The sequence below is a fragment of the Oryzias latipes genome, chromosome 15, assembly GCF_002234675.1.
Source record: "Oryzias latipes chromosome 15, ASM223467v1".
Taxonomy (NCBI): Eukaryota; Metazoa; Chordata; class Actinopteri; order Beloniformes; family Adrianichthyidae; genus Oryzias; species Oryzias latipes.
Window position 1 is genome coordinate 12,251,682 of NC_019873.2, and position 121,896 is coordinate 12,373,577.

The 121,896-nt window shown below is 40.5% G+C and overlaps 5 protein-coding genes across 13 annotated transcripts; 2 read left to right on the forward strand and 3 right to left on the reverse strand.

Moving 5' to 3' along the window:
* Positions 1-20,889: 20,889 nt before the first annotated feature.
* On the reverse strand, positions 20,890-26,419 carry clhc1 (clathrin heavy chain linker domain containing 1). The gene is made up of 9 exons (XM_011484591.3): positions 26,087-26,419; positions 24,825-25,012; positions 24,646-24,731; positions 23,695-23,884; positions 23,201-23,322; positions 23,004-23,082; positions 22,833-22,939; positions 22,586-22,757; positions 20,890-21,382 (listed from the first exon to the last, which is right to left on the reverse strand). The coding sequence occupies exons 1-9, from the start codon at positions 26,240-26,242 to the stop codon at positions 21,142-21,144; spliced, it is 1,341 nt and encodes a 446-aa protein (XP_011482893.1). The 5' UTR covers positions 26,243-26,419; the 3' UTR covers positions 20,890-21,141.
* Positions 26,124-30,311, forward strand: rps27a (ribosomal protein S27a). Its single transcript, XM_011484198.1, has 7 exons — positions 26,124-26,152; positions 26,514-26,616; positions 26,725-26,789; positions 27,078-27,132; positions 28,753-28,838; positions 29,915-30,046; positions 30,119-30,311. Exons 3-7 carry the CDS (start codon positions 26,742-26,744, stop codon positions 30,266-30,268), a joined length of 471 nt encoding a protein of 156 aa, XP_011482500.1. The 5' UTR covers positions 26,124-26,152; positions 26,514-26,616; positions 26,725-26,741; the 3' UTR covers positions 30,269-30,311.
* A 1,437-nt stretch (positions 30,312-31,748) lies between these two features.
* Positions 31,749-36,410, forward strand: LOC101164918 (general transcription factor II-I repeat domain-containing protein 2). 2 transcript variants are annotated; one of them, XM_011484199.3, is made up of 2 exons: positions 31,749-31,987; positions 33,019-36,410. In XM_011484199.3, exon 2 carries the CDS (start codon positions 33,330-33,332, stop codon positions 35,169-35,171), a length of 1,842 nt encoding a protein of 613 aa, XP_011482501.1. In that variant the 5' UTR covers positions 31,749-31,987; positions 33,019-33,329; the 3' UTR covers positions 35,172-36,410. The 2 variants fall into 2 exon arrangements, with proteins under 2 accessions (XP_011482501.1, XP_004077286.1); XM_004077238.4 differs by having other exon boundaries at positions 33,044-36,410.
* A 676-nt stretch (positions 36,411-37,086) lies between these two features.
* Positions 37,087-79,782, reverse strand: LOC101169384 (bone morphogenetic protein receptor type-1A). Of its 4 annotated transcripts, none has more exons than XM_011484201.3 (13): positions 79,571-79,782; positions 61,024-61,118; positions 47,246-47,513; positions 42,217-42,376; positions 41,863-41,965; positions 41,657-41,756; positions 41,492-41,579; positions 40,127-40,256; positions 39,818-40,010; positions 39,047-39,344; positions 38,790-38,965; positions 38,311-38,441; positions 37,087-38,236 (listed from the first exon to the last, which is right to left on the reverse strand). In XM_011484201.3, exons 3-13 carry the CDS (start codon positions 47,307-47,309, stop codon positions 38,111-38,113), a joined length of 1,569 nt encoding a protein of 522 aa, XP_011482503.1. In that variant the 5' UTR covers positions 47,310-47,513; positions 61,024-61,118; positions 79,571-79,782; the 3' UTR covers positions 37,087-38,110. The 4 variants fall into 4 exon arrangements, with proteins under 4 accessions (XP_011482503.1, XP_004077048.1, XP_020565019.1 ...); XM_004077000.4 differs by having other exon boundaries at positions 42,217-42,379; positions 79,571-79,781; XM_020709360.1 differs by lacking the exon at positions 79,571-79,782 and adding an exon at positions 68,982-69,385 and having other exon boundaries at positions 42,217-42,379.
* A 931-nt stretch (positions 79,783-80,713) lies between these two features.
* LOC101165171 (LIM domain-binding protein 3) lies at positions 80,714-121,617 on the reverse strand. 5 transcript variants are annotated; one of them, XM_023962956.1, is made up of 14 exons: positions 121,535-121,617; positions 118,090-118,263; positions 109,088-109,239; positions 105,464-105,533; positions 101,545-101,567; positions 97,481-97,669; positions 95,670-95,833; positions 94,617-94,665; positions 87,573-87,832; positions 87,092-87,458; positions 86,476-86,656; positions 84,911-85,031; positions 84,139-84,254; positions 80,714-83,459 (listed from the first exon to the last, which is right to left on the reverse strand). In XM_023962956.1, exons 2-14 carry the CDS (start codon positions 118,183-118,185, stop codon positions 83,370-83,372), a joined length of 1,878 nt encoding a protein of 625 aa, XP_023818724.1. In that variant the 5' UTR covers positions 118,186-118,263; positions 121,535-121,617; the 3' UTR covers positions 80,714-83,369. The 5 variants fall into 5 exon arrangements, with proteins under 5 accessions (XP_023818724.1, XP_023818723.1, XP_023818727.1 ...); XM_023962955.1 differs by lacking the exon at positions 121,535-121,617 and adding an exon at positions 118,344-118,470; XM_023962959.1 differs by lacking the exons at positions 94,617-94,665; positions 95,670-95,833; positions 121,535-121,617 and adding an exon at positions 118,344-118,470.
* Positions 121,618-121,896: the final 279 nt, after the last annotated feature.

Sequence of the window (121,896 nt, forward strand, 5' to 3'; positions counted from 1 at the left end):
ATATGAAACAGGTTAAACAAGTATGACTATGAAACCCTTGAAGTGCTCACAGATAAAACAATTCAGCATTGAGGCAGACCTACAAATGGGGGGTGGGCCTGTTATAACATTTTCCTCAATTGGAATAAGCATTTCAACAGTGTAAAATTTAAACTGATTTTTCTTTAGTTTCTTTGGAAAAATTACCTAAATCTTTTAGTGTTGAGAACTTTTGGATGTAATACACACAAATTGAAAAATGTTATAAAATATGCAGACTTTCTCAGGGGGTCAGTCGTTTTTCACCTCCCTATAGTGACAGAAGATTTGTTTGATTTCTGTATTCCCAGACACTGAGCTGGAAGGCTTCTGGGTTTGTTAGGGGAATAACGATCGGGAAGTGCAGTTATTCCATGAACAAGCAGCAACACCTGTAACTCGTGGGAAACAAAAAACAAGCTGAACTCAAGAATTTCATGCAGCAAAGTATTTCTCTTGTTTGTGGCCACACCCTACTTCTGTTAAAACATGTCCATTTACTGGAAATGCAACATTTACACGAAGCATGTTGCCCAGCGCCAGTGGTGTCCTGCAAAAGCTTCTCCCAGAGAAGTAAGATAAGGAATGCAGCTGATCTTGCCTATCAGCAATTCCATTTCCTTAATGCTCTCTGGAAGCACAAAAAGTTGTTTTTTTAGTGAAAGGATTTGAATTTAAACTATCCTACAAATATGACATGATAAATTTCACTTTTCACAGCATTCAAACCATATAAAATAAAACCCATGACCAGAAAGGTGTTAATTTGACTGTTTTAAAACTTTTCAGGAAAACTTTCATTTTTGTGGTTATGTACTTCAGTGACTGACTCATGTGGTAATCTGGACCAGGTCACACCACGTCACTTAAAGGATTAGCTTATAAAATAATGAAATAAAATAAAAATAGATAAAACAACAATTATAATAAGAAAAATAACAGCAATTTAAATAGTGAAGAAGAGCAATTAGATGGTTAAAGTGACAGTTTAAAGTGACAATAGTGCTAAGAACGGTAAGTAGATGAGTCAGTGATGGCAGTCTTCAGTGAAGATGATGTTATGAAGCAGGAGTGAAAGTGTTTCAGTATATGTTTGTAGCAGGGAGTGGAGGGGGGAGAGGGGGTAGGGCAGGGAGCAATTTTTCCTCTAATTTTTCACGAGTCTGAGCAAGCACACAAACTCCGTGAGCTGGACCAGTGTGAGCAACATCAGACCTGCATACTAAGGTCATGCTGACATTGCATCCGTCCAAGTTAAAGTTTGTTAAAAGAATCAATGATCGCATTTACATTTCTGTAATAAGACTTATTTAAGTGCACAGATTGTCCCAGTTGAAAACCCCTGTCTCTTTTCAAAATGGGTATGACGGTCCTCCTTCTGGAGTCAGGGGGGGGGCTCCTGTTCTGGAAGAATAGAGATGTACACCTTTAGAGATAAAATTTTGTTCACATTTAAACTTTCACATTTTGTGCAGTGACATGTTCCATTAACTCTAATATATAATTACTAGTAGTGATAATCCAAAGTGACTCCCACAAATAATTATGCAGTTTTTATTAGCATATCTACTACTCATGGTTAAAACATTTCATTATTAAAATTCATAATAAATTCATATTAAATGACACTAGAATAAGCTAAAAAGAATAGAGAGAAAAACATTCACCCTAATCTTCCCGTCTGTTCTTCTCACGTCTCCAATGATTGTACACCTTGTCCAGGTCGATGGCCTCGTCTGCTTGCAGCTTTGACTTTATGCGCATCAGCTAGTCCAAATGATCCACTTCAAGCCGATTTCTGGATGCTGTTTTGATCAGATTCATTAAACTAAAATCCTCTTTCACAATCTACGCTGGATGCTTGAAATGTAGCACAAATATCCACAAGCTGTGAGATGTGTTTTAGCTCCTCACATTTTAGTGTTGCAGCCACCATGTCTGAAAATGTGCTGATTGAGCCTTGTTTCAGTTTTTGCCTCATGATGAACTTGAATTCAGCATATTCACTGTTAATAATCTCCACAGTAGAATGTCCAAATGCCAGCATCATGTGAGTGATGGAGAAGAAACAAGAGCAGGAAGTGGAAACAACAGAAATCACGTTTGTCAGTGTGCCTTCCTTTCACAACTCAGAAAACTCAGAGAAATTAGTCCGCTTTCTGGTCCTTAGAGGTGTAACAATTTCTTATAAACGACAGTTTGATTCATGTAGTTATTTGGAAGTAGCCGTCTCAGAACAGTGGTTTCTGCACAGTGTCCATTTGAAGCTTTTGTTATTTTGCTTGGACATGTGCAGAAACCGTCTCATGTTTTTGACTGTAGTAATACTGCGGAAATCAGTAAAGATTTTTTGGAGATGAGGATATTACAAGGGAAGGATGCACCAATAGAAATGTAAGAAATCTTCAGTTCTACATGCAGCAAAATTTTTTGGGTTTTCAACCATGGGTGATTTAAAATGAAAAAATACGTTCTCAATGGTAAAGTGAACAAAATTCCATTTAATATTTTATATCATGTTTTAAAATCATACGTGTACCAAGAAATTCTGAACTGATTTGGAAGGATTTATAGGCCTTATCACGAAAATGAAAGTAAATATCTGAATGAATATTTTTTTTATGTTATACTTTGAGTTACATGGCTTGTCCAAAGATGTATTTTATTTAAGTTTATATTATTACAGGGAAATTCCACATGCAAATGGTCCAATTTACCACCTTGTTCTAATGTAATCCAAAACAACAGAACACATGCAAAATATGGCTATATATTCTTTATTCTAAGAACAACTAACCTCTGGACAGTAACAGCCGTGGATGGAGGAAAAACTGCTTGAAAAAGATAGAAATCAGAGAAGTCTTATAATTCGGGATGCAGTAACTCAACAGTGGCACGGTGGCTCTGTTTGCTATAAAACTAAGTTGTAATGACTGAACAGATGACATCGCGTGAAGGTGTGTTTAAAGGACGCTTCTCCCGCGTTGTCACGCTCAGTCGCCCTCAAGTCTCACGCGAGGCGCATGTACTCTCTGCTACGGTGGCTCAGAGGTGCAAGACACGCTTACATTTAAGATACAGCAACATCAAATCCCAGTACAAATGAACAAATCACGAAACACGACAGCAAATCACGAAACACGACAGCGAATCACGAAACACGACAGCGAATCACGAAACACGACAGCGAATCACGAAACACGACAGCGAATCACGAAACACGACAGCGAATCACGAAACACGACAGCGAATCACGAAACACGACAGCGAATCACGAAACACGACAGCGAATCACGAAACACAACTGCGAATCACGAAACACAACTGCGAATCACGAAACACAACTGCGAATCACGAAACACAACAGCAAATCACGAAACACAACTGCGAATCACGAAACACAACTGCGAATCACGAAACACGACAGCAAATCACGAAACACAACAGCGAATCACGAAACACAACAGCAAATACTGAAACACAACAGCAAATACTGAAACACAACAGCAAATCACGCAACACAACAGCAAACCACGGAACACAACAGCAAATCACGCAACACAACAGCAAATACTAAAACACAACAGCAAATACTAAAACACAACAGCAAACCACGGAACAAATGACAGAGTCCTGAAACACAAAAGCAATTTTGGGTTAAAACTAACAAATACTGAATTACAAAAACAATCTCGATACAAATGAACAAATCCAGAAACACGACAAGGACAGCGGAGAAACGGCGTCTAACTGAAACGGAACGTCCTGAATCCCGGAAGTGACGTAATATAAAACTAATTGTGTATTATTTTTTACATTTCCTTATTACTGTCTTTTTTATGTGGACATTTTCAATACATGAGACAGTCCAAAAGCATTTCTTCAATTGTATTAGTACAATAGCACTTCTGCTATCCTAGGCACTTTAACATTGGGAGTGGGGTCATCTAGACCCACTAGACAGTGAGCTGAACCTTTTTTCTTCAATGATTTGTGATCTTCACTGGTGTCCATGGATTACATGAAATCTTTCCACCTTTATCCACCTTTGACATGGTAGGAATAACACATCAATGTAAGGGTGGGGTCATCTAAGATAGCACAAGGGATAAAAATTACAACAACTTTTAAAAAGGTAAAGTTTTTGCTTTTCCGGTATTGAGGGTATTCCCTCTCCGTTAAGACCACTCTAGCAAGAATGCTTCAGGACTGTTTCATGTATTTAAAATGTCCACATAACGAAAACAGTAATTAATAACATTTAAAAAATCATACACAATTGATTTGCTGTTGTGTTTCAGTATTTGCTGTTGTGTTGCGTGATTTGCTGTTTTGTTTCCGTATTTGCTGTTGTGTTTCCATATTTGCTGTTGTGTTTCGTGATTTGCCGTTGTGTTTCGTGATTTGCCGTTGTGTTTCGTGATTTGCCGTTGTGTTTCGTGATTTGCTGTTGTGTTTCAGTATTTGCTGTTGTGTTTCAGTATTTGCTGTTGTGTTTCAGTATTTGCTGTTGTGTTTCAGTATTTGCTGTTGTGTTTCAGTATTTGCTGTTGTGTTTCGTGATTTGTTCATTTGTACTGGGATTTGATGTTGCTGTATCTTAAATGTAAGCGTGTCTTGCACCTCTCAGCCACCGTAGTCTGCAGTCCACCATCAGTCTCTCCAGTATTCCGAGCCGATCAGAGGGAACATGATGCGGAAATATTTCTTCCCGCTTCTGTTCGGTAAGAAAACCTTTGGAGAAGTTCTTTTCTGTTGAAATGCTTGGTTCGCCGGCTCGTGCGAGCGCGTTATGGTTTGTTTTGGTAGTAGTCGTAAACAATTATGATCCGATCAAACATATTAATGTTTAGCAGCGTTCTGCGTGAGTCTGCCGCTGTTTGCTGATCTGAGAGGACCTCACTGTAATATTTCATCATCTGCGGAGGAGGAACAGGGGGAAGTCGCCTTATTATTATTAGACTGCAGGCATGTAGCCCGTTAGAAGAGGACGGTAAACCAAAGATTTGCTCATTGTGTGAGGCTAATGTAAACAAATCTGAGCTGGAAAGTAAAGTTGCATAGCCATAATAGTGATTTGTCACTCTTGTTTATATCTCTTAACATTTTTAAGTCTATTGGAAAAACTTATCGCAATGCAGAAACAAATTTACACGTCACTATTGTAAAAAAGCTTTAATTGGAGTTTGTGTCAATGTACATTTTAGCTACACTTTAGGGTTTGAGGTTTATAGAATTGCAAGCATATCTGCTATGTTTACAAGGACCTGAATGGTTGCAGAAATCGCTTTCTTGAAAAATCTTCCACCTGTTGGAGATCCTGATAAAACATGTAACAAAACAATTTGGAAACCGTGGTGACTAGTAATGCCAACAGCTGATCCCGTCTTCGTCATTTGCTCCCCGTTATGGGGCATGCCCTCTTCAGCTTATCTGATACAGACTTGAGGTGCTGTGCCTCCCCTCTGCAGGCTGCCTCAATGCTGAGATTTAGTTAGATCAGCTCTTGTGGGTTCTTCTTAAAATGTTTGGGTTTATTTCTGAATGAAGTGTCTCCAGCAGCATAGTGTAAGAAGTCGCATCATCCTCACTTTTTCCTCGGAGACAGGACCAACAAAGTTTGTGCTTTAAATCTGGCCTCACCCGTCACAGGGGCTTAGAGGGTAGAACATATGAAGCAACCTTTGGTGCAAATATCTCTGCTGAATCTTTGCAACTTTCTGTCTCTTATTTGAAAAAAAAAAGAAATAAAAAAGTTTTTTTTTTCTTCTTTTTTTTCCTTTTTAAATAAGAGTCTTCTGATCGTCAGTACGACGGAGTATTAGGGCCACCAAAAAAAAAACAAAGCCACCAAAATGAAAAAAAAAAAATTACGAGTTTTTATCATTTTACTTTTTTTTTGTGGCCCTAATACTCCGTCGTACATCAGGTCCAAAACTCAGTTATATATAAACTCGGCGTGACGGCCAGAGAAACAAATCCAGACTATTCCCACACTTAATGATGTGCCCACAAGCAGGTTAAGCCTAAACCAGTTCTTGTTGGTAGATCGCAGCTCAGTCGTTCAAAAAAAAAAAACCCTGAAGAGAAAACACACGGAACGCTTCTGTTGTCTGCACAAACCAAGACCCCAACCAGTTTGTACTCTAGTTTTGGTGCCTTGCCTGCATGTGGCTGCAAGCATACTATGTAATGATATGAAAAAAAAAAAGAAAAAAAGTGGTTGCCTTTTTTTTATTTTTTATTTTTTAAGTTTTCTGTCGTGTTTCCTACAGGTTGGTTTCTAGTACGTTGCAAGTCAGGAATCCCCTGCAACGTCACTCAGACCCCAAAGGGGACAGTTTACCTCCTCTCGAATATCTCAACATCTGACTGCAGTTACAGCTGGAGCAACAAATCCACAGTACATTTTCCCGTTTCCTTCATGTTACAGTTTAATGCGGGTGGTAGTTTGAAAGCATGCTCACCAAAGTGCTGTTCTGCAATGCAAATTTCTGTATTTTAACTATGACTAGAACTTTGATTACCTTTGCATTTTAGGTCCTCAGCACAAACAAGAGAAATATGGATGGGGTGGTTTTAAACTCCAGCATCAATAGTCTCCTCACAATTCCCTGCTATGAGGAAGTGAAGTATCTCCGCCTCTGCAAATCTGAGGTTTGTCTGATCTGTTAATACAGGCCCACTGAGGACTTTTACATAGATGTACATCATGAACACAAAACATCATTTGGATTTAAGTGCTTTGCTTCTTCTGTCTCTCTGTCCAGAAGGACATGTTTGTTTGCTTTGGCACGGCTAAAAATTCTCTAAAGAAATGCAGCGTGCAGACATTAAGTACCCGTAGGTAAACTTTATATTATGATCTGACTTTGTCACAAATGAGGCTTGAGGATCCAAATGCAGCAAGGAAATCAAACCTGAAGACTGAACACGACAAAAAAATAACCCGAAAAATTAAAATAACTTAACTAAAAAGACACAGATCCACTGATTTGTCTGATCAGTTTAGATAACATGTAATTAGCTGAACACAGCTCAACTTTGTAAGACATACTTTACCTGGTTGCCCTCATACAAACAGGGGACTTCAATCAATCTAAATACTTTCTTTTTGTCTTGTGTTGCTCATTCCTGACAGTTTTATCACAGTTTGGCTGTTTTGTTCATGTCTGCTGAAACAGAAATCTCATTAAATATTTTCCTACACACAGAGAAACCGGTTGTGCCATGGGCTTCAAGTGATTCTCCAATCATTGCCAACTTATACATGGAGGCAATGGGGAAGCTAGTTCTGTGCTCCTACCAGTGCTTGGTACCGTCATACTGGTTCAGACTTAACATATTAAAAAGATATTTTCATTGCACGAAAATATGTGTGGGAGTTGAACACATCACCACTCAGGTTAATGAAGCCTCTCGGATGAAAGGTAAAGCACTACAACGAAGATTTTAAGTGCATATGCCATTACCCAACTTCAAGACATCAACAGGAACGAAAAAAAAGATTTAAATCTTTCTTCTTCACAAAAAACATCTTTAACATCAATTATAAACTGAAAAGGATTTTTTGTGTCAATTGAATTAACACCCCTCACTGGCCCAGCTCAAATGAAACGTCCAAAAAGCTTGAATAATTTGCCAGAACACTCTGGATAAGACCACACAGGGGAGAGACAATACTTAAATGCAGGAGGAAATGCACTTAAATGTTTGCCATTGCTATGGATGATCGTGTCTGTCATACCTTATGGCTATAATTCACTGTCATCTGCACAAGCTGCACCTGACATTCTCTTTAAGCCATTGGAGAATGGAATTTTACAATAAAACAACTCAGGACTGTGACTTCTATTCAATTATTAATTTATTTTAATGTGCACAATGTGAAATAAAGTACAGTGTAATTCAAAGCTGTGAGAATTTACTTGAATCACAGCTACACAGAGTGCTTTTGCTTTTTTGACAAGGAGATCACAAAATAAGGCATGTTTGGCTTATATCCAAAACTCTATTCCCAAAGAAATAAACTCACCAATGGCAAAGTACGGAGTAAGTATTACAGTTTGTGGCTGCTTTACAGCCCACCATCAAAGAATCCATCCTAAACTCCTGTTTCAGATATTGCTTGAAGAACTCATGAAAACATCAGACCATGAAAGACCCAAAACACAAAAGTATTTCAAAATATAGATACATGTGACCCGAAGAGTCAGAGATTGTCAAGATGTGACTTCCATCGAGGGAAAGTAGAGAGATATGAAACAGGTTAAACAAGTATGACTATGAGCCCTTAAAAGTGCAACTAGATAAAACAATTCAGCATTGGGACAGACCTACAAATGGGGGGTGGGCCTGTCATTACATTTTCCTTGGTTGGAATAAGCATAAACTGATTTTTCTTCAGTTTCTTTGGAAAAATTACCTAAATCTTTTAGTATTGCGAACATTTTGATGTAATGCACACAATTTGAAAAATATAAAATATGCAGACTCTCAGGGCGTCATTAGTTTTTCACCTCCCTATAGTGACAGAAGATTTGTTTGATTTCTGTATTCCCAGACACTGAGCTGGAAGGCTTCTGGGTTTGTTAGGGGAATAACGATCGGGAAGTGCAGTTATTCCATGAACAAGCAGCAACACCTGTAACTCGTGGGAAACAAAAAACAAGCTGAACTCAAAGAATTTCATGCAGCAAAGTATTTCTCTTGTTTGTGGCCACACCCTACTTCTTTTAAAACATGTCCATTTACTGGAAATGCAACATTTACATGAAGCATGTTGCAGAGTGCCAGTGTTGTCATGCAAAAGCTTCTCCCAGAGAAGTAAGAGAGGAACTGTAGCTCATCTTACCTATTAATTTCATTTCCTTAATGCTCTCTGGAAGCACAAAAAGTTTGTTCTTTTTAGTATAGGGATTTCCATTTAAACTATCCTACAAATATGAGATGATAAATTTCAGTTTTCACAGCATTCAAACCATATAAAAAAAAAGACATGACCAGAAAAGTGTTAATTTGACTGTTTTAAAGCTTTTCAGGAAAACGTTAATTTTTGTGGTTAGGTACTTCAGTGACTGACTCATGTGGTAATCTGGACCAGGTCACATCACGTCACTTAAAGGATTATCTGTAGCTTTTTTTCCCCACCCCATCAACTTTAGACTGATATTCAGTTTATTATCATCATCCATTTAAATAGAAACCCATTTAAAAGGAAATGATTAAAAAAAAAGAAGGAAACCTTTGCTAAAAAACACTTAGTTTGTACCTTAACCATACTTTGACTTTTTTTTCCCTCCAACTTTAAAGTTTTACTTCATTGCAAGGAGTCAGAGAAATGTTACAACACACACACGCCTTTGAAAGAAGCTATGCCACTTCTGCTTATCTGTGCCATCTTTGAATTTCATCTTTCTCAGTTCTTCCTGCAAGGGGTGTGACAGCTGCTTCACAGCTGAGTGTGACAAATATCAAACATCAGAAACCAAATTAACATTTCTATAAAACATGTTTTGTTATGATAGTATAATATGTACTAAGCTGGCAAAAATAATATAATTATATATTTTCTTTAAAAAAATGTGTACATATACAAGCAAGACAACAAGTATGCAAAAATAACCCTCATGTTGTTGAATTCTGAAATTTGTTTCATATTTTCATATTCTTTTAAATTAGAGCAATTCAGAAGAAAAATATCAAATGCACTGTAGGGTTATTGGCAGGACAAGTATGTGGCATTGCTCAAAAACAATAAAATATATATTTATATATATTTTTACATTTATTTTATATATATTTTTCTCATGCTATTTTAAGCAATCAGATAAAAGTTCCCCGTTTTCCTTCTGTTTCAGAGACTATTCCCATCACACTTGGCCTTAGAAAATCTGTTCAAAGGACTTAAGGTCATGAACAAAAAGCTGAAATGTTGGTTTAACCCTTGTGCAATCCTAGGCACTTTAACATTGGAAGTTGGGTCATCTAGACCCACTAGACAGTGCGCTGAACCTTTTTTCTTCAATGATTTGGGATCTTCACTGGTGTCCATGGATTACATGAAATCTTTCCACCTTTATCCACCTTTGTCATGGTAGGGAGAACACGTCAATGGTCATCTTGACCCAATAGGATAGCACAAGGGTTAAAGATACATAATTGATATCCCACACTTTAATAACACATGGACTCCCAACTATCAGAACTGTCAAGTCACAGATTACAAGAGGCCTCTGCAATGTTTCCATGACAACTTGAAATGTCAAAATTCAGTTCAATTCAGTTTCATTTATTTAGCCCAATATTACAGCACAGTTGTCTCAACACGCTTCACGAAGTTGTAAAACACAATAGCTGATTGCTAAACTAAACAGGCGTTCTGACTTTAAACAACATCTGTGGCTTGAATACTTTGAAGAACCCTACCTAAACACAGAAAGTGAATTATATTTAATGTAGAAATTATTTTTGACAAGTTTAATCTTGGTTGTCAGCTCTGATGTCCAGTTCTGAGCCGTACATGTTCATACCACAGTTCTTTCATGGCTTTCATAAAAATGCCATGAGGCTTTAACGGTTTGGTGAGAACTGGTTCCTCCATAAAAACCTGTTCTGATATGTCTCAGGCTCGTGCTCTGAAATTCCTGATAGATGCATTTTTTACATTTCATGCAAATAAGTGCCTTTGAGTGTTTTTAAGAAGTAGGCTACCGATTGAGGCTTTTAGGTTTTACTAAAGTGAGTTTACCCGAACAAGGTCAATCAGCTAGTGACAAACAAAGCCTCCACCACAACTTCCTTTGGAGGTCAAATTTCCCCCTCAATTTCCTGTAAACTAAAGGACCTTTTTTATTTTATTATTTTTACATCTCGCTGTTTATATTTCAACTGTTGTCTCTCTGCGAGAGTTATGCCATCTCAGGGGATTTCCAAGAATGACTAAGCATTGCTGAGCTCCGCTCACAAATGCAGCCCATGTACCTGATAAAAGAAGTTATTCATCAGACAATGAAAGGCAACAATAGCTACAAGTATGAACATTTATGCAATAAGCCTGCTTCAGGAATAAAGTTTGAAGGTTCTCTGACTATCTAACATCTGAACTGCATGGGAAATATCTTATCCCAGCATTCCTGCAGATTTCTACAATAGTTTTCTTGTTTTTTCAAACAGTGTGGCCCGGGGTGCAACTTATACTCTACAGAACCTGTGATCTGACATGGGTAAAACAAATTACTAACTCATTTTCTCAAAGTAATAGTGACCTCTTACACACCATTTGCAACCAGAAATGAACTTAAATGCTTCTGGTTATATACAGCAGGGAAAATAAGTATTGAACACGTCAACATTTCTCTCAAAAAACATATTTCTAATCGAGCTATTGACATGAAATTTTCACCAGATGTCGGCATCAACCCAAGAAATGCACACATAGAAAGAAATCCAAACATTTATGTCCATAAATGAAGTTATGTGTAACGCTTACTGAAATTTATTTAATACTTAGTGCAAAAACTTTGTTGGTGATTACAGCCTCAAGACGCCTCCTGTATGGAGAAACCAGTCGAATACATTGCTCAGGTGTGATTTTGGCCCATTCATCCACACAAACTGCCTTCAAATCTTCAAGGTTTCGGGATCTCTTCTGTGAACCCGGATCTTCAGTTCTTTCCAAAGATTTTCAATTGGATTCAAGTCTGGTGATTGACTGGGCCATTCTAGCAGCTTTATTTTCTTTTTCTTCAACCAGTTGAGTGTTACCTTGGCTGTTTGCTTGGGATCGTTGTCTTGCTGAAAGATCCACCCTCTTTTCATCTTCAGCAGCCTGGCAGACGACAGCAGATTCTGATGTCTCGATACTTTTCTCCAGTCATTATTCCTTCAATGATATGAAGTCTACCAGTAGCACATGCTGAAAAACAGCCCCACGCCATGATGCTCCCACCTCCAAACTTGACTGTTGGTATGGTGTTTTGGGGGTGATGTGCGGTGCCATTTTTCCTCCAAACATGTTGTGTCTTATGACATCCGAAGAGTTCAATTTTGGTCTCATCTGACCAGAGTATCTTCTCCCAGAATGTCATGGGTTTATTCAAATGTTGTGTCGCAAACTCCAAACGAGCTTCAACATGCTTCTTCTTCAAAAATGGAGTCTTGCGTGGTGTGCGTGCATGGAGGCCATAGCGGTTGAGTGCATTACTTATAGTTTTCTTTGAAACAAAGGTACCTGCTGATTCCAGGTCTTTCTGAAGCTCTCCACGAGTGGTCCTGGGCTGTTGGAGAACCCTTCTGATTGTTCTGACTCCTCTGTCTGAAATCTTGCGAGGAGCACCTGGCTTTGGCAGGTTTATGGTAATGCCGTGTTCTTTCCACTTCCGGATGATGCCCCCAATGGTACTCACTGGAACTTTCAGAAGTTTAGAAATGCGCCTGTAACCAATGCCTTCAGTGTGTTTTGCAACAGTAAGGTTGCGTAGGTCTTTGGACAGCTCTTTGCTTTTACCCATCATGCAATGCTTCTTGTCTAACACCTTGCTGGTGAGAAACCTTTTTAAAAGGCATCAATCAGGACTATACCAGCTGATATTACTTTGCACTAATAGGGGGCAGGTTAACCTTCTGAATACTGACAAACTCCAGCTGCTTTCTTGGCTTGCCAGACCTTTTTACCCCTCCTTTTCTTCATGTGTTCAATACTTATTCCCTGTGCCATTTCACTTTATTACACATAACTTCATTTATGGACATAAATGTTTGGATTTCTTTCTGTGTGCATTACTTGGGTTGATGCCGACATTTGGTGAAAATTTCATGTCAATAGCTCAATTAGAAATGTGTTTTTTGAGAGAAGTGTTGACGTGTTCAATACTTATTTTCCCCGCTGTATGTACTGCAAATAAGATAACTGGTTTAAAGCAATAATATGAATAAAATACATTCAGCAGCGTATCAAAATTGACATATTTCTCAAACCTACAACAGAAACGCTTTTCAAATTAAATGAGTCACGTGACTAACAACTCTGCACAGGTAGATGGTTGCAATAATTTTCTTAACCCGCTTTGGACGTGGGCGGCGTTGTCGGAGAGTGTCCCGGCTTCTATTGGGCAAAGGACTAATACTGCCTGGAAAGATTACCAGCCCAAGGGGGCCCACGGGGCTGGAGCGATTGCACCGGGTATGCCGGGCGGCCCCTGTTTGGCTGGCTGGACGGCAGACAGAGAACCGCTTTCTGAACGATTTAACTACTTTTTACCCATGTCAGGTTACGGGCTTTGCAAGAAGCAGATGCGACTTCTATATGTGATAAAAGACAAATATGCACGTATTTGTTATTTTCACTCTAAGAACCACTAAAGGGCATTGTGGGTGAGTGTGTTTCAGTATTTGCTACTGATAGCAACCCTGACAAAGAAGCGCTTTCTCAGTCTTACGCCGGACTTGGCAGAATTGTTCCAAAGCGACATAGAAGAATTCAAAGAATTTAGTGATATGCTATGGAAATGTTCATTCTTGTTAAATATCTTGTTAAATAAAATTTCACCAAAAGTCTGACTTGTATCATTTTTCTTCTTTATTATGCCTTTTTTTGGCGTTTATGACTCATACCCCAGACCAACTTTTAGTCTGAAAGACACGGTAAATGGTTAGTTCATTAATCAACAAGAGACTCGTTTTAAAAAGGATCTCAAATATAAGCAGCATTAAGGTTAATGACGACTTGACCTTAACACCAAATTTTCAGAGCACCAATCAAAGCCAGCATACCACTCTGCCCCTCCCCTTTTTAACTACCACCCATTGAAAGGACCTAAGGGTTCTCAGAGAGAGACCTGCAGGTTCAGCTACAGATTGCTTATTGTTTAAACAGCAATCAGGTAACAAAAGCAAACATCTGATTATTCATAAATTATTCCTCAGTTTGTCTCCTTCTCATCCTCACAGTGCCGTTGTAAAATCCATGATTTCTTGGTATGAGTATCCTTAGTGAGGATCCTCTTTTGTTCAAACCACTGTGGAAGAAAGCTAAGCTTCAACAAACGTAGAATTATCACATACATATTAACTTCAGTGATGTTCCAGCAGGATAAGGAGTTATGGATTTTTGACAAATGCTGGAAAAACATTTGAGAAAATCTTTTGAAATGTGCACATTTGCAGTTTTAAGAACAGCTGTAAATGGAACAAAAAAAGTCCAAACCTCCATCTTTTTGAAAAATGCTTGGTCTCTTAATCGTAAGAGCCCATCCCAAAAACCCTGTCAACTGCTGCAGTGTTTGTGTAAACTGTCAGTGTGAGTTTCCTATTTCAGCAGATGAATGTGGGGTTTTTTTTTTACTCTCCAGAATGTGTTTAGTTTGTCAGTCTAGCTCCGTGATTCAGCTTCCAGTCAGATTTTGTTCTCGATGAACAAACTGACCTAACATAATCCATCTGGCCTCTGTTAGGTTGAGTGGAAGGATCCCAAAGCAGAGTCTGATGCCGAGGGCAGGTTAACAGTTTATTCCTCGAGAACAAAAACTAAATCTGCTGAATAGTACCACTACTGCTGTCCTTTTTTTCCTGCTAAAACAGTATTTTAGCAGGAAACTGCCAAAATGGGAGCATCGCCTATGGCTTTTTTTGTTTAGCAGCTATTAGGCTGAACGATAAGATGGAAGTGCATAATATTGGTGGGGAAGCACTTTAGATTTTCATCACATTGACTGTCCAAAAACAATTATTCTTAAAATAAAAAACAGTCAAAAGTTTGACAGGAGGATTTGGTGTTTGACAGGCACCAGTCTCATTTTTCATGAAAGAGCAGGCAAAGTGGCTGAACTGTGACAAAGATCAGGAAATGAATTGAAATGAAATGAATTATGTGAATTTAGAGAAATAGAAGATGTCATGATAAGAAAATAGTTGGACAGTTTATTGGACAGCAGACTTGGATATAAATTGCTGACCACTGAAGATGTTTATTTAATAAACAAAAAATTATGTCTACTGAGCATAAGAAGTGATGTAAGCAGTTAAATCCTCTCAAGGAGTGCAAATACTGCGCACGTGCATGCCATGGGCAAAAGTGCTCACAAAGCAAATGCAGAGCAGACCGCAGGCTAAGCAGTTTGTCCCCAAGGGAAAGCAGTAGGAAGCAGTTGAGGAAATTCACATTAGAAGCTAATAAAGAAGCCTGTGTGCCTCTACAGTCTCTTGCAAAATGGCTGCCATACTGTAAACAATTTTTGAAAATGGAAAAATGCATGGAGTCTGAAAAATTGTTGTTTTCTTCTCTTTGCACCAATGTGGGACAGTTCGGAATTTCGTTGTACTGTTGTATCAAGTGTGACTGTAAAACGACAATAAATAAAATAATAATTAATGGAGGTCCTTCGTCCCAACAGCAGTCAGACTATACAACAACACCGTCTAGGACTGCTGAAACCGCTGCTGTGATTTATTGCCTTATTTAACTCGTTATTTAGGACTGGTACTTTTACTTCCACTTTGTATTATTAATATTTTATTCTTGCACATTGCTACTTTGTTTTGTCTTTTTCTAACCGCTATATTTCTTGTTTTGGCTGCAGTGACAACTGAATTTCCCTCAGGGGAATCAATAAATTCCTCTCTTGTCTCATCTTTTCTTAAAGCTTTACCTTATCTTAAATCTCTGTTGACATACACCAGAGGCAAATATGTGATTCTAGAATATTTTGTCCCAGATGGCTCTGGATCACATCAGGAAAATGGTAAATGCTGTATACTCATATAGCACCTTTCTACTTTCTTGGAAGGCCCAAAGCAATTCATAGTCACTGTCCCATTCACACACACACAGCTCTGTTGCCCAACACTGGCACCAACCCATAATCAACAGGAACAATGTGAGGTTTAGTGTCTTGCCCAAGGACACTTCGACACATGGTGGGGAACCAAACCTCCAATCTTTCGATCATCATGCTCCAAAGGAGAGCCAACTGGAACAATATGCTGCTGTTTTTGAGGAACTAGGTGTGCACCATGTTCACATAGACGACAATGTCACGCCTGTAGTTCATAGCTGCTGTAAAAACACTACTGACTCTGAACAGGTTTAAAAATAAAAAACACTTTATGCCAAAGCGGAAAGAGGTATGACAGGCAAAGTAACCCACTTATGGGTCATGATAGAGAGAAGAAGAATAGTTCTCTGGGGAAGTGGTAGGACCTGAAGGACCTCCCACCTCCCCATAAGGCTAAGCAGAACCACCACCTTTCAATTACAGAAATATCTTTGTAGAAACTGAAGAAAATAACTGTTCTATGTCATGTGGTGGATGGAGCTGTGCAACTGAGTGCAAAATATAATGCTGACAAGATTTGGTACATATTCACTACTGGTGAAGTAAGAGCAGATAGCTCAAAAGTGGCTGCTACCAAAAAATGCTTCCACCAGAAAACAACAAGGTCCACAAAAACTGCTGGCTGTGACACGGTTTCCAGCCCACTTTATTCCAGATAAGGCCACACTCACAGCACCTTCGTGAAAACTCCTCAAAATGCATCCCTAGTGTCACTCAGCTCTGGACAAGTCAAAGCTTGAAGCAAACACACCACAGTTGATGTTAAAGCTGACTCATCAAATCATGCTTTTAGACCTGTTCACATGCAAAGCAGACTACGCAGACTTTCCATCAAGAGCTCTGTAAGGAGCAACTGGGAACTATGTCTCAATGAAGGTCCAGTAAGATCACAAGCCCCCGGAGCCCATGCTAACTAAGCCTGTAATTAAAGTGCAGTGAATGCTGTTACAGAAAAACGACATCAACAACAAATACACTCAAAGGCAAAGATTAGCAAATTACTGGCTGTTTAGAGCTGCGGCCCCCACAGTAACAACTGAAAGTGACATGGGGCATGTCAAGTTATCTACATGGTTTACTCCATTAAAGCCACTAGGCAGAAAGTGCTATGATGCAACAACTGAGAGAAGAGATTGAGTGCTATGAAGAAATGCATCTGCTGATCAAACTGCACAGTGGTGGAGGGCTAAATAAGGGAAAAGGGGTCCAGTTGAAAGCTCAGCCATACTAGCTGAATCTTTTTGCTCACTTGCCGTCGTTCAGTTTTCTCTGTGGGTGCATGATTGATCTTTCTGTGGGTTTTTTGGTGTCTTTATGTTGCAGAAACATTCAGGCTGAGTGGTTTTGGTAGGAAATCTCACCTATCAGAGAGTCAGTGATTTCTAAAAGTAACCTGTCACAGTTAAGCCATTTAATGGGTTTTGTTTTTTTATTGCCGTAATAGAACCCCCCCCCCCTCAAAAATTTCCAGACACATTCTGCAGTCTGCATACAAACGGCTCACACAGATGCACAAACTCAAATCCCTGCACTTTAATCATTGGAAATGAAATTTTCATCAGACTTGAAATCTTAGCTTTGTTTGCTGCACATGTTAAAAGTGACACGCCCGCTTTCGTTTATGGTTCTGTGTGATCAGATTCTTGCTGAAGACAAAAACATAATTTCTGGGAAGTCAGAAGCTTTCTTGAAAAATCACCTCTTAAGTTTTGTTGCCTCAAAATCAGCAGATTTCTAATGTTGTCTGAAGACATCTTTCACTTTTTAAACTCCTTGCAGACATTTTAGTTTCTGAATGCAGAAGCTCATAAACTCCTGAGAACAAGAGACTCTCAGAATGATGGGCAATCACTTACATTGGCTGGTGTGAGGAGAGCAGCTTGTGCAGCATGTTCAGACACAGATGCAACAGTTTCACAATAAAGAAAAAATGTTTACACAGTGGCGGTTGTTGCGTTTTTTGCTTTGCACCTCTCTGTTTCTCCTCTGAATCTCAAACAAACAAAGAGCGAAGGGGAAATCTGAGTCAGCAGCATAGTCAGAGCTGAGGAGAAACCGCACAGTGATTAACCTAAATGTTGTTGTCTAAACTGGTTCAGAGAAAGACTGATGGTTCTGATGTCATGAACAGACCCAGCAATGTGTTGATCACAAGGATTGGACCCACAAACTCTCTGACCTTTGTCTTAGAGGATGTTGGCACTTACTTGCACATGGGGTTACTATTAAGAATGTGTGTGCATTAGAAATAATAATATTTTAAAAAAATAAATAAATAACTTAATGGTCATTTAAAAAAAAGCCTTAATGGAATTTTTTTAGTTTAATCAGATTTAACAAAACAGTGGATTTAAACCTAACATGAGTCTAGCATAAGGTTTAAACAACAGTGGCAGAGTAGTAAGACAAACAGAGTTGTTGTTTCAGAATCTGCAGTTTTCTGATACTGTCTGAAGACAATATTTGGCTTTATATTACTTACTACCAATAAAAATAAGCTCAATGCAGAGATAAGAATGCCCTGCTATACCTTAGAGTTGGAAAACACTCCTAAAATATTCTAATTCTTGTGCCAACTACACTGGAACATGTCACCAATTAACTAATAACTGATACACTGCTGTATTGGAGGCTCCTCACAGTCTCCGGAGCTTCCATCGGCTCCCTGTCTCTTTGCAACTGAATCAAATGCAGGTAAAAGATGGGATCCGGTTACTTTAGCAACATTAAAACCAGAGAAATCTCTGTAACATCAGAGCTTCGTGTGCTTTTTGTCTAAATAGATCATTCACTTTCATTCTAAACATCACACAGTGTGACATTTAACAAACACTCAACACAGAAACACTAATCATCCTGCTCACTTTATGGATGAGTATTTGGAAGCAGTTACAGTTGCAGTGATCTAGCAGGATTTAACTACAGTAGAAAGTTCAAAGTACTACTTGATGCATAAATTAAACATGTTAGACCAGTCTGAATTACAGACAGATGATGTCATGATTACCTTGTGGAACCTGAGGGACTTCCTGCCACAATAAACTGTCCCCAAAGTGGCCAAATTTGTCACTTATCTGTAATGCTAAACATACAATAAAGATAAAACTCCAGTTCATTCAAGAATAAAAAGATGATTATTTTCAACCATTAGAAACTAAAGGTAAGGAACAAAAGTGTAAACAGACGCAAAGTTTCATAAAGGAAAAATGAAAACATTTGTTTTATAATTAAATTACAAATAACTATATATAATTTAATTTCAAATGACTATCAAATTTCACACAACAGTAATGCATGATGAATTAGTCATCAACAAATTAATCAGAAATGTAAAATACATTTAAAACAATTCATGTCCAAAAGCGCCCTTGATAATACAATAAACAGCTGATCAACCCCGTTTACTTCCGCATCTTACCGGCTGTCTCACCACTTTTCTAGATGCTTCCAAAGGGACTTTTTCATCTGACCAACCGTCAGCAACCAAGCAAGCTGTTACTTTCAGCTCGCGTGTCAGATCAGATTTCACCTTTTGCGCGACACCCAAATCACCATGCGCGCGCATGCGCTCTGACACGGGTTTAATTGCTTTCACCTGTTGCAATTGACCAACTTTCGCAATTGTGTTTTTCTTTTTAAATCCCCGTTTCTCAAATTTACAACTCACTTTCCAACTATTCACTTTCCATTCCGCTTTTTTCTACAGTCATTTTGATTTATATATATACATAGACACATACACTTTTTTCATTTTCTTTTTGTGCAAGTTTTGACCTAAGAAGGATAAAACATTGTTTTTGTTTCTCCTTTGCCTGTGATTAAACAACTCAACTCCTGTGTGGTGGTTCTTTTCTTCACATGTTTTTCCATTAGCATGAAGCAAAGCTCAGTGAACCACATCCCTTTGTTGTTCAGTCCACTTGTTGAAATCGTTTGTTTTGGTTGAGTTCTCCCATGCTTTTCCTTTATATGGACTTGTTCATTTCTGATCCGTCTGATCCAGTTCTGATCTTTCCTGTTTCTTTTCCATGTTGTTCTTCTTGCTGCATCCCCATTTTTCTGCTATCATTTGAAGACTCCTGTGTCCTTTGTTAAAAAACTGAACAGGCCTTTTCCAGAGCCTCCTGTTCCTTCTCCTACTTTGGCCGCTACATCTTCTTCTGCTAAACCCAAAGGTGTTCGACATGCTTCCAAAGAATTCACTTTTGTCTGTAGTTTAGAACAGTGGTGGGCAAACTACAGCCAGATGCAGCCCGTTAAACTCTTGAATCCAGTGTTTCCTAACCCTGGTCGTCGGGCGGGGGGCACACTGTCCTGCCTGTTTTCCATGTTGCCCTGCTTATGCACATCTGATCTGCTTTGAGTCAGTGTCCAGGTTCAGAGCTAAAGGTTACAGGTTCAGAATTGAACAGATACCCGAGAGTTTCTGGAGATCAGTTTGCTCCATCACACCCTGTGTGTTTTTGTTGTTTTGCTTTGTAATTTATGAAAATGAAGATTCTCATGGTGAAACATGAAATGTTTAAAAAATAGTAGACCAACCGTGAACAGCTGTTGTTCTTCTGTTAGTGTCAGGTTTTCTTCTCACATAAAGATGTGCCGTGTAAGCTGGACTCCCTTCAGGTCTGGAGTCAGAATGGTCCCATTCATTTGTTGTCCACTTGATGGCATAATGGAGAAAATGAAGCACCTGAGAACATCGGCTCAAGAAGCGAGGAATCGAATGCAACGCTTGAGTGCTTCATGAGGCTTCATCCCCCCATCATTGCCATCATTATCGTTGTCTTAATTTTGTTGTAATAAGTATCAAACTAATGAAAACGGTGTTTCCCCTCATTCATAACTAGTAATATCAAAGGGAACTTTTGCATATAGTATATCAAAATTCAGACCAGTTGGGAAAAGTACTCATGTAAATACCTATCCATCATATCATTTGAGCATGAATCATTGAAACATTGAAAAACTGAAATTATTGAAGAAACAGGTAAATCAGAATATTTGCACTTTTAAGATATGATAGTATAAGATAAGACTTTATTTATCCTACGATGGGAAAATTCTTTAGCAGCAGCAAAATGACATTCAACAGTGCAACAGTCAAAAAGAACAGAAGAACATCTTCAAATCTTTAAGTAAGTGTTTGTTGAATTTATTCTTCAATTTTGTTTTTCACATTATCTTCAATAGTTAAGGTTTTGTATATGACTTTGGAGATGATCTCAGAACTATCTTAAACTTGATCATCTCTGATCCTGTGGCATCTTTCTTCAGGGTGATCATGCAGCAACTAAATTCCTTTTGATGTGTTTTTAAGCAAACTCGTGGCTGCTGTCTGGTCTGGGCTCTGCTGCATGAGCTCAGCGGCGTTGTGGACCAGGCCTCTCCTGCGCATGCTCGCCGCGGTTTTCCTGGTGAGCCCACAGACCTCATAAATGAGGGTAGCTAATGCCAGACACAGGTCCACCTTGCCCTGGTCCTTCTGAGCATGCCCAGACAGAAGATCACCCAGTCCCTCTGTGAATGACACTCTGACAAGAAAAAAAAAAAAACAACACTGTTTTATTTGACTTAAATTATTTTTAAAAAATTGTACAAAAATTTTTCCTTCAACAAAAACCAATCAAATGTCTTAATAACCTAATATTAAACGAGTATTTAGGATCCCGTTCTTCAGGTCAGCTGGACTTGCTCAGCTGAGGTTGATTTTGAAGATGTTTCTCAAATCATCTTCTTGACTTAAAGCTACTTACAGAGAATTTAAGTGTTTGATGTGCTAACTGATTCAACTGTGTGGAAAAAAGCTCAATATAGTATAAATGTCATCAATCCAGTCAGTCGGTCAGCTAATAAGAAATTCCCCTCTGAGTTGTGGGCGGTACCATTGGATTGGAGCAACCCCGCCCCCACTTTCCCTCCCTGTTGCTGAGAGCTTTTTGTTTACACTCTCTCCTGCTAGCTTACAGCCCCTCAACACCCCAACCTATCATTAGCAGTGGAACAAAGATGGTGAGCAATATCGGAGCTATCCAGACGTACAGTTTTGATCAAGATTCCAGCTCAGACAAGAAAAAACAAAGACGTACATGGCTCTATTTGTCTGCAAGTGGATGCATCAGAATGGAGCGGAGCAGGAACCTTGTGGGCAGCCCAGCACCTTATCTACATCAAATAAGCTATTTAACAGCGTTTTTCCGTCTGCTCCTGATTCCCAACGATTTGAGTAGAGAAATACTCAGAAATACAATTTTTAACTAAATATTCTTTATATATGCCCTCTATCTCTATAACCTGTCATCCATTTGCAATAGATAAACTTATTTGAGGTCTGTCTGTTTTTCTTCAGAGCTGTAATGCTAACCAATTGTTTTTCTCTGATGGTTCTCATTCGGATTGATTGTTCGGTTTTCTATTGTCACTCATTGTTTGCGTGTTTGTATCTTTGAGCCTAATGCGGACGCTGCAACAACCCAATCAATAAAGTATCTTTGTCTTTTATCTTATCTTTATCATCAAAAATGCTACAAAAACAGGTTAAAAACACCAAAAGCACAATTTTCATTGGAATGGTTCTTTAAACACATTTCTGGTGTTCTCTGTTTTGGACTTTGGTGAGTTTACTCAGACTTTCTGTTTTCTTTTGAAAAATGCCTACCTTGAGTTTTCTCCTGCCTGCATCACCTTTATCTAAAAGCCCCCCACCCTTTCTGTGTGTGCTTGTAGGCAGTTGTTACTTGTTTTGGGTGACAGCGTGCACGACCAGCTGCAGCCTGCCATGCTGTAGGGCACAACGGACGCCCTGCAGGGACAGAGGAGACGACATCCTGTGGCCTGCTGCCGCAGTAACCAGCAGGGCCTGAAAGAACAGGAGTGGAGGGGGGGCCGCGTCTGTGGGGGCCCTCAAACCTGCAGACAGACATGACTGAGGATGAGCCTTTAGACAAACTAAAATTGGCCCATTTTTTTTAAAAAGCTGAGCACCTGCAAACATCTCCATGACATCCAGGTTCCTCAGGATTCCTCCTGGAGATCTTGCAGCATGAAGAGCTGCATCTTTGTACTGACCCGAATCAAAGAGCTGAAGGAACCTGTGGAGCAGAAAAACATTTAGACACACAGCTCACACCCTGAAACCACACACATCTGAAGCACCTGAGCAGGTAATCGTCCACTCTCTGCTCTTTGTCCTCCTGCAGCTCAGTGGCGATGCTGCAGGCGTCATCTTCTGCTTCTGACAGAAAAAGATAGAAACTCAATCTGAACATAACATAAAGCAGAGCCATCAAGAAACATGATTTTCAGTAACAGAGGATCTGGACTTTTGTCTTCAAGTCACACAAATGTTTTACCATGGAGAAGGTCTGAGCTGATGCTCTTCATTGTGGAAACTAGAAGTTCCTCCAGAGGAACCACTTGACCCTCATCCGTCCAGCATTTTAAGCGATCGCTCGCAAATTTCAACCGTTTATGTCTGCAGAAGAAAAGAGAAGGAAATCTAGAACCATAGAGGAACAAATGAAGGTACGAGCAAATAATCAGAATTTAGGATTATATGTTGAACGGATTAGAAAGATTAAGATTAAGATTTACTTCAAATCAAGGAAACCTTCTTTGATTTGAAGTAAATTTCTTTTTTTAACTACTGAAGTCATCATGATTTAAATTTGTTTTTATTTCTGTTTTTGTCAGAAAAACCTGAAAGGAAAGTTCGACTTCCTGGTTTTGACATTTCAGACGCAGACATGAGGAACAGCATGCTCTCATTTCTGGATCTGAACATTCCAGGTCATGTTGAAGGCCATCTGAGCTCCAGGCAGCTCGTGGTTCTTCGTTTTGCTCTCACAGCAGCCTCAGCTGGACGTTGTCGGCTCTCAGGCGGTCTCGGCGGCGCTGGGCTTCCTGCAGCTCCGCCTCCAGCCTGGTTTGGACCTCAAGAGGAACGCTCAGACTCTTCGTGTCCAGAAGAGCAGCTTTGCGGGTCTGCAGGTCCTGCAGGTGCCAGTCCAGATCCTCAGGCTGAGCTTCTGTCAAACCTGCAGACGGTGAACAACTTTTTGTTGGGTTTCAAGATCAGGAGGAGTTTAAGTTTTTAGGACTTTTTAAGGAGAGTTTTCATTTGTGTGTTGACTAGATTGTTGTCATTTTGTTTGTTTTCAGTTCCTGTGAGCAAATGTATGAGTCTTCTTTGTTTCTATTTGTTATTTTGAGGGTTTTGGTCATTTCTGTCTTTTAATGCTCTTTAATGCTCTCTGCACGGTGATGCAGTGGTTAACACTCTTGCCTCATAGCAAGAAGGCCCTCGGTTCAAGTCCCATGGGGGACCTGAACCAGAACACCAATGGAGGGACCTTTCTGTGTGGAGTTTGCATGTTCTCCCCGTGCATGCGTGGATGTTTCTCTGGGGTCTCTGGCTTCCTCCCACCATCCAAAAACATGCTTCATAGGTCAATTGGCAACTCTAAATTGTCTATAAGTGTGAGATGAATGGATGTGTGATATGTGGCCCTGGGACAGACTGGCGACCTGTCCAGGTTGTCCCCTGCCTTTGCCCACAAGTGGCCAGGATAGGCTCCAGCAGCCCCGTGACCCCAAAAGGGACAAAACGGAAGGAGAATATGATGAATGGAATGCTCTTTTATTTTGTTTTTGTTCTCATCAGTGAAATTAGATTTTTTTCATTTCAAACAACAAAGTTTACAGGGGGTCTGACTGCGGGTTTGCCTGGGGATAGATGCTCTCATTTGCAGCAGGAAGCGCTGAAGCATCTGTATACTGAGGAATGAGAAGGCTTTACCTGACATCCATGACCTCAAATCCTCATAGGACTTCCTTCTGCTGCTCTCCTGAAGTTCTGCTGTTTGTGTCTGAAGGATGGAGATCCTGACACGCAAAAAATGAGGAACGTCAACTGAACTGAAAACCCTCACTCAAAGTCCAACCCACAGCAGAAGTGTGGACTGAGGTTTGACCCACCTGTCTCTGAGCTGAGCGGCTCGAGTCTCACAGACGGTCAGAGAGTGAGCGTGGGTCGCTGCTGCCGCCACTCTTCGGCGTGCTGCCCTGGCTTCACCTTCCCTCCTCTTCAGCTCCTGGATGGTGTTGTCGTACTCCGCCTTTATGATCAGCAGGACTCTTCTGCAGGCTAAGGCTCGATCAATCACCTGCCAGAAAGAAGTGAGACGAGAAGCTAAGGAAAAGGGGAAAAGACCAACAAGGTGGAACTAAACAGCTGAAAATCTGTGAAAGTCCATCTCCAACTACATTTTGATCTATTTTTAAAGGGTTTCCAGTGGTCATTTAGTTATGATAATGCTGTTTTTAGCCTAAATTAAAAAGCCTGTGTCATTTTTTAAATACAGTTTCTGCAGAGAGTGAGGAATTCAATAGAAATTATCTGAGTTTTGTGACCGGGACTGTTGGCACCATCATCCCATTGTTTACACTCTCTCCTGCTAGCTTACAGCCCCTCATAACCCCAACCTAACATTAGTGGTGAAACAAAAATGGAGAACAATATCGAAGCTATCCAGCCGTACAGATTTTAGCCAGATTCCAGCTCAGACGAAGAAAAGGAAGAATTTGTCTGCAAGTGGATGCATCAGAATGGAGTGGAGCAGAGAGACTTTGGCCCCCCCATTTTGGTTGCTGCGTCACAACTGGAAGCTTTTTCAAACCGCAGGTTTTGATCTTCTCCTGATTCATCACAAATTGAATAAAGAAATAATCAAATGTAATCTTAAATTCTTTTAAAGATTTTCTCTATCCTGAGAAAAATGCTGCAACAACAAGTTAAAAACACCCAAACCATAATTTTCATTGGGGTAGGTCTTTTAACAACATGAAACCAAAAAGAAGACAATCGTTGGGTCATTTTTGTTATTTTATTTTGAGTTTATTCCATCTAAAACTTCTTAAATAAATACATTTTACCCTTGATTTTCCGTTTTTTTATGTCAAACATTTAGACTTTTGAGATTTTAGAAAGATTTTTAGGAAAAAATTAACTATTTATCTATTGTATGTGTATGTCAAATGAGGTATGTGAACAAAAGGTTGTCAAAATTTCCAAACTAAAAGAAAAACAATGTTTTGTTGTACTTATTTAGATCTATATTAAGATTTCCTCTTTCAACAAATATAACTGTATTGATCATTTAATACTGGTTTGTTGCTGTTTAATTGTTCATGGGGAGAATATGAATCAAATGCAATAATACAAAGGTTTGTTGAAATACCTTGCAGAAAACGGTGCGGTAGACCAAGTAACGTAGCTCGTCGGGGCCCTCTGCTGGACACCCCAGGTACTGTTTCTCACGGTCAATAAAGTCATACAGAGATGCTAAAAGCAGCTTGTCGTCCTCGCACGGAACACTAATAACTGTAGATTTCATTTTTCCTTTTTTCTTGATAAACTTTGTAATTGTCTGGACATGTTAAGATTCTATAACTTTTACACGAGCTGACAGCCTTTCTTCTGAAAGCCAAAAGACAAATACTTGCATCACCATGGTTACGCTTTATGTTGATTTGTTAACTCATTCACTCCTTCTCTGTTAACGCTCCGAAATTTTAGTTACTATTGCAGTTCAATAGATAAAAAACATAGGGAATAGTAATTTTGCAGGACTTCACATTTTATGTTTGAAATATATTTCTGATCAGGCTTCATGACAGACACCTAATCCGTGCAAACGCCTCCCGAAAACCCCGTAGCTCGCTGGCGGAGGTCCTCTTCTCGTGATCCGCCATCAGGAACGCGCCTGTGGTAAGGCTAGCTCCGACTTTTGTCGGTTTTCCCTCACTAAAGCTAACTTTTTATGTCATAAATTCATGTCGATTCGAGACTAAAAATGTCATTCTATTTTATGGTCAGGTGGATTGAACGCCAGGATGCAGATTTTCGTCAAAACCCTTACGGGGAAGACCATTACCCTCGAGGTGCGTTCAATGACTGCGGGTATTTTCCTGTGTGATATTAGGTCTGGAGCTTTGTGAGTTAAAATAAAAGTGCCTTCTGAGCTACGGTTACAGATTCATTGGGTTATTCATATGTTGCTCCACTCATAATAAAATGTTTAATCGTTTGAGTTCTCAAACTAAGTAAAACTGAACCGGCGCTGGTTGAACACGTGTGTTGGACAGCGGCGCTTCCAACTGGACTCACCTAAGCCGGCCTTACGTTCCGAGTGTCTCCCAACCTCACGTTTATGTTTCTATTGTTTGTAGGTTGAGCCTTCTGACACCATCGAAAATGTCAAGGCTAAGATTCAGGACAAAGAAGGTGAGTCCCCTAAGCCTCAGGTGAGGGAAAATAAGTTACTGCCTTCCTGAATCGCCTCGACAGGTGACAGTGATTCTGGCTACGTTCACACTGCAGGCTGAAACGACCCAATTCCGAATTTTTTGCCCCTAAGCGGCCCAATTCCGATCTTTTCATGACAGTCTGAATGACACAGATCCGATCTTTTCAAATGCGACCCAGGCCCCGTGGGTTTGCCGGCCTGATTCCGAATTGTAGCCGATCTTTTCAATTGCGACCGCCGTCTGACCGGCCAGGCGACTTGATTCCGAACTGTACGTCATCGACACGCAACAAACGTCATCATTTTGCGTTGAAGTAGGCGGGAACGAGAACGTAAACATCAACCATGGTGGACGATGCTGCTGAGATCAGTCAGTAGAAGGGAAGAGAGGTCACCGATTGGATTAATATTTGGGCTGATCGCTCTTTTCAGGCCAAACTCCAGGGCTCTGATCGCAACTGGGCGGTTTTTGAAAAAAATTCCAGATAAATGGCAGAGCGTGGTGTTGAACCTTTACCGCGATAACTTTTTTTTCTTTCTCCCCTTTGACCGTGCTCAGAAGCGCGGGGGACCCAGGCAATCCCCCTCCTCCTCCTCCCTGTTCTGATCCTTAGATTCTCCAGAACGGGTTAATAAAGAGTCCATAGCATTTATTTTGGGGGAAACCTTCTTTTATTACCGTCCTCCGTAACACACAACATGAATGCGCGCCCACACTGCCCCCCCCTATTCTCTATCGCGGCACGCGCTTGCACACACGCGGGCGCACGGCCCCAGCACATACACATTCCTCTTCCACTACAGTGGGTACAGACGATCCCGACTCCAATGCCTTCTTAAAATGAGAAGATTGTAATTGTGCTGCTCCTTTGTGAAAATAAATTTAATATTACAAAAAGAGCTCCGCTTTTGACAACACTGTTGTTGACATCCATTGTTAACGTTGGCTCCGCAAACGAGTGACGTCGTTCACCGTTGAGTATTCTTCTGGCTTCTGCGCATGCGGGTCTCGTTTGGGTCGTGTCACGGTCACACTGGAGATCACAAAAGTTCGGATTTACTTGGAAATGTGAACGGTCTAGCAAACAATTCGGATTTTTTCAAAAAATCCGAATTGAGCATTAAGCCCTGCAGTGTGAACGTAGCCTCTGTCTACTTTGAAGTGGAAAATGTGCTTTTCAACATTTATACCGGCCCATCATTTGAGATATTTATAGTTTTCCTTAGTTGGTCTAATGTTCCCAGCTTCATGTCTGCACCATTTCACTGAGTTTAGAAATAATCTGTAGTTATTAAAATATTTAAAACAAATTAGCTGTTTTTTTTATTGATCCTAATAAGCTTTTATATAAGTTTAGTAATGATCATGACTGTTTGTATAGTTGTAGAAATTCATCCACATAACTAAAAACTTCTGAATCTAACACCTTCTGAGAGGTCTTACTACTGAAAGCTTTCCCATAGTTGGAGAAAATACTTGTTGATGTTTGAGGTCAGACACTGGTTAAACCTTTTCCTAAAAATGAAAGAACTCCTTAGATTTGTGGGGTTTGTTGTGGACTTGCGGGTTAGTTTTGACGGGCTGCTCTTGTGTGCAGGAATTCCTCCTGACCAGCAGAGGTTGATCTTTGCTGGAAAGCAGCTGGAGGACGGCCGCACGCTGTCTGACTACAACATCCAGAAGGTGAGCTGCAATTTGAAGGAAAGGAGGGATGCGGAAGATGATGGGTTTTGTTTTTGTTTGCCGTTTGTACCAAAGCTTCAATATCTTTACTCACTCGGAACTCGCGGATTTGTGCACAAGCCCACCCCCCGCTCTTTTTGAGTTCTTCATTTTAAACACCTGTGCAATCAGACATCACACGATTTGTACGTCATATTCATGTACACGGCTGTTTCAACATGTGTTAAAGACACTGCTAGGCGCTTGTGGGAGAACCAATAATTTTTCTCTACTTCATCATGGAGGGGATTGAGGGATCAGGTTTAATTTGTTTTGAAGCAGAGCAGTCGACGTCTCCACGTGGGTTCATGAGATTAGAGACTGGTGGCAGCTTTGACCGGTTCTGTCGTCTCTGTGACCCGGTTTGACGACTTGCTGTCCCGGGATTGCAGCAGTAGAAAGCCGCTGTTCCCTCTAACCCCAGTGAGAGGGGGCTGTACAGCAGCAGGGGACACAGTGAAAGAATTTGAATTTGTAAATTCTGAAATCTCCTGCTTCTCTTCCTGTTATTTTTAAACGTTTAGATTTTTTTTTCAAAATGTAAGTACTAAAAATATATTTTGAAGCTTTTAAAAACATGTTGTACATATTTATCTTTGTCCTATTTTTTCCTTTTTACTTGAAAAAACGGTGACATGATCTGAACTGTGAGTTTTTGTTCCGTTTCACTCTTAGTTAGGGTAATGTGCTGTCTAAAAATGTGCCTTTATGAAAATGACAGGCTTGTTCTGATGGTTCTGTTCAACAACTTAATTATTAATTGAATCTTCATCTTTTTTATTTGGCCATTTACTGAGGAAAAATCAAAATATAGGGAGTTTCCTAAAAGTTCAGCAGTTTTGGCTAAAATCCCTTTAAGCGGTTATTGAGAAGTTTGGATCCATTTTTGATCTGAGCTTTTGTTAAACGAAGGGGCTTGTTAGAAAAACTGGAAAAGTTGATGGGATACATTTCTGTGCTTGTATTAATGTCTGTCCCACCATTAGGGAGTGTCATTTTTGTACATGTACACTCATCACCCCATCTTTGTCCTGCAGGAGTCAACTCTGCACTTGGTGCTGAGACTGCGAGGCGGTGCCAAGAAAAGGAAGAAGAAGTCCTACACCACTCCCAAAAAGAACAAGCACAAGAGGAAGAAGGTCAAGCTCGCAGTGCTCAAATACTACAAGGTATGGCTGGAACCAGCGGCAGCAGAACCGGGTTCTGTTTCTGCCTCAGGCCTGACTTCAGTTGTTCTGCAGGTGGATGAGAACGGGAAAATCCACCGGCTGAGACGCGAGTGTCCCGCTGATGAGTGCGGCGCCGGCGTGTTCATGGCGAGCCACTTCGACCGGCATTACTGTGGGAAATGCACCCTGACGTACTGCTTCAACAAACCCGAGGACAAGTAGACAGGGAGGGGGCGGAGCCAATAAAGATGAAAACTTTGACTTAGATCTGTCTGTCTGTTTAATGAAGCTACAAACATCTTTATACTTTTGTTGTTTTGTTAAAGTATTTACACAGGACTCCTCAGAAGTAAATCTCAACAACCTCAATAGAAGTGTTGAGAGAACAGTAACGGGTGATTTCTAAATTACGCCAACAGCAGCACTCCAGGTAGAAATGACAAATGCCCCATGACCTGCAAAGGTTACAGCTGGGCATAAATGACTGGAATACTTTGAAAGGGAGTGATCCAAATGATCCAACCAAAGTGATGTTTAGGAAGAATCGGAACAGGAGCGTGACAAGTTTTGGGTGGGAAGGTGAAACAAAAGAACAGATGTTTTTGGTCAAACTGTGCCATTGGCACCAATTCATATTCCATGGTTATCTCAAGACAATAGGGTGGATTTTTCTATATTAAAAATTTGTCAAATTGTATAATGCTCGTTTGATTCAAGCATACATATCTGAACATTATGTATCTTGGGTTAAAGGGAGAGACGGGCAGCCTCTGTTGTCCCTGAATTCAAAGTAGATATACAATAAATAATTAATATAACAATATACATTGCAGAAATAATTGGCTATATTTCTGAATTGGATTGAGAATGTTAGACCACTGAAGTCTTCAACCCTTGTGCTAAATTAGATGACCCCACCCTTACATTGACGTGTTCTCCCTACCATGACAAAGGTGGAAAGATTTCATGTAATCCATGGAAACAGTGAAGATCACAAATCATTGAAGAAAAAAGGTTCAGAGCACTGTCTAGTGGGTCTAGATGACCCAAATCCCAATGTTAAAGTGCCTAGGATGGCACAAGGGTCAATATGCTCCGATTCAAGTTAAGAACGATCACTGTGGCGGTTTTATTAATGTAAAAAATGTTATTTGAACTACTCAGGTGCATGAAACACGTTTGTGGGCACCTGCTCATGTGGAACTAACAGGAAATTAATCTGCAGACAAAAACGCTAAAATAGCTTCAGAGGAAAATATTGATGTATGCGTAACGCTAAGTAAAGTGGATTTTAAAAGGTCTTATCAAAGAAATTAAATCAATAACAGCAAAAACAGTGGGAGGACAGGAAGGTAGTTATTTGGAATCTAGAATTCAGTGGGGAATATATGTGTATGGGGAGGAACAGTTTGGAAGACAAAATATCTAGAATCAGATTTGGCCATACATGTCTCAAGAAGCAGTTTGTCCTGATCAGTAAACACACAAGTGGGACTTTAGTGGTGTTGATAAATCTTTAGAACCTGCAGTGTGATAAGTGGCCATTTTTAGAGAAAATTTACAAACAATCCAGATAAAATATGAATAAATACGTTTTATAGAGCTCAGGATGGTGTCTAGTATGCAATCTGTAGCATAGGATGTAGTGTAGTAGCCTGTTCTACACTCCAGGCCAGGTGGTGGCGGTATATGCAGCAACCGCCAAAACCGCTACAAAGAAAAAGAAGAGAAGCCCCGCCCCCTCTCATCTGGCTTTGCTGTCACAGAAAGCGTAGAACTGGAATCAATAAGCGACTTTCGAGGGTGAATTCCCCTTATTTTTTAAATTAGAACTCCAGCAAACCCAGGTTCAAAGGTCTGAGGGACAGAGCCAGCACGGAGGTTGAGGGGGATTAGAACCTGCTGCCACCATCTTGGCGAGCGTCTTCTTCACTGAAGAAGGTATGGCGGGAAGTGGAATTAGTGAGCTATGTAGGCTAGAATCGCTACGCTAGCTTGTTGCGTACACAAACATAGACGCCATGTTGGATAGGGCCAGAGCCCTGTTCACACACTGGATTTTTGCAGAGACTTCTGGAAAATTGTTGGGGACTAGATTTTGGAACTGTTGTCGTACAGCACTACACCGAATGAGACATGGCTTAGCAGAAACAGTAAAATTACCATAAAATGCTTAATATTAGTCCGATTTTAAAAAGAAAAAAAATATGGTCACAGAATAAGACATAGGTCGTGGTATCATTGTTTTTGTTCAAATGATGAACAACACTTCTGTAATAAATAAACACCTTATTATAGGAAACACAGATAAATGGTTGTGATTTTACACAAAGTCAGGCTAAGATTTACCCAAACATCCTTGTCCGTGTTTCAAGACATGGGCGGACATCGCCGCAGACCCCTTGTGACCTCTGTGCATGGTCCGGTCCCCGCCCAGGGCAGTACAGCCCCCCACTCAGTCTCGTCCTCACACAGTTCACGCTCATGACAGAGAAGGTCTTCTCGCACAAGTAAGTCGAGCCAAACGAGGTCAGCAATTCTATGGCAAATCTTTCTTTAGCCCTTGTGCTATCTTAGGTGACCCCACCCTTACTTTGACGTGTTCTCCCTACCATGATAAAGGTGGAAAGATTTCATGTAATCCATGGACACCAGTGAAGATCACAAATCATTGAAGAAAAAGGGTTCAGAGCACTGTCTAGTGGGTCTAGATGACCCAATTCCCAACGTTAAAGTGCCTAGGATAGCACAAGGGTTACACCTGCTTTTATCCAGCTGGCGGTAAAAGCTGACAAAAAGTTGTGCAATTGTAACACAGAAGTAAACAGACATCTGGCCCCATCCAATATGGCCTCCAGCAACAGGCTTGTGTAGCGGCTCTATCCTCTAAAGCTCACTGGGTGGGATTGTGGGCCAGACATTCTGACATGAGCTTCAGCATGGCCTGGTATTTACTATAAAGCTTTTCACAGGTCTGTTATTTCTTAAAAATTGAAGGAGTCCAGCTTCACCTCCTCACTGTTCCAGCCCTGGGCCTCAACCCACCACCTCCAGCACGTCCTCATAGGAGGGGTCAGAGGGATCCGTGTCGTAGTACGGCAGCTGGTTCACCATTCCTGCAGACACGCGCCTGCTCAGCACACCATGCACCAGAGAGCCGCCAGCTAAGTACGCTGGTCATCTTTCATGTAACCACAGCTGAAGTAGCCCTGACTGTTATTGTTAGTAACGTTAAACCCGTAGCAACACTTTTGCCCGGCACCTTTTCTACCCCGTTTCTAAAATGTGGACTACAATCAAAAAAAGAAAAGTTGACTATGAGGGCCGTCGCTTCCAGGACAGGTGGAAACTGGCATATTTCTTTACGGACATACAAAACAACTGTGTGTGTCTGATATGCCAGGACACCGTGGCTGTTTTTAAGGAGTTTAACATCAGGAGGCATTACCAGACGAAACATGCTAGCTATGACAACCTCACTGGGGTGCAGCGGCGTGAAAAATTGGAGCAGCTGGAAAGTGCTTTGACGACTCAGCAGAGTATTTGTGCCATTAAAAGTGAGCCAGATGACAACACCACACAAGCCAGCTACGAGGTAGCAACGCTGATCGCAAAGCACTGCAAACCTTTTACAGATGGGGAATTTATTAAAGACTGTTTGATGAAAATAGTGGAGACCATTTGTCCTGAGAAGAAGCACGAGTTTGCTAATGTTTGCCTGGATCACAACACCGTGGTCCAGAGAATTGAAGACATTTCGATTGCTATTAAAAGACAGCTGGAGGTAAAGGGAGCCAAGTTTGAATTTTTTTCTTTAGCCTGCGATGAAAGTACAGACGCCTCCAACACCGCTCAGCTGCTGATCTTTTTGAGAGGAGTGGACCGTGACATGAACGTGAGCGAAGAGCTGCTGGAGCTTCAGGGCCTGACGGGCCAAACCACGGGAACGGATTTGTTTGTTTCTCTCTGTTCCGCCGTTGATGACATGAACCTGCCGTGGAATAAAGTCAGTGGGATCATCACGGATGGCACACCCGCCATGGCAGACGAGCAGAGTGGACTCGCAACCTTAGTCTGTAACAAAGTGGCAGAAGACGGCGGCAAAGCGATAAAACTGCACTGCATTATTCACCAAGAAGTTCTGTGCGCCAAACACCTGAAATATGAGCATGTGATGAAACCAGTGATAACCGCCATCAATTCTATTCGCTCCAAAGCTCGGTGCCATCACCAGTTTCAGCAATATCTGCTCGACATCCAGGCCGAATATGGAGATGTTGTGTACCACAGCGACGTACGCTGGCTCAGTCGGGGATCGGCCCTGCACCACTTCTACTTTCTTAAGGAGGAAATCGGACAATTCCTGGCATCAAAGGGGCAGCCCATGCCAGAACTATCTGACCCCGTTTGGCTGGCTGACTTGGCCTTTTTGGTTGATATAACCCGGCATCTGAACGCACTGAACACGAGTCTCCAGGGGGAAAACGCCGCGGTAAGCCAACTGTATTCGCACATCAAAGCTTTTGGGACCAAGCTGCAACTTTTTCAAAAACACCTGTTACAAAGGCCGCCCAACCCGGCCCATTTCCCACTGCTGCAGGAAATAATGACCAGTTTATCGCAGAACAATGTCAGTGCCCAAATGAGGAAGTACGCAGCAGACATGGCATCCCTGGCTGAGGAGTTTCAGCAGCGCTTTCAGGACTTTGCAGCTATAGAAAAGGAGATCACGCTTTTCTCCTCTCCTTTCTCCGTGCGGCCCGACGAGGCTCCAGACCACCTACAGATGGAGCTCATTGAGCTGCAGTGCGACATCGAGTGTTGCAGTCGACACCAACAGCTCCCTCTTGTCAGCTTTTACCGCCAGCTGGATAAAAGCAGGTTTAGACGGATTCGAACATTTGCCATGAAAATGCTGAGCTTGTTTGGCTCCACCTACTTGTGCGAGAAGACCTTCTCTGTCATGAACTTCAACAAAAACTGCGTGAGGACGAGACTGAACGACTCTCACTTGCGGGACATCCTGCGCATCAAAACCACAGTCTGTGAGCCGGACCTGGCCTTTGTAATGCAGTCCAGATCTTACTATTACCATCAGCTTAGTGCAGAGAAGTTATCCGGTTAGTCTTCTGTGGTGAATCTATTCAAAATTGCAGATTTTTTTTGTACATTTGATTAAAACTAAGGGGTTTGTACTGAAAAAGATTAAGTTTTCTTGTTCTCACTGTTAAAATTTTATAGTGAGTATTTCATAGTGAACAAATGCAACATTTCTAATGAAACCAGATTCAATGTTGATCACATTTTTTTCCCCAGACAGACTTTTTTTTTCTCCAACTGTGGAATTCATTAATTTTGGTTGAAATGTTTTTAGATGTTTGTGTGAAGCAATGAAAATACTCCTGCGATAAAATGTTCACTAAACAGTTCATGTATTCTCATTAAAATAGTTGGTCAGGCCGAATGGTTGGCCCTCACACACCTCATCAAATCTGGCAATCTGAAATGTTTGGACACCCCTGGTGTGAGAGAACTAGAGCGAGTGAGAGTGACGTCATCCAAAGAAAAGGACTTTCAGTTTTTCTAGTGTCTGCTAGAGCTTTTCCACCACCTACAATATGCAGAGGCTTGATGCAAATAGTAAATAAATGTATGTCTTGGTGATTCTGGCACAAACAGCAATTATTACTGTCTACATGATTGTGTTTACAACAGTTTATAATTCCGTGTTTTGGAAAGGACACCTTCCACACGCCACTACCAAATCCAAGTCCCCGATTGGTCAAAGTTCAGCCGTTTGATGTTCAAGAAGTTGAAAATTCCACTGCTTGAACATCACAGATCTGCAGGTGTGGTACCATGTAAAAACAGTCCAAGAAGTTAAGTAAAGTTCACAAAAAGTTTGACCCCTTTAGATTTAGTGAGTTCCCTTGTTTATCGTAGGATTTACGTTCTATAAATAATCTGTGATAAGTGAAATCTGTAAAGTAGAATTACAGAAGTTAAAGGTTGTAAAATCTATCACTTCACAAGTCACACCCTTCTCCCAGTGTGTGTGTGTGTGTGTTAACCTGAGGCGGTGCAGAAAGCACAGACTTTTCCTGGAAGGGGCTGTTCTCACTTTTCTATGTCCCAGTGTGAGGATCCACTCGTTTTCATGGATCGGGAGGGGCCGAGGAATACTCAGATATGCGTGAATGCTCAAAATACCACTTTGGGGTTTGTTTTTGTAAGGAATTACCATTATACAGTTAAGAGCTTAAATGTTGAATTTAGATGTTATAGACTCTTTAAACTCAAAGTTCAAACTTACATAGAAAAATAAGTCAAGTATTATGAAATTAAAACAAATGTTTGCGACTGATCCATTTTCATTAGTTCAATATAAATAAAATTGAATTGAAGATTTAAGTAACTCTGGCAAACTGAACAACTGAACAATTATTTACAGGAAACTTGGCACAGAGATTGAAGAGGCCATCAGCTAATCAGGACACAGACGCTGCGCTGTAGAAAAAGAGGGGGGGGGGGGGGGTTGCACTGAAAAAATACACAAAATGGCAAAGGAACACTAGTGTGGGTGAAATGAGACAGAAAATGGGGCTGGTTTAATAATGGCTTATAAAAAAGCCCAATTTGCACTTGGGGTCAGATGATTATTTAGACAAAAATGTGGAGGTTTCAAATAATTTACTCACCTGTAGTACCTCAATGTGTCCATCAGGGGGAGTTAGCGTCCAAGTGATAGTTTTCTATTCTGAGATGAATGTCATGAGGCCTGTTAAAAAGTCAAATGCTCATCTGTTAAAGTAAAAACTTACCAGGAAACCTTTGTAAATTTGAGATTAAAAGCTCAAAGCCTGTGTTTAGGACTGAAAGGTTGGCCTTCAGTTCCTCCCTCTGGTTGTTGGGCAGCGGTCTTCTCTTCCAGGACACAAATGAAAAGATCCACCCTGGGCTCTAAAAGGTAAACTAACGTTTGTTTTGTGAAACAGGAATCATTGGATCAAGCAGTCAAGTTGATGAACCACAGGCATCTGTTTGTGTACTAAAATAAGGTTATTTACTTAGAAATGGGTACATTGGACAGACTGGATACAGAGTTTCATATTCCCTGTAAACTCATAAGGCACCAAACAGAGGCTGTACAAAACAACATGGAAGCTTTACATATTGGATTATATGACACACAAACACTACAGTTACTGCTCTTATAACGACTCATCTTCACATGAACGTGCACGAACGCCTGCAGCAGGGAAGAAACCGGTTTAAGGAAGACATCTCCCAGACCACATGAATGCACCTCCCATTTTCCTATTTTATTTCCTAAAATAAAACCTTTCCTTTAATAAGTTGTCAATTTCGTAACTAAATATTTTAGTTGTTTAGAGATTTGGATAGAAATTCCTGTTTGATGCGGTGGGTATTGTGAGTTTGTCCTTCCCACTTATGTGAATACTGACCGTGAAGCTTTGTGATGAGTCGTACTTTAAAATAAATGAATTAAATCTGTACCTTTATTTAGACAAAGAAACATCTGATTGGAGGAAGAGAGTGGGTGGAGCCAGACATCAGCTATAATCCATAAAGTTTAAATGTAGCAAAGTAATTTGGCTTCAGCCACAGACTCAACCAATCAAATGATCCTCCTGAGAAGCAGCAGCAGCTCTTTAGGAGGGCGGAGCATTCTCCCATCGGACCGACAGGAAGTGGACAGACAGTCAAACAGGACGGCAGACATTTCCACTGCGACTCCTCAATGTCCAGTGGGAGGAGCCAGCTGTATTTCAGCACAGCTGCAGCAAACCCCCTGATGGGTCACAAACATATTTTTGTTTGTTTAGTGTCCTCTGGCGAGGGGACAGAACTCTAAGCCATGAAGATGGCAGATGCAGGAGCTCCGCCCCCTCTTCCATCTTGCTTGGCTTTCACAGAAAGCGTCGAGGTTGGATGAAAAGTTTGTGGGTGAAGTCCTCTCTATTTTACACCAGAACTCCCTCCCTCCACCAAACCCACGTTCAAAAGTTTGAGGGGCGGAGCCAACCCGGAGGTTGAGGGTGATTAAATCTTGATGTCCTGCGATTCGACCATCTTGGCGAGCGTCTTCTTCACTCTGAGGATGGTGAGGCGGGAAGTGGGATTGTGGGCCCAGCACTCTGACATGAGCTTCAGCATGGCCCGAAGGCACTAAGGACACAGGAGACAGTATTTAAAATACAGCTTATTACAGGGCTTTTATTCTAAAAAGATCAAAGCCTCACCTCGTCACTGTTCCAGCGGTTTGATGCTGTGGGCCTCAGCCCTTTGACACACACCACCTCCAGCATGTCCTCATAGGAGGGGTCTGAGGGAACCGTGTCATAGTACGGCAGCTGGTAGTCCTCCACGATTCCTGTAAACACGCGTCCGTTCAGCACGCCATGCACCAGAGAGCAGCCAGCTAAGTACGTTAATCGTCTTTCATATAACCACAGCTGAAGCAGCCCTGACTAGTTACTATTCTATTGTTGTTTACTCGTTGCTAGAGGTGTGGCGGTCTGGGATCCAAAGGCACCGCGAAGGACTTGGTGAGTTTCATTCAGACGATTCAAAAGTCTAATTTAAATTTTCTGTCTGCATCTTTTCTCATTAAAGTGTTTATTTTGTACATTCAAGCAGATCAAGATTTAAAAAGAAAGTATTTTAAACCAGATAAAAACTAAAGGACTAAATTTGTGCACGTGCAGGCGTGTGCATGTACCTCCAGTCACGCAGCGTCTCGCCATCTCCCACACCACCAGGCCGTAGCTGTAAATGTCGGCCATGACGTAAGCCTGAAAGTGGTTCTTGTTCATGCTTTCGTCCAGGACCTCGGGGGCCATGTAGCGGCGTGTCCCAACCCGCGTGCTTAGAGGGACGTCCACCTCGTTTGTGTCACTACGGCAAAACATTCATAGCAGCACATGCTGGTTTGATTCCAGACACAAGCAAAAGAAGCTTTGAGAAGGACAGAAGTACCTGTTGAACTTGACGGCCAGGCCGAGGTCGGCGATGCAGCATGTGCCATTTTTCTTCACCAGGATGTTCTTGCTTTTCAGGTCTCGGTGGGCGATGGCAGGTTTGCCCTGCGTGCCGTAGATCTCTGTGTGTAGGTGGCAGAGGCCGCAGGCCGCCGAGTATGCTAGCCGCAGCAGCGTCTGCGTGTCCAGCGTGGTGGACTTCAGGTAGTCAAACAGCGAGCCGCTCTCATGGTAGTCGGTGATGAGGAAGAGCTGCGTGAAGGCGCCCGAGCCTTTGATGTCCGCCGCGATGAAGCCTGAGGAGATAAAGAAGAGTCCTGAAAAGCTGCTCTTCAACTTCAAACCTTGAAAAGATCAGCTGCAGAACAGATCTGGGGCTGCAGCCAGTCAGCCACAAACAAGACAGTCGACTCCAAACCAGGAGATCAGTAGACAGAAAGACAGTGAAAAGATGGCTGAAAAGCAGAAACCTAATGACAGGAATCCAAAAGCTTGAAAGCAACAAAACAGAGATTCAGAAACATTCTTCAGAAGTTTGTGTTCAGAAACTAGGTGAAGGTTAAGGTGATGCTCGTCATTAAAGCTCGATTCCAAATCAATGAAGGCATTAACCACACTTGCAGAGCCAGCAGACAGAAACCTTTATACATGAGTCAGTCATTCTGAGTCATGTTGGATTAAACAGGTCTGAGCGCGCTCCATTGAGCACAGATGTTTCGGCAGGAGTTGCTTTGTTCTGACCCCACAGACAGATATGAAAGAACTGTACCGAGGATGTTCTCATGTCTCATCAAGACGGTCTGGTAGATCTCTGTTTCTCTGAACCAGCTGGCCTCCTCACGGGTGAAGAAGACTTTGACAGCCACCTTCTCCCCCCTCCAGCGGCCCAGCCACACCTCGCCGTAGCGACCCTTTCCGATCTGTCGAACCATCTGGATCTGCTTGGCAATGGTCCGCTGCACCTGAGGAGGCAGAGAGGGCGTTCACTTCCCATCATCCTTGTCTCTTGGAGCAGGTTTTGAAGGTGGCTGAAGCTTATTTGAGCATTTTGTACAGTGGTGGTGTTTGGGGCTCCTACCAGCAGGGGGAGCCCTGATCCGCTGCCAGAGCTCTGATGAATGAGGTCTTTAAGCGACTCTCCATCACGGATGAAGACTTCCTGCTCCACATCTTTAGGGTAACGCTGGCGCTCGCCCTGCCACTTGAACCTGTGGATCACATGATCACTTTGTTAATAAGGAACACAACTGATAAAGCTGCTCGTCTTCATCACTTTAACAACCTATAAATGCAAAGATCCAAACATTTTACTCCAAAGCTGCTGATGTTTTTATCAAAGCATCTATTTACTTAACTTTATTAACATCCTTGTGAGATCTGAATCAAAATCACGACATCATCATCACAAATTTCAATATGTCTGAACGCTCAAGCACTGAAAGAAATTTGGAATTTGAAATAATAAAACATGAAAAGTTACTTTGTTTTAAACTAAAGAAAAGTAACAAAGCCATGAAAAAGGATTTTCAACAATAACTTATGCAGAGGCTAAACGAGCTAGAAAAGTATGCCGGGTGGGAAAAAACTGCAAAGAAATGGCAGAGAGCTCATGCTACAATATCTGCTCAAACTTTGATAATTATTAAACAGGATTAACCATTTTAAATAAAAAAAAAAGATTACCTTAACACAATTGATGAAAGACAGGCTGATTGCATTGTTTTATCATTTCTAAAAATAAGTCATAAAAAATAATAAATGTTCTGGAGACCCACTCCGAGGAAAATCTTCTTGTGTATATTTAACATGCTCTTGTGGCATTTTTCTTATGATGGAGGACATTTATAAAGAACATTTAACTTAAAATATTTCTTTATTCAAATCGTTGTGACTCAGGATCAGTAGAAAAAAATCTCAGCAACAGGGAAGAAAAGAGGGGTCGGGGTTGCTTTTCGTCAGTGGTCACACCCCCAACTTAGAAGCGAATTTGTAATGAACTCCTGTCGCTCTGAAGAAACTATGTCCTAGAAAACGGCACGTTTTTGATTTTGGCTAAAAACAGAATTATCTTAATTAAAAGACTACTGGAAATGCTTCTAAAATAGATCAAAAGATGATCAGAGTGAGTCTTCATTAAGGATTTTACAGTTCAATTTGCAGTTCACATTTCTTTTTCCAACGTTGCTTTGTTTCTTTCCTATATATTAAAGTTTTTAAAATGATTTTAGGCTTTACCTTCATTTTGAACAAGCATTAAATGGCTTAAAAATAAACAGGAAAAAAAACCACAAAAGAACAATCAGGATGAATGTTTTCATACTAGAACGAATGAAATGGCTTAAAGCCTAAAGGAAATTAAACCAGCTAAAGAAATATGCAGACAGCCAGTCCAAATCTTTCTCAGATTTCACACAAAGATCATTAGCTGCAGGTAAGCTCCTACCTGTAGTAGCAGATGATAATGACACAGATGAGTGTGCAGCAGCACACCGTCATGAAGATGAAGAAGGCCAGCCAATGGGGGCTGTGTTCTGCAGGAACAAGCAGACGTGTGGTCAACATTGTCGCTCCACCTTCACCTGAGCGGCTCGTCTCAGGTCCACCTTACCTATAGGGGGCAGTGGGGGGAGGGTGGGCTGCAGATCTCTGTTGCAGAAGTCTGTGTTGCAGCACTCGATCGTCCTCCGGGTTTTTGCATTTGGAGAGTCCTGTCAATCAAAGCAAACCTGCATCAGAGTTCCTCTCAGTCGGCCCTGGCTTCAGTACATGCGTGGTTAGGTGTATCTGTGCACGTGGGTCCGTGTGCACGAATACCTTGCACTGGAAGTGGGAACCTTCGTACTTCATGCAGCCGGAGGTGAGATGGACTTCTCCCTGCTCGTCTTCCTCGATGATGGCAAAGCACTGACCGTTGGTCCTGACCAAAGACACACAATGTTCAGACAGACCCACAAGCACAACTGGAGCCAACAAAAGCAGCCACCACACAGATGTAAACATGATGCAATCACCTACAGATTCGGATCTCATAAAAGTGAAAATGTTCCCTCTCTTGCAGGATTATTAGTGTTCTGAGTTCTTCGTTTTTCATCGTTCAGAACAGCTAAAAGCGGGTCAGAATGACCAAGCAGACAACTGTCAGTGTGTGGCTCTGCTACAGACACTCACATGCAGGTGTTGTTGATGGCGTCGTCGGGACAGTGGCCAAAGCAGTAGCAGCTGAGAAACCGAGGTAGGTCCTCGGGAGAGATGGTGGAGTCGTCGCCAGGCCGCCGGGCCCCGTGGCTTCCATCCGTGTCCACGAGGACGTGGTCTGGGTTCTGACCCGCTGCTGGGGGGAAATAAGGTGTTGGACCATCAGTTCTGCTGACATTCACATGAGTAATAGACCCAAATCCTGCACATTCAGGTTCAGAGCATCCTGACTTCATTCTTTTTATGACAGGATCTTAAATTAAAAAAAAGATCACACCAGCAATGAAATATTAACAAGTTCCCCCACCCCTGACACACAAGACCCCCTTAATTAACAAGACCTTACCCAACCATTCTGATAGTCACTGGATTGATAACATGTGTACCACATTGAGCTTTTATCCACACTTGAAGCCGTCAGAACATCAATAACCCGAAATCTCCATCAGCAGTTAGAACTGATGAAGATGCTCTGATGATCAGCAACCTTCAATGTTCAGCTGTCCTGAAGAACACAATCCAGGGCAAACATTACCTGAATGTAGGAGGATCTTAATAACAATAAAATATTCTAAAAAGGCAAAGCTGTACATCCATCAGCAGCCAGAAGGAGGCAGAACCCTCATCCCTGACAAACGATGTCTTTGATTTAGGTGATCCTATAGATGAAGCTGAACTTTCTAGACTGCTTTTGTCAGAGTTTAAAACAATAAGAAAGGTTAAATAATCCCAGACCCTGACGTTCTGTAGATCTGTAGCTAACGGAACAAACAGTAGAAGCTGATGTTTGAGGCCTTTCACTGCAGACTGAATCCAGACATGTAAGCAGCACTACAATGATCCACCAGCAGAGATCAGACAAGTCTGTGCTGGCCTCTGAGATAAGACTGTAGTGAAGCTATGAAGAATGTTTCCTGAGCATTGAAGAAGTAGTAGTATGGATTGACAGACATTCTGGATTTGATTATGTCCAGAATTTAGCAAACACAGGACTGGACTGGATTCTGTGGGAAGTAGTCTGCCTGAATAACATTTAAGAGAAAAGGTCACGGAAGAAGAGAAGGAGCTGAGCTCTTCTTATCAGCCCACCTTGACTGCTGTTTATCTGCATTCCTGCTCCATTCCCTGATCCCTCACATTTAAAACCTCTGTCTGTCTTCTGTGGTCTTCATAACACCCCACCCCCCAAGAAATATAACAAGCTATTCTTTATCTCAGGATGAATGTTTGCTCCATGGTCTGAAGTTGTACAACAAACTAAAGGAAGCCTGGAGACTCTCAGTGGAAGTGGGAGTGGCCACATCTGTTTAAACTGGATCTTTGAAGACTAGTTTCAACATTTTCAAGTTCATGTTGAGGGAGTAAGGTGGGGGCTTCTCTATGAGGATATTAATGTCTCTTAGGCCTGCACAATATACCGCAAATTTATCGTTATCGCAATATCCAGCTCTGCAATATGCATATCGCAAAAGACGGCGAATATCGCAATAAATCGCAAACCCAAAATGTGTTAAAACAATCTTCTAGCAGCTTGAAGCATTTAACGAATCAAATAAATCCCTTTATGCTTTGACCAATCAGATGGACGCCTTCCCATTGTTGACCAATCAGATGGAGGCCTATTATGTTAACCCTGGTCCTGAAGAGTCTCAACCCTGCCTGTTTTCCAGTTCTCCTTAACCAGCTTGCTGTTGATTGGCTGACTCAAGTGATTTCACATCCTGATTGACTGAACACACCTGATTTTGGTTATCATTATCGAGCAGTCTAGGGAGAATTGGAAAACAGACAGGGTTGAGGCTCTTGAGGACCAGGGTTAGCCACCCTGACGTTTGTCCCCCATGTCGATGAGGGTCATTTGGAGTATAATTTTTAAACTGTTGCAATGAAATGGGAATGATGTTTTTGTTTATTTTTCTATTTGTTTATTTACCGCAAATTTATCGTTATCGCAATATTGATCACTAATATCGCATATCGCAAGTTTTCCTCATATCGTGCAGCCCTAATGTCTCTAAAAACTTTTATTTTTTTAAGAAGCTATGTAAGTCTGTCTCAGACCGTTCATGAGAACTATGAGGAGAAACAACCACAGAATGAATCAGACTGCATTAAATTCACTCCTCCCACTGAACCTCCTGTTTGTTGTCAGCTTTTATGTCCCAAAGCTTTTCCAATAAAGGCCCCCATCCTCCTCTAACGTCTTGTTAGGATGTTTACTATGTGTTACCATGAAAACAGCAGTCTGCTGCCTGCCTTTCAGGGCTAATTAAAGCCTTACTGAAGCGATGGAGCTGCAGGGAGGGGTGCTGCCACATTTGTCTTTAACATCTCACTTCCTTCTCAAGAATGACGCCAACATTTGAGGACACACCAGTTCTCAACCAATCAGGATCTCTGTGGAGAAACTTCTACCACGAGAAACCGCACAGTGGAGGACAAGGGGGTGTACATTATGTCTGGTAGAGAAGCATAAATGGCATGGATACCTGGATTCATTTAGAGAAGACTTGTTTCCCTTCAGAAAAGGTTTCAGAATAACCTAGGGGGGGGTCACAAAAATACCAAAACTTTTTTTTTTTTAAATCTCGCTTTAAGAAAGCTTAGTTCCTGTGGCTGCAGAGTGACTCACAGCTTCAAAGCTCTAATAACTCTCCAGAGGGTAGGAAAGATATTTCCGGAGAACAATGGCTGTTTGGAGCGTTTAGCACCGCTGATCGCTCGTCCTGTGCCATTCAGGAAACAGTTTATGTGCAGGGAGGAAGTGAGAGTGGCAGCAATCAGTTCAACAGCTTCCTGTGGGGAAGAGCGGCAGGCGGAGGAGAGGGAGAGTTTCAGAGTGCTGCTGTGTGGCAGGGATCTAAAGAGAAACTCATCGCTTTTTAAAAACTGCATAGTTTTCACCAGCACACATCAAAATGTGAAACACGTGGGCTTAGTCTCCACCAGCACTGTGGATGTTGAAGGTTAGGGGGCTCCCTCGCCTCATCCATGTCCAAACTTAGCAGAAGCTGCACCACACAGGCTGCATTTCAAACACAAAATCAGATCCTATAAAACCCAGAGAGGATTTTATTTAGCTATATTCCAGTGGCTTCTGTCACTTTTTGTGGTTAAAAGCCTTTATAAATGAGGCCCTGGTGTGCAAGGGTTTGCAGCTCAGTGATAGTAGGGCTTTAAGGTGACCTTTCTTCAGCTTCAGTCAGTTCATGAGGCGAGCAAAGCGCCAGGAAGCCTGCCTGCCAGCCACAGTCACGATTTCCACTTCGAGAGAAAAGCCTGATTTGACCCCCATGTACCCCACAACAGGAAACCTAAGTGGCAGAAATCAACAACTTATAAAAACCTCTTTAGAATTATCCCTCATCACTATAAAATTCCTTATATTACTATTTACCTATCATATCTTTTCCAAAACCACCAGACATTATAATTTTGAAAGTTTTAGCCTTTAAATGCCAATTCACTTTTTGCAAGGCCGTTCACATTTCCAATTAAATGTGAACTTTTGTGATCTCCTTTGGGAACGTGAAATGACCCAGAATTGACCCGCATGCGCAGAAGAGTACTCAACAGTGAACGACGTCACTCGTTGTTTGCGGAAGTAGCTAACGTTAACATGGATGTCAACAACAGTGTTGTCAACAGCAGAACTCTTTTTCCATTATTACATTCATTTTCACAAAGGAGCCAGCACAATTACAATCTTCTCATTTTAAGAAGGCATTGGAACCGTCTGGGATTGTCTGTACCCACTGTTGTGGATTGGGGATGTGTATGTGTTGGAGCCGCGCACGTGTGTGTAAGAAAGACGAGAGAGCGCATGCAGCGCAGGAGGGTAGTGATAGGGGCAGCGGAAGTGTGTTGGGGGCGCGCATTCATGTAGTGTGTTAGGGAGGAAGGAGAACGTGGGCCCATTTCACGACATCAACCTAGAGTCGCCTCGGCAGCATGTCTGTTGTCACACAGTTAAAAGATACAACAAAAGTATTTAAATAAAATCAAGAATAAACTACAGATGTCATGTTTGTCAGAGTCAGATGAGTTTTAAGGCATTAACAAGACTTTTTCTGCTTCAAAAAGGAAATATTGCTAACTTGGACATTGGATGACTTATAATAACAATAGCTTAGTGCTCTAAATTAGAAGACTGGAATAATATAGGGTAAAATTATTATTATAATTATTATACTATTAAATACTCTATTATACATTGAAAAGAAAGAACAAACCATTTTACAGGCTCAAGCATTTGTTTCACAAATAAAAGTACTTTAGAAACGTTTTTTTCGACAAATAACTTCTGTACTGTACTGTCTAATAATAATATGAATCATCAAAGTGAACAGAAGGCTTCAAATTGCGGAGATAAGCCCCGCCCACCGCGACCTGAGTAATTGGATTAAACGGGAGAAAATGTAAAATGATTATGAAAAAAATACAAAGTACAGTCGGATAAATAGTGACTCAGGTGTATTTCACTGCTCTTCAGACTGAACCGCTGCATCCTGACTCTGCTCTGCAGTGTTTTCTTCTTTTGAAGCCCGCGGTGCAGCTTTGTTTGTTCAGGAGAAGAACATAGTGATTGGCAGTTGTTGTCGCCCTTTTTTCTATGGGTTTTAGAGAAACTCGAAATTGCAAGATGATTTGCACGTACGTGTTGTAAATTTGTCAAGCTGTTTTACGTACGTGTACATATTAAACTGCAACGTTATTGACGCACAGGGTAGAGAAGAAGCGGAGTGACTTTTTAGCCAATCAGAATGCAGAACACAATGCAGGATGCAAATCCGTGAAGTAGCGAAACCTCGAAAAGTAAACCGCGTTATAGCAAGGGATCACTGTATAGCCATTTACTGGTTACTTTGGATCAGAAATTATATTTAATCTAATAAAATATCTATACAGTTAATGAATGTTATACTTTTAACACAGGAAAAATCCTGCTTTGGCGGGTTCATGAGTCTGAGGTGACATAGCCAAATAGTGTTTCAGGACTTACCATCAGTTTTAAGGAACAGCAGAAGAGCAGCAGCAATCACCAGCAAACAAGACACGCCCCCCATCTTGCTACCGGTCCTGACAGGAGCCCAAAACTGAGCCTCTCCCCACAGCAGAATCTGGAGTGGAGGCCTGAACCAGGAGGAGGAGGTTGTACAGGTGGAAGTCAGGTGGAGGCAATGTGAAGAAACTGAAGACTGTTTTAATGGGTTGGGGGGGTCACTGCATCAGTTCCTGATGTGTGTCACTGGTCCTTTGTGTCCTAACCCCTGCAGGAAGACAAGACACAGTTGAAGACTGCACCATTTCTAACACTCCAGCAGATATGAGAAAAGCAAACATTCTCCTCCTTTGCAGGTAACTTCAGACAGAACTTCTTTAGTCTTCATTTAACTGTAGTGATCAACACAGATTTCTACACATCATCTTGGGTTTGAAAACAGCATCTAACTGCTTCAGGTTTACTATGTAAGCCAGGGGTGGGCAATTATTTTGTTATTTTGACTCACGGGCCGCATAGGGTTCTAAAATTGGATAGAAGGGCCGGACCAGAAGCAGATGCTTGGAGTGAGAAAGAAATAATATGGAATCTGGATGAAAACATTTGAATTGAAAATTATATTTTAAAACAGAGCATTTGAGAGTTTTTAAGTTAAAACTTCTGTTCTCGTTTTAGAGCCAATTGCACCAAAGGCTTGATGTGCGTCGTGTAAATTTAGAGAAACGCTACGTTCATGAGGTGTTTGAATAACAACAAATCTTCCAGCACCACATGGATGCTAGAGCATGCAGCTTCTCAAACGTCTCACAGTTTGCGCTAAACCTGAGCAGCTATGTCCTGCACTTCTGTTTCTCATCCAGTAATGAAAAAAGCAAATTTCTACGTCTTCTGCTGCAGCTACACATTTATCTGCGTTACCTTTTCACCAGTACAGAGCCCCCTCATTTATTGCAGGAGTTACGTTCTAAAAATAACCAGTGATTGGTGAAATCCACGGAGTCTGATTACAGACGTTTATGGCAGTAGAACTCCTCACTGCACACTTTCTACACTTTCATCAGACAGACATGAACATTTTCACCCTTTTCTCTTGTTTAAATTCTCAAACCTTCATAGAAATTAGGTCCAGGATCTTACAATGAAAACAAAGATCTGATCGCGATCACAGATTTCTGTAGATCTGAAGAGCTCCGTGTTTCTGTACAGGAGAAACAGCACAGAGGAGATTGATTGACGAGGTCTTCAGCCAATCAGGACACAGAACAGGGTGCGCTGTTAAAAAACAAACAAACGGCATAATCGCTCTAAAAGAACGAGCTAAACCGGAAAGATGAACTGCGACGTAGAAAGGTAAGACTGTCTTCTGTTCTATTTGACAGAGATTTTGAGAGGGTTTCAGGTTGGAGCACAGACTGCAGAAGGGTGGAATAAAATGTCACGTTCTATGCAGGTCTTGATCGTGTGGCCAGATAAAAATAAAAATGATGGGTCTCTGATATTGTTCAAACATGGAAACGGGCCGGATCCAGCCAGGAAGCGCTATGGTGGGATAAAGAAATCTGAATGCATCTGAGGGACCCAGTATGTAGGATGCCAAGTCACAATGGAGTTTTTGAAAATATTTTTTTCAAACAGTGTTTCAAACACTAATATATTTAACAATGGCTGAGTCTCACCAGGAAATCCCTGCATAGATTCAGTTGAAATTCAACGGTTAGAAACGTTCTTATGGAACCAGTTTTATTTGGTTATAATAAAAAAAACTGTTGTTTTAATTTAACAAAGTTAAAACTCACAATAAAAACTGATATAGCTTTTTTTTGTTGGATGAAAGAAAAGATCTTGCATTGCAAAGGTTCGATTGTTTCAAAACAGTTTTCTGAAATTTAAACCTCAGTCTTTTGTTGAAAATCTAACAGAGAATGTGTATTTCCAAGTCAGCTACGAATTTAAAGCAATAAATCAGATTGCATCACTGCTGCTTCACAAACGAGCAGCTGCTTTGACGTCTGACCCAGGGGCTCTAAACTACTTCCACAATGCCTGCCATGTTTTCGGTCATAATCATCATTCTCACTGACGCAGACCTTTAAGAGCAAAGCTTTTTCAGAAAGGATGTGATCTTTTCATTTTCATGCTACTGCTTGTTTTTATGATACTGAGATTGCATCACCATGTGGGTTGAAAGTTAAAAAGAAAACCCATCCACCTACAACATTGGAGCGACTGAATGTGGTAATGATGATATAAAGAAATCAAGAGGACTGGGGTTTTGGGGGTGGAGTCTCTTTCCTCCCACTGTCCCCCTCATCTTCAGCATGCTGTGACCCGGTGACCCCTGTCAGCGAGGCGCTGGCCCCCAACTGTCCAACTAACTCCCATTTATCCAGAGATGTCCTGCAATTACAGGCGCTGGCCCTGCTCAGCACTAATAACCCCATGCAGCAATTAGTGGGCACCAAGAGAGATGGAGGGCTGGGGGGGGGGGTCTCTGTGTATGCCAGTGAATTAGCGGTGATGCGAGGCCGGTGTCTGTCACTTTTCATTTGCCTAGGGGGGACAAAGGGGTCCGACCTGTGACCCACTTTTCACACATCTCTGGCTGAGGAGGCAGAGAACAAAGACTCTACGGAGGATGGCCTGGCCTTCCAACACCACTTTTAGGGGTGATGTTGTCCGGTCCAGATTATAGATCACCACCAGGCCTGGCCAGACAACAGAACCAAGCATCAACAAAAACCACTTCCTGTTGTCCAAAAATCTAGAACCTCCATCTTCAGACCAAACAAACACAATGCAAAGAAAAATTGTGCAACACTTTGAAAACCCAACAACTTTACTGTTTATGATATTGTTGTGACGTCAACCATAAGAACATGAGGCCAGTGGAGCTGCAGAAATGTTGAAAGTAGGTACCACGTTGGTTTGTGAAAGAGTCGTTTTGAAAAAGCCATAATTTTTACAAACACGCAGGTTATGTGACAAACACATACTGTATTTGTGTTGTGTTTGTTTTTTGATTATTTACTTAATGAATACTTAAAGCACATGTGTCAAACCCAAGGCCCGGGGGCAAAATGTGGCCCGCCATGTCATTTTATGTGGCCCGCGAGAGCATAAAAGTTTTTAATTTCTTAGAATAAAAAATAGAAATTGGTGTGTTTCTATTCATATCTAGGGGGAATCAGACTTGAAATACCGGATTGGGCAACTATACATTAGGACTTAAACACTGTCAATATAACCTAACCTGACAGAATCAAATGTAAACGGATTTATGCTAAAGTAACAAGCAAACATATGAGTTATTTAACATTAAGGAGTAGTTACATTTATTTTTCATTACATTTAGTTACATGTATAAGTTATATCTGGCCCTTTGAGGAAAACCACTATGCTGATGTGGCCCTCGGTGAAAATGAGTTTGACACCCCTGCTTTAAAGGGTCAAACAGGAAGTTCACACAGAAGTTGCTTTGGCTCCAAATTGCTTTAAATGTCCTCAAAATGATTTAAATGAGCCTCGTGCTCATGCACAGGCATGCCCCAACAGAAGTGGAGGAGACTTCACCTCGTCGCCACAACAAACCCAGAAGTTTGTTTGCAGCATTGCGCTCCATTTGGAGACTGACAGCAACAGCAGCGCAGTGAGATAATGCACACAAAGACACATTCAAAACCGGGGAGGCCGGACAAGACGAGGCAGGCTCAGGAAGGACTCAAAGCTGCGAGCCCTGGAGACAGGAAGCATGCCTCCCCCATCCTCCCCTTCAAACACATTCGGTCTAAATCACCCAACACATCCACTTCCCTTTGAAAACACGGGTAAAGTTGTGAGTGACATGGAGCCTCTGCGTTATCGCCACAGGCTGCAGAAAAAGCAGAAAAAGTCCAACTGGAGGTAGAGATAGAGTAAGTATCCACTGTGGAGTCTGCAAAAAAAAAAAAAAAAAAACTCCTTCCCAAGGTTCAGTGTCAACAGAGACAGACGTGGATGTGGGGGAACTTTCACTCCTTCTCGTCAGTGGAGTCGTGCTGGAACTTGTCTGGTCTGCTACTGAGGCTAAACAACAACCCACTATAGTCTTGCTCAAAGCGCCTCTAGAATACAGAATACAAATCCAGCATGTCAGGCGTAACGGAAGCATGTAGAAATGAGCAGAAACGTTCATGTAAATGAGACATGAAAGCCAGAACAACCTTTAAGCATCCAGCATTACCTTAACATTGATGCTTCATCATTCCAGACGCAGCTTTTTCATCTTTTCCAGATTTTTCTCATTTGTTTCTCACAAATACTTCTTGATTTTTCCTCTACATGTAAAGTTTACTCCCATCTATCTGTCTCTATTATGTCATGGGCTATTTTTGTCAGACTACCTCTAACTTCCATATAAAAACTGTAACTGTAATCACCTTTGAAATACAACAGCTTTCCGTCCATTCTTTCACAGCTGCTAAGATTATTTTGGTCGAATTTATTTACACTCTATGGTACTTTTTTCTGTACAAGCACACAACGATGACCACAGCAGGAACAGTGTGGGCTTGTGGGACTGAAAGAAACTTCAACATGTGGTGAGGCTACAGATCAAACTGAGCCACAGCTGCCCCAGGTGCTAACACCTTATTACCAGCAAAAGGTGGCAGGAAGCAGCTCCCTAGTAGAAGTAAACAAAAGCTCTTCTCTGTCTGAAGAAAACTTAAGTCACTATGCTTGGGTGCTTGCTGACTATGTCCAAACAGCAAATGAAATAGTCAAAGCAATAAAAACAACAAGAGTAATATAATACAATTGATTAAGGCAGTACTTGCATTTAGGTTGATTTTTTATTAATTTTTGTGAACGTGTAGATGTATATCTGGACCAAATGTCTGTAGACAATGTGGAAATCTTGAAGGAAGCTGGGTAGGGCTGAAGGTCTGAGGATGAAGATCTGGCTACCACCGGTTAGGGAGAGCAGCCAGCTCTGTGGCGTGAACCTGACAGAGTCCTAGTGGAGCAGCGTTAACTACCACCAGAATGAAAAGGCATATTGTTCATACCACCTGTACATAATATACTGGCTTTATGGGAAATCACTGAGCCATAACTTTCCCTCCAGGGGAAGGAATTTGAGGTCATTGTGCCCTGGCATGCTGGGAAATGTTGTGTGACAGAAATCAAAGCAATAGGTTCAGATTTGAGTTCTTTTATGTCTATTTTCAGCCAACTGAAGCTGTAAGAAGTAAATATCTTTACGATAATCAAGATGGGTCTTACTATAAAACACGTAAGCATGACTGCAGAGTCTGATGACACACTCATGCAGCAACTGCAGTTTTAAAAGATGGAAAATGGATTTATCCGACAATAGGACTTGTTGATGGAGACATTAGTTCCAGTCCAAAACACATTTTAAGGTTAATCCCGACATAGAAACGTGCAAACATGTTACGTTTAGTGTTATAAAGTGACCTGGTCTCAAGGGAGGTACTCCAAATGAGGTTCTCAGTACCATATAAATGACAAACCAGAAGCTCATGTGACCACAGGGTTATCCCACTGAAAGTTTACTTTAGAAACCAGGTTATGAAGAACATATGAACAAACTTTAACTCACTTCCTTTTGTAGACTCCTTTATTAACTAAGCAGTTCAAAAAACGTTGGAACTAAAAATTAGATAAACCATAAAGTTTATAAACAAGACTTAAGACTTGAGTTTAGGAAAAGGTTTGTTGGATTATCTGTTCTTTGAAATCTTTGATGTCAATTTGCTTTAAAAGAAAGTGGAAAAGTCAAATGTTTGTTTAAAATCTGTCAAAGCAAAACCCCAAATTACCCAAAATGGGGGGCGGGCATCAATAATCTAACCCTAATCCACCCCTGCCCGACCTTCTCTCCCTAGGGACGGACTGGAGGGTAAAGAAGCAGAATCCGATAATCAAGCCTTAATGCGGCTCCACTTCCTGCTCTGGAAGAACAGCTGCAGACTAAATAAATGTCTCTGAGGCCTGATGGAGACCCACAGCTCCCGAGCTCCAACAATAAATGCAGCAATGAAGGAAATATGCATCAGAGTTGCAGCAACACCAGCAGTTTGATTTAACTGTTCACAGCAAAGGATGAAAATGAGGATGAAGATGAATGATGATCTCAACACAAAACAAATAGTTTAAAATTGTAGTAATAGTATCAGCTGATAGATATATGTATATCTGCAAAAAAGTTGCTGCATCAGTGTGTCATCAGACAACACAAATGTGATGGCAGCAAAAAATGATCAAGCCATCATTACAGTTCAATATGTGGAAACACTTTGAATTTACTAAAGACATGCAACTACAAAGTGTAATATAATGAATGATATAATGTTCTAAAAATGTTCTGTTCGAATTATTTTTATGTGGAAAAACAACAGTGGGCAGAACTTTATGAAACTATGGATGTATTCAGACTGGACACATTTGGTCCGCTTTAAGTGAACCAGAGTTTGTTTTACCCGATAATCCAGAACAAATATTCAGTCTGAATACACCTAGCAGATCCTGGTCCAGGACCAGGAACCGCTCTCAGACCCATCTTTGGAGGTTGTCTCGGTTCATTTCCAATCAGACTGAGCTTCGGTTCTCTCTAAGATCCACAGTCTGAATAGGGTCTGTGCGGAGCAGAACAACTGAACCAAAACGGCCACCGTAGCCGACATAAACAGAGTAGGAATGAGCTGCAGACAAATATAAAGCAGCAATTGTCGTGTTATCAAACAGTAAAAAAGAGTCCAACTCCCTATTTGTCAGAACGTTTATTTTAACACAGCTGAAAACGCTTCTTACATACTTTTCTGTGCCTCGTTACGCGGCACACACGTGACGCTGCTGTGACGTCACCCTAAAAGCCTCCTTGTAGTTCCTTGACAGAATTCTCTTAAAAACAATGCCATAACACCACAACGATGAGACACAGGAACTCGTTAAAATGTGGTCTGATGAATGCGGGCTCGTTAGAACTACTTTTGACAAGACACACATTGCTTCTGACACTGTTTCACACAATGATATGAATCAAATCGTTGTTAAAATGAATCACTACAACCTTACTAAATTCCATTCTTTTTTAAGTTTTAAACTAATCTTTTCTTTTTTACAACCAACTGGTTGAGAGAAAAGATGTTACAGAAACAAGAGGAACAACTAAAAGAGAAAAACTAAAACCTCTGGGCATCCTCATCCCCTTCACTCTAGAGTATTCTTTACCTGCTTTCGTTTTCTACCTATTTCACAATAGTTACTTAGAACCAAAATCTAGAATTGATTTTGTCCTCTGGTGGAGCGTTTTGTTGGACAGTTGAAAGCAGAGAAACCAAAAAAATGTATTTTTGCTTGATTTTCCTCAATGTTTTCCATTTTTATATACTGACCTGAACCCTACATAAGATCAATCCATCCTTTTGTTTGGTGCTGATGTGTTTTTGGTAAATCCCGTGGTGGAATTTTGACTTGACGTTTTACCTTCTATGTATAAAAACAAAAGTTTAATCATCACAAATCTGTAAACCCGTCTGAGCCAACTTATTTGAAAACATCAGTATGTTGGACATTTTTTAAAGTTCCAGCGTCAAACAAAACAAAAAACAGTATCCAGTATCCTACTTGGTACCAAGTCAAAACTGTAAACCTTTTGTTTTTCTGTAATCAGTCGTGTTAGGTTTAATCATGATTGTCCTAATATGGTCCTTTTTACTCCATCTTTTAGAAGAAAGACTGATAAATGTGACTTGAAGTTTCTCCATGAGGGCAACAGTCTCATGTAATTAATTTCCTTTCTCCATTTTTTACTGAAAAGCTTCCATGCATTCTTTTTTTGTTCACTGTCTTCAAACTTTTCTCCATGTCTTCCACTTCACTTTTCATGCCTTCCCCAACTTCTTATTTTGATCCCTTCTTTCCCTTCTCCGTCTCTCCTCCTTGGCTCTATTCCCCATCCCCTCCTGGGGCCCCTCCTTGCAGGCGGGCCTCTGGGTGCTGCAGCAGCCTCCCGTTGGTGTCGGCGCCCTGCCCAAAATGCCTTTCAGGGCCTGGGAGACTGCAGGCCAGACTTTCTGGCTCCACACTCATTGTTTGCTTGGCTGCTCTGTGCCTCTTCTCCTACTATGGATTAGCATAAGAATACCCAGAGCACCCTGATCCACCTCTTCTTGCCTGCATCTTCTGCTTCCCTCTTTCCTTCCAATCGCTCCCATCAACAAGCACTTCTTTTTCTCTTTCGGTTTATACCAACTCATCTCAAGCTCGGCTGATGGTACAGTCTGAATTTTAAAGTCAAGAATTTTTAAACCGTGTCAGCAGGGTTGCAGACTTTATCTGATACACTACTGGTGGTTTCAGAGCTTATTATTAGAGGTAACTTCACAACAGACGTACTCTGTCGAGACAAACACAGAAGCTTGCTTTGTAATGCTAAATGACACAGAGGTTGATGGCTTACTGCAGGAAATCCCTGCAAAATAAGTAAGTAATACTTAAATGCCATGATCCACAATGAAAATGACTAAAAGGTATTAGCTGAAGGTCTGGACCAGAGAAGACAGAGAATGAGCAGGAAGATTCAGGGAGACGAATTCTGAAAAATGTGAAGGAGAAAAGTGGGAAAGCGGAAGAGAGAGCAGAAAAACAAAACTCGTGATAAAGAGGAGTGAGAAAACTGAAATAGACCAAAACGTTTGCTTGAAGCTCTACATTGTCAGTGTCATTTAAAGTTTTGTGTTTAACCACACACATCTAGGCAAACACAAACCACACATGTTAACATAACAAACTTTAATATACACATATTTATGCAGATCTATACAGAAAACTATATACACTATGCATACAAACCAGTTCATACGCACATACCACCACACAAACAGATACATACTTTATATATCAGGTATGTATGCATACAAATGAAGTGTGTGTTTACTAAATGTAACTGAACGTAGAAGAGAAAGCCGTGGATGGGCATTGCAACAGAGGCATTGTAGGGTAAACCAACCTCCATGGCCTGGTAGCCCTGATCCTTGTGCTAAGAGAGGAGATAGTGCTCACTCCAGAAATAGACTGGAGCACCAAGCCCTGAGCACCAAACCCTCTGTAGGAACTTGCTTAGCACACTAGATGGGTCAGGCCAGAGCCCATTTATTATTACATTTTAAAGTGACAATTACAGTTGCATAGAGAACATATGTTTGCTTGTTATTCTAGCATAAATCCTTTTAAATTTGATTTTGACAGATTTTAAGTCCTAATGTATAGTTGCCCAATCCGATATTTCAAGTCCAATTCCCCCTAAATATGAATAAATACACACCAATTTTTATTTTTTATTCTAAGAAATTAAAAACTTTTATGCTCTCGCGGGCCACATAAAATAACATGGCGGGCCACATTTGGCCCGCAGGCTTTGAGTTTGACACATGTGGTGTAAGCCGTGGTGGATTTTGTTGCCAACAATAAAAGTAAACCCTGCCCCCAACCGTATCTGTCTGTGTGTTAGCCATGCCCGTGAAATGACGGGAAGAAGAGATTTAAGAGTGGAGCCAGGGATGGCAAGAACTCGAACCATTGTCGGACATTCAGGACAACACAGTCCAATTGGTCTGCCATGAGCAGACCAATTGGACTGTGTTGTGTCTGCTGTGTCATGACTTAGTTGCGGGATGTAGTGTATTCTACTGTAAACTGGACTCATTCAAGTCAGTAAAGGTAGTCAGGCAGGGGACACATCGCTCCTGGAAACGGTCTTAGCACTGCTTTGATGATGTGACGTATGGGACTGAAAGGAATCAGGGACAGAAAGGAGCTGCAGATGGGCCTGAGGCAGCAGAGCAGCAGCCCAGCCTGATTTTATTAAAGGCCAGCAGAGGAAGCAAAGAGCAGCTGCATTCACAGTCCTCGGTAATCATGTTACCCCTGCACACATTACCCACAATCCAAAGCAGCACCACAGACATTCATCAATGCTGAAGGCACAAAATATCTCAGAAACAGTGCAACATGATTCAGCCTTCGTGATTCAACCCTTTTTAAGATCTCCATGGAAACCAGACTATCCTTCACTGCAGCTCAAAAACAAACCATAATACACCAGTGCAACTATAAATCTCAGTGATGAGGAGAGCTCTGATGAGGGTTCGTTTGTCTGCAGACTGCAAGTTAACAAGTTAAGTTAATCACACAATAGTACGTTTATTTACCCATAGAGAACGTGCAGGACTCTCACACTATCAGTTTCAGTCTCCTTGATTTCCAAAAAAGAAGCAGAGCATTTTCTCAATATAGCCTGAATATATAGCCAAAACAATTGAAATAGTTAAAAGAATCAAAGAGATTAAGGGAGTTTAAAGGAGCTGGTGAACTGGATAATCATTTGTTGTGTTTATTTACTTGGCTGAGTTAAAGATGTAACATATAAAAATGAATTAAAATATACAAAAAAGTGGCATCAACATTTTGAAGTGCTTGTTTAGTTTGACTTGATCTTATCTGAGCATTCTTACTCCTGTTCCCCATCAGTGCTGTAACTGCTGATCTCAGCCACCTCTTTATCCTCCTTCCTGACTTATTTTCTTCACCAGTCCTCCTCAAACCACAGCTGGGGAATGGGTGGTAGAAAATGGAGAAAACACAAGCTGTCACACATTTTACAGCACTGCAACCCAAAACTCTCCAACAAAGCATATCAGGTTTATCCTTAATATCACTAGGATTCTGCACTCCAACACAGACACATTTCTGGGTCTTCTTTCTTCTTAAAACTAGAGGTTTAGCCGATAATAACAACTAATGGACTACGCACAAATTAAACCCTTTTTTTCCTGTATATTGACAGTTGTGGTGGCTTGTCCTGAAATAGAGGCAGCCAGTGATCAACTTTGCCCCTCACTTTTCCAACTTTTACTTTTATACAAGATGTAACAAAAAGTAAAAGCATGTGCCTCATCCCAAAAGCATCATCCCAGTATGACAGCATGGAAACTGGCATCTACACAGCTTTGCTCAGAGAGATAACAGTTCAGGAGTACATCAGAAATTTTTTAAAGCAGAATGTTTGATATGTATTTATCTATGCAGACAAATGGATCAAAATCTTTTTTATTTTAAAGTAAACTTTTTTTTAGAGAAATGGTTAAGAGTACAGATACACAATATAGGATTTTTGCCACTATTTTCAGAACAATGTTGCTGATACAGATATCAAAAATGTAAAAGTTTATTTTCATTTATTTAAAATAAACTACTGAAATTTACCTTCTAAAACTACTGAAATTTATCCCCAGTTTTATATAAAATAAATTTATCCCAATTAAGGATAAATTTTCACTTCATTTGCAAACATATAGAAATGGTTATAGCTTTTAAGAGGTGCAGAAACATGTCAAACCCCTTTTCCATCTTTGTAGAAGAAAGGAAGTAGAAACATCTAGGGATTTATCTGGATGACAGACTGGAGTGGGCAAGGCAGACATTTATTCTAGAAGAGGTTTAAGTTCTTTAATGTTAGTAGGAAAACGTTCCATATCTTTTAGGAGTCTGCTCTGGAGAGTGTGATCACGTCTTAAGTCACTTATTGGGGCAGTAACATTAAACCGTGAAAGAGGCTGAACAGACTGATGCTGAATACTGGCTACTTTCTACTCTGGAACCTTAAGATATGATGGCTCAAAGAAGGATTTGTAAATGGAAAACCACCACAGAAAACCTTCATCCTCCTCTTCATAACAGTCTCAGTAAGTGTCTACAGTTGGAAGCTGCTTCAGATCTGCTATAACTCTGACCACTGCAGGAGATCCGTTCCATAGCTGTAACCTCCTGCAACTCTGAAAGAACTAAGAAGACAACTACACTCACTACAACTACTAATGTCTACTTGGAGACCATTTTTTTGGAAAAGTGGAATGTCACCATAAGTCATAAAAAATGTCAAAAGCTGTTGATGTCAATTAACTACAAATACATTTTTGTGCCACAGCTTTTTCAGTCCAACAACTCAGTCTATCAAACGGCTGATTTAGGCTTGGATTTTGTTACTGGGTAGCTGCTATAAAAAGCCGGTATTGTCTTCCATGTAAGGCCATCTCTGGTGTTTAAACTTTAAACTCATGTTTTCCTGTATAACCAGGGTTTCGTTTTAGTCGATCCCACTGAGGACAGGCAATTTTGGAAGAAGGGCAAAACTTGATATAACACCAGGAACTGTAATCACATGTCGGCACAATAAATAGTCTTGCTGGGGGTTTTTTTTGGTGGGGGGATCTTAGCTTTTTCCTGTTCTTGCATCCAGCACTTTGAATGGCAGAAACCAGTCCGGCTTTTTGCAAATTGTCACTGTTGTGAAAATTCAGATGTTTTCATGCACGAAGAAGATTTTTTTTTAATGCAGTGGAAAGTTAACAACCTTCTTACATTTTTACAGCTACGCCACAAAGCCCTGCCTTACTCCTATTTATGAACTGAGCAGCTGTTAACTCCATCCCTTAGCCATGGGAGGTATTTTCTTAAAAAGTTGTTTGCCTGGAGCTTCCAGTGAATATGCCCTGCAGAAGGTGTGTAAAAACAGTAAAAGAGAAAGACAGAACAACAGGTTCATCACAGGTGGTATGTTAAAGACTGCTGAAATGGAACCGACGCGCTGGGAGTTTTCACATCTACCAATACTGATAATGCACTGATATATAATGACATGTATCCCTAGCTCAGAGAAAGCTTTGTATATTGCACATAGCAAATCTAGAGGAGTCAAAGGTATAAAGCCTCTGTGTAAATGCAGAAGAACAGACATTCATAATAATAAACGTGACAGCTCCCGGCCCAATAACGAGTCTGAACCTGGAGTCCTGCACACTTAAAATGCTCCGCAGAGACAAGTGCTCTGATCTGAGCTGCAGCGAGTGAGCAATGCTGCTGGCGGCAGGGTGGGGGCAAATTGCTGAGGGACATATGGGAGTGATTTTGCGTGGCAGACTGGCCGGCTCTGTTTGAAGATCTGTCGGTGAGCTCTGAGACTCAGACGGCTCAAGTGGGCCGGTGCTGAAACACAGGCAGCAGTCTACCTCTTAACACGATGGTGTCCAGCTGCTCGGGAAAAACCCGGCTCCATTGCAGCTGATGAACAAGCCTGAAATCGGCTTCTGAATGACTGAAATTGCAAAAATTAAACTGATGGTGACTCAAACACAGTCTAAAGGAAGAAACAAGCAGCTGCTTGATTTATCCTGTAGAGCTCTGATCACTTAAATATCAAGGTTCTGCGGTGAGAATATAAATGTTTGCTCCACACTGAGGAAAATGCTGATCTTCTGATGTTGTGAACCACAAATAGTCTGAAAGCTCCACTTCAAAGTGAGCATGATGAGAGAAGAGCCACACTCAGCTCAGAAGCAACACAAACACACAATCTGGCCTCACAGAGAGCTGTGTTCACCTTTAACCCACATTCCTGACCCTCCATCAGTCCGTGGGCTACTTCACCTGCAGTGCATATGCTGTAATCAGGGCTCTTCATGCTTTGCTGGTAAATCAAAACACATGACAGCTTGGATGACCTAATCAAAACCTGCAAAGAAAAGCCTGAAGGCTTCCGATTGGCTGGCTTAGCCACAGCTCAGATGTCAGAGGTTAATGTCCTCACCCCGCCCCCACCTGTCAAAAAGCGGGAGTTGGGTTGTATTTTGTCATGAATTTGCCAAAAAGAAAAAATAAAGCCAATTCTCTTCATAAAAGAAATGCTTTTGCCGCTAGCAGACAGAGCTTTTGCATACCTGACTGGTAGCTCCTGAACTTAGCAGTGAGCAGGTGTGTCCACTGATCCATGGGTAATGTAGTCTGGAGACGATTAGGTAAAAACAGCGTCAGCCTGAAAGAAACAGAAACAGGCATGGTGGGTTCAGTGTTTTGTCAAAGGACACTTGCCCGAATTTTCCTATGTTGCAAGTGTCCAGGGCAAGGCGGGAATTTAACCTGCAATATTTCAATTAAGGGTCAACCACTCTAATGTTACAGGGCCACCTTTCGCACACAAGAACACCAAGAACCAAGAACAGCATCTGCTCCTAAATCCTATTACCAAAACAAAAGTGGCAGGTGGTAGTCAAGTTTCACTTCTCCCAAAATTGGTTTCAAACCTGATTTTTAGGTCTAAGCTGTGTTTTGGTTCAATATATGATTTGTGTATTACGAAAACGCAGGGCTCGACATAGCCATTTGTCCGCTGGCCCGGTCCTGTTTTTCGAGCAGTGCGGACCACAAGACTTTACTTTTCACTTGTCCGCTCGGGCCACTAAAATATTTAACGGTTTATATATTCTTCACCTTTTTCAATAAAGTAAATTTTGCGAAAACGTGTAGATTTACCTCGTCTTCATAATTTAGTTTTTCTGCTAGTCCTGTGTTCAGACTTCAAGGGTTTCTATGGGAAACCTTTGATCACTTCTCCTTCTCTCCCGCCTGCGCGCGCTCGGCTTTCACTGCCGAGCACCACGCGGCACGCGCTCACTACTTTTTTTTTCAAACTTTATTGAATGTAACAATTCAATACAAAACAATGTTAAACAGCAACAACGAAGGCACAAGCCAGTGGGTTATTATTACATTTGATTATAAATCCGACACCGTCACTGAAGAGAGACTGAAGCATGTCAGAGATGTGGAAGACATGGCAGGAATAGATAGGAATATGTTGGATGGAGTAGTGGGTATAATTAGTAGTATGGACAGCAAGATATTTAATGAATGCATTGAAGATGAAACTGTATCCACTAAGCTTTAAGCTGAATGTCAAAGAATCAAAGGCAACTCCAAATACCTGAATCTCAGACTCAAATGCAGTAGAATGTTAAACTACTTAATTTTGTTTTTCTTTACAACACTGTAAGCAGTAAGTATTTCTAGTTAGCTGAATGATCTCAGTTAGACCTGCACAATATGAGGAAAACTCGCGATATGCGATATCAGAGATTAAAATTGCGATAACGATATAATTTGCGGTATATAAACAAACAGCAAAATAACCAAATAACCATTCCCAGTTTAAAAATTATACTCCAAATGACCCACGTTGACATAGGTTACAAACATCTAACATAACAGGGCTCCATCTGATTGGTCAACAATGTGAAGGCGTCCATCCGATTGGTCAAATGCATTAAGGGATTTATTTGATTCGTTAAATGGTTCAAGCTGCCATTAGATTGTTTTAACACATTTAAGGTTTATGATTTATTGCGATATTTGCCGTTAGAAGCACCATGAAAACTTCTGAACTAGTGTTACCTACTACACTGCAGTGCTCTCTTCAAAACATCTGAAACAGACTAGAGCAGATTTAAGTTTGATATGGTCTATTTTCAGTCATTGAAAAGTGTAGAAATAAGTGATGTCACCAGAATGCACCAAATTGTACCATATTAAAAGTTTCCGGGGGGGCATGCCCCCAGACCCCCCTAAAGTTGCAAGCACCTGCGGAGCGGCGGGTCCCGCTATGCGCGGTGTCGGGCCAGTAACTTTCAGGCAGGGCCAGTAAGTTTCAAAAACTACTGGCCCTATGGGCCAGTGCAAATTTCTGGGCTATGTCAACCTCTGAAACGGCAACAATTTTTTTTTTGAAAAATCTATTTTTTTTTAAATTTGCTATAAGCCGGTGACAATGAAGAAACATCTTTCCGTTGGCCTATACTGAGCCTGGTGTAATGCAATAAAACACAAATAAAGCACAAGAATTGTTTGACACTTTTAATGTAAGCATACTGGTATGTTGGGATGCAACCACTCACTTTCCCCGAAGTTAAGTTTGATGGTACGGTTCGGTTCGTATTTTTTCTATGGGTAGGTAGGTAGGTAGGTGTGTAATGTTAAAGTTGAACTTCATCTGCAACAGTGTCTAGTAATGTTGCAGCCTGTGAAACCCCACTCTGATGTAAGGCTACCAAACTTTGGGAAAGCATTATCACTTCCGTTTTTTCCCTAGATGTATAGCTGTTCACCTTTCGCAGTCTCCCTCTTTGGTTGATTTTTTCAGCGTGACTTTGCTGTTTAGCTTGTCAATCAATCCCTTCCATGCCATGTTTTACGGAGACACGGCACGTGCAGCTAGCCAACGTTACATGAATCTTCATCGTAATTACATTCTTGTTGTCTAGGGCTGCACGATATGAGGAAAACTCGCGATGTGCGATATTGGTGATTAATATTGCGATAACGATATAATTCGCGGTATACAAACAAATAGCAAAACAACCAAAAACATCATTTCCATTTCACTGCAACAGTTTAAAAGTTATACTCCAACTGACCCTTGTCGACGTAGGAGGCAAACATCAAACATAAAAGGGCTCATCTGATTGATCAACAAGGTAAACGGGTCCTTCCGATTGGTCAAATGCATAAAGGGATTTATTTCATTTATTCAATATTTCAGGCTGCCATGAGATTGTTTTAGCACATTTAAGGTAACCATTTATTGCGATTTTCGCCGTCTTTTGCGGTATGCATATTGCACAGCTTAATGTCGCGATAACGATAAATTTGCGGTATATTGTGCAGGCCTATTGTTGTCAATCTATTACTGGACTTATTTTCTATAAAAGGTTGGAACTTTGAGAGTTTAAACAAGAAAGAAAAGTATGAAAATGTCTGCCTGGGAAAAGTGAATAAAATGTGTAGTGAGGAGTCCCCTCTGTCAACAGACGGGAAATTATGTCCTGGTACACAATGAGCTCAAAACCCCGCCGCCCCCATGTAAGGATAGGATCAGCTCATCAGCAAAACGTAATAACTGAATTGAAACTGAAAGCAAAGAGGGAGAAACAAGAAAAATAGAGTTAAAAATACAAATGTACAGGAATCCCCCGCCCATTCGCGGTTTAATATTTGCGTCCCGCCCATTCGCGGGTGGCCGCAGATGACGTGACATCACAAGCGTGAGACACATAACAGCGCTCATTCCGCGAATTTTGAAAAAAGATTTGCTCTGTACTTTACTGTAAAGTATTGTTTACGCGTTTAAGATGCCATGCAAACGCCCTGCATCATCTCCAGCTTCTGGAAATGAACCCAAACGGCAGAAAAAGGTTCTGACTCTGCAGAGGCTCTGGCTCTGGGAGTTTTAAAAACAGCGTCAATTATTCGCGGATTTTCGTTATTCGCTGGGGGGTGAGGAACGTAACCCCCGCGAATACGGGGGGATTACTGTATTTTTTTTTAATTTGGTAACAATTTTAGGTTTAACTTTTTTTTATTCAAGTTTGAATTTTTCTTCACTTTTTTATATTTCTATGAAGTTTACAATATTATTTTTTCACATTTGCTATTTTTTTTAAATGTTTAATAATTCCTCCAAGTCTGTTTTTTTTATTTACAGTGTCTTTTTTTCAAATTTAAAATTTTGCTTTTCAAATTTAATTTAATTTCAAATTTACAACTTGGGTTTTCGTTTATTTTAAGCTGACCCTTAGGGAAATAATTTAAAGTAGTAAATTCTGACATCCCCTGCTTTTCTTACTTTAAAAAATATATACATAATTTTTTTTTTTTTAAGATGCACTGTGTCATAATGCACCTTTGCTTTTAGTAGTTTTTATAAATAGGATATCTTGAGTTTAAAGATGTCATAAATGTTTTGTTTTTATAAATAAACATCAATGATCTAATATTTTGATGTGATATATATTTGTCTCAAAGTATGTTATATATATATATAAAAAATCAGCTTTTAAAAAAATGTTTGAAGGATTTATTTTGTTTTTCCCCCCTGTTTTTTGCTTTTCTCTTTACTGATCCAAAAAATGATCCGAACAGTGACTCTAAAACCTTGACATGATCCAAAACTGTGAGTTTTGTGATTTGCTGCACCCTTAATAAATGATGCTAATAATAACCAGCTCATACAATGATGTGTTAAAAGTGCTATTGTGCTATTGTGGAAATTTTATTGCAAATCCCTGGATATATTTCCAACTAAAATATTCAACCAGAGCAGAGTCCATCTGAGGCTGTCAGCTACAGAGAAAACCAACGTCACTGCTATTCATGATAAACTAAGTTTCAGTCATTTTTCTGATGGCTTTAAAAGTCAAACATATTACAGACTGCATATGAACTCCATCCAGAGGAGCAAAAATCTCCCAAAGCTGAGACTTGGATCAGCTTCTTAGTGAGCTTTGTTGTGAGGTCAGTGTGTTTGTGGCTGCTGGCTGTTTGCGTGGAGATAAGTGGAGCAGCGTGGCCGGCAGCTGGACGAGTCTCCTCCCTCACAGAGGCCTCTTTATTTCAGGGCAAACAGCTAGTCAAAGGAGCCTTTATTTAGTCAAGGAGGCTGCTGTGAGGAGAGCTGAGTTAATGTTAGCACTCAGAGAGGAGGGTACATCTCAAGCTGAGGAAAGACACTGAAGACAGCAGAGAAAGCTGATCACACAGCAAAAACACAACAAAATAAGAGCACAGTTTAAGCCTTGGAAGAAAAATGAACCAAGACAGTTGTTTACAGCTGCAGAGGGTGCCATAAATATGAAACAGAAGCTCAGGCGTCACACCTGCAGGTGACTCCAGGTGAAACCTGCTGCTCAGACAACAACAGCTCCCTTCTGACAAAAAAGCTATAAAAAAACAAAAACAACAGATTTTACTGGAGATTGTGCAACTTCAGGCAAGTAAAGGAAAATAAGAACAAGAGGAAGAAAAAAAGTCAAAACATCTGAAAGAACTGAACTGAATTGAATCAATGTAAAAACAAAAAAAGGAAGAAAAAAAAACAGTCCTTGAAATCTTTACTACACCAATTCCATCATTCTTCCTGTACCTCTCTAGAGGAGGGCTTGAGACGGAAACAGCAAAGTGCAAGTTGGGATTCAAAATGTGACATTGGATATTTATAAAACTTATATTTCAATGTATTTTCTTGTTACTGTACGCAAAAACCTTCAGAAACAGTCAACAGATTCAATTCTCTCCAAACTTTCAATATTCACTGCTTTTGAATCCTGTAGAAAAACATTCAGATTCCTACTCTGCTTTACAATTCATTAAGGTTGTTCCATCTTCAAATGTCAAAGGCAGACGAGGACAGCCGCAGCATGAAGAGGATGCATTTCAAATTGACAAACAAAATGACTTCTGTCAAAATGAGGTGACCAGCAGCATCGTGGTGCGTTTGTGTGTGCAGAGCTCCACCAGCCCAACATAGGGAGCACAAAGAGGTGGAATTATTATAGAAGACACGGGGAGAAAATAGATGTCCGAACACTGGGGCCGTGAGTGGTCACGAGGCTGGAAAAGTCAGCAGCTGCTGCTGGTCAAACGAAAAACACACACACAAAGTATGAACTCAAAGAAACAGCCTAGCTTTCCATCCAACTGTTTTTTGTGAGCTATGAAAATAATGTAGAGGGAGCAGAAAGATCAGTGGTGAACACACAATTCCAATTCCTGAAAATAGGATCTGCGCAGACCTCCAGAAAAATCCACCACGAGTTGATTTCAACAAAAACTGCATTCAACACACTATAATAGGATTCTTGTGTCATCCTTGCAGCCTGATGCCCAGGGCAACCATCGTTCTCATTTGTTCCTCCTGAACATCATCTTGACTAATTTTCTCAAAACCTCTTAGCAGAAATCTGGATTTATTGGCTCCTGATTTGAGTAACTAAAGACTAACTAAACGTCACTTTGATTACTGAGAACTTATCTATGTTCTTATTTTAGTTTCTTCTCAATTGATTTTTGGGTCACTCTGAAGAGAAATTGTGATATTCTTAACCATTTAAGACCAGAGATGTCAGTGGCAAAACAGACGCTCATGACATAACTCTTTGACCATTTATGCAATCAAGGTGAATCGGTTGATTCTGACAGGGAGAAAAGCGGCTTTTCATGTAGGCTTTGCAACACATTACTAACGTTTAGTGTTGTAAGGCTGCTTTTCTCCACTTCAGAATCTACCGGAATTACATTAATTGGATAAATAGCTGAAGAGTTACAGTAGTTGAGAGAATGTAGACACTGGTGCTGAGGCTCCTGTTCAAAAGGCTTAATAAATTCAAACAAACAAATACAATTTAGATGTTGGATATTACTATTGGCCAACATGTGTTTGAAAATATCTGCATGTCATCATGCATCCCAACTATAAAAAATTATGTTTGCAATTCTAATTAAATGTAAACTGTGTGATGTTGACAATACCTCTGTTCAGTGTAGCAAATTTATTACTTCCAAACCAAAAAATTAAATCTCCTGGGACGAAGAGATTATGAAAATTACCACCTTCCACTCATAACTAAAACAAACAAGCAGGCATTTAAGAAATCCTGAAGTGTGTGTGCTTAAGGTATGTGAAGCACGCAGGAAGTTTTGCCAAGGGCACAAAGCAGTTAAATAACTTATGTATTCCATCCATAATGATGCATTTATGCATCTTCAGCCTGGAAATGACTTTGACCTGAAGAGGACTCATCATGGAAGCTGGTGTCTGCATAATTAGAGCTCCAAATAACCTCTATATAGCCTCCTAAAGCCTCCTAAATCCATTTTTACAGAATATCAATCGTTTCTTCTTTTTTTTGGTTTTACTCTTTAAAAGCTGCTGAGACGAACGATCATACAGAAAAGTGATCTTCATTAATTACTCAAGCTCCAGCCACAGACTCAAACCTGAATTTTTTCTGCACACAGAAATGTCTGACAGTTAAACTAAATGCTGTTAAATCATTAAGATTTGTGTTCCTTAAATCAGGGCTCCTAAGAGCAGACAGACACTTTAGTCAGCATATTTTGAGGCAGTGTGTTTAAACCATCACACTGGAAACACCAGCGTTTCTTTTTTCTGAAAGTAAAGAAGAGACCAGCAAAGCTTTGGAGCCATTTTTATGTGAGCAACAGCAACAGTGCTAGAACAAAGCAGGACAAGAAGGTAGACAGGTCCTTTGACAACTTTACATCTTCATGGTGAAGAAATTTTGAAATGATGCTTTACTTTTTCTCTCAAATCAAATCAAATCTAATTATCTAAAATGTAAACATAAAACATCTAAGCTACAGCAGCTCCGTGACAGTCCTAAAGTTCTGCAAGTTTCTAAAAGTTCGGGGGCCTTTCTTAAAGTTCAGCAACTTTTCAGAAGCCTCAAAGTCTTCTTAAAATTCCACAGCCATCCAAAAATGTAATACAGTAGTTTTACCAAGTTCAAGTAAATCTGCCTTCAAGCAAAAAAGGCAGACAGCTGATGTTTACATTCTTTGGCGAAGTATTGGTAAGTTTGAAGACTTGAGTGTGAGAAAAAAGCTGTGAAACCAGTATTAGTGCAACAAAAGATTGCAGTTTGCTGCCACAGAATCTTTGAGCAAAGCGAGACTGAGTGACATCCTGCAGCTCAGGCCAGGTCCAGTCTCATGGCACACCATGAAGTCAGTTCTGTTGAAACAATAAAGATCCCATCCAGAACCACAAACACACCAGTCTACCTTTTAATGAGGATAAAACCATGTTGGCATATCTGAGTTTGTAACAAGCAGCCAGAGATGCCAACAGAAATACTAACCTGAGCAGCTCCTCTCAGCTGTCGTCTTTTCTCTGAATAAACACTTTTTCTGCCAGGGCATCCACGCACACACCTACACTCCCAGCTGTGAATAGTACAGACCACCTACAGCTTCTCAGAAGCAGCCAGCACGAGGAGCTCGGGATCCTGGCAGGAAGAAGAAATCAAGCGCTCAGATTTCCACTCACCGCAGTTAAAGCTGACAACTATCCCAAAACCAACAGAGGATGGAGACGAGCTAGGATGCAGAGGCCATCGAAGCATAACAGCAGCCAGCAAAGTGAACAGAAAGAGCAGAAACGTGGGAGGAAGCCGCTGCCTTCACAGAAGCCAGACACAGTGGGAAATTTCAGCAGCCGGGTTTGTGTGCAGGGATGTTTTGTCACAGCCGCAGCCTGCAGGACAGCCAAGAACACAAAACCACCCACTGCTCCTGCATTTGGAGCAGACGCCCGTCCCGTGCTGCCTCCTGTCAGACAGACGCCTGGCTGTTCCACCGACAGAAACACTGTTCTACTATGCAGAGGCAGAAGCATGACGACAAAAACTTTCCACACACTCCATAATGTTTTTTGTTTATAAAAAGCCACCTCCAAACGTCCTCTGTGATTGGTCAGCTGTCGGTTTACTGTAGAGGCATCTTAAAACCAGACAGAGCACCATTTTCTTCTTTCAACCCGCCAAACACAGATAACAGATCACAGCTCTTAATCTATGTTGATCCAAACAAAGTGACTCCACCAACACACCTCGAGAACCAAACAGATCCTCTCACCTGGATATACACCAGTATGGATTTTTTTCTTCAAAAATAAGGACAATAAACCAGTGCTCCTCTCTTTTAAAGCAAAACAAAAATAATAGAAGATAAGACAAAGCTGACCTGACAACACTCTGAAGGGAGAAAAAAAAACTTCAGAAAAATATGGATACACTGATTTACTTGTTAAAACCCAGCTCTACACTGACACAGAAAGACCTCTTTCCACAGCTTTTAATATGCAAGTCTTATTTGTTTCCAAATGTAATAAAAATGTTCCTCCTAAAACAACTAACCTTATGGATGTACTACAATGAAAATCGTATTTCTAATGAACTCCTGCCGCTCTGCAGAAACTATGTCTTGATTTTGGCTATAATGTCTTAAATTATAATTTTAAACTCCACATTTTGATGATGTGCACAACATTAAACTAGAACAGAACCATTTTTACTTTTGAGTGCCAATAAAAATCTTGCATATTATTAAACAAAACATCACTTAAACAAAAAAAATGTTATTTGTAAATTATGGTGGAAAATAAGTATTTTACAATAATAATACTAATGGATTGGATTTATCTGTGCTTTTCCAGACGCTCAAAGCACTTACAATTCATCTCCATGATTTGGTCAATAACAAAAGTTCAACTCAATACTTTGTTATGTACCAGGGGCCTCAAACTCAATTTACCTTGGGGCCACTGAAGGCAGGGTCTAGCTGAGGCTGGGCTGGAACTTCAGCGCGCACACACACGCGAACAACTTATGAGTGTCTAAGAGCCAATGCCAGTTTGAATCAGAAATGAAAAAAAAAAATGAAAAAAAAATCAAATCTTCTCAGACTTTTTACTATATTTTATAACATAGGATAAGATGAACAAGGACCCTGGTGTAAACAAGTTGTGTATAACTTCCTCAGGTGCATCCCTTCATTGGTAGTAGATTTGTAAGGAACATGTACTATACTATTAACTATACTCTATTATCAACTGTTTTTTGTACAAAATGTGCTTCTAAAACTCTATCAAATAAAACAACGGTATTTAATACATACTGTTGTTTGGCAATGACAGCAGTTAAACATTTTCTGTAAGTCTTCACAAGGTCTTCAAAAACTTTTCATGGGATTTTGGTCCATTCCTCCATGCAGATCTCCTCTATAGCAATGATGTCTTGGGGCTGTCGCTGGGCAAAACTGACTTTTAACTCCCTCCAAATACTTTTTATGGGCTTGAGATGTGGAGACTGGCTAGGCCACTCCAGGACTTTGAAATGCTTCTCACGAAGCCACTCCTTTGTTACCCGGACAATGTGTTTGGATTGTTGTCATGCTCAAAGACCTAACCACGTTTCATCTTCAATGCCCTTGCTGATGGACGGTTTTCACTCAAAATCTGATAATATATGGCACGATTCATTCTTTCCTTTACACAGATCAGTCGTCCTGGTCCCTTTGCTAAAAAACAGCCTGAAAGCATGTTTCCAACCCCATGCTTTACATTATGGTTTGGTGTTCTTTGGATGCAACTCAGTGTGTTACTGATGGTAGCCTTTGTTACTTCGGTCCCAGCTCTCTGCAGGTCTCTACACTAGGTCTACCTACGTGGTTTCTTGGATTTTTGCTTACCGTTCTTGTGATCATTTTGACCCCACGGAGTAATATCTGGGGGGAAGCCCCAGATGGAGGGAGATTATCAGGGGTCTTGTACGTCTTCCATTTCCTAATAATTGCTACCACAGAGGATTTTTTCTTTTATCAAATATTTTTCTTCAGAACATCAAAAAGAAAAGATGCTACACATGTTTTGTTTTAAAATGTATTACACAAAAAAGAACATGAGTAAATCTCTAGAGCCAAGGGTCAAAGGCTGAACATAAACATCAAGTTACTGGTAGAGGCAAGCGGTCCTATATTATAAACAAATCTGTATTAATATCACTGCATTAACTCAAACACTTCCAGGAGTCAATTGCACCTTCCATTCATCAAGACCTTTATCAGAGTTCGCAGTCAAAACTGAAAGATGCCTTTTCCAATCCATGTAACCAAAGGCTCCTGTGAGGCCTATCAGACTGGCTTATCCAGGAGAAGATGACAAGACCTCAGTAGGTCGGGATGAGGGAGTCAGGGGTCAGCATTAAGGTCGAGGGTCAAAGTCACTTCAGAAGGATTTCTGCTCTTATCAGCCTGAATTACTGATAAAGGACAAGTAAATCCCACCAAGGAATGAAAGACATCTGTATAACTGCCACGTTGACATAGGTTACAAACATCTAACATAACAGGGCTCCATCTGATTGGTCAACAATGTGAAGGCGTCCATCCGATTGGTCAAATGCATTAAGGGATTTATTTGATTCGTTAAATGGTTCAAGCTGCCATTAGATTGTTTTAACACATTTAAGGTTTATGATTTATTGCGATATTTGCCGTTAGAAGCACCATGAAAACTTCTGAACTAGTGTTACCTACTACACTGCAGTGCTCTCTTCAAAACATCTGAAACAGACTAGAGCAGATTTAAGTTTGATATGGTCTATTTTCAGTCATTGAAAAGTGTAGAAATAAGTGATGTCACCAGAATGCACCAAATTGCACCATATTAAAAGTTTCCGGGGGGGCATGCCCCCGGACCCTCCTAAAGTTGCAAGCACCTGCGGAGCGGCGGGTCCCGCTATGCGCGGTGTCGGGCCAGTAAGTTTCAGGCAGGGCCAGTAAGTTTCAAAAACTACTGGCCCTGTGGGCCAGTGCAAATTTCTGGGCTATGTCAACCCCTGAGGTGTGACTGTTTTTTTAAACTTTTCAATGGTTGTGATTAAAAATTTGATGAAAATGAAAACTGTTGTGTGCCTTTGCTGTGAATTTTCTTGATCTGGTTCTCATTCATTCATTAATCTTCTTAACTGTTTATTCAACTTTCGGGGTCACGGGGTTGCTGGAGCCTATCCCGGCCACTTGGGCGTAGGCAAGGGATGCCCTGGACTGGTCGCCAGTCTGTCGCAGGGTAGAATATCCTCAATCACACATCCATTCACTTTCACACTCACACCTATGGTCAATTTAGAGTTGCCAATCAAACTATGTAGCATGTTTTTGGACGGTGGGAAGAAGCTGGAGATCCTGGAGAAAACCCACGCATGCACGGGGAGAACATGCAAACTCCACACAGAAAGGTCCCCCGTTGTGTTTTTCATGTCCCCCAGCCGGGACTTGAACCGGGGCCTTCTTGCTGTGAGGCACCGCCACCGTGCAGCTCTGGTTCTCTCCTCTGGTTAATCTGCAATATTATTTAATTTTTATTTATTTTAAACTGTTTTCATCATATCATCCCACTCTGTTAAGTTCCATCTATTTTATCTGTTTTTGCTTTTTTGTTCTTATTTTCCTGTTCTTACTTTCCAGTGGACTACAGGTGGAAATTAGCAATTTTGCTATAACCTGGCACATCACATCTTTTCACATTTCATGTGATCAATGTTCTTTTGTGCTTTGTCTCTCTTTTTAAAGAAATAAACTCTTAAAACAAGACGGATGCTGACCGAGAAGAGGCTCCCTTAAAGCTGGAATTCCTTTTCCAATTCCTCAACAATCCCCAAGAGTGAGCGGGAGGCCGGAAACATAATCTACTTCAGTTTGAACTGAGCTTTGGCATAAAAACTGCTGCGTTGAGGCGATCTGAATTATTTACTAGGGTGGGCTGGGAAGCTTCAGAGCGGAGATCAATACAAGTGAAGGACAACTAGAGTCTCCAGAGATGGAGATCATGGAGGCTGGGTCGACCTTCAGGTGGCACATAACAAAAGGAGAAGCAGTAGAGAGAAGCTTCTGCATTGTTAAAACTTGAAGCACTAAACACATGAAGTAGGCAAGAAGAGAATAATGGCAGAAGTTTTTAGTTTGAAAACAATAATCTTCCATTTGAAAAAAACAAGAAATTCCTGCAGAAAATGTCAGATCACTTACGAATATTAAACCATAACTGGATTTAAAAAGAAAAAGAAAAAAAATCAAAGCTACTCCAAACTTTGTTGGACAAACTTTTCAGTTCGTTATGAAGAATATTTGATTGTATCCGAGTTGGTAGACAAGCAAACTTTCAATAATTATAATAATAATACTTTTTTAAATGACAAAAACCAACAGATCAAATCTGTAAGATGAGAAAGCATCCGCTGGTCTAAGTCCTGTCTTCAGAACACAAAATACCTCTGCAGGAATGAGTGAGCAGCCAAGGGGGAGGAGGTAAAGAATCAGTCCTCTGTGCGTTTCATTTACTGCCTTTATTTATCTGCTGTAGTGCAGCAGGAGCTGGGGAGGAGAGGGGTGGATTGCATGTTTTCCTCTCCAGCTCAGCCACTCTGTCTCCAGGTCGCTGGGGTAAGGAGAAGAGGAGGAAGGGAGGGAGGTGAGGCGGAAAGACAAGAGTGCTGGAGATGTGAAACCTGATCCCACTCCCTCCTTCCTCTACTCCTCCTCCTCCTCCGCTGCCACCTCACCAGAGAGCCTCAGCGACTCTTGGAGTAATCTGATCCCGTTTCTCCAGACTGGAAATGCTCTCTAACGGAGGGAGAGGTGGAGGAGGGAAGGAAAATGAAGAAAAGGAGGGAAAAGAAAGATAGAAATAGAGCAGTGGAAGAGGAGAGATCCCCAGGCTCAAACTGGCAACAATCCCAGCAGAGAAAAACTTGTGACAAAGCAGATGGAGTGAAGGAGAAGAAAACACTATAAAGCCTCAATAATCACTTTACGGCAGAAAAACAGAGACAAGAGAAAACGTTGAATGAGAGAATGAAAGAAAACATGACAAACACAGGAGTCTGATCAGCAATATGGATCAAATTAAGAAACAACCAAACTAATTCACAAATAGAACAAGACACTGAAATCTTATTAAGAGATGGGCTTCATTTTCCTTTTTATTTTCCATTGAGAAGGTAAATCAGTAAAACAGTGAGTATGTCTGTGATTTACGATTCAGTACAATTGCTTAAAAGAAGATACATTGTTCCCCCATGTATTCACGTTTCACTGCTCGCAGATTTTTTTTTTCCATTCGTGTGACTTCTCCGGTTCTTCACAATACAAAAACTCAGCTCACGGCGCTCGTATGAGACGTTTGCGTCCGAAGGAGGTGCTGCGGGGGAGGAGGGGGGCAGAGGAAGTGCATGCCGGCCCGACGGCGTCTTTGCCGGCTGCTAAGCAATATTTAACAGCTGTTGCCATCGGTTCCTGAATAGCTACCAACTGAAGTTTGTGCCCCTGCATGGAGAAATGGCATCAGCTGACTCAGAACCAGACGAAAAACAATCCTGAAACGCTGAGGAAGATAATCGCATCATCTGGAGCAGGTCTTTGATACGAATGAAACCAGACTCTTCTGGAAGAAGACAACCCTTTTGCACCTAAATGATGAAGGAGGAAGCATGGGCTCTTGGTTTTAAGGCACAGAGAGAGAGAGTGACACTCCTAATGTGCGTTATACTGTAAAGTTTGTTATGGTACAATCAAATATCATCAGAAAAGTATTTTTTTGCCAGAACAAACACAACAAAATCCCCTTAAGGAAAATTGTATACGTACATTTCATGCTCCAACCTGTTATCCAGGAGCCTCAGCAACTCCTATGCTACTACATTCACACCAGCCTCCGCAATGTGCTTTCAAGCAGCAAATTTCAACAAAAAGTCTAAATATGCGTTTTGGGCTTCCACATTAAAAACTACGCACATTTTAAATACTGTTTTCGGACTTGGATGCGTTGAATGTTAAACAAGTTAAACTTTGACCAACCAGGGACTCGGATTTGGTAGTGACATACGGTCAGCGTCCTTTTGCATTCATGGAACTGCCAACCATTTGAAAAGTGATCATGAAGGAGAAATTACTATTAATTACTGCTTGTACCCAGACAGAATTATATAACACCAAGTCAGTCATATATCAGAATAGAGATGTGAAAGAAAGAGCCTGGAGCAAGATTTGCACCGCATCGACATTTCGCACCAAGGCTTTTCCAATTGTGTGTAAACGCGCTATAGCGACAATTCAATGTAAACACTGAATGCTGTACATAGCATTACTCAGATCCTGCTGGACAGTCGATAAATTTAAGAAGTTGGCACAAATCATTTGCATGTAGATTCTGATGAGGTGTTCAGCTAAGCACAGCACTGCCATCCCTCTCTAGAGTTTTCTGCAAACTGTAAAGCAGGTAAAACTGCATTTCCGCTGATCCTGGAGCCTGAGCTCAGCACTGAGGTGCCTCCTCCGGTACAGAGGTCAGGGTGTCGTTTTATTAGAGCAGATCTGCACACACAGAGCAGACTGAGCGACACCAAGAACTAATCACCGAAGGAGACTATCAGCAGCTCGGCTCCGATGGTCCCTGCAGATGCTGTCCTGGCCAAGCACCTGCAGATATCCACAGAGATAATTGGACCTCCACCGAGCTTCACCCTTCTATGAGTTACTGATAGAAAATAAGGAAGCATCATCCAGTATGACGTAGCAGTCATGTTTGAAGTTGATCTGCTCAAACTTACATTTTTGTTGTTATTCTATTTTTTTCCGATTGGAATCTGCAGTTTTGTGCATTGAGCTTCTTCTGTTGGTTTCCACCACAGAGGCTCTCCTCGTTACTTATGTAACTGTAATCAGCAGGCGAGCTGTGGAATGTACAGCTGCTTGGATTACACTACATTTCAACCCCCCCCCCCCCCCCCCCCCCAGTCCTCCACATGCCTCCTCTGCCCCTGTTTATCAGGGTGTGGTGAACCTGGGTTAACCATCTGTGAAGACAGGTTAAAAAGTAAATTCTATAGATACAAGATCATTTTTAAGAAAAGAAAAAATCAATGGACTAATATTTTAAATTTCAAAGATGAACTGAACTGTAACATTTTCTGTTTCGTCAGAGTTTAAGCAAATACACTCCGCCTCCCACACACGCACGCACGCACACTCTTCTGCAGAAAATCCGATACATAAAAATGTCCAAGGTTTTGCAATACTCATGACAGTCAAAATCATAGATTAAAAAAGGAAAGAAATATAAAAACTCAACTGAGGAAAGCAGCAGACGCTGTGCTGTTCATCACCACATCTGTTATAATCCGGGTTTTAACAGAAACCTAAATTTTCAAAGTTATAAACTCTCTACAAACATTTGCAAAGACTCTTAGTTTGTCTAACAGACAATAAAGTTATGTTGCTTTTTAGAAACACAACAAAGATAAAAGAAAATGTGAAAACAACAATTTATTGTTTTGATTAAGTTATAATCCTGTATAAAGTCCTAAAATTTGAGGCTTTACATTTAACATCAACTTTCAGCCCTTAAAGTGAAACAACAAAAATCATATTTTATGACAATATGAAATCCAAACAAATATTTATATTTCAACTCAGAATCTCAGATTGATGTGTTAACGTAACTAGGGTATGTCAACACATACACTCAGCGATTTATCTGCAAAAAAAAAGTTGGCTCTTGTTTTAAAAAAACAAAAATGTTTGAATCAGCACCATTCATTCAACAAACAGTTAAGACCTGCAGTTTCAGTGAAACGGCTATAATCCAACATCACACATGAAGGACTCAATGGCAAAAATAAAAAAAGACTTGTACTTAACAACAATTCCAAGATTCTGACAGAAACACACTAATCTTAGCAAAAAACATAGATACAGGCATGACATCTGCCTATGATGCTGAACAAACGTAGACCCAAAAACTACAAAAAAGCTGGACCAAGCTCAACCCCCTGTAAGACACCACAACAAAATAATCATATTCTATCTGACTACGGAAAAAGTGGCCAACGACAATAGAGAGTAAAAACAAAACAAAAAAAACCTGCCAGATTTATAAAACACCCACTGCTCTTTTGGGAAGTAGTGTGTCTCTGTCATGATGTCACTAATCTATCTTTTACAATCACATTTAAAGGATTCTGTCTCTTAAAAGCTTTAAAATGTGATTAAAACAGCCATTTTCAATTTGTTTTACACAACCATATTAAAGTGTCTTCTTCAAGTAATAATTAGTCAAGTAAGAATTGTTATTTATTTGTATTATCACTTTATAGATTATAATCATAGAATGTTCTGAAGACCCACTCTGATAAAAATAATGTTTTTGGTGTTTTTAACATGTTCTTGTGGCATTTTTCTCATGACGGAGGACATAAATAGATCCAAGTACTTAATTTCCCTGGTCTGAGCTCGTATGTGGCTCAAAACTGAACATCTGGATGATTCCAATATTGCTCCTCATTTTTGTTGCACAAGTTTAAGGGAGATTGTGTAAACAGATGAATGACGGGAAGCACAGACAAGCTTACTAGTCTGCACCAAAAGCCGATGAAGTACTGCCGCTCAGCAGAAACTATGTCCTAAAAAACAACAAAGGTTGTTTTTTGATTGGCTTAAAACGGCATATTTATAATTAAAAGACCACTAGGAACACTTTTACAATAGAGTCAATGATGATTGGACTTTTAAAAAAAACTGAACTGAAGGAGCATACGTCAAGCTTTTAGGACAGAAACTGCTCTGATCTAAGAACCAACTAGTTTCAGTTAAAAAAGAAAGCTAATCGTGGTTCAGTTGGGTTAGGATTTTACTCCAACACAAAACTAATTGCTCAAAACTGCACATTATTTCACTGATTAGGCAATCAGTTTGATAGGATGAAATAATCAAACATATTAAAGACCATCACATAAAATAAAGATGACTTTAAATGGAAAATAAACAGGTCTGAACCAAGAACAGCCCCTGAGGACAAGAGGGAGCCGTTCTGTCTGAAACCCTAAACCACAGAAATCAATCAACTTAAAATCAATTTTAAAAGGTATAGGCCAGATTTGTCTGGAGATTAAAAAAACCTGAACAATCCAGGTATTAAGAAGGCAACAAACATAACGACCAAAACATGTTGACAATAAGAAAAAAAAAAAAAGTTTTACTTCAACAATACTGGTCCCAAGTATGGCAAAAAAGAAAGCCCCGAGTGGAATACATTCGAGGTTTTTCCAAAAATGTCAACAAACTCAACGAAGGCTTAACCAGGAAAGTTTGCGAATTTTCGCTAAACTGAATGTGGGGTTTTGGAGTTTGGAGAAACATTGCACTAACACCAAAACATAATTAAAAAAAAAAAAAACAATCAGAGTTTGTGTTCCGGGGCTGATGCTGGAGGCTAAATATGTTTGGCAGTCTCCGACACAAACACACAACAAGCTACAAAACGAGCGCGCCACAGGTGGCTCCGGGTAGCGCGTGCACGAGAAGCAATAATTTCAGGTAAACAGAGAAAACCAGCAGAAACTAGACCTTCTCTCTGCGTGTTATAGCCCCACATGCTAACGAGAAACTTAGCTCAACTTTCTCTAACTTTCACACATAGTTGACTACAGACAAACGAACTCACGGACAAACGGGCAAAATTGATCAAAATTATCGGTAACACGTTTTTTCTAACCGTAAAAACTGTTTTATTACAAATAAGTGATATTTGCGGAGTTAGCTAACCGAGGAATGCGGCTAACAAGCGACATCTCGGTGAACAAACTGCGGCAAAGATGATCCAGATAAACTCTCCCGCAGATTTTATTCACTTATCTGGGATCAACAATGCCTGCTTACATACTGATGGGCTTCATCATAGCCTCTTTTCTGCAAAACATTTAATAATCTCGCCGAAGCTCAACAACTGGGAACTTTTTCGACAGCGTTGCCAACAGGATACGACTATTTCCTGGCGCCAAACCACTCACGAAATCTGTTCATTTTATTTGAATTTTTTTTTTCAGTATCACAAACAACTGACAATATATCCCAATGCCGAACTTATAATCTAATAACTACTTCATAAAATAATGTATAAATACCAAGTTTACATTTATTTTCTTCCAGGCTCTATTCGCTATGTGATTCAGCACATAGACGGAGCTGAAAAGTCCAACTACAGGGAGTGAAGTTCGGGGTTTTGTTGGATCTTATCCGCCTTACCTTATCCTCCTGGGTGCCTTATTTACTCCTTGGGACGCATCTCGTTTTCCAGCACAAATCTGTTGTTTAAATCCTAACTCTGAATAGTATTCCGGGATACAGATACGTATTTTCCAGCGGTTTTGCCGTTCTCTCCATGCGCCTCAGTACTCGCTCCTTCTGCGGTTTTCTCTGTTTGACGGCGAGGACAGTGAATCCCAAACCTGTTCGAAGATCGTCTGTGAGCAACGAGACTACTCACTCTAACGTCAAATGAGACAGTCAAACTTCCGGATGAGCCTTTCCAGTTACCTGACTTTTTAATTAGTAAATAATTTAATACAGATTTACATCTGAATAAATCTCTATTATTGATGTTTTTTATCATAAATCTATACTGCCAACATACAGTAAGCGTTTCTTTTTGTGCGCCACATTTATATTCAATTCTATAGTTTACGTTGTTTCATTGCGTTTCCCATGGATGCAGTTCATGTGACTTTTTTGTCTATTAGAAATTTGAGGATAATAACTATTTATAACATCCTGTATTTAAATTACCACACGCTAAAATCATGTTTGAATGTATCTATTCTTTGTGCCTTCTTCTTTTAAAAACTGAAAAAGGTAATAAAGTCTCCGTCTAACCTCCCGGTTGAGTTGATATTACTGTCAGAGTGAGAACTCTTGCCTAATTTCTTTCATCTGTTTTTGCAATCACTACTCTGTCCTGGCTTTTACTTTGAAATTCTGACTTAAGCTTAGTCTGCCTCCATCTAGTGGCTAGTAGCGAAACAACAGGTCTGCAAAAAAAAGAAAAAAATTAAAGGGAAGAGTAAATACTTTTTGAAAAGAGTTTGGTCACAGATAAGAACATAGACGCTGGATTGGTATTATATATATATATATATATATATATATATATATATATATATATATATATATATATATATATATATATATATATATATATATATATATATATATATATTTTTTTTTAAACATTTTAAATGTTCAAAATATTGATGCTCGAAAAAGCAACATTATTTTATGGAATTTAGTAAATGTAAAATTTGAAGTGAATTAGTTTATAAAGCTGCTAAAAACCCAAGTGTTTTTCTTGATTTCAAGCTGTGAAATAATGAAGAACAGGACAAATGCAGATGTTTTTTATGATGTAAGTGCTCGCTTTATTCAGACTGCAATGCTGTAATTCTCCTTGTAAACCTGTCAAACAGTAAAGCAGCATTTCAGAGTGATAGCAGGTTCATCCCAGCCTTCCTGCTGCTCATCACAGTTTCTAACCATTCTTTACAGTAATATTCTGCGTATGTGTCTGGAGGGCGGGGTCAGAGCTTTTTTTTTTTACATCCCAACATGCTGCAACAAACTGCTCTGCATGCACATTCACACTGTCTGACATAAACTGTATAAAAGGAGACAGGGTAAAAACTGGTCTGAACAGAGCAGAAATCGTGACACGCAGAGTTTAGACTGACATCCGGCATTATAAAAACTCCCACAGATGAAACCCTTTCAGTTGATCTGAAGGTAGGTCACACTAAAGCTCAGGATGCTCCAAAGGCGATGCTCTAAACAGCATTTTGTTGCAATTCCCCTTATAGTCACTAGATGCTGCTAAATCTCTTATTTGACCACAGTTCTTGAAACCAGCAGCTTGGAGACTGAATTGAAAATGTCAACATTTCCTGGGCTTTGACGATTTGTCAGTTTGTCTGTCTTTCCAGACTGTAAAGAATTTCCCTTTTAGTCTGATGAAACACGTTTTTCAGATATATCGAGTTTTAGCTGCGTGTTTGCAGAGTGGCACGGTTCAGTTCAGGTCAGAATGATCATGTTTGGGTTTGCTGCTTTGTCTGTTAGCCAGAGTCAGAGTTCATCCAGTATGTCAGACTTTAATCAGAAAGTATCTGAAAATACCTCAAACTTCAAATCCAGATTATTATTTTTTGACGGCACAACTTTGGGTTAGAAAGAAGCTCCTCCTCCAGAAGGAGGAGCTAAAGTACCTGCTCTGCTGTCAGTGATGAAAGATGGAGTTTGAGATCCACAGAAGGATCGGTGCAGCTGCTGAAATGTGGAACTTGTTCTGATGCACTGCAGAAAGATCCGAGTCTGAAGACAAAGATCTCAGTTTACCGCTACATCCATGCCCCCACCTCTGATCATGAGCCTTGGGTGCAGATGAGCTGTTAAGATTACGGATAAAAGCGCCAAAAATAAGCTTCTTTCAGGAGGGGCTCGGGTCTCCTATGAGGAAGGAGGTGAGGTTTAGACATCCAGGAGGAATTCATAATAGATCAGCTGAAGAAGTTTGGACTTCTGGAAATGACACCCAGACACCTTCACAGTGAGGCTTTAAGGATGTGTTCAACCAGGAGGGAGCCCCGCAGGAGACCTACAGCACTGGAGAAATGAGATCTCTGCAGGTCTGGAGAACAATCTGGTATCCTCCTGTAGGAGGTGGCAGACAGAGGTCTGCTGAGACTGCCGTCCCAGTGACTTGAACTCTGGCAAATGGAACAGACTGGAAGGATGGATGTAGAATTACGACGTTATTCAAGAAAACACCAAAGTCTGCACAAGGCAGAGAAACGTAGAGCTCATTGTTCTGCTACGACTCATCTCAAAGCTATAAAATGCTGCTTAAAAAACAGGAAGCAAATGTGTTTAAACACATCCAAAACGATCTTCTCCAAGAATACAAAACAAAGTTAAAGTTACTGTTTTTTCTCATCAAAATAACTCAGTCGCGTTAAAGGCTAATATTGCAGGAACATTTGAGTTTGAACATTTCTGCAGTTACGTAAGGAGACGGGGGGATCACACTGTAAATGCCTGACCCAGGATGTTTCAGGACTTTACAGTGTGCTTACAAAACGAAGAAAAAGATCAACACCCAAACACACACTGTGATGCTAAACAAACACACCTGAAGGAAGGCAGCGGTGAACAAGCATCCATCTTCAAATCCTGTCAGAAGAGCAACAGAAATCTAACTAAAGGATATCTGGACCAGAGTCAAACCTGGACCGGGACCACACTTGGACAAGGGTGCAGACCTGGAGAGGAGTCAGACCTGGACTAGGCTGCTGGACTGCAGCTCAAAGAAGGCGATACCAGAGCTAAGGCTTGACAGATGAATGTACATATCTTTAATTCCTGCAGTTTACGTGACAGTTTTGAAGCCAACCTTGACAGCAATACAACATCATTCTGAGATGAAAAAAAATCACTCAAAGGATCGAGACTAGTCAAAGAGGCACACGATCAGCTTGATTGTACGGAGTCTCCAGAGCGCTTCTGGAATCTTCAGGGTTCAATTAGGATCTGTTTCATATTGTTGCAGAAGACTTGATTAAATAAAAATTACAATAAAAATATCAATTAAAATGTAAATATTTTACAAACCAATATTTTCCAAAAACTTAAATTATAATTCTAAGTATAAATGAGCTGTGAATGGAGTTTTCCTGAGTCGGAGTGGATCTTCTATCATAACAAATCATAATTAAACACCTAAAAAGTCTACAAGAAAGTATTTCTGCACTCTGCAGACTCCATACAGAGATGTGGGCTAACAGCACATCTTCACTCAGAGTTTCTTGTAGAAAACATAAAAAAGAGGAACTACAGTACAGCCGGTTTGGCGGGGGTCAGATGTTCCCATTCAGGAGCATATTCATCAGGCAGCATAGTTTCTTTTCAGTGTAATTGCAAATAACTAGTGTGCTTGCAAACACGGGGTGTTATAGCGTCGCCTTGCCGCTGCGACCACATCAGAGGCAGGTGCGTATGCCTACACATTGATGGCGTGGGCATGCTTCTTGCACAGAGGTTTGTCTTTCTTTGAGTAGAAGGGATGACCCTCGAGGTTGACGTGACAGACCTGCAGGCAGAGTGACATGTCAGACTCTCACAGTTAAGCTACATTCACACCGCCCTCTGCAATGTGCGTCCAATGAAAAGTCTATGTAAATCCGTGTCAATGTCCATTTCAGGCTTCCGTGTTCAAAACTCTCATGTACACGCGTAGCTATGCAAGTTTTTACGACCCTTTTTGGGGTTTACGTACAAAACCCATAGCCATTGAACTGCCAGTTAAACCAGGTTGAACTTTGACTCGTCAGGGACTCGGATTTGGTAATGATGTATGGAGGTGACTAAACTCACCAAACTCTGAGAGTAGCTGGTTTATCTGGTGAACACGGTGACCCTGACAATGTCTGCGTTTGTTTTTCAAATAAAGATAAACCAATGCCACTCTCCTGACATGATGGTAATCCAAATCCTCCATTGCAAGGACGAGCAATGAACCGAAGCATTTTGGATTTGTGTCCAATTCGTGAGATCTGCACTGGTTCAACATTTCATACTAAGCCTCTTTTAAATGTAGATGGCGGACATGCGCTAGTAAATAGTAGTAAAGAAAAAGAAAAAAAGAAGCCCCTCTGTGCTTGTCCAGTGTGAACACCACAAGCTAAATGCACATTCATGAACGCGCACCATATGCCCGGTGTGAATGTAGCAACAAAGTGTCTCTGAAAGAAGATGTTTATGTGTCTTACCGCACAGACGAAGCAGGTGTCGTGCCAGGTGTGGCCCAGAGCTTCGATGAACTTATCGCCAGCTTCCACTGGGAAGTCGCAGCCATGACACTTTGTGCTAAAGAGTGCGATGTAATCTGAGCAAAAAGCATAAAGACACTTGAGCAAAGCTGCAACTAAACCAGATCACACCGGTCCCTTACTATCACAAAGTTTAGCACCTACCACTTCAACTGGTGAAGTGTTGAAAGGGTGGTCAGAATGATGAGACTGAATTGATCTGAATTCAGAAGGCATCAACTTAACTCAAACTAATCAACCGAAGTGACAGAGAAGAAGTTTCTTGAGATATTAACAAAATACAAGAGAATTGTGTCGACTTGACTCTACAGGGCCGTTGCGTTGCTTTCATGATTTGGAGGAAAAGCAGATGATGTGATTTTTTGGGAGCTCCAAAGTCTAAACTCTGTCAATTATTAGAACCATACGATCCATCAAAAGCATCCTAGCTCATCCATTCTACATGAATGTTGCTGACGGTAGGTTCATAGGCACAAAAGATATAATTGAGGTTTATTGAGAAACACAATAGCATGATCAAGAAGGGGCAACATTTACAGACCTTCTCCCTATGGCTAAATGGATGACTGCACATTGTGGTTTGGAGATCCTTGCTCAGACTTTTACCCTGTTCTTCTGGATAAATTAGACACCAGTCCAAGAACTACAGATGTGAGTTTATCCTTTAGTGATCAAATTGGTTGTGTTAAGTTTAAGGTGAAACTTTCCAAACCTTTCTCGCAGTACGGCTCTCCGTCCTCCATGTGGAAAAGACTGTTTCCAAAGGGTTTGCCACAAGCTGCGCACACGAAGCATGTAGTGTGCCACGTCTGCCGCAGGGCATGCATCACCTCCTGCAACCCAAAGCAGAGTAATTATTTCAATAAAAACGGTATGCAGCAGATTAAAAAAATGTTTGAATGTGGGTATGTAAAGACAGGAACTCCCCATTAAACTCTTATTGAAACGAGAAACACTTTCCAGGCGTTTTTGCCATTACAAAAGAGTTATTGTTTGTCAGCTAATGAAAGAGCTACTGTTTGTCATGACCTCCCTGGCAGATCCTGCAGACATGACCATCTGTATTTGAAGCAGAGGAGATGGCTCAGAAGTGAGTCTATGCTTTTGCAGATGATGCAGTGTTGTTGGCTTCATTAAGCTGGGATTCCTATCAGGTAGAAGATTAAGGATGGGAAAGCTAATTCAAAAGTTAGCACATTTGGGATTAGAGCAATAGTCCTCTTTTAGTCAGGACTATTATGAAAATTTCACTGCCCTATATACCCCATGGTCAAAGCATTGTAGGAATCCAACAACAATGGAGTCAATAATAGTAGTATTGTCAGATGTGAGTTTTTTCTAGCTTTTTAGTTTGTCATTGACCAATCACCCAACAGCTGTCTCCCGACGGGCAGAGCAAAAGTTTGGTGAAGGTAGTGTGGCACCAGAATTATGAATTTGTTTAAAGAAGTTGCAAAAACTCCAAGATTTGGGCTGCAGAAAAACAAATCCCACCAGATGATGTCTTACCTGTCCATGCAAGACAAACCTCTTAATTCTTCTCATGCATGGATCAGTCTTGGAGGGCTTATAATGTAGGAGTTTAATTAAATGACTGTAAAATTATGAACATGAAGGGCAAAAGAAAAACTGTTGTTTTTCGGAATGGTCTATGTTCCAACTCTGCCCTCTCATTAGTGAAAACCAGAAACAATCCATCCTGGAGCCAACCCAGCTACTAGTGAGCGAAGGCCGGATAGACCCTGAACAGTCTGTTGCAGTGACCAAAACATAAATAGTCTGTTGCAGTGACCGAAATCTAAATCATAATTTGAATATAGTAACACTAAATTGATTTGTGGAAAATATAGTCAGTTGACTAAATTACAAATGAACAGCTTAAGAGATGACTACTGTTGCCTAAAAGATGAATGGATGGAAATATGGATGGATGTGGAGATTGGTCCTTGTCTTGTAACATGATACAGAATTTTTACAATTAGTTTGTTTGTATGATATAAACACCACATGAACCAAAGACATGCTTTTAGATATTAAACATACTATTCAGCCTGAAAAATACTTTTTAAACCAGCTATTTAAATTTTCTTAGAAGACATGGCATCAACCCATGGAAATTTTGGAATGTAAGATTAAAAAGTACAAATAAAAACAAGAATTTTTGGGCAGGTTAGGCCGTAGATGAGTTTTTAAAGCGCGTGTAAACACCCCTCGAGACACTAATTCATTGATGTCAGTGCTGGGAGGTGACTGACAAAAGGGGCTGGGGCTCCTTACCCCCATGATTTTGGTGTTGCAGCGGGCACAAGTTGGTGCGAAGAACTCCTCGTAACAGTTCTCACAGTAAACATTGTTCTGCTCCTCCACAAAGCTCACGTCTGCCAGAGACACATGGCAATAGTGGCAGTTAAACTCCTCAGGATGCCAGGACCGGCCGAGGGCCACAAGGAAGGGGCCCCTGTGAAAGACAATCATTTGGTCAGACTTTTTAACACATTCTTGTCTTAACTCTTTAACTACCCAACCAAGATAAAATCAATTTAAAAAAATGTTCTTTCTGCTGCTTATTGCCTTTAGGGAGTTACACACACACAATACGTTTTAAAATATATTTTCTAAATGTACTTTACTGTTTGGTTGAGCAGGTAGTTAAAGAATTTAAAGATAACTGCATTTTTACACTGACCACCATCCCAGCTGAGATTTGTAATTGTGGTATAGCCATTTGCAATATCATTGTACATCATTATTTTTGTAATTTAAGGTAAAACCTGAAAACTTTTCACATGTATTGGCTGCTCTATATTTGGTCAGTTATTTTAGGACATCTATTTAAATCGTATATTTTGTTCTATCAACTGCTGTAAGTGAACATTTTGGTTCAAAAAGTCACCTGATGACGCTGTTGCATGCGCCACACAATGGCGTACGGCTGCTTGCTGCAAACCTCTCCGCCCTCTGGGCCACACCTCTCGCCACAGGAGGAAAAGGGGCGGGGGTGGGAGTCATGGGGGCCGGGCTGGGAGCTGCAGGCCCCACAGGGGAAGGGTTGGAAATGTATGCTGGTGGGGGAGGAGCACCCTGCGGCAGCGGCTGAACCTTCATGGTGGTGGTGGTAGTTTTGCTGGCTTCAAACTTTTCAGCAAAGTTGGTGTCAGTCACCCATGGGGGTCTGTTGGAGGTAGTAGGGGCTGGAGCAGGTGGAGGGGGGGCTGGGGCTGCAGCTGAAGGGTGGGGTTGGGGCGGCAGTTGAGCTGGAGCTGAGATTAAAAGAGTACACTTGAGTACAACATCCTACAGAAAATCCTTGAGATTTTGTTGGAGTTTTGGGAATCTGACCATTTAAACCCTGTAAATTAAAGCCAGAGGCTCACCAGGCTGGGAGGGGTAGATGCATGCAGTGCTGACAACCTTTGGGGCACCAGACCCAACAGGGATCTGAATGGAACTCTGCTGTGTGGGCGGGGCTTGATGTTGGGGTGACTGCTGATACTGCTGGGGAACTGGCTGGTACTGCTGTGGTACTGGCTGGTACTGCTGGGGTACTTGCTGGTACTGCTGAGGCATTTGCTGGTATTGCTGAGGGGGCGGAGCCTGTAGAGGCTGATGCATAGTTGGTGGTGGGCCATACTGGCTGCAGAGGGACAGAAACATAACTTGTTAATAATTGGATTGTTCTGTGCATCATTTCCCTTGATTGCGATCGCTCTGAATATCCAGATCCTTCAGACCACTCAGATTTAAATTTAGGAGATCCCATCTTCATTTTGACAAAAGGGCGTTTGAATTTTGAAGCAACTCATGCACTAGTCAACCCAGTCTATGGACAACATTTACAGAGAAGTTTCCATTAGAAAATGGACCCAAGTCCAATAGTTTACATTAGGTTTCAAAATAGAAAAAACAAAAAGGTGCCCTCCCATCACCATGATAACCAAATGTGATAGAAGCTAACAATGAAAATTTACTATTTGATGAGACTAATTTGCTCTAAAGGTATTTTAGTCTGTCTGCTTCTCATAGCTCTTGTTATTTTTTACCAGATGCACCTAATCTGAGAGTGCTCTTTTAGAATGGAATGAATAGTGTGATGTTGGAGGCTGTTTAATTACTATACAAACAAAACATTGGTTTGGTTTGCTCATCAGTAAGATATACTTATTTCTGGTCTTAACAGACTCCACCATGGTTATCACTGGTGCTATTTGGGGGAAGGACACATCTTGTAGAGATACTTGGATGAATCAATTAAGAATTTGAACTGACTGGTGTTTTTGGGTTGATCAGGGGTCAAACTGACCCCAGCTTGTGTCCCAACAGCATTTGCACACAGATTGGCCATCCAGATCTACAGCTACTTTGAGTATTTCTCTGCAGATTCAGATGCAGATCTAAAATCAGGCCCATAAGAGCGACTACCATGTAAATCTTCAGTACTTAACTTCAAAATCTTTAATGCACATTTTCCAGTTTCTACTTCACCTTCAAAACTTTCATGGAAACAACTTTTCACAATTGCCATCTGGAGAAAGTGTTCGGCTCTGAGAGTCTTAGAATCCCATCTCTTCTGTGTTTGTAAATGGTGCGGTCCTCTTGACCATTTTTGGCTGGGGAGGCTGCTGGAATGAGAAACTAGCAAATTCAAGTCTGAGGCCTAAACTCTTATCCAAATCAGGGGGGAATGTCCTTTTTGATTTGGACTAAGTCCCTCTCCCAGGTGGGGGGCGGATTCTGTGTAATTTGCTCATGAGTCAAGTATGTGCTGCTGCAGGGTGTAAGATTGACTGGTAGATCAGTCCAATGTCTGCAGTGATGCAGACTTTATACCAGTTTGTTGCAGTAATGATAGCTTTGTCTAAAGGCAAACTCTCAGTTCAAGATCCATCTGCGATCCGCTTAACTCTGACCATGAGCTGTAGGTTATGAAAAACCGTTTACAGGCGGCAGAAAAAAGCTTCCTTTTGAGGATGGCTAGGGTCTTCCTTAGAAATAGGATGCGAAAGTCAAAAATCTAGAAGGAACTTGTTGTGAATTGACTCGTCCTCCACATTGAGGAGAGCAGCTGAGATGGTTTCAACATCTGGAGATGTGACAGGCCTACAGTAAACCTAGGACACACTTGAAAAACTAGGTGTCTTGACTTGCCTGGCGAAAGGTCCAGGCATCTTTATTGACACTTCTGCCCCTGGGACTCAAACTCGTGATAGAATAAAGATACTAGATAAAAATGTGTGTGGAAAAAAACTCAACCTTTCTTTTCGTTGTTGCTGTCAGGTGCTCAAATAGTCAAGCACACCAAACAAGTGAAGGTAAAATATGAGAATTTTAGTGAGCAAAAGGATACAACATACTCAGCGAAATCTAAAAGGAAAATAAAGATCAAAATGTCAAGATAACCCCATAAATGACGCATCAATCACAAAACATGACGGACCCAATGAGAGTATTTAACTTTTTACCCAGAACACATGAATGCAGCATGAAAGCAGACTGGAAAGCTTTGAGACGGAACAAACCTAACCCTCATAACTGAAACACTCAACAAACCATCCGGACAAACTTTAACTTCTGACGTGGGGCAAATAGTTGTACATGTTAGAATTTTATCAATTCTTATTATTATATGCAGTTTGTGAAGAACTAAAACAAATAGCCACATCTCAGCCCAAAGTGGACTACAGCTCAGCAAAAACTTCTTCCATATGATTTTCAGCTGTGACCACTTAGTGATGAGGAAAATATTAAATTATTGATATTGTAAAAAAAGTACATAACATCAGGGGGTTGGAACAAATTTCGGAAATGTTTCCCCAACACTCCAGATATTAAGCTGTGGACTATTTTCAGTGGTCCAATCCTCCAGAAACAGCAAGAGGGTTTATGAAACTAAAGATAGGGAGTGTTCCTGGTATTGATGTCAGTCAGCGCCACACTGAGCCTCTCTGATGGGTTGTTATTAGATTTTGAAAAACAGTGGAGCAAAATAAGCAGAAGCGCTGATCACGTAGAGATATAAATACATCTGCCCAATGACAAACTCATAGGAATAGCTAAAAAATACAATTGCAACCAATTCTACTTGAAAGCTTAAAATCCTACATTAGACCAGAAAACTGACAAATAAATGCTTGTAATGTTTTTTTTGACATAATAACCAAAAGATGCTTTGCATTATAAAGGCCAAATGAGAAGACTACATCCCATACATGATAAAATACTAATTTCAAAGAATATATTTAAAGATTACAGGTAGGAAAGCATTGGTGAGGTATAATTCTAAAGTCTTGCTGATGATGCTAATGAATTATGGCTTCAGGAACCATTTACATAAAGCTGTTTGATTCCAACCAGAGCTGGTGTCCTGGAATAGTTCCATTCATTTGGTGGCTGTGACAGCTCACCTGTACTTTTGATGTGCCTGAAAATAAGGGGTACCGGTTTACTAAAGTGTAATTACAGACCAACTAAACCAAACCAAAGTGCAACGATTAGCTTATGTGCTGCAAGTGCATTAATATGAAGGAACGTGAATTTAAGACGGGCTAAAAAAATTAAGATATGTAACCATAGCCTACAATAGTAATACTTTGTTTTTTGATATCATAATTTCATGCAAAATTATTTTATCAAAAATGATTATGATAGAAAGAAACAATAAATGAATGGTTTCATATTGAAAGGAATATCAGCTAACTATAGTTTGTGTAAAAGCAAATCAGATGATGAGTTCAGGGTTTCCAATTTTATTTAGCCCAAAAGCTGTTAAAACACAACCTGCTTGTTCAAAAAGTTTGAAAGGGTCCTATAAAGTAACAGATTTAACCCATTGCAGAATTTTAAAGACTTTCGTCTTTTGACCTGTTGTAAAAGCGTTCTCAGCAATATTTAATTATGATTACGCAGTTTTTAGCCAATATAAGAAAATGTGTTGTTTTCTACGTTGAAATCTGACTCCAAGTTGTGGGGGGGGCGTTGGTGCGGAACATCTCCCCTTCCCTGTTACTGAAAGCTTTCTGTTTACACTCTCTCCCACTAGCTTACAGCCCTTCACACCCCAAACCTAATATTACTGGTGCAACGAAAATGGTGAGCATTATTTGCACTTTCCAGCCGTAGAGCTTTGAACTAGATAACAGCTCAGTTGGAGAAATCAAAAACATACATGGATCTGTTTATCTACAGGAGGATGTATCAGAATGGAGCAGAGCAGGGAGCTTGTGACCCACCCAGTGTATTTTCTATGTCACAAATCTGATCGGCTTCTGATTTACAATGGTTTGAATGTAAAAATACTCAGAAATGCATTTTTAAGATTAATTTACTTTGACACAAAAAACATGCTACAATACACCAAAAATACAATTTTCATTGGAGTGGTTTTTTAAACCATTTGTTGGAGGACCACAATGATACAGCAGACAATGAAACGCCATGAGTTAAGATGTCTCTCTCAGCTGGTGCTATTTGCCCATCCAACAGAGGATATGCCGTCACTTTTACTGTGACTGACCTGAACTAAACTGTAACCTTCAGCCTGAGCGTTTCTGCTAAACTACCCCTGCACTCCTCTGCACTCCCAGGAGTCACCCTCAACTGAAAACCAGCAAGCTGTAAAATGGCATCACTAGCTGTTAAAACAATCATAAAACAATGTCAATCTGCTCAGCTAGGAAATTGTTTTAGCTTCCTGCTCTTCAGTTCATAGCCCGGTTTTGTTGGATTTCTGTTACAGAAAATTGAAACAGGAAAAACTGTTGCTGAATCTTTTTTAAACTGTTCTTTAAGGTACAGAAATATTTACCTGGAGACCAAATCTGGTTTTAATGCCTCCTTTTAAGGAAGAATTACAAAGAAGGAGCACACTTGTAAGAATGAGGCTCTCAGCTACGTACTGTGTACAATTTTTGCACACTCATCACACATCCTCTCATTTTCCTAACATTTTTCCTGCTTCTTTTAAATTATTCCAAAGTATTCATTGAATATAAATTTTCTTCTCTTGGGGTGACTGTTGGCATAAACAGATGAATTCAATGAATATTTTGGTGCAGGGTGGGAGTTTCTTCAGCATTTCCTCTGAAATGGCAGAAGAACAGACTGTGGAAGTGCGGCTCTTTGCTGCAAACCCAGAGAATCAATCAGAGCAGATGAATCTGTGATGAATTACAGCCAGCAGGGAAAAACCACACAGTCTCTTTATTGGCGGATAAAAGCTCGACCTCTGCTCCGATTGATTCCCATTGAGTCATTGGACGCCGAATAGAGTCTGACGAGGGGTGGAGGGGAGCTGGGGGTTGAGGGGGATCGATGGCGCCTAATGGAGGGATGATTAAATAAGTGCAGAGAGAATGGAAAGCTCCATCCATCAGTGGGGAGGCAGGCTGAAAGAGGAGGAGTTTACCAGTTTCTGCATCCTCTTACTCTGGTACATACATGTCTGATCAAGACCCAACCCATGACAACAATTTTCCACCATATGTCAGATGAGACGGCTCTGTGGTCATGTGAGTCGTCTGTTTGTTTGTAGCTCGTTTAAAGCAGCGTTTTAGCTCCCTGCTTGTTGCTATGCTGGTAGGATAGGACACAACTGAACTTCTATCTTTCTGAAAATGTGGGAACACACCCACTTAAACCCTTCAAGAGGAAACAATTAAAAAATCATCTGCCAGTAAAAAGGTCATTTGACAGAAAGTATAAGACAAGTTTCATAAAAATTCTATTCCAACACAGATTATTAACCACAAAGGTAAATACATTTGCAGTAACCAACTATAACTTTGTTTGTCATTCTTGTGAATTGGGTCATTATAGTGAAGAGAGACTGATCTGGTTTTGTAAGCCCCCTGGTGGTTACCTGGTGAATTGACCTGGCTCCACTTTGTTTACAAACCTGCATTAAGGAGGATGTCAAAGTGTTGCTACTTGGTTCCACATGAGTCTTCATTCATATTTTCCTCTCCTATAACTGAGCCCTGTAGTGTTCATTATAGGAAAAGGGTATTTCATAGCCACTAATACATCTGTTCTATTCTGTGTGATAAAGGATGCTGGTTTTCCTGATCATTATTTAATTTCATTTGATTTCATTGATCATTATTTCAAGATCACTATTTCTTTGAAGACATTCAGACTGAACTGAGACACAGATGACTCATGGACCCCTAAGACCTCCATGCTGCTGTTTCAACCCACATCTTTGTTACTGCTGGAAGAAAAGGCATACCACAATGTAGACACAGCTGTGCAAGTAGAGGAGACTAACAATACAAGATGTGTAAACCACAGAAAAGCAGGGGAAATAAAACGGACACAAATAATGCAAACACATAAAAATTAAAGTTCATTTTACACAAATACTCTGCAATTATAAAAACAAGAGGCAGAAAAAATAAATAAAAAAAGATGGAAGATTGAGATAAAAGCTGCAAACATTTTAGGGGGATGTTATTATCCAACAGTGCCTCTTGTTGGTCATACTGGTTTACTACATGTCAGCTGTTTTATTCTGAGTTTTAACAAAAAACAGAAAACCTGAAATTTCTGAGTTTTTAATTTCCAATTTTTTGTTTGTTTGTTTTTACATTTGATTAAAATACAGTGAGAGGAATGCGGAATACAGTGACAGGCTTTGAATTAAGTCAGTTAGAGCTAACAGGATATAGGATAAAAAAAAATCCCAACGACAAGCAGCAATTCTGAAACATGGTTTAGCAGATAGAACGAATCAAACCAGATGCTAAGTTGGAGAGAACAACAATATTTGCAGAACCTCTTCTTTTTTTCAAACAAAATTTAGATGCTCTCTGAGTTTAAAATTCTTACAACAACCCCAAAATGCCACTTAATTATGATGAAGCTTAGTTCTGTCCTTATTGGGGCTCACAGCAGGTTTGTGTTTGGTTAAAAATTATGGAAAAATGTAGAACTATATTTAGAAATGGCATGTTTTGCATCCAAAACATCTTACTTTATAGTACATTCTCTAGGAAGGATTATGAAAAATATTTTGGAAATTATAAAATTCTTATTTTTTATATGAATGGTTAATTCCTAAATATATCCAGGGAGTAGTGATGCCGTTTTTATTTAGTTTATGTCAATAGTTTTACCAAGTTTCTGTTTGATGTATTTATGAATAGAATCTCCTAATCATTTATCGCTTTTAATTTGATTTTTTGGTCTGTTTTAAATATTCTTCTTCTACATGATGTTCCTCATAAAGATATTGTTCCTTAAAAAGACAGAGGGTCCTCAAAAGATACCAAGAACAAGAACACACACACACACACACACATTTACGGAGTGGGCGGGGCTAGATTATATTGATGCAATCGGCAGGTGAGGTCAAGTGGGTCAGGAGGAGAGGGCTGTGGGGGAGGGGTGTGGAGGTGGGGGACAGCAGGGGCCTGCCTGCCTACCTGCTCCTCCTTGTTACCTTCTCCTCCTCCTCCTCTTGCTTCTGCAGAGCTGCAACAGAGACACAGGAGGTGTGAGGATCAACAGGTGTGCATGAATCCACTGACTTTTCTACATTTTAAAACTCAGTCCTTTTAAAGGGAAATTACTCTTTACTTTAACTTGTTATAACAAGTTAACGTGAATCTTTTACATTTAAAAAATATTAGTTCTAAGAATAAGTTAACACATTTCTCTTTGGCTACGGACACTCCAGGCATGAGACGCGCATTCTTGAACGTGCTTGTCCAGTGTTCACACTAGATAAGCACAGGGAGGGAATTCTTCTTCTTTTTATTTTTCTACTGTGAACTAGTGCATGTCCACCACCTACAGTTAGAAGAGGCTTGGTGTGAAAATCGACGCAGTGCAAATCTCGTGAATCTTGCTCCAAGCTTTTTCTTTCACAGCCCTGAAATATTTTGTGCAATTCCGCAAATAGTTAATTTCTCCTTCATGATGTTTCAAATGGTTGGCACTTCAGTGAATTAAAAGGGATGCCATCCACAACTCACTACAAAATCCAAGTCCCTGATTGGTCAAAGCTCAACCTGGTTCAACTTTCAACATGCGTTCAGTGGTCTGAAAACATTCTTAAAAATTTGCGTAGCTACGCGTGAACGCAAGAGCTTTAAACGTGGAACACGAAACACGCTTTCCACGCATTCACACTGACTTTTTATCGGAAGTGGCCGCTTGAACGAGCATTGCTGAGTGTGGTGTGAATGTAGCTAAACACTCACTAGCTTAACACTGCTTTGACTTAAGAGCTGTGTCACATACATCCATTTCATCTCCACTTTAGAGATAAAAAGTTAAAGGACATATTCAGAACATCATTGATATTAAACTATGGATGTTTTTTTTAAGTGGCTGAATTCTGAAAATAGAAATTCTTTTAAAAATTGATGAGCAGAAATTCAACTATTTGAGATTTCCTGAACTTCATAGGATATCTGAGTCCTCGTGACCATTTGAAATAACACAGAAGTTCAGCAAGAGGAAGGGGAACTTACAAGATTCAGTTTGGATCATGTGAGCCAGGACTTGGAAGGACTTAGACTGCACGTTGGAGCTTCGGTGGCCACCTTCCATCGGGTCCAGGTACTTTTCTGCATCCTGAACAGCCTGATAGACCGGGGAGGAGCTGTCCACCAGCGGCTGATTACCTGGGAGAGGACTGCAGCCACAACCCCGCCAAAAACCAAACCACTCTTATTTCAGGCGCTATGTGCCTGAAACCCGAGCTGAAGCAGCAGTGATCAGAATTTACATAATATAAAGTAGAATTTGGAATTTTCTCAGACAGAGGAGACTTTCATAGGAATAGTAAGAAGACATAAGTTTAAAGCAGAAGAACAAAGTGAGATCCCAAAGAGAGGAGAAACAGACTCAGAACAGTAGAGTTTTATTTCTGCTTTAATACAGACCACTGAGAAAATTAGTAAAAAGCTTTTGTGTTTCTGTATTTAACATTTTGTAGAAAAATGTTGCTTCAGGTTGGTTTTTCATTGTGTTGTATCTCTTCATTATATTTTTTTAATATTTTTATTCTTTTTTTTTTTATTCAAGCTTTTGGCATCACGTATTAGTTTAAGTTATTTTTTTTGTTTCTATGAAATTGGAAATTTTCCTTTTCCAATTTTGTGTTAAATGAAATTTTGTTTTCATGTAATGTCAAACATTAAGGCCAGCCTCAGAAAAAAAAATACAGGGTTTTTAGCTGCTCTTTTTATTGGTGTTTTAAGACTTCAGCTTTTAAAGGATTACCGAATGTTGAAGCAGGACATCAGGACATGTTGGATGGTTTTAAAATAATTTATTTGACAAAAGAAATGCTGCATTTTGGGGAACGCGATGATGATATGGTAAATAGAAGGAAGACAAAAGAGATGAGCTTGTGTTTTTTCACAGCCCTTGTTGAAATTGATGATCTTGTTCAGCCCCAGTTACACAAAAGTTGATGACAAACATGAGCACAAACATTCCCATTTCTCAATCCTAAAGTGAAAACCTAACACAACCTAAAGAACCAGCAACTGCAACAAACCCAATCAGCATTGTCCATCAGTGTTTGATCAACTCTATGTTCCCACATCAGTTTCTGTCTGTAATGGGCCCACACACACCCGACAGTCAACTGAAGTCCCAGTCTCGCAGCGGTCACAGTCTCACCAAGTCAACACAAACAATAATTTGTGAAACAAACTCCTGAACCAGCCAACAAACATGAGCCTGGGATACCACCAGAACCACAACAGCTGGACACAAACCAGAAAAAGCTAGATGAAGAAGAGTAATCAGGTAATCACCCAAGTTGACAACCTCCAATTAACAATGGGATGCAACAAGCATTCAACTAATTTAAAGGTATATTCTTGTCAATGATTAAAAACTATTTGAGATAGCTGTCTCGGAGCTCAAACCATTGATGGATCAGAATACTCAAAGAAACCCATGAGCTGCACCCAAGTAGCACATCCAACATTAAACAGACAAGACTTCTGACAAAAAGTCCTTTTATAAAATTGGGATTTCATTTGAACAGTCATGCACGGAGGTGGGAGGCTTATTATGTGGCTGTTTGTTCAGCCCCAGTACCTTGACCCCTGCTTTCTTTCTGGTCCCAGTAAGTCCTGTGGACTTTGTGAAATGGTTACATGATTTGTAACAGGTGCAAATGCCTTCTCCAAATAAATGAGTAAAGTAAGACATTAATCAACATTGATTATTTATTCAAACTGAATTTTTTTGTCCTGACCCTTCATGAAAAAAATCGTAAAGAGTGAGAGACAGTAAGAAAAAAATGAAGGAGCGGTGTTCCTACCCAGCGTCATGGCCCTTGGCCTGTGACTGGCCTGCGATGGCGTCCATAATGGCGTCCTGTGAGTACATGCTGATGGGCGTGTTGTATTGTGCGTGGATGATGGTGGCCTTACCACCTGGCCCCGTCACCTCAATGGCTTTGTGGGTGGAGATGGTGTTTTCTTTCAGCATGCCGGGGTTGAAGCCAGCACTAGCAGGTAGAGAAGTAATGTGGAGAAAGATGACGAACAAGGAAGAACGAAGAGGAAGGACAGATGGAGAACAGGACAGATAGTTGTAGAGCGACGCTGATGTCAGAAATAGAGTGAGAATGTTAGAAAGAAGGAGACAGGCTGGTCATGCTCACAGCAGTCATTAAGATCCTATCAGAGACCAAGCTTCTCAGGAACACCACAAAGACTTCACAGCACATCAATGTAGATCCAAACCAACGATACCCGCATGCTGGAACCATTCAAGATGAAAATGTTCAGAATCCACCACAAGCATTTTATAAAATCACAAAGTTGTGAATTTCTACTGTAGATTCATGATCCTGCGAGTTACATTAGGGTCCAAACAAGAAGCATTTCAAAATTTCTCTTGTCAATCTGACATGTAGACTTCAATTCATCTCAGTGGGTCAGGCCAGATTTCAAAGAACAGCTGGCAGGAGTTTTTTGGACATTTTTAACTCTTTGACCACACCTTCCTCAGTCCCAACATATCTCAAGTCCACCAATCATTTCGCCTTTGTCAACCTCAAGAATCATTAATCAAATACTCTGACCTTGGTGACCATGAATTGTTTTCACAAGTAAAGTACATCACAGATCTATGTGCAAGCCTCCAGCTTGCATGTGGAGGATGTCATCTCTCCACACAGCCCTGTTCCAAGTCCAGCATCCTGAGTATGACACTTTAGTCAGAATGATATTTGTGGATTTCCTCTCTGCCTCTGAAACTGTGGCTCCTGACCAGGAAGCAGTGAAACTTCACAAGCTAGGACAGGCCACAGGGTTTCTGGAACAGGGATATTCTCAGAAGCTTCAAGTGGTAAGTAGTAAGAATTGGACATCATTAACACCAAGAACAGGTTCATTAAAAGGCTCTGTACCCAGTCCATTCTTCTTCAACCTATTTACAGTTTAAGTTAAAGTACCTTAGTACCACAAGGCCACTGAGCCACAATGGGGCAAAAAAGTCAACCACCAATTGTACAATTTCTTCCACTTAAAATTCATCAAAGGTATACCTCAACTATAGGACACAAAATGAGGGGGGGGGGGGATCCAGAAAATCATACTGTATGGTTTAAAAAAGGTTTTTAAATTATTGTATAAAATTTGTATTTGGTCAATAACAAAAGTTCAACTCAATACTTTGTTATACACCCTTTGTTGGCAATTACAGCAGTCTAACGTTTTCTGTAGGTCTTCACAAGGTTTTCAAAGACTGCTGGTGGTATTTTCAAAGATTTTCAATGGGGTTGAGATCTGGAGACTGGTTAGGCCACTCCAGGACCTTGACCTGCTTTTTACAAAGCTACTCCTTCGTTACCCGGGCAGTGTGTTTGATATCGCTGTCATGTTTAAAGACCCAGCCACGTTTCATCTTCAATCCTCTTGCTGATAGAAGGAACATTTCACTCAAAATCGGACGATACATGGCCCCATTCATTCTTTCCTTTACACAGATCAGTTGTCCTGGTCCCTTTGCGGATAATCTGCCCCAAAGCATGATGTTTCCACCCCCATGCTTTACAGTAAGTATGGTGTTCTTTGGATGCAACTCAGCATTCTTTCACCTCCAAACACGGCGAGTAGAGTTCTTACAAAAAATTCTATTTTGGCTTCATCTGACGATTGGACATTCTCCCAATCGTCTTCTGGATCATCCAAATACTCTCTAGCAAACTTTAGACGGGCCTGCACATGTACTGGTTTTAGCAGGGGGACACGTCTGGCACTGCAGGATTTGAGTCCCTGGTGACGTATGTGTAAACTTGGTCCCAGCTCTCTGCAGGTCATTCACTAGGTCCCCCTGTGTGGTTCTGGGATTTTTGCTCACCGTTCTTGTGATCATTTTGACCCCACGGGGTCAGATCTTGGGGGGAGCCCCAGATGGAGGGGGATTATCAGTGGTCTTGTATGTCTTACATTTCCTTATAATTGCTCCCACAGTTGATTTCTTCACACCAAGCTGCTTACCTATTGCAGATTCAGTCTTCCCAGCCTGGTGTAGGTCAACAATTTTGTTTCTGGTGTCCTTAGACAGCTCTTTGGTCTAGGCCATAGTGGAGTTTGGAGTGTGACTTTTTGAGGTTGTGGACAAGTGAATTTTACATAGATAACCAGTTCAAACAGGTAACATTAATACTGGTAATGAGTGGAGGACAGTTTCATATTACAGAATAAGTTTAAGGTCTGTGAGAGCCAGAAGTCTTGACCAAATACTTATTTTCCACCATAATTTACAATTAACTTCTTTAAAAATGAGACAATGTGATTTTCTGGATTTCTTTTCTTGTTTTGTCTCTAATAGTTGAGGTATACCTATGAAAATTACAGGCCTTTCTCATATTTCTAAGTGGGAGAACTTACACAATTACTGCTGACTAAATAGTTTTTCGCCCCAATGTTCATATCCCAAAAATGTCCAGTGAAATAAGATCTGCAAAAAAAATGTTTTAAGGAAGATGAAAAGTTCTAAACTCTTCTCTAGGCTTCTTGCGATCCTCAACATTGGTGAGCAGCCACTATTAAGCTTTTTTAAGCAAAGTAAAATAACCAAGACCTTTAGAGTGCACTAGCGCAGCTCACAGTCTAATGTGAAGTGGCAGAAATTATAATTAGCACCTCCATTGGGAGGCCATGGTTCTCAACCAGAAATAGGTGGATTGCCCACTCTGGGTAGATGGAGAGCTCCTGCCCCAAATACAGGAGTTTAATTATCCTGGGGTCTTGTTCATGAGTGAGGGAATGAAGGGGCGTAATATTGACAGCCAGAAGCATGCAGCAGCTGAAGGAACACGTTTTGATTTGTTGTAGAGGAGGAGCTCTACCAAAAGGCAAAGTGTTTAATTTACTGGTCAAGCTACCTACAGGATTAAATGGCCCTGGGAAAGACCCAGAATGCACTGAAGGGACCGTGTTTCTCAACTGCTTTACCACAAGAACTGGATGAATTTTCTGTGGACAAGGAGGTCAGGACATCTCTGCTTAGGCTGCTGGATAAGAGGTTGGATGGATAAATGGATGGATTTAAAAAAAATAGTTTGTACATTTCAGACACATTTTGTCTCAAAAGGATGAAGGATGATTCATTTTATGGAGAATATTATTAATAAATAATGTTTCACAGCTATTTTTGGAAAGGCAACAAATTCTTCAAAATCCACAGACGACCTCACGGTTACTCTGTGAAAGTTTCATTTCGGTTCACCTTCATCAACATACTAGCATTTACACACATCAATATGGACACATGCTGTCAACCATGAGGACGGTGACCATAAGAATTCATGCTTCACCTGTTCCTATGCCTCTTTTCAGCAAAACACAGAGCATTTTTAAAGATAAAATCCAAGAGTTTTGCTTTAATGACACAATATGAGAATCAGAGAAGAAACTGGTTTAACCAAAGTCCTGACATAAACTTGAAGTCTGTTTTTGTGATTTTATCCTTTTATCTAAAACCCACAGCTCTAGGCTGAATTACATTCACAACTGATCTAAGAGCCTGAAAAATTCAACTCTTTCTAACTGAGCGGTGCAAACCTGAATTTATGCTGACACCACAGAAATCTACCAGGTCGTTCTGTTCAAAAATTATCAAAAAAATCAAAAATTAGAGGCTGCAGAGGTGTGTCAGCCGAAACAGTCCTTCTGCATCCAGAGAACAACTGATGCATCATTTCCTGCTTTATGCCATGGCCATCTATCACTGTAAGCTCATCTGTTCTTGTTTTAAAATGTGCAAAAGCAGCCCTTTGTCACTGAAACCACCACAGTACCAAGCCATGCCTCCAACAGACAGCAAGCAGCAGAGCAAACACAACCAAGGTCATTCAGAGAGAATACTAACTTGGTGGCAGCAAGGGGGAAGGCCTTGTTTCAGAGAGAACATAGGCAAGGGAGAGGAGATAAAAGAAGAAAGAAGGTAGATTAATTAGACAACAAGATTTGGGTTAAAGGTAGAAACCAGCTCAGCATCCTTTGAGCCTTCAAATGTGGACTTATAAACACAATGGAAGATCTGAGGGAACGATCAGGGACTCCATTCTCTCATTATTCTCCTTTGGAGCTATAGATAAACAAAACTTGTTATTCTTCATCATGGTTCATGAAACCTCCTCATCATCATCAGGTAAGACTGGAAATGTGTGATATGCAGTTGATCAGATCTGTGGAGAATCCGCTGTGTTTTTTAGTATGTCACATTCAAAATCAATAAAATTGCAGTTTTGCACATTAAAAAAATATTTGATGAAAAAATGTTTTTTTTTTTACTTTTTGGGAACTAAAGAGTTATGATACAAATTAAGATTTTATGTTGATTTCAAAGCAGTCGACCTTGACAGTGAACAGCATTTCTCCCACAATGTAATCCTTTCACTAATGACACAATACTCAGGGTTGTGAAAATGGGCGTTTTCACAATAAAAGGACCAACTTGACCCCCATAGAATAACAGGCATTTGTCGGGGGGGGGGGGGGGGGGGGGTCTTGCTATTGTGAACTTATCTACAGACTTTGAATTTTTGATTACAGGCAATCCTTTTTCTTCCACTTTGACAGTTCCTGTTCATTGCATGCTAGGGTATTTATTTTTGTTTTAGTAGCTAGTTAAAGCAGCTCCATAAAAACTACAGCACAGTGACCTTCAATTGAGACTGGGCCAGTTCGATCTAAATTTTTCTGCATGAAGTTTTGTTTTTTTTGTGGAAAAAAAATTGGTGCAAAGAATAATTTGGTTCAATTATTTAAAAACAAAAAACAATCAGTTGCTGTTCAAAATATCGAAGCCATGCAACAAGGCTGTTTTTGCTGTGCACTCTTCATAAATTTAGGATTTTTGTGAGATATTATTTATGATTGGGTTGGTGTGTGATTTTGTATTTGTCTTTTTTTACTTTTTTGTCTTTTTGAACTGAGCCACATATTGAAAGTCTGGATATTTTTGTCCATGAGTAATTTTTATTTTTGTTTATAGTTTCTACATTACATTTTCTAGTCTTTGCCCCCATTGTAAACTGGGCATTTGTGTCTTTTCAATGGGAACCTATAAAAGTCTTAAATTGAAGTTATATAAACATATAGGAACTCTGTTCTGTCAGCCCACGTTTCTCCTTCTCTTTGACATCACCTGCTAGTAAAGCAGAGACCCACTGCAGCTGACAAAAGCCAAGGACTTTTATATAACTTTTTTTATGTAACTTTAGCTTTAAAGCTTTTTGTAATTCACCTTTGCTTTTCTGCAAAAGCTCTACTGGAGTCTGTGAGGCAGAGCTGATGCTCCAAAGTACAGAAACATTTAGACGAGCTGAATTGAACTTTCAGTTTCCTGAAATATTTGTGCAATAAAAGCAACAAAGACAAAAAGATTTTTTAAGAGTGTAAATAAGCACAAACAAGAGTACAGACCATTTGCCTTTGAGTCATCTTTTATCTTTCTGAGCTCTTGTCTTGCAAATGTTAGCCATAAAAAGTACTGTCTACTTTTTGTCAACAGGGACTGATGGCATCAACTTTAAATATCTCCATAGAAAGCGTTGATATCTTACCATTGTCTAAAGCAGTTTTTATAGTCTGACAACATTCAGAAAATGTACTATTGGGTGGTACAAACGTTTGTTGCGTCTCCCTGGTTAACCACTAAGAAAATAATTCAACTTGCCTCTAATGATGCTCAAATTTGAGCTCTAATGAAATCAAATCAATTTGTGTTTGTTGCTATAAATAGAAAATAAAGCAACAATCCTCAAAAAGATCTTTGACAGCAGGCAGTTGTTATTAACATGGGAGTCAATGGGAGAATGCTCCCCTCTGACTCCAACCCCTAGTGTTCTTTTGAGGAACTGCAACATTTGTTACTTCCAGAATTATACAAAGGGCCATGTTCTCCAAAGTCTACAGCCAGACCTCTTGGAGAAAAACTCCAATGTAAACCAAACCGGAAACCCAATTGACTTTGTGTTTTAAGGACAGGAAAAATCTAAAAACTTATAAAACTTTTTTTTTTTCCGTCCATCCAGTGCTGTTTCTTCTTTCATTTCTTAGTGGTTGATTAACCAATGAAAACTGGCCATACTGCCATCTGCTGAATTAGAGGGGGTTGCATCCACACTCAGATCTGGTTTATTATTGGCAATTTGAGGATAGAAAGGAAAGTCGGACCTACTGTAAAGTGTTGGATATCTGCGCAAAGCTGCTTTTCTCTGCTTACAATATCTATGTAAACAGTTGAATAGTTAAGATACTCAAAACGATGTATCACTGGAGCTAAATAAAGCTTTGGTATTAAAGGGTTTAAGAAGGAGAATTCTTAAGGAGGAATTACGATAATTCTCCAAAAACAATATATATTAAAGCTTTGACAATAACTGGTGGTTGCTGTAGAAGTTTGAATTTTGCTGATCAGAGGCAGAATTTCACCAAAATATTGACATATTTTTTGTCAATCAAACGTTGATGTTCTTGAGTACTGCTGTGTAATGCACAAACCTCAATTCCCTGCAATCAGCTCGGCCTCCCAGACCTAGTTTTTAACCTAGACCTCTGTCAGGCTGTGCTCAAACACTTCATCTCTACCTACCCTCCTGGCAGACCTTTCTGCATTGCTGCCATCTCTCTCAGAGTTTCCTCTGAGTACAGGCCGATGGGGGAATTGTACTGCCTCCTCTGAGGGGGGCTGACCGCCGCCCTCCTCCTGGGTGAGTCTGCCTCTAGAGGCCCAGGGGAGGCAATACAGGCAGACTTGCAGCCATTTAGCTGCAACAAATGAGGAGTCAAGAGTGGTGGAGGGAAGGATGCAGGAAAAGAAGAAAACATAGAGAACAGTGGGTAATACCTGTCAGCAGCTGAACATTCTTTTAAATTTTAATTATATGTATAAAGTCACAAAGTAAATGTAAAATATACAGGAATTGTTTTTTCCTTTTTATATTTGGGGCTTTAAAAAACTCATTTTATCCTCTACTTTTATGTATATTATGAATATTAATATGGAAAAGAAGGAAAATATAACAAATAAAATGTAGGCAAGAAGTCCGTTTAGATATTTTATAGTTTTAAGAACAACTTTATTGATTATTGTTTCTGGGTTTTTTTATTCACATGTTCTTTTTCAACCTTGCAAAAGTATTTTTTCATGATATTACAGTAAATATTCCCATAGCAAAGTTGGTCAGAGCAGAAATGAAGACATTCATGTTTGTTTGGTTGTGCAGTTTTTTTGGAAAAAATGTGTTGTAATTTGTTCTGGTTTCTTCTGCTGCCCTCACCCACCTGAGGGCAGCAGATTTCTGTGTAAAAGAAGGGACTGTTCTTTTTGGCAATGAGGACAGTACAAAATCCATTCCCTGGTCCAACTGTTTGTGCGTGTATGTGTGTTTCTGCACCTGTAAATCTGTCTTTGTGTGGACCACATAAACATGTCTGTTTTGTGAAATGAGGACGTTCAAAAAGAGGACATGAGAGCAGTTTTTGAATCTTTTGGGGGTCTTTGTAAACACAGATGTATCGGTATTTATGCTCACTTTGTCTGACTCAGCCAGATTTCTAAGCATACAAAAATAAAAAATAAACATTTGAAAGAAATTACATTAAAATAAATGTAAATGTAAAATCACCAGTGAACAGGTTAACATCAGACTTTAGAAGAAAATAACCATGGCAGCAGGAAGGCAAATATGATGATGAAACAAGCAAATAGGTAACACAAACAGCCTTCAGGTTGGATTTGGCAGAGAAACACAGCTGTAATGACACACAAATGGAGTTACCTGCTGATGGGGGATCATGGAAATCCCGGAGTCTATTCTTGGTGCTGCCAGTGGAGGGGGTCGTTTTGACCTGCGGGAAAAAGAAGTTTTTTTTTGCACCCATTTGCAGAATACATCAAAAGCTATTTATTTAATTCTGAAATACATTTCATACAATCTAAAATCAAAGCAAAAAGGGTAAGGGAATGATTGATATAAAAGATTTAATGAGCCTTAGAGTCCAACAACTTACATTTTTATCAGAAAACAACGAAGTAACACAAAAAACAAAGAAATTGCACAAAAAATATTACATAAATTTCTCAAAAATAACAAAATAAAAATTAAAGAGCCACTAAATTTTATTTAGTGAGTCTCATGGGAAGAAACATTACACAAAAACACACTCCTGGGAGTTAAAGAACACAACTGTAGCTCTATGAAAAGAAAAACTAAAATCCCACTGAGAAAAATGCATTTTTTCCTAATAAAGTGCACATAAATACTGTAGAACTAAAAATATTTAAAAGCAGAAATAATTGATAAAATGTTAAATGATCTACTTTCCACTGAAAATACAAAATAATAAAATAAAACCATTAGATTAATGCAGTGATTCTCAATTAGTTTTTGCAAGGCCCCCCCAAGGAAATAGAAAATGTTAATAGGAAATCAATATTGGCATATATTTTTTTCCATGCAGAGCTGCTGTCACCACCGGTGAAAATTTGTGCCCCGGACAATTGCCCACCTTTGCCTAAAACTGCCACTATTGCACGCCCACCCTGCGATGCCAGGGGGGCACACCTCACTATTTGAGAAGCACGGGATTAATGCAAACTTATTGTAAAAATCTGACACCATCTATAACTGTGAATTGTTTCTTTTACCCACTTCTCACTTTCTTTTTCTCATGTATATTTTATTTTATTTGGAAAATGGCAAGGCAAGGTAAGGGAAGTTTATTTGTATAGCACAATTCGTACACAAAGTAATTCAAGGTGCTTCACAAAACAGAAAAATGCATTAAAATAACAATACATCATAGAAATAATCAACGTAAAATTTACTTTAAAAGAAAAGAAAAAATTTGAAAATTGATTTAAAAATAAAGGAAGGAAAGGAAAGAAAAGTGCAGATAGGAGCTTTCAGTCATATACACAGCTAAACAGAAATGTTTTAAGTCTAGATTTGAACATGAACACAGAAGAGGCCTGTCTTACGACTTCAGGGAGGCTGTTCCAGATTTTAGCTGCAGAATATTGAAATGCTGATTCCCCTTGTTTAGTTCTGACTCTGGGAATCAACAGGAGGCCGGCCCCTGAGGTCCTCAGAGTACGAGATGGTTCATATGGCACTAACATGTCAGAGATGTACTTTGGTGCACTGCCATGGAGAGATTTGTACACAAGCAGAGCTGCTTTGAAGTCTATTCTTTGAGGTACAGGGAGCCAGTGCAGAGACCTGAGCACAGGACTAATGTGATCATACTTCCTGGTTTTGGTCAGGACTCGAGCAGCAGCATTCTGGATGTACTGAAGCTGTTTTACAGCTCGTTTGGAGAGGCTGGTGAGCAGGCCGTTACAGTAGTCTAACTTACTGGAGACAAATGCATGAATAAGTATCTCCAGGTCTGGCTTTGACATTATGTTTTTGACTTTGGCAATGTTTTTCAGATGGTAAAATGCCGCTGATGTTACTGACTTGATATGGCTGTTAAAGTTTAGTTCAGAGTCCATGATTACCCCTAGATTTCTAATTGAGAAACCCTAAATCTGAACCAATTTTAAGAAAAAATAATTTATCAAATTGTTAAAATTCATTAAAGAGTCTATAACAGAAAATGTTTCTAAGGTTTTTTTTATATTCTGAAATATTCATCTAATGCAGGTTTAAGAAAACTATACTGAAATAAATAAAGCAGGAAGTGATTAATTATGAAAGTCCAAATGATCTTTGCACTTGAAATTTTGCTGAACTTTTAGGCTCTCCAAGCCCAAAATGCCCAAAAAGATGTATTTATATTTAATAAAGATAAAAGATTTTAGAACATAAAGGACATGAAAAGTGAGAAACCAAAAATATAAAGGGAAATCTCCTAAAGCAGCAGAACATTATTAAAGGATGAGCTTCAATACATGAATAGACTCAGAGGAGGATCTCAAGGGGGTCAATGTTTGATAAATGTTACCAGAGGAAAACCTGCATCTAATGAGGAAAAAGAACTGAGACAAATAAAGCAGGACTTAAAAATAGAATTAATCTGAGAGTTGATAGAAAAACACAAACAAAAAATGATACATTCACTGTTTACTTATAGCAGTAGGAGAGGTGAAAACCACAGTGATAGCGTGACCCACCTTCTCACCTCCTGCCCAATAGAACAGTTAGTTCATTGTTATTAGAAACTGATCCAAGCTCCAACAGAACAAACAGTCTTTTTCATCTGGACTTTACCAGACTTTGAACAGATATTTAATTCATTTCATTCCTGCATTGTGTCTTCAGACGGAAGGATTCCAGTCTGAAGGCCTGACAGTGTCACAGCCTGATCTGATCTCTAGATTACATTCATTCAGTACATGAAGTTATGATCCAGTTCAACTCGGGCTTTGCTTGATTTGCTGATACTTGAAACTTGTGAAACAGACAGAAACACAGCACCAATTTTAGTCTGAGTCAAAACAACCCTCTGGAATGATTTCACATTAATTTCTGTTTTTTTCCAGTCTTAAGGACAGATTACGTCTTCCACAAGATCTAACTGTTCTTGTTCTTAAAAAAAAACCTCATTAATCAACATCAACAGGAGCATTAAAACATCGGCCGGTGAGGACAAGCAGTCGGTACCGGCTGCACCGGTCAAGCCATCTAACTTTCACTATTTCCCAAGACCCTGATAAATTTAAACTCTTAATTAAACACCATTTTCAGACCAAGGTGGGCGGCCTAATCATGATGAGGGATCTCAGAGCCTAAACCTGAGATTAGTGAGCTGGACATCCACTGAACTATAATAAAAAACAAAAACTTCTGTTTAATCTTCTTTATATTTTGTCTGCTTCCTTTAGGGGTTGCCACAGCAATCATCTGCCTCATCTTTATCCTCCTTGCTCACACCAACCACCCTCATGTCCTTCTTGGCTTCTTCCACAAACCTGCACATGCTCCCTGCTCATCTGCTAACTTCCTGAACCACAGAGATTCCTCATCTGTCTCTGCCCATCACTACAGCAAACAAGAAGGGGCTCAAAGCTGATCCTTGGTGCAATCTCATCTTCACCACTCCAAATTTCTTATGCAGTCCACAGCTCCTCTCTTTGTACTCTGTCATAGGTTTTTTTAAGATCCACAAAGAGAAAACATAGCTCCTTCTGGGATCATTGCTGCAGATGTTAATCTGCTGAGAGATGTCTGAATCAGCTGTTAGTCCTTGTTACTCTTGAAGTCGCAACTGAGTTTAACCAGCAGGTTTGGAGGGTAAATAAACAGAGATGTTCTTTTGCAAACCTTCAAATGTGGAGAAAGGGAGTCATTCACCATCACAAAAATAAATAAATCCAACAACCAATCAAATGTGCAGATGTGACTGGGTCATTGAATCAGTTACATCATTGAAATATGAAGGAAAAGCTGGGCTCTTACTTTGACATAGTGAGCGCCAGGCTGTGATTGGCCATCTTGATCTTGTTCTGAGCCTCCAGGTGGGTCATGCCTTCGGTGCTGACGCCGTCGATGGCGACGATGACGTCGCCCTGGATAAGGTTGCCCAGTGCCGCCTTACTGCCAGGAGTAATCTGTGCGAGCACAAAGACAGTCAGAGCTGCAGGCGCGTGCGTGTGGCGCTTCAATCCCACTGTGCTGATCCCAGGTCAGCGCACACGTCACTCTGCATTTTTACATCACTTCATCATGAAAGGCTCACGGGAAAGACTGAATCTTTTCCATGAATCAATCAGTCAAATGTGGAGATTATTAATGGGGGTTAATGATCACTGGAGTTCCTGGTATCCGAAAATCTATCTCCAGAGTGGAGACCTGTCAGAGAACACCATGAGGACACCAGGCAGGACACAGCGATCAGAGAAGTGGAGCGCAAAATGATTATGAAACATCTGGATTTAGGTCCCGACAAAAACCGTTCAGAGGATCAATGAACATGAGAAGAGATCATCTTTAATTTATGTCTTTATAGTTTATTGTTTGTTTGTTTGTCTCAGCTCATATAATCTCACCTCCGACTTCACATATTCTCACATGCTGGATTTAAACATTTAGGAACTTCAAATTTTTTACAAACTTTGTGCAAGTTTTTGTGGAGCAATGGATAATGAGGGATTAACAAAAGAGAGGCTGTAACAGCTGCAGACATAGGATGGTGCTGTCGCTTAGATGATGGAACCATTTTAAACTCGTGGCTCCAAATCTCTAAAAACTTTTAAAAGAGAAAAGTGACAGATTAAAGAAAAAGATTGAATAAAAAAAGAGCTTTAAAAATCATTTGTTTGTATTTGTATTTGTATTGTATTTGTTTGTATTTGCCTATAAAGCCCCACTAACTTTTTCAGCATTTGTCTTTTCACTTAGGATTTTATTATTAGCTCACATGTAAGGTGACGGTAAAAGGTTGGAGAAAGCAACTCTGTTAAAAAAATTAAAGGACTTATATATATATATATATATATATATATATATATATATATATATATATATATATATATATATATATATATATATATATATATATATATATATATATATATATATATATATATATATATATATATATAATTAAAAAGGAGCCAGAGAAAAAATGGTGTTTTATTGTATTATTTCATGGAGCTCCGGCAGAAAAATTCAAGGGCTTTGAAGCATACAAAGATTTTTATAGCTGCTGTTCTGTCATAGTTCGATATTTTCAAAATAAAAGCAGATCTCATAGCTGTGAAGGTGAAAGTTTAGTTTAGCCAGCCTGTGATAAAGTTTCCATGACTCAGCTTTTAGCTGCATCACTACTTTTATCAAAGTGGCAAACTGTAGAAATAGAAAAAAAAAAAATGTAAACAAGGACCAAAAAAAGCGATCATCTCAGTAAGAACTGTCCATCTAGCACCCATGTGGTTCTGGCTAACAGAGATCCATGATCCTTTCCTGGATCTGTAGTTGTCTTTTAATTTTCCAAAATGAAAGAAAAAATTATAAGCTGCACTGAAGTCCCCAATAAAAATGTTGCTGCTTATATGTTTCAATAATTCCAGCATCCTCTGACTCTGCAGATGGACATCTGGGGTTCCTATTAGCTTTGATATTAAACAAACTTCAGTCTGGAGGTAAAAATGTTTCTATTCTTGAAAACTTTAAGGGGTTCTGGGGTCACATCCCACCAGTGGGTCTGACTAATTTTAAGTGCAGAACAATAGGGCGGCCGTGGTGCAGCGGTAGGGTGGTCGACCCGTGATCGTACGATTGCAGGTTCGATTGCAGGCACACCCATGAGTTGAAGTGTCCTTGGGCAAGACACTGAACCCCACCTTGCCTCTGGTGGTAGGCGGGCACCTGTGTTTGGCAGCGGAGTGTGTGAATGTGTGTGTGACTGGGTGAATGGGTCTGTGACTGTAAAGCACTTTGTCCTTGTAGATAGAAAAGTGCTATATAAGTATATGCCATTTACCAATAGGAAAGACCATTTAGATAGATATTTCAGAAATGTTGTCCAATCTAAAATTTAGCTTTAACTTTTGCAACATTTAGTTCATCAACAGCACATAGTTTTATATATAAATGTAGGTCTTACTTAAGTCCAAATCATGATCTGAAATAGTACGTCTTAGTAGAATAGAACTGAATAGAATAAAACTTGATTGGGCACACAATTACAGTGCTACCATTAATCTATTAAAAACAGCAGATAGATGACACTAAAAATACATTAAAAGAATTGATAACAATAATAATTATTGTCCAGTGTCTATGAGGCGTTTTAGAGGCTAATATCTGACAGGAAGAAAGATCTGCAAACAGAATTGTGACAATTTGTTTTTATCACATGACTGTAACCCTAAGCCCAACAGAAAGGGAAAAAACTGAAAGGTTCGGGTTGATATTAAAAAGTTTCCACTGATGAGTTCATTTTAGCTCATTTGGAGTTTTGCAGATTTAATTAGTGATAGAAGTTCCAAAATGTTACAGGTTTGTAAAGACCCAATAGTCTAATTTCTGTGGACAGGCTATCTCTCCCTTTTCGCTGGTGTTCCACGGGGTTCTATTCTCAGCTTCCTTATCTTCTTGGCCTATTCCATCTTTCTGGGCAATATCATTCACTCAATTTTTCTTACCATTTCTATGCTGATGACGCACAGCTCTTATTATCTTTTGCTGCAGCAATACTTTCCCCTGCAGTATGCAGCAGAAATTCACAGGAAAGCCCTTCAATCCTGAAATTCCCCGTGTATTCTTGACTCGTTAATTTGCACAGCTGCTTTCCTAACAGTGTCAACATTTATTTTTAAGTAAAATTTCTTCTTTCAAAACTTTAAGTTTGTTAAAAATTATGTTCTTTAATAATTTGTTAACTGGTCTAGCTAAGTATGTAACTGACTCAGTTTTTGCTTGTTGTCCTTTTCTTAACTTTATGGATACGGTTCTTTAATGATAGAAAAGTAAATGAGTGAAAGAAAAGATGCTGGATGGCAGCAGCTCAAATGTTTGATCGAAAGATGAGCAGAGTTTGCAGCTCCAGTCCAAATTCCTTAAAGCCTCTTTTCCTCTGGCTCTGATACTGAAATGCAGAGTTGTCATCCACAAGCCAGCTTCAGTTACATGAAGTGTTTTTTACCCATTTTCCAGATCATGGTGTCACAGCTTAGCCACCATCAAGCCCCCCCCCCAATTTCATCACAGAATTGAACCAAATCTAAGTAGACTGCTTTTTTCTGAAAGCTGCTCAATGAACTCTAACAATGTAGACTTTGTCTGGGGCGCGGGATGGGGTGGGGGGCACATGCTGACCCATATTTACATCAGGTGGCCCCATATCTCTGCATTTTTAGACAAACAGGCTTCATCAATATCTACAGCATTCTTCTCAGTTCAGACACGAGCAGAGATGCTCCTGGTGAAGCTCAACAGGTTTAATTGTGCTGAAGGAGGAAACTGTTGAAATGAACTTTAACAGTTCAAACGGAGGCCCAACCTACAGAAAACTGCAATCTGTCTAAGGCTGCACTTTACTTTCATTTTTATCATCAACATTTTTTTTTTATGATTTATGGCTTTACTGTCCCATAGCAGCATTTTGCTGAAACATCTAAAGGTATATAAGATGACTCTCCATCTGTCTGCAGACAAACTTTGTACCGTCAAGGTTTTTGACAGGTTTTGTTATCTATCCATTCTCATCATATCTCCTCTTGAATTCCTACTTACTTCCCACACAACATGATAATATAAATGTTTAATGTCCCCCCTATTCAAACATATAACATAGCAAGGGGAACCGACCTGCTGAAATCCAGATCATTCACCTACAAATAATATTTGGATCTTTATTTTTAAAAAAAAGAAACATATTAAAAGACCACAGCAAACCAAAATCTGGCCAGAATGGGACCAAATACAACCCCAAAACACCAGAAACTGAGAACCTCCATGTCCAGACATCTTCAAAGTTTTGTAGAAGATGTGATGCTGCACCATGGAAACCATGGTAACCATGCTTCCGTCAAAGTTTTCTGAGACCCGCATCAGCATCACACTGAAATTGAGTTTTTGGTTAATAAAAATGGTCAATTGTTGCTTTTAATGTTACCTTTGTTCTACAGTTAAGAAAATAATTGTGTTTGAAAGTATATTAGACTTAATTCTACTTAAATTAGTAAAAATCAAAATCAACCTTTTTCAGAGTCTACTTCCATTTTATATCAAACATTATGTCTTTGTGTTCATTTAATATGTTCTATAGTAGTTTTGCAACTTTCATTCATTCTCTTCTAAGTTTATAACAACAGCAAACAAGTGATCTGATCAGGTCTGAATATGTTGTTTTGTGACAGTTTCATTTTCATTTTGTGTTTTTTTTTGTTACATAAAGCACATGGGACATTTTACACCCCATTCAGGAAGCTCCTCTAATCAAATACAGAAAAAGAACATATATGCCAGGCTCTCTCAAACACCAGAAGAGAAGAGGGGCTGGACAGGAAGTGATGTCACAAATTTATCAGCTCATTCCAAATGTTCAAAGTTTGAATCTTGAATCTGGACTCTATCAAACACACTCAGCTTACACTAGCAACGCTGGCAGCAGATGTGAACTGAGATGGCAAAGCAGCTGATAGGACATGCGTCTGTGTACATTTGTGTGTGTACTCGTGCACGTGTGTGAGGGTGTGTGCACATATGAGAGAGAGCTAAAAACAGCCTCTGCCTGTCAGCGCTTCCAGCCGCTTGCTGCCTCTATGCAGATCTGTGTGCTCGGTTTTGATCGACAGCAGAGCTTCACTTAGGTCGACTGAACACCAAACCCTTCTGGTTCTGGAAGGAATGACACGCTCTAGGACGGTCTGGTGAACTTGGATGAAATGTGCAGGGATCCTGAGAAATGTCCCCCATTCTGTTGGTTATGTTTGCATCTTTTCAACTGTTTTGACTGGGCTGGGGAATTGTGTAAAAAGAATTCTGGCAGGAGAAAAAAATCCATGTCTCACTGAATCCCCACTGGTGTTCCACAGAGATCTGTTCTTGGCCTCCCTTTCCAATATCATACCTCTGAACTGCATCATTTGTTTTTTCTTATATTTCTATGCTTCCAATAACGAAAAAAATGCCTGTTGCTTCAAACTACCTTAAAAACTAAACTATATTTATTTTTTCCTAACATTTTCGCAGCCAAGACATTGTTCTTACAGCACTGTAATCCATTTTCTGTTCATTTTGTTCTTCATCTCTAAGGTTGTTCGAATATTGCATCTGCATCTGTAAATGACTAAAGTGTAATGTGTAGTATTCAATAAAAATGTTTTAGAGTTTGTTTTCCAATTTTTGATAACCTATTTCCCATAACCTCCCTTTGCCTCCCTACCTCCCTGCTGCAGGGGTTTTTTGTGGGAGCTACACCTGCACAGGTGCAAATCCTGAAGAACCCAGACTTCTCTCACTTTTTAGTTTCTTGCAGCTTTAAAGTCTAATTTGAGTTTCCTGGATGTGAAAGAATGTGGGATCCTCCAATGGGATAGAGTACATGCCAATGTAATGGGCTGGGGGTTGGGGGGGGGGGGGTGTCAGCAGTTCTCTGAGAGCTTGGTCAGCTCGGTTTGTTACAGCAGGAGTCAAGTTACCTGCAGCTCTGCTTTCACACAGACTGTAAAACAGCTCAGATGTTGGAGGACGACTTTAACTGAGGCTCACAGAGACAGTGGACGGTGAAACCACAGGGGCCGGACAGCGAGGTCAGACCCCGCTTTGTTCACACCAACACAGCAGCTAACTTTATTTAGATAGAAACCAAGTTCAAGTAAAAATGCTCAAATTGAGGTTGTGTCAAGACAAAGGAAGTAAGTTAAACATCAAACCAAGCAGGAAAGTACATGGGATTAAATTCAATTAGTGATTCATAAAACTGCTAGTTAAATATGACTGAAATGGTGTGGACTCATTGGAATGAATTAGTTTTTAATAATCCTGAATTAGGGGGAATAAGGTCGGGTTGGGGGCAGGTGTCAGACTACAGTATCAAAGAAAGACAAAGCATGGAACAATAGAAATAGACACTTAAAAGATGTGAAGCTTTGATTGTGCCACAGAATTATTGACTGTATATGGAAACTGGACCGAGTGAGTGTGACGCCCTACATAGAAGATGTCTTACTTCCAGCTCCAAACAAATGAAGTCAATAGGGTTAACGTTTTTGCTCAATACGGACACCAACACGTTGGAGCCAGACAACGTTCATATTGACTGAGCAGTGTCTGAATCGGTCTGAGTCATCGTTTCTATGGCAACCACTCTTGCCAATCAGGAGTAAGCTTGTTGGAAGGCCACACTCCAGACACTGGAGAGTGAGCTTAGGAAATTCTGTCAATCAACTGTTTTAAACATTTGATCTGAGACCACATTCTTTTAGGGAGGCATCTGATTGGTCGGTTTATAAATCAAATAACTTACATTGCAGAAAAAATATGATAAAAACATTTAGGATTAGCAAAAACATGTTAAAAAAAGTTTTCAGAGCAAGAATTGTTATTCTGACAAATAGAACGATTGAGTAACAGCTGTTTATTTCTCTATAGAAGTCTGTGGGATTTTGGTTTCTTGGAGCCAGTGGGTATTTCCTGTTTGGAACATGAGAGCGTTGGGGTCACTCAGTTCAGTTTTCACATATACAGTCAATGCTTAGAATTCACAATACCTGACAGATCAAATAAAGTAAAGTCTTTAAACCTGCAATAACAGCTGGAGCTCCTATTGAGAAAAAAAGGTTGAGGTTCTGCTTTGGTGCTTAGCTGTTTCCAAAGAACCGGTGGGTTTCCACAAACAGCAGGTCTTTATGCCACAGAAGGTGGCGTAAACATGGAGTGCACCGTCCCCCTTTTGTCTTTCCTAATTTATTTTCATTTCCACTGCTGTCAGTGTCAGTTTGTCTTTTATGATCAATAATGAAAACTATCAGCTCATTCTGATTCATTTCAAATTTCAGAAGTCGAGCACAATGCAAACACCGGGTTTCCTCTTTGGATCAACTCTGTTCAATGTATTGCTTTTGTGGTTTAAGACCTCAGTGTTTGAGGTCCCAACCTCCAATAACTGACATAACCAGCGTGGAGGGGATCTTGACTATGGCTGGGCCAGAGTCAGAGACAGACTACAAAACTGGATGGTATTGTTAACTTTAAAGCCCCACTCTGATCAACTTTTGATCTATCCTAAAAGTGTTCCCTGTGGTCTTTTAATTATGTCGTCTTTAGACAAAATCAAGCAATATGTGTCGTGTAGAGCGGCATTGGTTCATTAGAAATTCATCCCTTAGTTGTGGGCGGGAACGCTGGCGTGCAGCAACGCTGCCCCCCACCCCCTTCTTTCCCTGATGTGAGCGGAGCAGGGAGCTTGAGGCCTGCCCAATGTACCGGTATTTTCGATGTCACAAATAAGCTCTTTTTGACTGCTCCTGATTCACAACAATTTCAATAAAGAAAAACTCAGAAATGCTATTTTGAGCTTAGTTTTCAAATATATATGTCCTCCATCATCCCAAAAATGCCAACTTTTTAAAAATATCCAAAAGAGAATTTAATTTGGAGTGCGTCTTTAACAACATCCTGGAAATATTCAGAAAATGTGCATTAGTTAAAGTATTCAATGATATGAATAGGTATTAAAAAACAAATTTAGAGGAGGGATGACCTTCTGCTGTGACTGCAGTTCCCCGGAACACAAAGCCCTAAAGCATCATTTGTTTGTTCAGAATAAGACTGTTTTGTGTCAGAATCTCCAAAAGTCTTCTACCGCACAGGCACTGTGTGGTTTTGCGGAGGGGCAGTTGCCACTCCAGTGCAAAGATTTTCACCCCCACTTGCCCCCCAATATTTTAGGTCAATATTAGTATCAATATTGACAAAGATTAAGACACAATCAATACAAGATTCTTTAAGCATAATAAAAATAACAAAAGTATTATTTTTTAAATGAAATCCTGAACCCCTCAAATTATTTTCTACGCCCCTGCATTGGGAATTCCAGCCCTGTGCTGTCAGCACCCCGGCAAAAATATGTGCAGTTTCCTTGCTATAGCAAGAGGAAATAAAAATGTTAACAAAAAACTCATTCATAAGAACTAATCAATATAAAACTGTTTGCCCTTTAACTTTGCTGTTCTCATTTGCCACCCTTCCAACCCCCCCAGTGTCCAGCTACAAAATATAACACAAACTAAAAACGCACAAGGACAGGGAATCTGCAGCATTTCAAAGCTTAAATTCATCAAACAGACAAAAGCTGTCGGAGGTCAGGGAGCCATGGATCCTCGCAGCAGATGCAGCTCCTGCAGACAGAGGAGAGCAGCAGGTCGCTTCTCCGTCTATTCAGAGCGATGCTCCGAAACCAACACCAGCTCCAGTTTTAGACCCGCGGGTCTGTTTTCAGAGCTGCAGCTCACCCTCGCTGGCCTCATACGTAATGCAGAAACACCACAGCTGCTCCAAAAAGCAGCCTCAGAAAAGACGATCAATGAGAACCTGGAAGAAACCGAAGGCTTCGAAAGAGCCTGACGGCATTTTTTTATCCCTTCAAACCTTCGGACTCGTGACTGAGTCAATGAGGGTCTCTGGAGGCTTTCCTGCCGTCTAACAGGAAGTTATTGATTTCATGTCCATTTCATCATTAAAGACGTTTTAGACATCTTTATTTCCTACGCATTCATTTAGAAGATGTTCAGTTCATGAACTGAAGCGTGAAGTTCAAACCTAATTTCTGTTCATTCCAGTTCTTCTGCGAAGGATTTTTAACTTTGATTGAACAAAAAAGGAAGAACATTGATCATTCAAGTTTAGACAAACCTTGGCATCACAAGTAGAACACTAAACCAACAAAGAGGAGATGAGCAGACTTCGCTCCAGACAAAAACTTCTCAGCAGGGTTTCTAGCAGGTTCTTACCCTGGAGATGGTCAGCGGCATGTTGAAGTCCTTTCCTCCCTGCAGCCTGAAGCCCCAGGGGCCGGGGCCAGGAAGAGTCACAGTGTAGCTGCTCATTCTTTCAGACAACAAAATCCTCTTCAGAATTTTAACCAGATCCTCGATTAACACCCGAACGGGCTGGAGGGCTGGGCTCTGAAAGAGGACAGAGAGAGGAGGTGGAACAGGTGATGGCAGGAAGAACCAGAGAGAGGAGAGGTGTGAAATCCGCAAACCGAAGGAGAATGGGAGGAAGAGCCACAGCAGCTGAGAGGAGAAAGAAGAGGACCTGCCTGCTCAGGCTGAACGGGACGCCTAAGAATAGACAGAGATAGCACTGTGGCATTGTGTGTGTGTGTAAGTGTGTATGCTGGGGTGGGGTGGTGAGGGGGGCAGAAGGGAAAAGACTTATATGGTGTGAAAGAGGACACTCGGTATGCCAAGCTCGCCGTGATTCACCACAGCTAATATAGACCCAGCAGATTCTTCTGGACCGCCCCGCCCCAACCTGCTGTGGGGTCTCCCTCGACTCCGTTAGCACCAGCTCCAGGAAACATCTCGTTATCGCTGCGATGATAACGCTAAAACTGAAGGCCGAGGGTTCACGGCAGACTGCTGGCACCTGAAACACCACCTGATCTGGAGCGGACACTCACCTGACATTGAACACGTGAACACAGTCCAGCTTCTCACACACAACCAACATGCAGCTAATGAAAGATTCAATGACCACCAGCCTGTTAAACACCTCATTTACAACTAAAGCTTTCTCACAATAAAGTAAAAGAAAAAAGTCCCCATAAACTGAAGATCATGAACTAGCAGTAGTTTGGTTTCCTTAATTTTGTCCTTTAGGTTATTTATTCACAGTTGGTTGCATTTTTAAATTCATGTTTTAGTTTATTTTCCTGCCTTTGGGTCCTCTCCAACCAGCAAAGATCGGACCACCTCGGACCATGTAGAAGAGTCTTTTTTTACCGTCGATACAGCCTGTTACCTGTTCTGAGTCACCGCAACTGTATTAAGAACAGACAATAATGTGGAAAGCTGTTGGGGTTTAAACACAACTTTGTCCTAATGGCCTCTTTAGGAGAGGCAATACTTAGTTCCAAAGGAAACAAGCAGCATTGATTACTGAAACTCATCAAACACTTTCACCAAATGAAACCAGGCAAAAAACCTCTGTGACTGTTCAAAGTCCTACTTCGATCATCTTCTGATCTATTGTAAAAGAGTTCCCAGTGGTCTTTTAGTCATGATTACGTCGTTTAAGGCCATATTCAAATAACCTTTGTTGTTTTCTAGGACACAGTTTCTGCAGAGCGGCAGAAGTTAATCAGGAATTCATCTACAAGTTCTGGACAGGACAGTTGGCACTGAGCAACCCCACTCCCACCTCCCCAATCTGTTGCGTAAAGTTCTCTGTTTACATGCTCTCCTGCTGGCTTAACAACCAACCTAACATTACTGGTGCAGCAAAAATGGTGAGCAATATTGAAGATATCCAGCCGTACAGATTTGAGCCAGATGTCAGCTCAGACGAGGAAAACAAAGACGAGAATTGGATCTATTTGTCTACAAGTATGCATCAGAATGGAGCGAAGCAGGGAGCTTGTGGCCCGCCCAGTGTATGTTCTGAGACTCAAATAAGCTTTTTCAAACAGCAGTTTTTGTCTGCTCCTGATTCAGAAAGGTTTGAATAACCAAATACTCAGGAATGCAATTTTAAGCTTCATATTCTTAATATATGTCCTCCATCATGAGGAAATCTCACAAGAACTCGTTGAAAAAAAGTAAAAACACTATTTCTTTGGAGGGGGTCTTTAACAACTCCACCTGCCTAATTGTTGCCAGCAGGACCAGGACTTAAGTTGTGAGGGGCTGCGTCATGAGTGGGTGTTTCTTTTATCTAGCAAGTGCTGTGATGGCCTTGAACTTCTTTAATTATGTTTTTCAAACTAAACGGGTCATAAAACCCAGTAAATGTTATAAAACTGCAGCTAACATCCACAGTGAAGCTAATGTCCCCAGATAAAAACCAATCACAGATCAATTCACCAGTCTTTGTCTTAGGATCGGATGTGGAACATCTTGTCCTGAAGTGATGGTCAGAATGAAGAGCACGCATCAGTCCTGCAAATCCTGCTGACTTTATTTAAAGGTCAGCTGAAAGGAGCAATGAGAGTGGAACCACCCACCCAGAGGAGGGGAGTGAGGGAATGAGCAGGGTGGGGACAATGATATTTGAGGGGTAGGGATGCTGATTCTGATGACTGACCTCAATGCACCCAGTTGTCATTTTAATAGCTTTATAATAGTAAAACAAAGGTCATCTCTACAACAGACGTTCTGAGAAAATGACTCCTGTAAATTTCACCTCAAACAATCAAAAGCAGAGAATGAGCAGGAGCAGCTAAAGTAAAGGACGCTAACCACGGTTGCAACCTTCATCAGATCAACATCAGATGGTTGTTTGCTTGGTCCTTTACACAGGAAGTCCCACAAGTTATTACATCCCTGAGTGTGTGATGTCTTACCCCTCCCCAGATGGAGTAGTGAAATTTCCCCACAAGGCAACCATTTGGTGGTTTGACAACCTCCCACAATCCAACACTTAATGATGAATGTCAATCAGAAAAGGTATTAGTTTCATTTTTAGAGCTATTGCCTTGACCAACTGTGGAGTTTGTGGCTCTGAAGTTTTTGAGCTTAGAGATTCCCACTGTGTAAAAAAAAAATCAGAGGGATCACTTCGATTGTCATGCATGTGTTAACTATATTGTGAAGTGTTGGACAAGTATAACTTCCTTTTGCCTAAATTAACTAGTGATTGAGTTTTGCTGCCTTTGTGCCTCGTATGTTGACCCTGCTCATTACATTAAGTAGCCTTTAAATCTAAATCAAATCAATATCATCTTTATTTAAACACTAACACTTAGAAATACAGTTATGGTATGTTCTAATGAGTTTATTTTTAATTACTCATTTTGTAATTTGATTTACATAAAATTAAAAAGTAATTCAAACTCCTCATTTAATAAAAGTCTCAAATAGAAGAGTGATGTAGAATATGTGCTCTCCAGCGCCATCTACAGGCCAATGCGTTCACCTTCTCAGGTGATCTGGAGTGGAGAGGGTCCCGCTCACCGCTCCCCCCGACGGTGTTCTCCGTGCATGAAACCAAACAAACTCCGTGGAAACACCTCAGCAGTCAACGAGTGCTGAACCAGATGGAAGATCCAGGTCCATACCACCTAGATGAGCCGAGCCGAGCCGAGCCGGCGCTTTTACAGCGGAACAGATGAGCCCCGGGCACGCTCGCTGCGCTACGAAGCGGGCGCGAGACGCCACCTGTTGCTGCCTGAGGGAGTGGAGATGATGGAGGTGAAGAGCAGAGGAAACAACTGATGAAGACTCCACCACAGACCTGAACGGGCCGCGGAGGTCCCGGATCCTGCGGCGGTTCGACCCTGGTCCGACCCGGTCAGCGCGCAGGAGGCCGCGCGGGATGGGGCGGGGGGGTTACAGCGGATTTTCATTAGCAGAACTTAAAGAGGCAGGAGACCTTTAATTCACTTCGATTGAGTCAGTGTTTCTGCTTGATTCTCATCATGTTATTCTCATTGGGTTAGAGAATAATATTTTCAGAATTCTCGGGGGTTCAGTTCTCCTAGCCATTTTACATCTAATGATGTGACAAAGGCAGTTTGTTTGAAATTAGCACACAGTTATAAACCGAGCAGGATAAAATACAAAACAACTAGAGCACGTAATTATTGATAGAAGATT

Bases quoted from the DNA above. Each gene is read 5' to 3' on its own strand.
- clhc1 (XM_011484591.3), bottom strand. From the start codon at position 26,242: ATGAAATCTACAGTTATTAGTGTTCCGTGCGAGGACGACAAGCTGCTT. The intron at 25,013-26,086 runs GTATTTCAACAA...TCTTTCTGGCAG, and splicing joins ACCGCACCGTTTTCTGCAAG to GTGATTGATCGAGCCTTAGC. The intron at 22,758-22,832 runs GTGCTCAGCTTT...GTCTGTCTGCAG, and splicing joins TGTCATGGAGATGTTTGCAG to GTTTGAGGGCCCCCACAGAC.
- LOC101169384 (XM_011484200.3), bottom strand. From the start codon at position 47,309: ATGGGGGGCGTGTCTTGTTTGCTGGTGATTGCTGCTGCTCTTCTGCTG. The intron at 40,011-40,126 runs GTAGGAGCCCCA...CTGCCTCCTCAG, and splicing joins GATCAGGGCTCCCCCTGCTG to GTGCAGCGGACCATTGCCAA. The intron at 38,966-39,046 runs GTACTTCTGTCC...GTTTTGCCGTAG, and splicing joins CTGGCCGTCAAGTTCAACAG to TGACACAAACGAGGTGGACG.
- LOC101164918 (XM_011484199.3), top strand. From the start codon at position 33,330: ATGTGGACTACAATCAAAAAAAGAAAAGTTGACTATGAGGGCCGTCGC.
- LOC101165171 (XM_023962956.1), bottom strand. From the start codon at position 118,185: ATGAGCAGCTACACTGTGACTCTTCCTGGCCCCGGCCCCTGGGGCTTC. The intron at 101,568-105,463 runs GTAACTCCATTT...CTCTGAAACAAG, and splicing joins CCATGATCCCCCATCAGCAG to GCCTTCCCCCTTGCTGCCAC. The intron at 86,657-87,091 runs GTGACTTTTTGA...TGTCTTTCACAG, and splicing joins GCATGCAACAGCGTCATCAG to GGGCCCCTTCCTTGTGGCCC.
- rps27a (XM_011484198.1), top strand. From the start codon at position 26,742: ATGCAGATTTTCGTCAAAACCCTTACGGGGAAGACCATTACCCTCGAG. The intron at 26,790-27,077 runs GTGCGTTCAATG...TATTGTTTGTAG, and splicing joins GGAAGACCATTACCCTCGAG to GTTGAGCCTTCTGACACCAT. The intron at 30,047-30,118 runs GTATGGCTGGAA...GTTGTTCTGCAG, and splicing joins CAGTGCTCAAATACTACAAG to GTGGATGAGAACGGGAAAAT.